Genomic DNA, 144,179 nt, shown 5'->3' with positions numbered 1-144,179 from the left:
ATCCCTTTAGCTCCTTGGGTACTTTCTCTAGCTTCTCCATTGGGAGCCCTGTGATACATCCAATAGCTGACTGTGAACATCCACTCCTGTGTTTGCTAGGCCCCGGCATCGTCTCACAAGAGACAGCTATATTTGGGTCCTTTCAGCAAAATCTTGCTAGTGTATGCAATGGTGTCAGTGTTTAGAAGCTGCTTATGGGATGGATCCCTGGATACGGCAGTCTCTAAATGGTCCATCCTTTCATCACAGCTACGAACTTTGTCTCTGTAACTCCTTCCCTGGGTGTTTTGTTCCCAATTCTAAGAAGGGGCACAGTGTCCACACTTTGGTCTTCATTCTTCTTGAGTTTCATGCGTTTAGCAAATTGTATCTTAAATCTTGGGTATCCTAAGTTTTGGGCTAATATCCACTTATCAGTGAATACATATTGTGTGAGTTCTTTTGTGATTGTGTTACTTCACTCAAGATGATGCCCTCCAGGTCCATCCATTTGGCTAGGAATTTCATAAATTCATTCTTTTTAATAGCTGAGTAGTACTCCATTGTGTAGATGTACCATAATTTCTGTATCCATTCCTCTGTTGAGGGACATCTGGGTTCTTTCCAGCTTCTGGCTATTATAAATAGGGCTGCTATGAACATAGTGGAGCATGTGTCCTTTTTATCGGTTGGGACATCTTCTGGATATATGCCCAGGAGAGGTATTGCTGGATCCTCCGGTAGTACTATGTCCAATTTTCTGAGGAACCGCCAAACTGATTTCCAGAGTAGTTGTACAAGCTTGCAATCCCACCAACAATGGAGGAGTGTTCCTCTTTCTCCACATCCTTGCCAGCATCTGCTGTCACCTGAATTTTTGATCTTAGCCATTCTGACTGGTGTGAGGTGGAATCTCAGGGTTGTTTTGATTTGCATTTCCCTGATGATTAAGGATGTTGAGCATTTTTTCAGGTGCTTCTCTGCCATTCGGTATTCCTCAGGTGAGAATTCTTTGTTCAGTTCTGAGCCCTATTTTTTAATGGGGTTATTTGACTTTCTGGAGTCCACCTTCTTGAGTTCTTTATATATATTGGATATTAGTCCCTTATCTGATTTAGGATAGGTGAAGATCCTTTCCCAATCTGTTGGTGGTTTTTTTGTCTTATTGATGGTATCTTTAGCCTTGCAGAAGCTTTGTAGTTTCATGAGGTCCCACTTGTCAATTCTCCATCTTACAGCACAAGCCATTACTGTTCTATTCAGGAATTTTTCCCCTGTGCCCATATCTTCAAGGCTTTTCCCCACTTTCTCCTCTATAAGTTTCAGTGTCTCTGGTTTTATGTGAAGTTCCTTGATCCACTTAGACTTGACCTTAGTACAAGGAGATAGGAATGGATCGATTCACATTCTTCTACATGTTAACAACCAGTTGTGCCAGCACCATTTGTTGAAAATGCTGTCTTTCTTCCACTGGATGTTTTTAGCTCCCTTGTCGAAGATCAAGTGACCGTAGGTGTGTGGGTTCATTTCTGGGTCTTCAATTCTATTCCATTGGTCTATTTGTCTGTCACTATACCAGTACCATGCAGTTTTTATCACAATTGCTCTGTAGTACAGCTTTAGGTCCGGCATGGTGATTCCACCAGAGGTTCTTTTATCCTTGAGAAGAGTTTTTGCTATCCTAGGTTTTTTGTTATTCCAGATGAATTTGCAGATTGCACTTTCTAATTCGTTGAAGAATTGAGTTGGAATTTTGATGGGGATTGCATTGAATCTGTAGATTGCTTTTGGCAAGATAGCCATTTTTACAATGTTGATCCTGCCAATCCATGAGCATGGGAGATCTTTCCATCTTCTGAGATCTTCTATAATTTCTTTCTTCAGAGACTTGAAGTTTTTATTATACAGATCTTTCACTTCCTTAGTTAGAGTCACGCCAAGATATTTTATATTATTTGTGACTATTGAGAAGGGTGTTGTTTCCCTAATTTCTTTCTCAGCCTGTTTATTCTTTGTGTAGAGAAAGGCCATTGATTTGTTTGAGTTAATTTTATATCCAGCTACTTCACCGAAGCTGTTTATCAGGCTTAGGAGTTCTCTGGTGGAAATTTTAGGGTCACTTATATATACTATCATATCATCTGCAAAGAGTGATATTTTGACTTCATCTTTTCCAATTTGTATCCCTTTGATCTCCTTTTGTTGTCGAATTGCTCTGGCTAGGACTTCTTATACATGCTGCCTTGATGCTTTTGAAAGATAGACAAGAAAGCGAAACTGAATACTTAGCAGGGCATGATAGTGCATGCATAATGCATATAATACCAGCATTCAGGAGGCTGAGGCAGTGGGTTGTTCCAAATTCTGGGCTATTCTGGACTACACAGGAAGCTCTGGGCCAGCCTGGACTAGAGAACGAGTCCTCATTTTAAAGTAAATATTACTGAATGTGTGCCTTGAGCACTGACACTGTGTAAAAATACCTTAGCACAAGGAGATGTAATTATTCAAATCCATTTTCCTTTTTGATCATATGACATTTTTAAACTTTAGCTTCTCATAGTCATTGTTCTGTAATATAGCAAGCAAAAAAAAAAAAAAAAGGATTGGCAATGCATTCCATTTTAACATGCACTAAAGTTCCCTGCTTGTGCTCACGGAGAACCAGAACTGTCAGTGGTGAGTCACATGGGATATCTGAGTCCTCTTTCACTGAAATAAAAAATCTGATTAAAATGACCTTCAAATCCCTCTCAGATCAAGGGAAACCAGAGCTTAAATGTCAGGGTTAGAGGTGGTAAAATAATGATTAAAATAAAATATATCATTACGAGATAGGGAAAAAAATCACAAAGGGCAGTAGTCAAGGATTTGTTTGCAAAGGATTATTGTGTGTTTCCTAACACTCAGCACAATGCCAGAGGATGGCGAGTCAATCATGAAATAGGGACTCTGCTGCTGTGTATTTCAAGACACTTGCAAAAGAGTCATGGCCATGCAAATCGCATACAGTAGAAACAAGTTTTAATTTAAGTACAGGGAGCTGAAGGGTCATGGAGGGCTTCATGGAGGTGACTGGAGCTGCTACAAGCTATCAGGACCCCACTTGGGTTTCCTAAGCAAAGAAAATTGAAGGTGATTTCCAGCAAGATCATAGAACCTTGTGCCTGAGTTCTGGGAAAGTTCCCGGACACTATTAAAAGGAAAATAGAATAGAATATATATATATATATATATATATATATATATATATATATATATATAACAATTTGACCTCTCTGATCAGCAAATCTTAAATGACGGAGCAAATGAAAAGTGATATTACTAAAATGGTACCTTCCTTAACTCTGTCAGTCCCTACCCCTGCCAGCTTCTATCCACTCCCACAGGCAACCTCAGGCTTGAGGATCTTTGGACACTGCTCTCTGAAGCTCAATGTAATAACTCAAAATAAATGTCAGGAAGGAGACATTCCACCTGGGACCGAGGCTGACCTTCAGGACTACAGTTGGGCTAGAAGTAAAGGGCTGCAAGGAAATGATCCAGGGCTTTTTTTTCCTGCTGCTTTATGAGCTCAGTATGGCAGAGCAGGACTCCAAACAACCCTACACATCTAGTCCTAAAACACATTTAACCTGGTACTGTCAGAAATGCACAAAAGCCAGTTCTTTCTATCACAATATGGCTTGCTGTGTTTCCTACTGAACTGCTGCCTTAAGATCATTATCTTGTTGTAACAAAATACCCAAGACTTGGTTCTTTATAAACATCAGACATTTGTGTTAGACTTCTACAGGGAAGGAAGAGGAAGATCAATGGACCAGTCGCTTTTGGTGTGCAAAGGTGTTTAAGAGGCATAGCTTAGGGAAAGTATTGGAAAAAGCAGAATTGTTAAGCAAGCAGGCTTTTTTTTTTTTTCTCAAGGGAAGAAAATGACTGACACCTGTTCACCAGGAAGGCTGTAATGGATGTTGTTCAACAACCTGGTGATCTTTTGATATTCTGTGGAGCCAACCTTCTCCTGAATCTCCCCAAATCCTGAACACAGTTTAGGTCTAATTCTGAGCTTTGTCTCTCACTGAATAAAACCCATTCTTATGCAAGAGATCCCATATACTTTGAACTATCAACTAATAGAAGCCATCTCTATGCTTATTACAAATGCTTCCTCCCCAGACCCAGATTCCTAAGCACTGCTTCTCAGTCAGTGGAACTCATTCTTATGGTGAAGATCACAGGCACTTTACTATAGAGATGTACTTTGCAAGTGAGTTTCCAATGTAGTCATCACTGAATCTTTGTTGTGGCAACTGCCACATGGGGACTTTTTCCAGTTTTACTGTGTTTAAATGTGTAAGAGAAATAAACCACTTGGCCAGACTCTAGAAGTTTTTGACCCAGTGCCTCCTAAAGTAGTGCCAACCTGAGTTTAATTCTTTACCTCATGTGAATTATTTCCCTGACAACCCTAATGCTTGCAGGGACTACAACATGGAGCGAAGCCCTAGTTGGCTTCCAAGCCACTTGTAGTCAAGTACCTTGAATTGTTGCTTTCTCCAGAAAGAAGAAACACTTATGACCCTGTTTGACACAAATAAAAGGGAAAAGGCCACTTCTAAAAACCCTTTTGTAAGCCCTCAAAAAAGGCCCAACCCTTGGATGAGTTTATAACTCAGTGAGTGGTATGGCACTTGCCCAGCACTGTAGGAAGTATCAGGTTCAATCTCCAGTACTTTGGGAAAACAAAAAAGAAAGAAGAAAACAGTTCAATTGAATCACAAAAGGCCCCACCTCTTAATACAATCACATTGTTCATCAAGTTTCAGCGTGTGAACTAGAGAAAGCATATTGAGACCACAGCACCCCTTCTTGTGGAAACTTGCCACTTCTTCCTCTGTTGCTGAAGGGCTCCATGGCTATCTCTACTTTTACTCTGCTCTTGACTATCACCCTTCATGAGTTCCTTATGCCCATCTCCTCCCAGCCAGGCTGCTTTCTTGAGAGGGACCCTCCTTGAATACCTAGTTGACTCACTGGAAATCATCTCTTTGAGAAACAAGACATTCAGCCTTTAAAATGCTTCTACGGCAACCTTCTCTGTCTTCCATGCCATTCTAGAAATTTCCAGCCATGCAAGTCAAAACATCACTGGGCAAAGTCAGAAGTCTCAGCACCCTCAGTTCTAAGGGTCCTGCACCCAGATTTCATGAACTTTCACTCCTAGCTCTCTTCTGTTCTTGGAGCTATGACTGCATAATGTGTTTCTGCCTTTTCACAAGCATCCAGGGATGACTGCATGGATGTACAGTGTGTTCCATTTAGTTTCTTTAATCTAGATCAGGCCCCCTCACACACCTTTGAGGGAAGGACAAGCTAAAGTCCCCTAAATAAACACAATTTTTTTCTATAATTTCAATGTTTTACGCACCCCTACCCATCACTTAATAAGGCTCATTGGTTCAAACCTTGGTCCTTACAGGGGTGTTTCTGGGCTGAGGTCAAACCTTTAGAAGTAAAGGGGAGGGTATAGGGGGCTTTGGGGATAGCATTTAAAATGTAAATGAAGAAAATATCTAATAAAAAAAGAAATCTGTACATGGGGAAGAAAAAGACAACTTATCACTAAGTAATGTGCCAATGTTTTTTCCTCTGTTTTGTATCAAACTGTAAAGATATATGACAATTCCATGTAAATAGGTGCATCTAAATGATTTTTGTTAGATAGTGAAAGGACTTGTTTGGTCAGGACAGAAACTGGCTTTCTATTGTACCACTGCACCGCTTCTCTGCCTTTTAGCTAAGATCAAGTGTATTGTACCACTGCATCATCTACATGTGATGAAATGGTTTTGCAAAGTACTTTTGACTAAATTCTTACAACCAAAAAAAAAAAAAAAAAAAGAAGAAACAAAAAGAAAAGAAAGAAGTAAAAGCCTTGGGGGTCACTGAGGCTGGGCCCTTGTACTCTCTCTTCCTTTCTCTTATTTGTTTGCTAGCTGTAAGGTATGCAGTTTTCTGATCTACTGTACATTCCTTGCCATGGCCATCCAGCATGCTCACCACAGGCTCACAGTTTGAATGCTTGTTCCCTAGCTGGTGACACTATTTGGGAAGCTATGGAATGTTCAGGAGTCAGAGCCCAGAAGAAGAAATTAAATTACTAGAGTCGGTACTTTGAAAAATTCTACCTTGTTCCTAGTTCCTGCTTTACTATACCTCTTGGTCAGCCATGATGTGAACAACCTCTACCACCCCTTCCTGCTGTCACAAATTGAATTGCCATACCTTCTCTACAACAATGGACTGAAAACATGAAATCTTCCCTTTAAAAACATGTATGTGACATGAAAGCAGAAGAGTAGCTTTCTTGTGGGGACAAATTGGACCAGCAGGAAGGAGGAGATCAGACAAACAGGGGAAGGGAATAAAGATAAGATCAAGAAAAAAAAAGTGCTTTAATACAATCTAATACTTTGTATCTTGTCTTAATCAGTATTCTAATGTTGTGAAGAGACACCATGAGCACAGCAACTGGTTTTTGTTCCTTTTTTTCATTTGTTTGTTTGTTTGTTTGTTTGTTTTCAAGACACAAGGCTTTTCTGTGTAATAGCTGTCCTAGAAATTGCTTTGCAGACCAGGCTGACCCTGAACTCACAGATATCCACCTGCCTTGGCCTCCCAAGGTTTGGAATTAAGGGCATGTGCTACCATGCCCACTGACCATATCAACTCTTGTAAAGGAAAGCATTTATTTGTGGCTTGCCAACAGTTTAAGTGGTCCACTGTCATCATGGCAGGAAGCATGGCAACATGCAGGAAGATGTGGTACTGGTGAAGTAGCCAGGAGTTCTACATCTGAATAATCAGACATCAGAAAGGGGGAGAGAGAGAGAGAGGGAGAGAGAGAGAGAGAGAGAGAGAGAGAGAGAGAGAGAGAGAGAGAGAGAGAGAGAGAGAGAGACTAGGCCTAGATTGGACTTTTGAAACTTCAAAGCCCATCCTCAGTGGCGTACTTCCTCCAACTAGGCCACACCTAGGCCAACAAGCCCACACCTCTTAATCCTTTCAAATAGAGTCACTGCTTTGGTGACCAAGTATTCAAATTATGGAAATCATTCTCAAACGATCACATGTGCTAATTTTTAAAAAGTAGTTAAAGTAGACAAGACAGGAAAAGAGAAAATTTTGATCAATATCAAAAGGAAAAATTAGAAAAAAAATGATTCTACAAATAACCAACTAAAGATACTCATATGTAATAAGAAAATATCAAAACAATTTGAGGCTTTCATGGTAACATTTTCATGGGCACCCATATCAAAACCAGTTGTTTTTTACTTCTATTGGGTATATCTGTTTTCAGGCACGCACGCTCCCTTTCCTTTATTTCTACCTTTCCTGGTGCTAGGCCATGATCCTGGAGATCAACACTCTGTTCATAGTATTTGTTCATATTTCCAATGATGTTCTCAGAACCAATCAAGTTGCATGTTTCTTGTATAAGTAACTAAGAAGTGGATGGATGGACACTAAGAAAAATCTTTTGCGAAAACTATGGCTATCTTGGTCAAATAAACTAAAAAATTTTGTCAACTCCTTAAAACAGAGAGTCACCATAAATTATATGAAAACCCTACAGTAAACTCCTAAGAATTTATGGTAAATGTTTGCTCAACTTAGTATTAATATAGATGCACTTCTCTTTCCACAGCATGGCTTATTTCTCCAGAGCTAATCCATTTGTATCTCCATAGAGGTCTGGCTTTAATAGCTACATTATAAATTCATGTATGAATGGCATTATCAATACTAGGCTATTGAAATTAAAGCAGCTGTACTCCAAGTATAGGACAAAACAGATAAGTAACAGGCCTTGCATATTTTGCTTCTATTGGGTATATCTGTTTTCAGGCACACTCCCTTTCCTTTATTTCTACCTTTCCTGGTGCTAGGCCATGATCCTGGAGATCATCATCATCCCACCATCTAAGGAGAGCCAAATTGTTATTAGAAGAAAAGATCATTTCTAAAAGCAAATAAAGGTTTACAATTGGCAGATTACTGATCTTTCTCCTCAAATAGTGGTTTTTGACCTAGTGATTAAAAAAAAAGAGTAGCAACTAAATTCTGTCCTACAACATGTACTAGAATATTTATTGACTTTCTGAAACTGCAGAAGTCAAGAAACACCAAAACTTTCTCCATTGAGCCATCCTTTGACCTTTGGGTGTGATATTAGAGGTGAAACAAAGACTCCTCATAGCTTCCTCATTTCTTCCATAGATGATAGATTAAATCCTCACCCTTCCTTTCACCCTGTCCAGCATTAACTCTGTCGAGAAATCCTTCCGGGATGCTGCTGTCTTATTGAGTCAATCTTCTCTGCTTTGGACATGCATGACTGCAACATCAAGAGCTCAGAGCCTAAAATAGAGACGAGGGTGTAAGTGAATAACTACTTTCATTTAAAACACTTTAATTAAGCAAATATTTGACAAGAGCCAGGTGTGAATGTAGGAATGCGATCACTGCTTGGTCCTGAGCATAATGGCCTTCCTTGGAACTCTTTGAAAGCAATGGAAGTCAGGCATGTCAGGCACGTCACCTCAGCTTCTCAGAGGCAGTGACAAGATGATAGTCCAAGAATAGCCTGGCCTGAATTCAAGGACAGTGGGGATGACTAAGGGAGACCTTAAAAAAAAAAAAAAAAATATATATATATATATATATATATATATAGAGAGAGAGAGAGAGAGAGAGAGAGAGAGAAGACTAGTAATATAGCTCAGTGGTACAGTATCTGAGTAGCATGTGTGAGACCTTGGATTCAAACCCTGGTACCACAAAAATATTTTTTTAAAAAGATAAGCTAAAGGAAATCCAGGTGCAATCCTAAGACTTAAAATACAACAATGAGCAATTCTAATTATTTCCTTAACCAATCAAAACTTTATACCTAGATTTCCTACAGTTTTCTTTATTGACTTTATGTAAAATACATTATACATATAATATATGTAACATATATGACACATGTATGACATATATGCAATATATCTATAGTTAGTGTGTAACAAACCACTTCAAAATGTAATGGCTTGAATCAGGAGCAATTTATTTTTTTCCCTTATGATTTTGTGAGTTGGCTCAGCTGGATGATTCTTCAGGTTCATTTAACCCTGTCTGCAGTCACCTACATAGCTGTGTTCAGTTAGATGAACACAAACATTTGAGAAAACTTCTTGGCTCTGGTGTCTAAGTACTTCACCATGTGGGTTTTCCACATGGATGGCTTGGGCTCTCTCCTAGCATGCTTGTCTCAACAGAATCATATTTTTTTTTTCCTGAAATAGAACCTGGCTACAAAAATCACCATTTTTTTCAAGCTACATAGAAATCTACATATAAGCAAATTAACTATTTATCATATCCCCCCAAAAATGACTTCTACAAATGGCAAAGGTATCCAATCAGATTGCATAGTGAGTCCATGTTATGTGACATTATATCTCACAAGTATATTTTCTTATAAGTCTTCAAGATTAAAATTAAATATGTCCTGAAATATTAATTTCTCACAAAGTAGCCTCTTTCACTAGAAAATATCTTGATGTTTCATTAGTTTTGTGAAGTGGGCACATGAGATATGCATTGAAATAGAAATTTTGTTCTCATGAGATCTGTATCATAATTCATAGGTCATGTTGGCCTCTGGTAAAGACTAGGGTCATTCATTCTAATAACCAATCCCATCAAGTCTTAAGAAAATTGAAACAGTGGTAAAAGTAGAAGGAATTAATCTAACTTTTACACTCAGGCTTAAAACTCCACAATCATGTCTTCAAACTTCTTTATGAACCTTAACCTTTTTTTCTGGCTTTCATTTCTCTGTATATGATTTGTTGCATGTACAACCATCTACTAAAAAGATTCTCCAGGCTTATGGTTTAACAATCTCTCTGGAATATTCACATTTCATCTTCATTTCTTATTATTCATCAGCACAAGCTACATTAAGCATTCTTTGGTAGGTTTTTTTTTGTTGTTTTTGTTTGTTTGTTTGTTTGTTTGTTTGTTTGCACATCTTTACACATCAGTGACATTGAATTCAATCCTGAAGCAATAGCTATGGTAATTCTTAACATGTTGATCCCAAACATCATTTCCAAGAGTTAACGTATTCAGCTCACAGTAGCAGAGGTTTTAGTCCATAGGTGACTGGTTCCTTTGCTTCTAGAACATTATGACAGAAAGTACAGTGGCCAAGCAGCATGGCTAAGGCAAATCTCTCCTCAGGTAGCAGATAAGAGAACATACTCATGCTCCAGAATTCCTAAATTCTATCCAGAGTCTAAGAGAGACAACACCAAAGGAGCCATTATTCACATTAATAACTAAACCTAGAATATGCAAAATGTATTTTCTGTCATGTACTGATTGATCACAGAAAGTTGTAAGGGACTGGGGAGGGAACAGTCTCCACCTATGGTGAGTAGAGCAGCATGCATAGAGATGCAAGAGAGGAACTGAAGACTGATCATTTTGGGATACTACCAATCCCGTTTCCTAACGTGAACTAAATTTCCATTTAGCTAAGGTGGTCAGATTATATTAGTACTAACAATTTAAATGCCATGGGACATGTTATATATCCAGTACATACAACTGTGTTGCTATGTGATGAATAAGGACTCATAAGGAACCACCTGTTTAAGGAGCTACTGAGAGTTGATAGCTCAAGGAAGAGGGAGGGAGTCATTTTTCTTCAGGAGTATGGCCTCTGATACATTGTTCATATCCCACTGACAGTTCTTGCACCCTTGTGAACACAGAAATCTTCATATAGTTTTAAAATCTTATAAAATTGGACTTATATAACTTAAATTTTTTCATAAAATCTTCTACTTCCACCCCACTGAATACACTTCTCAACATTATTCACTACTACTAATTCATAGGAATATTTTTATTGAATATTTTATTTATTTATATTTCAAATGTTATCCCCCTTTTCAGGATTCCCCTCTGGAAACCCCTATCACCTCCTTCCTCCACATGCTTCTATGAGGGTTCTTCCCCCACCTACTCATTCCAGCTTCCTGGCCCTGGAATTCCCCTATACTGGAGCATTGAGCCTTCCCAGGACCAAGGACCTGGTCCTCCCATTGATGTCCAACAAGGCCATCCTCTGCTACATTTGCAGTTGGAGTTATAGGTACCTCCCTTGTGTCCTTTTTTTTTGTTGGTGGTTTGGTGCCTGGGAGCCTTGAGAGGTCTGTTTGGTTGATATTGTTGTTCTTCTTATGGGTTGTAAACCCCTTCATCTCCTTCAGTCCTTTCTCTAAATCCTTCATTGGGGCATCCCGTGCTTACTCCAATGGTTGGCTGCAAGCATCCACCTCTGTATTTGTCAGGCTCTGGCAAAACCTCTCAGGAGACAGATTTATCAGGCTCCTGTCAGCAAGAGCTTCTTGGCATCATCAACAGTGTCTGGGTTTGATGTCTGTATATGGGATGGATCTCCAGGTGGGACAGTCTCTATATGGCCTTTCCTACAGTCTCTGTTGCACAATTTGTCTCTATATTTGCTCCTGTTAGTATTTTGTCTCCTCTTCGATGAAGGACTAAAGCATCCACACTTTGGTCTTCCTTCTTCTTAAGATTCATATGATCTGTGAATTATATGTTGGGTATTCGGAGGTTTTTGGCTAATATTCACTTATCAGTGAGTGCATACCATGTGTGTTCTTTTGTAATTGGGTTAATTCACCAAGAATGATATTTTCTAGTTCCATCAATTTTCCTAAGAATTTCATGAATTAATTGTTCTTAATAGCTGAGTAGTACTCCTTTGTGTAAATGTACCACATTTTCTGTATCCATTCCTCTGTTGAAGGACATCTGGATTCTTTCCAACTTTTGGCTATTGTAGATAAGACTGCTATGAACATAGTGGAGCATGTGAACTTGTAATGTGTTAAAGCATTTTTTTCAGTATATGCCCAGAAGTGGTAAAGATGGGTCCTCAGGTGATACTATGTCCAATTTTCTAAGGAACAGCCACACTGATTTCCAGAGGGATTGTACAAGCTAGCAGTCCCACCAGCAGTGGAGGAGTGTTCCTAGTTCTCCACATCCTCCCCAGCATCTGTTGTCACCTGAGGTTTTGATCTTAGCCATACTGAATGCTGTGAGGTAGAATCTCAGAGTTGTTTTGATTTCCATTTCCCTGATGACTAAGAAAGTCGAGCATTTCTTTAGGTGCTTCTCAGACTTTCAAGTTTCCTCAGTTGAGAATTCTTTGTTATTTCTGTATCCCACTTTTAATAGGGTTATTTGGATCTCTGGCGTCTCACTTCTTGAGTTCTTTCTATATATTAGGTATTAGCCCTCTATTGGATGTAAGGTTGGTAAAGATCTTTTCCCAATCTGTTGGTTGCCTTTTTGTCCTATTGACAGTGTCCTTTGCCTCACAGAAGCTTTGCAATTTTATGGGGTCACATTTATTGACTGATCATCTTAGAGAATAAGCCATTGGTGTTCTGTTCAGGAAAATTTCCCCTGGGCCCATGTGTTCAAGTCTGTTGCACACTTTTTATTAAATTAGTTCAGTGTATATGGTTTTACGTGGAGGTCCTTGATCCATTTAGATTTGAGCTTTGTACAAGGAGATAAGAATGGATCAATTTGCATTCTTCTACATATTGACTGCCAGTTGAACCAGCACCATTTGTTGAAAATGCTGCCTTTTTTCCACTGGATAGTTTTAGCTCCCTTGTCAAAGATCAAGTGACCATAGGTGTGTGGGTTCATTTCTGGGTCTTCAATTTTGTTCCATTGATCTACCTGCCTGTTTCTATACCAATATCATGCAGTTTTTATTGCTATTGCTCTGTAATAGAGCTTGAAGTCAGGGATGGTGATTCCTCCCCACAGAAGATCTTTTATTGTTGAGAATAGTTTTCACTATCCTGGGATTTTTGTTATTCGAAATAATTTTTTTCTAGCCTTTTACTCTGAGGTAGTATTTGTCTTTGTCAGTGAGGTACATTTCTTGTATGCATCAAAATTCTGGGTCCTGTTTATGTATATAGTCTGTTAGTCTATGTCTTTTTATTGGGGAATTGAATCCATTGACTTCAAATGATATTAAGGAAAAGTGATTGTTGCTTCCTGTTATTTTTGCTGTTAGAGATGAAATTATAGTTTTTGGCTATCTTCTTTTGGGTTTATTGAAAGAAGATTACTTTCTTGCTTTTTCTAGTGTGTAGTGTCCCTCCTTGTGTTAGAATTTTCCATCTATTATCCTTTGTAGGGCTGAATATGTGGAAAGATATTGTGTAGATTTGTTTTGTCATGGTATATTTTGCTTTCTCTATCTATGGTAATTGAGAATTTTGTTGGATATAGTAACCTGGGCTGACATTTTTGTTCCCTAAGGGTGTGTATAACATCTGCCCAGGATCATCTGGCTTTTAGACTCTCTGGTGAAAGTCTGATATAATTCTGATCGGTCTGCCTTTATATGTCACTTGACCTTTTTCCCTTACTGCTTTTAATATTCTTTCTTTGTTTTGTGCATTTGATGTTTTAATTATTATGTGACAGGAGGGATTTCTTTTCTGGTCCAGTCTATTTGGAGTTCTGTAGGCTTCTTGTATGTTTATGGGCATCTCTTTCTTTAGGTTAGGGAAGTTTTCTTCTATAATTTTGTAGAAGATATTTACTGGCCCTTAATTTGTGTATCTTCTCTGTCTTCTATACCTATTATCCTTAGGTTTGATGTTTTCATTGTATTCTGGATTTCCTGGATGTTTTGGGTTAGGAGCTTTTTGCATTTTGCATTTTCTTTCACTGCTATGTCAATGTCTCCTATGGTATCTTCAGCACCTGAGATTCTCTCTTTTATCTCTTGTATTCTGTAGGTGATGCTTGCATCTATGTCTCCCAATCTCTTTCTTAGGTTTTCTATCTCCATTGGTGTATCTCTTTGTGATTTTTTAATTGATTATCTTTCCATTTTTAGATCCTGGATGGTTTTGTTCAATTCCTTCACCTGTTTGGTTGTGTTTTCCTGTAATTCTTTAAGGGAATTTTTTGTTTCCTCTTTAAGGGCTTCTACCTGTTTACCTGTGTTCTCCTGTATTTCTTTAAGGGAGTTATTTATGTCCTTCTTAATGTCCTCTATCACCATCATGAGATGTGATTTTAAATCTGAATCTCTTCTTTTTCCAGTGTGTTGGGGTATCCAGGACTTGCTGTGGTGGGAGAACAGGGTTATGATGATGCCAAGTAGCCTTGGTTTCTGTTACTTAGGTTCTTTTGCTTGCCGCTCACCATCTGGTTACCTCTGGTGTTAGTTGCTCTTGCTGTCTCTAATCAGATTGTCACTCCAGTGGGCCTGTGAGCCTGTGATCTTAGGTGTGTTGGCACTCTTAGGGGTACCAGCTCTCTCCTGGGCAGGAGTTGGGTGCAGAGGGCTGTGGGACTGCCTTAGCTCCGGGAAGCAGATGAAGACAAGAAAGATCCTTTCCCTTGCTGCTTAGCTATTCCTGTGCCCTGTGCGTTCCTCCTGGGTCCCTCTTTGGACTGTTTTGGGAGCAAAAGTAATGATCTCATCTCTGGGCTTAGGAGTGAGAGCACTCCTGAGACACAAGTTCTTTCCTGGGCTGGAAGGGCTGTGGGACTCATAAGCATATTTTAAACATTTCTAAAGATATGATATTCCATAATTCTGCATGATAAACTTCCTCATTTATGGAATCATGAATAGTCTAGAAGTGTAGATGTTTTAGGCAGAATACTTGGGAGTGTATTTGCTTATCTGTTTTTTTTTAATTTTTAATATTTTTATTACATATTTTCCTCAATTACATTTCCAATGTTATCCCAAAAGTCCCCCATAGCGCCCCCCCACTTCCCTACCCACCCATTCCCATTCTTTTGGCCCTGGCATTCCCCTATATTGGGGCATATAAAGTTTGCAAGTCCAATGGGCCTCTCTTTCCATTGATGGCCGACTAGACCATCTTTCGATACATATGCAGCTAGAGACAAGAGCTCCGGGGTTCTGGTTAGTACATCATGTTGTTCCAACAATAGGGTTGCAGATCCCTTTAGCTCCTTGGGTACTTTCTCTAGCTTCTCCATTGGGAGCCCTGTGATACATCCAATAGCTGACTGTGAACATCCACTCCTGTGTTTGCTAGGCCCCGGCATCTTCTCACAAGAGACAGCTATATTTGGGTCCTTTCAGCAAAATCTTGCTAGTGTATGCAATGGTGTCAGCGTTTAGAAGCTGCTTATGGGATGGATCCCTGGATACGGCAGTCTCTAAATGGTCCATCCTTTCATCACAGCTACGAACTTTGTCTCTGTAACTCCTTCCCTGGGTGTTTTGTTCTCAATTCTAAGAAGGGGCACAGTGTCCACACTTTGGTCTTCATTCTTCTTGAGTTTCATGCGTTTAGCAAATTGTATCTCATATCTTGGGTATCCTAAGTTTTGGGCTAATATCCACTTATCAGTGAATACATATTGTGTGAGTTCTTTTGTGATTGTGTTACTTCACTCAAGATGATGCCCTCCAGGTCCATCCATTTGGCTAGGAATTTCATAAATTCATTCTTTTTAATAGCTGAGTAGTACTCCATTGTGTAAATGTACCATAATTTCTGTATCCATTCCTCTGTTGAGGGACATCTGGGTTCTTTCCAGCTTCTGGCTATTATAAATAGGGCTGCTATGAACATAGTGGAGCATGTGTCCTTTTTACCGGTTGGGACATCTTCTGGATATATGCCCAGGAGAGGTATTGCTGGATCCTCCGGTAGTACTATGTCCAATTTTCTGAGGAACCGCCAAACTGATTTCCAGAGTGGTTGTACAAGCTTGCAATCCCACCAACAATGCAGGAGTGTTCCTCTTTCTCCACATCCTTGCCAGCATCTGCTGTCACCTGAATTTTTGATCTTAGCCATTCTGACTGGTGTGAGGTGGAATCTCAGGGTTGTTTTGATTTGCATTTCCCTGATGATTAAGGATGTTGAACATTTTTTCAGGTGCTTCTCAGCCATTTGGTATTCCTCAGTTGAGAATTCTTTGTTTAGCTCTGAAACCCATTTTTAATGGGGTTATTTGAATTTCTGGAGTCCACCTTCTTGAGTTCTTTATATATATTGGATATTAGTCCCTTATCTGATTTAGGATAGGTGAAGATCCTTTCCCAATCTGTTGGTGGATTTTTTGTCTTATTGATGGTGTCTTTAGCCTTGCAGAAGCTTTGTAGTTTCATGAGGTCCCACTTGTCAATTCTCGATCTTACAGCACAAGCCATTACTGTTCTATTCAGGAATTTTTCCCCTGTGCCCATATCTTCAAGGCTTTTCCCCACTTTCTCCTCTATAAGTTTCAGTGTCTCTGGTTTTATGTGTAGTTCCTTGATCCACTTAGACTTGACCTTAGTACAAGGAGATAGGAATGGATCGATTCACATTCTTCTACATGTTAACAACCAGTTGTGCCAGCACCATTTGTTGAAAATGCTGTCTTTCTTCCACTGGATGTTTTTAGCTCCCTTGTCGAAGATCAAGTGACCATAGGTGTGTGGGTTCATTTCTGGGTCTTCAATTCTATTCCATTGGTCTACTTGTCTGTCACTATACCAGTACCATGCAGTTTTTATCACAATTGCTCTGTAGTACAGCTTTAGGTCCGGCATGGTGATTCCACCAGAGGTTCTTTTATCCTTGAGAAGAGTTTTTGCTATCCTAGGTTTTTTGTTATTCCAGATGAATTTGCAGATTGCACTTTCTAATTCGTTGAAGAATTGAGTTGGAATTTTGATGGGGATTGCATTGAATCTGTAGATTGCTTTTGGCAAGATAGCCATTTTTACAATGTTGATCCTGCCAATCCATGAACATGGGAGATCTTTCCATCTTCTGAGATCTTCTATAATTTCTTTCCTCAGAGACTTGAAGTTTTTATTATACAGATCTTTCACTTCCTTAGTTAGAGTCACGCCAAGATATTTTATATTATTTGTGACTATTGAGAAGGGTGTTGTTTCCCTAATTTCTTTCTCAGCCTGTTTATTCTTTGTGTAGAGAAAGGCCATTGATTTGTTTGAGTTAATTTTATATCCAGCTACTTCACCGAAGCTGTTTATCAGGCTTAGGAGTTCTCTGGTGGAATTTTTAGGGTCACTTATATATACTATCATATCATCCGCAAAATGTGATATTTTGACTTCATCTTTTCCAATTTGTATCCCTTTGATCTCCTTTTGTTGTCAAATTGCTCTGGCTAGGACTTCAAGTACAATGTTGAATAGGTATGGAGAAAGTGGACAGCCTTGTCTAGTCCCTGATTTTAGAGGGATTGCTTCAAGCTTCTCACCATTTACTTTGATGTTGGCTACTGGTTTGCTGTAGATTGCTTTTATCATGTTTAGGTATGGGCCTTGAATTCCTGATCTTTCCAAGACTTTTATCATGAATGGGTGTTGGATCTGGTCAAATGCTTTTTCCGCATCTAACCAGATGACCATGTGGTTTTTGTCTTTGAGTTTGTTTATATACTGGATTACGTTGATGGATTTCCGTATATTGAACCATCCCTGCATCTCTGGGATGAAACCTACTTGGTCAGGATGGATGATTGTTTTGATGTGTTCTTGGATTCGGTTAGCAAGAACTTTATTGAGGATTTTTGCATCAATATTCATAAGGGATATTGGTCTGAAGTTTTCTATCTTTGTTGGGTCTTTTTGTGGTTTAGGTATCAGAGTAATTGTGGCTTCATAGAATGAGTTGGGTAGAGTAACTTCTGTTTCTATTTTGTGGAATAGTTTGTGAAGAACTGGGATTAGATCTTCTTTGAAGGTCTGATAGAACTCTGCACTAAACCCATCTGGTCCTGGGCTTTTTTTAGGTGGGAGACTATTAATGACTGCTTCTATTTCTTTGGGGGATATAGGGCTGTTTAGATCATTAACCTGATCTTGATTCAACTTTGGTACCTGGTATCTGTCTAGGAACTTCTCCATTTCATCCAGGTTCTCCAGTTTTGTTGAGTATAGCCTTTGGTAGAAGGATCTGATGGTGTTTTGGATGTCTTCAGGATCTGTTGTTATGTCTCCTTTTTCATTTCTGATTTTGTTAATTAGGATGATTTCCCTGTGCCCTCTAGTGAGTCTGGCTAAGGGTTTATCTATCTTGTTGATTTTCTCAAAGAACCAGCTCTTGATTGGTTGATTCTTTGAATAGTTCTTCTTGTTTCCACTTGGTTGATTTCGCCCCTGAGTTTGATTATTTCCTGCCGTCTACTCCTCTTGGGTGAATTTGCTTCCTTTTGTTCTAGTGCTTTTAGGTATGTTGTCAAGCTGCTAATGTGTGCTCTCTCTAGTTTCCTTTTGGAGGCACTCAGAGCTATGAGTTTTCCTCTTAGAAATGCTTTCATTGCGTCCCATAAGTTTGGGTATGTTGTGGCTTCATTTTCATTGAACTCTAAAAAGTCCTTAATTTCTTTCTTTATTCCTTCCTTGACCAAGGTATCATTGAGAAGAGTGTTGTTCAGTTTCCACGTGAAGGTTGGCTTTCTATTATTTATTTTGTTATTGAAGATCAGCCTTAGTCCATGGTGATCTGATAGGATGCATGGGACAATTTCAATATTTTTGTATCTGTTGAGGCCTGTTTTGTGACCAATTATGTGGTCAATTTTGAAGAAAGTACCATGAGGTGCTGAGAAGAAGGTATATCCTTTTGTTTTAGGATAGAATGTTCTGTAGATATCTGCCAGATCCATTTGATTCATAACTTCTGTTAGTTTCACTGTGTCCCTGTTTAGTTTCTGTTTCCACAATCTGTCCATTGGTGAAAGTGGTGTGTTGAAGTCTCCCACTATTATTGTATGAGGTGCAATGTGTGCTTTGAGATTTACTAAAGTTTCTTTAATGAATGTGGCTACCTTTGTATTTGGAGCATAGATATTCAGGATTGATAGTTCCTCTTGGAGGATTTTACCTTTGTATAGTATGAAGTGTCCCTCCCTGTCTTTTTTAATGACTTTGGGTTGGAAGTCAATCTTATCAGATATTAGAATGGCTACTCCAGCTTGTTTCTTCATGCCATTTGCTTGGAAAATTGTTTTCCAGCCTTTCATTCTGAGGTAGTGTCTATCTTTTTCTCTGAGATGAGTTTCCTGTAAGCAGCAAAATGTTGGATCTTGTTTGTGTAGCCAGTTTGTTAGTCTATGTCTTTTTATCGGGGAGTTGAGTCCATTGATATTAAGAGATATTAAGGAAAAGAAATTGTTGTTTCCTGTTATTTTTGTTGTTAAAGTTGGCATTCTGTTCTTGTGGCTGTCTTCTTTTAGGTTTGTTGAGGGATTACCTTCTTGTAGTTTCTAGGGTGTGGTTCCTGTCCTTGTATTGGTTTTTTTCTGTTATTATCCTTTGAAGGGCTGGATTCGTGGAGAGATAATGTGTGAATTTGGTTTTGTCGTGGAATACTTTGGTTTCTCCATCTATGTTAATTGAGAGTTTGGCTGGGTATAGTAGCCTGGGCTGGAATTTGTGTTCTTTTAGTGTCTGTATAACATCCGTCCAGGATCTTCTGGCTTTTATAGTCTCTGGTGAAAAATCTGGTGTAATTCTGATAGGCTTGCCTTTATATGTTACTTGGCCTTTTTCTCTTACTGCTTTTAGTATTCTATCTTTATTTAGAGCATTTGTTGTTCTGATTATTATGTGTCGGGAGGTATTTCTTTTCTGGTCCAGTCTATTTGGAGTTCTGTAGGCTTCTTGTATGTTCATGGGCATCTCTTTCTTTAGATTTGGGAAGTTTTCTTCTATAATTTTGTTGAAGATGTTTGCTGGTCCTTTGAGTTGAAAATCTTCATTCTTATCCACTCCTATTATCCGTAGGTTTGGTCTTCTCATTGTGTCCTGTATTTCTTGGATGTTTTGAGTTAGGATCTTTTTGCATTTTACATTTTCCTTGATTGTTGTGCCGATGTTCTCTATGGAATCTTCTGCACCTGAGATTCTCTCTTCCATCTCTTGTATTCTGTTGCTGATGCTCGTATCTATGGTTCCAGATTTCTTTCCTAGGGTTTCTATCTCCAGTGTTGCCTCATTTTGGGTTTTCTTTATTGTGTCTACTTCCCTTTTTAGGTCTAGTATGGTTTTGTTCATTTCCCTCATCTGTTTGGATGTGTTTTCCTGTTTTTCATTAAGGACTTCTACCTGTTTGATTAGGTTATCCTGTTTTTCTTTAAGGATTTGTAACTCTTTAGCAGTGTTCTCCTGCAATTCTTTAAGGGATTTTTGTGCTTCCTCTTTAATGTCTTCTACCTGTTTAGCAGTGTTCTCCTGTATTTCTTTAAGTGTGTTATTAAAGTCCTTCTTGAAGTCCTCTACCATCATCAGGAGATATGCTTTTAGATCCGTGTCTAGCTTTTCCGGTGTGTTGGGGTGCCCTGGACTGGGCGAAGTGTGAGTGCTGGCTTCTGATGATGGTGAGTGGTCTTGGTTTCTGTTAGTAAGATTATTACGTTTACCTTTCGCCATCTGGTAATCTCTGGGGTTAGTTGTTGTCATTGTCACTGTTTAAAGATTGGAGCAGAAGCTGTGTTCCACTCACCAGCAGTATCAAAATCCTGTGGCGATGGTCGTGGGTAGCTGGCGGGTGTCAGCTGACTCTGCGCTCTAGCTACACCGGTGCTGTTCCAGCCGGATGAGGCCTGTGGCCCTACTCAGGCCGGTTTCTGCTTCCCTAACTAATGCAGTCTCAGGTCCCGCGCGCAATTGGATTGGAGCAGGAGCTGTGTTCCACTCACCAGAAGTCTTAAGATCCTGTGGCAGGTGTTGTGGGTAGCTGGCGAGTGTCAGCCGACCCTGTGCTCTAGCTACACTGGTGCTGTTCCGGCCGGATGAGGCCTGTGGCCCTACTCAGGTCAGTTTCTGCTTCCCTAACTAATGCAGTCTCAGGTCCCGCGCGCAATTGGATTGGAGCAGAAGCTGTGTTCCACTCACCAGAAGTCTTAAGATCCTGTGGCAGGTGTTGTGGGTAGCTGGTGAGTGTCAGCCGACCCTGCGCCCTAGCTACCCCGGTGCTTTTCTGACCGGAAGAGGCTTGTGGCCCTATGTAGGCCGGATTTCTGCCTCCCCAACCAGAGCAGTCTCAGGTCCCGCGTGACTGGACTGGAGCAGAAGCTGTGTTCCACTCACCAGCAGTCTCAAAATCCTGTGGCGGGGGTCGTGGGTAGCTGGCGGGTGTCAGCGGACCCTGCGCTCTAGCTACACTGGTGCTGTTCCGGCCGGATGAGGCCTGTGGCCCTACTCAGGCCGGTTTCTGCTTCCCTAACTAATGCAGTCTCAGGTCCTGCGCGCAATTGGATTGGAGCAGAAGCTGTGTTCCACTCACCAGAAGTCTTAAGATCCTGTGGTGGGTGTTGTGGGTAGCTGGCGAGTGTCAGCTGACCGCTTATCTGGTTTTTGCTTGTGTCTGAGTTAAAGGAGGATAATTAGAATCATTCTTTACCTCACTTATTATACCAGCACAGATGCTTAGAGATGGGATCTCCAAGTCTTCAATGTATTTGTAATTAGTTCATATAGAAGACTACATTTTTAGAAGGACATGGAAATAACATTATTCCACTTGAGATAAGGTTTGTTGCTGTAATAAAAGTCTCAAAGGCTTAAACATTAGTTTACTTCTTAGTTGCATGAAGTCTGATACAAGTTGGCCAGAGCTCATCTCCATCTGGTGATTTTGGAGATCCAAGTTTCTTCCATCTGGTGCTTCCATCTTGGGCACCTTCTCTGCCAGAGGAGAGGTGTCTTCCCCGCCAAGGAGGGCTCTGCCAGAGCACCTGAGGGAGCCATCTTGGGGCCCGGATCCCTCAGACACTAGTCTGTGGAGGTGAGAGTGCAGACTACAGAAGCTACAGAGCTTCTGGGACAGGCAGAAGCTACACAGCTTCTGGGACAGCTCCCCTCACAAGATGTAAATTCCCAGATTGTGATGGTTGGAAAAGAGAGGACTGGAAGAGACATACTAGCTCCTTACTTAGTTGGCCCATAAGTAATTCATGCCATTTTCATGCACAATTGATTTAACAGAATTTACTAGATAGCCTGTATGCCATTCTAAAAGCATCTGGGAAGTACAAGGAAGCACATTGTAAGTTTGATGAAAACAACCATATTTGCCTTATAAGGGAAATAAGATTACTTGCAGGAAGGTCTACAAACAATGCTTATATATGGTGTATGAATATAATAAGTCAGGAAGAGTATGTGCATAAATGAGTGATGAAAAATGTATAATATATCCCAACCTATTAGCATAGTGCTGCTCTGGAAAACTATTGACTAATAGAGATTATCAGGCACATAGGCTCACCAATGATATATCTACTTATCCAGCAATGAAATAATACCTAAATTTATATTTTAACATTATTGCAAATAGCTGCAAGATTCTTTTTGTTTTGTTTTGTTTTGTTTTTTGAGACCGGGTTTCTCTGTGTACCCCCGACTGTCCTGGAACTCACTCTGTAGACCAGGCTGGCCTCGAACTAAGAAATCCGCCTGCCTCTGCTTCCCAAGTGCTGGAATTAAAGGCACCCAGCAAGGTTCTTCTTTTAATCCAAAGTATAATTTAGACATGATACAGAAGGAAAAATAGTGATAAATTGTAAAATTGCTGAAACAAAGATTCCTGTGTTTCAAAATTTTGAGTTGCTATAGTAGTACCAAAGAGAGGAATGAAAACTTGGCCTTTTGTGCTTCCAGTAAGCATAGTAAAACATAAGCTTATATTACCATTTTAATCATTTATGTTCCTATTGAAAAAATAGTCATGGACGGACCACCTGGGGGAGCCATCTTGGGTCCCAGATCCCTCAGAGACTAGTCTGCCCAGGTGAGAGTGCACACTACAGAAGCTACACAGCTTCTGGGACAGGCTGAAGCGACACAAATTCTGGGGCAGACCCCGTTTCGGGCTCCAGACACCTGGGCACCTTCTCTGCCAGAGGAGAGGTGTCTTCCCCGCCAAGGAGGGCTCTGCCAGAGCACCTGAGGGAGCCATCTTGGGGCCCGGATCCCTCAGACACTAGTCTGTGGAGGTGAGAGTGCAGACTACAGAAGCTACAGAGCTTCTGGGACAGGCAGAAGCTACACAGCTTCTGGGACAGTCCCTGTTTTGGGCCTTCATCTTCAGCAAGGAGGCAGGTCCGAATGCCAGTTATCTGTGCACCTTCTCTGCAAGAGGAGAGTTTGCCTGGAGAGAGTACTCTGACCACTGAAACTCAAGAGAGAGCTACACCCCCAGGTCTGCTGACAGAGGCTAAAAGAATCACAGGAGGAACAAGCTCTAACCAGAGACAACTATGCCAACTAACTCCAGAGATTACCAGATGACGAAAGGGAAATGTAAGAATCTTACTAACAGAAACCAAGACCACTCACCATCATAAGAACCCAGCACTCCCACCTCAGCCAGTCCTGGATACCACAACACACCCAAAGAGCAAGACTCACATTTAAAATCATATCTCATGATGCTGGTAGAGGACATCAAGAAGGACTTTAATAACTCACATAAAGAAATATAGGAGAACACAGCAAAGAGGTAGAAGTCCTTAAAGAAAAACAGGAAAACACAACAAAACAGGTGATGGAATTGAACAAAACCATACAAGACCTAAAAAGGGAAGTAGAAACAATAAAGAAAACCCAAAGTGAGACAACCCTGGAGATAGAAACCCTAGAAAAGAAATCTGGAACCATAGATGCAAGCATCAGCAACAGAATACAAGAAATGGAAGAGAGAATCTCAGGTACAGAAGACTCCATAGAGAACATGGGCACAACAATCAAAGAAAATGCAAAATGCAAAAAGATCCCAACTCAAAACATCCAGGAAATCCAGGACACAATGAGATGACCAAACCTACGGATAATAGGAATGGATGAAAATGAAGATTTTCAACCTAAAGGGCCAGCAAATATCTTCAACAAAATTATAGAAGAAAACTTCCCAAATATAAAGAAATGCCCATGAACATATAAGAAGCCTACAGAACTCCAAATAGACTGGACCAGAAAAGAAACTCCTCCCAACACATAATAATCAGAATGACAAATGCACTAAATAAAGATAGAATATTAAAAGCAGTAAGGGAAAAGGGTGAAATAACATATAAAGACAGGCCTATTAGAGCTACACCAGACTTCTCACCAGAGAGTATGAAAGCCAGAAGATCCTGGACAGATGTTAAGAAGACCCTAAAAAGAACACAAATGCCAGCCCAGGCTACTATACCCAGCAAAATTCTCAATTACCATAGATGGAGAAACCAAAGTATTCCATGATAAAACCAAATTCACACAATATCTGTCCACGAATCCAGCCCTTCAAAGGATAATAAAGAGAAAATACCAACACAAGAACTGAAATGACACCCTAGAAAATGCAAGAAAGTAATCCTTCAGCAAACCTACAAGAAGACAGCCAAAAGAACAGAATCCCAATTTTAACAACAAAAATAAAAGGAAGCAACAATTACTTTTCTTTCATTTCTTTTAACATCAATGGACTCAATTCACCAATAAAAAGACAGACTAATAGACTGGCTACACAAACAGGACCCAACATTTTGTTCCTTACAGGAAACCCATCTCAGGGAAAAGGAAAGACACTACCTCAGAGTGAAAGGCTGGAAAACAATTTTCCAAGCAAGTGGTCCGAAGAAACAAGCTGGAGTAGCCATTCTAATATTAAATACAATTGGATTCCAACAGAAAGTTATGAAAAAAGACAAGGAGGGGCACTTCATACTCATCAAAGGTAAAATCCTTCAAGAGGAACTCTCAATTGTGAATATCTATGCTCCAAGTACAAGGGCAGCCACATTCATTAAAGAAACTTTAGTAAAGCTCAAAGCACACATTTCACCTCACACAATAATAGTGGGAGACTTCAACACACCACTCTCACAAATGAACAGATCCTGGAAACAGAAACTAAACAGAGACACATGGACACTAACAGAAGTTATGAAACAGATGGATTTAATTGATATCTTCAGAATATTTTATCCTAAAACAAAAGGATATGCCTTCTTCTCAGTGCCACATTCTACCTCCTCCAAAATTGACCATATAATTGGTCACAAAACAGGATTCAACAGATACTAAAATATTGAAATTGTCTCATGCATCCTATCTGATCACCACGGACTAAGGCTGATCTTCAATAACAACATAAATAATAGAAAGTCAACATTCACGTGGAAACTGAACAACACACTACTCAATGATTCCTTGGTCAAGGATGAAATAAAGAAAGAAATTAAAGACTTTTTAGAGTTTAATGAAAATGAAGCCACAACATACCCAAACTTATGGGATACAATGAAGGCAGTCCTAAAAGGAAAACTCATAGCCCTGAGTACCTCCAAAAAGAAACTAGAGAGAGCATATACTGGCAGACTGACAGAACACCTAGAAGCTCTAGAACTGAAGGAAGCAAATTCACCCAAGAGGCAGGAAATAATCAAACTCAGGGCTGAAATCAACCAAGTGGAAAGAAAAAGAAGTATTCAAAGAATTAACCACATGAGGAGCTGGTTCTTTGATAAAAGCAACAAGATAGATAAACCCTTAGCCAGACTAACTAGCGGGCACAGGGACAGTATCCTAATTAACAAAGTCAAAAATAAAAAAGGAGACATAACAACAGAAACTGAGGAAATCCAAAACATCATCAGATCCTACTACAAAAGGCTATACTCAACAAAACTAGAAAACGTGGACTACATGGACAAATTTCTAGACAGATTCCAGGTACCAAAGTTAAATCAGGATCACATTAACTATCTAAACAGTCCTATTTCCCCTAAAGAAATAGAAGCAGTCATCAATAGTCTCCCAACAAAAAAAAAAAGCCCAGGACCAGATGGGTTTAGTGCAGAGTTCTATCAAACCTTCAAAGAAGACCAAGTGCCAACTCTTCTCAAACTATTCCACTAAATAGAAACAGAAGGCACTCTACCCAACTCATTCTATGAAGCCACAATTACTCTCATACCTAAACCACAGAAAGATCCAACAAAGAAAGAGAACTTCAGACCAATTTCCGTCATCAATATCGATGGAAAAATAGTAAATAAAATCCTCACAATCTGAATCCAAGAAGATATCAAAATGATCATCCATCATGACCAAGTAGGCTTCCTCAGGGATAAGGGATGGTTTAATATATAAAAATCCATCCATGTAATCCCCTATATAAACAAACTCAAAGATAAAAACCATATGATCATCTCATTAGATGCCGAGAAAGCATTTGACAAAATCCAACAACCCTTCATGATAAAAGTCTTGGAAAGATCAAGAATTCAAGGCCCATACCTAAACATAATGAAAGCAATATACAGCAAACCAGTAGCCAACATCAAACTAAATGGAGAGAAACTCGAACCAATCCCACTAAAATCATGGACTACACAAGGCTATCCACTGTTTCCCTACCTATTCAATATAGTTCTTGAAGTTCTAGCCAGAGCAATTCGACAACAAATGGACATCAAGGGGATACAAATTGGAAAGTAAGAAATAAAAATATCACTACTTGCAGATGATATGATAGCATATATAAGTGACCACAAAAATTCCACCAGAGAACTCCTAAACCTGATAAACACCTTCAGTGCAGTAGTTGGATATAAAATTAACTAAAAGAAATCAATGGCCTTTCTCTACACAAAGGATAAATGGACTGAGAAAGAAATTAGGGAAACATCACCCTTAACAATAGTCACAAATAAAATAAAATATCTTGGTGTGACACTAACTAAGGAAGTGAAAGATCTGTATGATAAGAACTTCAAGTCTCTGAAGAGAGAAATTGAAGAAGATCTCAGAAGATGGAAAGATCTCCAATGCTCATGGATTGGCAGGATTAATATAGCAAAAATGGCAATCCGGCCAAAAGCAATTTACAGATTCAATTCAATCCCCATAAAAATTCCAACCCAATTCTTCACTGAGATAGAAAGAATTTGTAATTTGCAAATTCATCTGGAAAAATTAAAAACCTAGGATAGCAAAAACTATTCTCAACAATAAAAGAATCTCTTGTGGAATCACCATGCCTTACATTAAGCTGTACTACAGAGCAATTGTGATAAAAAAAAAAAACTGCATGGTACTGGTACAGTGACAGACAGGTAGATCAATGGAATAGAATTGAAGACCCAGAAATGAATCCACACACCTATGGTCACTTGATCTTTAACAAGGTAGCTAAAACCATCCAGTGGAAAAAAGACAGCATTTTCAACAAATGTTGCTGGCTCAACTGGTGGTTATCATGTAGAAGAATGTGAATATATCCATTCTTATCTCCTTGTAAAAAGCTCAAGTCTAATTGGATCAAAGACCTACACATAAAACCAGAGACACTGAAGTTAATAGACGAGAAAGCAGGGAAAAGCCTCGAAGATATGGGCACAGGGGAAAAATTCCTAAACAGAGCAGCAATGGCTTGTGCTGTAAAATCAGGAATTGACAAATGAGACCTCATAAAATTGTAAAGCATCTGTAAGGCAAAGGACACTGTCAATGAGACCAAAAGGCCACCAACAGATTGGGAAACGATTTTTACCAATCCTAAATCTGATAGGGGACTAATATCCAATATATACAAAGAGCTCAAGAAGGTGGACTCCAGAAAGTCAAATAACCCCATTAAAAATGGGTTTCAGAGCTAAACAAAGAATTCTCAACTGAGGAATACCAAATGGCTGAGAAGCACCTGAAAAAATGTTCAACATCCTTAATCATCAGGGAAATGCAAATCAAAACAACCCTGAGATTCCACCTCACACCAGTCAGAATGGCTAAGATCAAAAATTCAGGTGACAGCAGATGCTGGCGAGGATGTGGAGAAAGAGGAACACTCCTCCACTGCTGGTGGGATTGCAAGCTTGTACAACCACACTGGAAGTCAGTCTGGAGGTTCCTCAGAAAACTGGACATAATACTACCAGAAGATCCAGCAATACCTCTCCTGGGTGTATAACCAGAAGAAGTTCCAACTGATAATAAGAACACATGCTCCACTATGTTCATATCAGGCTTATTTATAATAGTCAGAAGCTGGAAAAAACCCAGATGTCACTCAATAGAAGAATGGATACAGAAAGTGTGGTACATTTACATAATAGAGTACTACTCAGCTATTAAAAACAATGGATTTATGAAATTCTTGGGCAAATGGATGTATCTGGAGGATATCATCCTTAGTGAGGTAACCCAATCACAAAAGAAGTCATTAGATATGCACTCACTGATAAGTGCATATTAGCCCAGAAACATAGAACACCCAAGATACAATTTGCAAAACACATGAAATCAAGAAGAGGGAAGACCAATGGGTAGATATTTCATTCCTCCTTAGAACTGGGAACAAAATACCCATGAAAGGATTTACAGAGACAAAGTTTGGAGCTAAGAAGAAAGGATGGAATATCAAAAGACTACCTCACCCAGGGATCCAGCCCACAATCAGCCACCAAACCCAAACACTATTGCCTATGCCAGCAAGATTTCCCTGAAGGGACCCTGTTATAGCTGTCTCATATGAGGCTATGCCAGTGCCTGGCAAATACAGAAGTGGATGCTCACAGTCAGCTATTAGATGGATCACAGGGCCCCCAATGGAGAAGCTAGAGAAAGTACCAAAGGAGCTAAAGGGATCTGCAACCCTATAGGTGGAACAGCAATATGAACTAACCAGTACCCCCAGAGCTCATATATTTAGCTGCATATGTAGCAGAAGATGGCCTAGTCGGACCATCACTGGGAAGAGAGGCCCCTTGGTATTGCAAACTTTATATGCCCCAGTACAGGGGAATGCCAGGGCTAGGAAGTGGGAGTGTGTAGGTAGGGGAGTAGGGATGAGGGAGGGTATAAGGAACTTTTGGGATAGCATTTGAAATGTATATAAAGAAAATATGTAATAAAAATAAATAAATAAAAGAGACTTGCAAACATCCCTTAATATATGGGATGAGTAATAAGTACATATTGGGAATCAGAAGTTACAGTTTTCATATAAATATACTGGATATATATCAAACACTACACCTTAGATAGAAAAAAATACCATCTTATGATAAGTGATTAACTACAGTTATATAGAACATGGGCAAATCTCCACAATGGAGGTCAATAAATCCAACAAAACTGATGCAAAAAAAAAATAGTCATGATGATGACTTTCTTACTTACTGTTCTATTGGTCTAAAGAGACACCATGACCAAGGCAACTCTTATAACAGAAGGAATTTAATTGAGGCTTACTTACAGTTTCAGAGGTTTAGTACATTATCATCATGACAGGGAGCATGGTAGTACATAGGCAGACATGGTGCTAGAGAAGTATCTGAGCGCTATAACCCGATCCACAGGCAGAGAGGGAGAACTGGGCCTGGCAAATCTCACCTCCAGTGAAATACTTCTTCCAACAAAGCCACACCCTATCTTTTTTCAAGTAGTGCTATTTCCTGATGACTAAGCATTCAAATATATAAGCCTATGTATTCCATTCTTACTCAAACTGCCACTATTACAGATATGCCTCCATTTTTCTATACCTCCATCTCAGTACAGCCATGCCAAGTTTGAACATTTGAAAGACAGAAAAAAATCTCACCAGTAGATGGTCAAAAAGAAAACTCAATGTGGTTAATATGTGAATAAAATTTGATGGTGTTATAGGAAAAAAAGGATTTAAACATGATATAGAAAATCTCTTCTTATAGTTAGATTTTTTTTATGTATATGAGTGCTTTGTCTGCATGTACATATGTGAACCACATGTAGATCTGTTACCTACAAAGACTAGAAGAGGATATCATATCTCCTGGAACTGGAGTTAGGGATGTTTGAAAGCATCATGTGGGTGCTGGGAGCGACTGAACATCTTCTCCATTCCCAACAAGCTATTTCTTAATAAATAAGATGATGGTGATTTACCTGAAGATTAGCAAGACATATATAATAAAAGCAAAACCTGTTGCTGTTTAACTGAGAGAGATAAGCATTGATTCTGGGAAATATGAGCAGCATGCTCATTCATATGAGATGAATACCATCAAATTGTATTATCTATTCAAAGTCATTATGAACTGGAGTAACCATTAGGATCATCTATCAGCTGCAATTCTAATTTTCTATCATCTAGCCTTCCCATTTCTAAGCCAACCTCCCATATAACTAAGATCAGGACAAGAGAAAGCTTTGGGGTGAGTGGCACAAAGTCAAAGCTTATAAATGTGTTCTATGTTATTTGGGGATACAATATAATGGGATGGTTGACTAACATTCTGATTTTTCAAATCATATAACTTAGAATTTATGTATTTTACTTGGATGACTTATGACAACTGTTTGTAGATCATAACTTTATATGACATCTTCTCATAAAATTCACTCCCAGTTTGTAAACATAAGGCCAATGATACATAAACCAGATGATTTGGAGACACATAAAATAGAATATTCTCAGAAATATCACCACTCAACTCAAAGTTAAGAATATTTCCTTACTCTTTTTCAAATTTCAGATTTCAAATTTATTCAAAGAAGCTTATTAACTTCTGTACTCTGTGCCCATTAACAGAAGACAATTAAAAGTTCATCTAGAGAATCTATGCATTTTTTGTTAAGGTTCTGTACAAGGTCCAAACCTCCAGGATAAGAAGCAGCCTGTGTAGGCTTATCTGGGCCTTCCCAGAAAATGGGTAGAAATTTCCTCTTCCTTTATCTTTCAGATTTTCTTATCCTCAGAATAGACTAGAAAAACAAAACAAGCTTTGATCCTTTCACAATGTGCTAGTGGGCTTATTAGAAAGTATGCATTGAGGTAGAATGTATCAGGTATATTGGAAAATAACAGGGGGGAAGGAGAGGGAGAAAGAAGAGAGAGAGATTGATTACCAAGACATATCAGAGCAAAGACTGACCTTAGAGCAGATCTGTATTGGACATAAATATCCAGGGCCTTTAATCATTCCTTGATCAGGAAACACCCTCAAAAGAGAATGACCTTAAATCAAAAGTTGAGATTATCAGGGACAAAGAGATGGCTCAGTGGTTATGATGAGCACTGACTGTTCACTGAGGATCCAGGTTCAATTTCTAATATCCATGTGACAGTTCACCACTGTAACTCCATTTCCTGGAGATCCAGCACTCTTCTTGCCTCCACAGGTACCAGTCACAAGTGTTTTGTACAGACATACATTTAGGCAAATACTTATTCAAATAAAAGTAATAATAAAATAAAACTTTTCGCACTTCCCATTGGGAGACACATGAAGAACTAATTCAGTTCTCAAGTGCACAACCCATAAATGTGAGCATGTCAACAAAAATAGGGACAGATTTGATGAATTGGGGACATAATCAGAAAAATTGATGCTTCCTCTTATTCTGTCTTCTGGAAAGAAAAAAACCTAGAAAACATATGTTATATAAGACTCTCTCAAAGGACGAAAGGATGGACCATCCAGAGACTGCCCCACCTGGGGATCTATCCCATAATCAGCCACCAAACGCAGACTATTGCATATGCCAGCAAGATTTTGCTGAAAGGACCCTGATATAGCTGTCTCTTGTGAAGTTATGCCAATGCCTGGCAAATACAGAAGTGGATGCTCACAGTCATCTATTGTATGGAACACAGGGCCCCCAAAGGAGGAGCTAGAAAAAGTACCCAAGGAGCTGAAGGGGTCTGCAACCCTATAGGTGGAACAACAATATGAACTAACCAATACCCCCAGAGCTCGTGTCTCTAGCTGCATATGTAGCAGAAGATGGCCTAGTTGGCCATCATTGGAAAGAGAGGTCCCTTGGTCTAGCAAACTTTATATGCCCCAGTACAGGGGAATGGCAGGTCCAAGAAGTGGGAGTGTGTGGGTAAGGGAGCAGGGCACGGAGGGTATAGGGGACTTTCAGGATAGCATTTGAAAAGTAAATGAAGAAAGTATCTAATAAAAAAAATCTCTTAGTTCTTTTCAAAGTGTTGCTCCAAATACACTATCCACAGATACACCTTTGACTCCATCTCTTGAATGGAAGAAACCTAACTCTATAACTGATAGTGCCATTGCAATTTTTAAATCCACGTCTTCCTGAAACAAACTTCCCAGGGTTACTATTTCCTTGAGATAATAATGTCATAAAATTTCTTTCTATCTTCTGTGTTATATGTGTTAAAGCTAGTTTCATTTGGATGTTTGAGATTTGAGATGAAAAAATAATTCATGGACCCAACCTCATTTTCTTCCATCTTCTCCTCACACTAACACCATCTTTCATATGTCTCTGTACCTTTATAGCCTGCCCCAGTAAGATGAAGTGACCTCACTCACTCCTCTTCATCTGTCTCCTTCCAAAGTATGAGGATGCCACATATCTCAACTTGGCAGTGTCTTTTTATCTAAAGGGTATCTCTTATAGGCAGCAATTTGAGTTTTCAGTCATTACACGAAGTTCAACTACATCCAAAATAAGAAGTTAATTCAGAGTTCTAGACCAATTTTTCTTGACCTGTATAATTCCTTACTACCAACTGAATCTTAAACTTATGTTCACAGACAAATGTAGCTACCACCCCTCATCAAAGAAGATGGAGACCATCACAAAAAGAAGAAGAAAAAGAAACACAGCAGGAATTAGTACAGAGATCAAGAGATTTTGAGGATCCCAGGCCCAATAGATATACCTACATCACAGCTCTTGCATCTTGGAGTCAAGGGACACTGAGAAAGAGAGAGATGAAGGATTGTAAGAACCAGAATACAAGAAGTCTCCTATGTAACAGTCTTTCCTAGATCAGAACAACAATATTATCTGTGGACATGTTAATGTTGAAGGGGGAAAATTTCACAGGGTCCCACCTTAGACAAAGAACTATAGTCAACTAATGACTGCTGAGAAAAGGAGATTAGCATCTCCCAGGATAAACCTCACTATTAGTTGCCCAGTGCAGAGTAGTCAGCCTGAATATAAACACAACAAGAATGATCTCAGCCATTTGTAAATATATATTTGTTCATACATATACATATATACATATGTATGTAATAAAAATAATCGAAGAAAAACAGGTTATTGTAGGTGGCATGTAGGGTAGCTAGAGGAAAGGCTCAAAGGAAAAGATTTATGGAAGAAGTGATGTAATTATATTTCGATTAAAAACATTTTTAAAGAAAGGTTTAGGGATAGGCCCAGATAGATGTTGGGAAGAGATAGTCCAAATCAAAAGCCTGGATACAGTTACTAAAAGCTTGTAAAACCAAGGCCAAAGCAGGATCTCATTGGTTGTCTGCGTGGGAGAGGCTCACTATTACTTTACCCAGAGTTTGTTGTCGCAGCCCACAAAAATATTTAGCAGCCAAATTACAAGGACCACTCTAAATGAAGAAGGACCCAGGAAGTGACTAAGTCTGCCCTACAGCCCTATAAGTTAACCTGCTAACTCCATCAATCTGGGCATTGGCACGAATCTAAGCCTCAGATGCAAGTATGCCATTCTAGCATGTCTAGCCCTGTCTTGAGCGTGGAGGTCTCCTTTGAAAAATTTCTCATCAGTGCCAATCAGATCCTAAAGGCTGTTGATGAAAAGGCTAAGAATGTGGCTTTGGAAATCTGAAAACAAAAACAACTTCTGTCTTCTTTCCAGACTTAGATCTCTCTCTTACTAGTTTAAGTTTACTACATTTCAATTAAAAACCATCTGTTTTGTGGTGGGTAAAGACTCCATTGCAGAGAAGGCAGGAAAGTTATTCAGTCCTAAGTTAGTACACAATTTAGTAATTCAAAGTAATGGCAGGGGATAAATATGAGCAAACTACACTGATGTACATGTGAAGACATCCAAATGAACAAACAATAAGGAAAACAATAAGAAGAATATCAAAGGACTTTGGAAAGATCCCCTTGGCTTTGCAATCATGCTCAAAAGAAGAGGGGACAAGAGCACACATTCCAAAACCTGCCTTGGAGCAGACAGGCAAGTTGGTATCTGAAGGAGTAAATAGATAAAATGGGGTCATCAAAATAAAACAGGGGGTGACATCTCATTTTCCAGGAGGTTTTTGATGGTATTTCTAAACCAGAAATGAGCACTTGCTGGCAGATAGGGGTTGCTACTGTGAGTTTTTTTGGAGTTTGACTAAGATGACATTTTGTCTTATCCAACATGTGTGGATTACAAACACCAGATGGCTGGCTTGTGCAGTACACAGTTCCTGACACTCAAAACTTCAAATGTTGGACTTCATCATACTGCTTCTAATATTTGTCTCTGGGGATTATATAGCAAAAGACAAAATAAACTCATTTTTCTCCATTGCCAAAATACATGTTTGCCCAAATGAAACTATATATCACCAAAATAAATAGAATCTGCTCTCTTAGAGAGTAGTTTTGCAGGATTATGTACTCTGGCAAGATGCTTGACAATGTACATGGAAGATAGGAATGAAACTTCGACAGACAATGAGCTAGAGCCTTCCTTTGACCCTGAGCTTTGAGGTATCTCTTTGGCCAATATACCCAACCTATATATTTGCAGAGAGATGGTGAGAAGTACATATTTCTGAGTATTGATGTATTTGTTTTAAAATATCATAGACAAGAGGTTGGAGATGTGGCTCAATGGCTAAGAAAATGCACTTTTCTTCCAGAGGACACAAGTTCAATTCCTAGCACCTACATCATGTGCTTGACAACTACCTGTAACTCCTGTTACTCTGGGTTCTGTGCACACACATTTCAAAATAATAAAATAAGTTTTAAAACTCTTAAGACAAAGTGATTTGGTATGGGGTGTCAGAAGGTTCTTACTGTTGTCATTATTGTGATTTGAAAAAGAAGCACATAGCCTGTCAAGTTGAGAAAAAGAACTATTAAAATACCTGTTATATGGTGTAGAGTCTGACAAACTATGGGATATAGGCAAAATACAACTCCAAGATTGAGTTTTTGTAACCCAAAGACACTGCTGCAACAGGCTAGCACTGTGTTCTAGAAGAAAAATCAGGCTATCACCTTCTATCCCTTTTTCTGCCTCTACTTCACAGACTGGTGGTGCTTGTCCAATGTATATATTAAGTCCATTGCTATTGATAACTTCTGGACACCAAGCAGTCTAGGATCCTTTTGGCTAGCTACGCAAGTCGAATGATAGTAGGTGTTAATAAGGAAGAGTAAAACTGACCTAGGTTAGGTCCCCCCTAACTCCACTCACCACTTGTCATTCCTTCTGGATCCAGTACCCAACCATATGAGCATATCTCTTTCTGAGGAAGTCTACATAAGTCTATATAAAGTGACAACCACTTTTATGATCAGCCATCCTAGGCAAATGAGACAAGGGACAGCAAGGCTTCTCCCCCTCAGTAAACCACACAATCTCCTCTATGTTGCGGTTGGGCAAGAAAAACCACAAATACTGTCTGTCGTTTTACATTAAATTTTGGGACTACACCAATATAAATGTCTACAATACACTATCTAAATAGATTAACCATTATGATTGGGGAACCCAGGGAAAGGGAAATGAGAGTTTGTGCCAAGAAATCAGAGGATGCTCTGATTTAATCTGCATTCAAAAGAGTGATACAAGTCTTAGATCTGTAGACCAGAACACATACACTTCTGAGACATTGTGTCATCTGCACATCAGGTTCAGTTATATGGGAAATGTGAATGCAATCTAACAGGCTCAGTTATATGGGGAATGTGAATGCCACCTACTGGGCACAAACAGCTTCAACACATTGAAAAACATCATTCAGACTCCAGAGCCTGGAAGTGGCAACTACCAGTCAGCAGGATTACTTGCAATTGGGTCACACTCTTGCCACAGCTGGCTGAAGGCCTTGAGGCTCAGTGACAGGCTTTCTTGAATGCAATCAAACTTCTCACTCAGAGCAGAACAGTTTTCCAATCTCTATACTATGTAGCTGTACTGGGCACCAAAGAATGTTTCTTGTATCTCTGCCCTCTTCTTGTACAGCAATTTGGGAACAACCTCTCAAAAGATCAGTTCAAGTCCCAAGCCCAAGGACCTATGAGTGTGAGCTTATTAGGAAACAGCATTTGTCAGCAGATGTAGTCAAACTAAGGATCTTGGAATGTGCTTATTCTGGACTGAATGAGGGTCTTAAGTTCAATGACAGGTGGCTTTCTACAAGAATCATGAATAAATTTGAGATCCAAGACAGAAGAAGGCATGAAAATTTAGAGTCAGGCTTTCACACACTACAGAAAAATACCAAAGATTTCCTACAGCTGCCAGAGTCTAAGAGAGGGCCACAGAAATGATTCGCCTTTGAATCTCTGTCAAATTCAGCAATATCAAGGGACCAATGCATCACACTAAGATGCCAATAGCATTCTTCTCCAGAGTGACAATCAAAACTGTCCCCAGGAATTTACAAGTGCCCCTTAAGAAGTAAGATGGTCCCAGTTTTTTTTAATGCTGTGTTGTCATTATGCCCTTTAACCTAAAAAGAAGGCACTTCTGATGTCTGTGAAAATTCTCCAGTCATCAGATCACCTAAGCAACAGAATAAGACTGCATACATGAAGGCAAATTCAAAGTAGAACTAAACTGGGGAAACTGGAACACAGAAAAAAAAAAAAACTACTGTCTTATTCATTGATGAGATCTTTCCTCTGAGCCACTCAATGTAAGCAAGAACTCCTTTTAATCCTTTTGGATCACTAAACATTAAAAAGGTTTGCTATCTTTGCCTCTTTACAAGGTGAAGGTAAATCTCAGGGTCCTGGAAAAAGAAAGTAACCTAGGACCATAAGAGAGAGGGGAAGATGCATACACACACACACACACACACACACACACACACACACACACACAAAGAGAGAGAGAGAGAAATACAGAACACAGAGGGACAGAGACAGACTTACAGAGACAGACAAACTTACAGAGACAGACAGACTTACATATAGAGAAGCAGACAGACTGACAAACAGACTTGCAAAGAGGCAGAGACAGACTTGCAGCCAGAGGGGCAGATAGTGACCAGCAGACAGACAGACTTACAGAGACAGACAAACTGCTGTAGGCAGACAGACAGTTATAGACAGACAGACTTACCAAGACAGACAGTCAAACAGTTACAGACTTACAGAGACAGACAGACAAGCAGACAGACAAACTTACAGAGACAGACAGACAAGCAGACAGACTTACAGAGACAGTCAGACTTACAGAGACAGTCAGACAAATAGACATACAGACATAGTTACAGAGTTACAGAGACAGTTACAGACTTATAGAGAGACAGTTACAGACAGACTTACAGAGACAGACAGCCTTACATGCAGAGAAGCAGACAGACCAACAGACTTGCAGAGAGGCAGAAACAAACAGACTTGCAGCCAGAGAGGCAGATAGTGACCAGCAGACAGAAAGACATATAAACAGTCAGACAGATGGACAGTTACAGACAGACTTACAGAGACAGACAGACAGAGAGTTACAGACAGACTTACAGAGACAGAAAGACAAACAGGCAAACAGCTACAGACTTACAGAGAGAGACAAACAGGGTTACAGACAGACAGACAGACCAACAAACAGACTTGCAAAGAGGCAGACAGAGACAGACAGACAGACAGACTTACAGAGATAGAAACAGTTACAGACTTACAGAAACAGACAGACTTACAGACAGACAGATAGTCATAGAAAGACAGACTTGCAGAAACATACAGTTACAGACAGACTTACAGAGACAGTTGCAGACAGACTTACAGAGACACAGACAGTTATAGACAGACAGACTTACAGAGGCAGACAGACAATTACAGACTTACATAGGCAGACAGACAAGCAAACAGACTTAGAGACAGACAGACAGTTATAGACAGACTCACAGAGACAGACAGACAGTCACAGACTTACAGAGACGTACAGACAAACAGACATAAAGACAGACATAGTTACAAACAGACTTACAGAGACAGACAGACAAACTTACAGAGACAGACAGGCTTACATGCAGAGAATCAGACAGAGACAAACAGACTTGCAGTCAGAATGGCAGATAGTGACCAGCAGACAGACAGACAGACAGACAGATGGACAATTACAGACAGACTTACAGAGACAGACAGACAGGGTTACAGACAGACTTACAGAGGCAGACAGACAAACTTACAGACAGACTTACCTGCAGAGAAGCAGACAAAGAGACCAACAGACTTGCAGAGAGGCAGACAGACAGACTTAGTGAGACAGAAACAGACAGTTACAGACTTACAGACATACACAGACAGACAGCTACAGACAGAATTACAGGGACATACAGACAGTTACAGACAGACCCACAGAGACAGACAGACAAACTTACAGAGAGACAGACTTACAGACAAAAAAGATAGATAAAAGACAACCTTACAAATACAGAGGCAAACAGAAATAGACAAACTGACTTGCAAACTGTCTGTAAGTCAGATATTGCAGATTTATAGACAGAGACAGACAGTTATAGACAGACTTACAGAGACAGACAAACTTACAGAGAAACAGAAAGACAGGCAGACAGAAGTAAAGACAGACAGGCAGGCAGACACACAGACTTACAGACAGAGGCAGACAGAAACAGACTTGCAGACAGAGAGACTTGCAGAGAGGCAGACAGACAGACTTAGTGAGACAGAAACAGACAGTTACAGACTTACAGACAGAGAGGCAGATAGAGAATGACAGGCTTATACAAAGACAGACAGAGATGGGTTTACAGACAGACAGACTTGCAAACAGAGAGACAGACAAACAGACTTACAGGCTGAGACAGACTTACAGACATAAAGGCAGACAACGACAGACATTCAAACATACAGACAGTGACAGAGACAGAGACAGACATACAGAAGCTTACAGAGAGACAGATAGACTTATAGACAGTCAGTCTTAGAGTCAGAGAGACAGACAGACAGACTTACTTGCAGACAGAGAGATAAACACAGACAAATATAAAGACAGACAGGCTTATAGAAAAACAGACTTACAGAGAGACAAAGACAGACATCCATAGACTAATAGAGAGACAGACAGACTTACAGACAGGCAGACAGAGACAGACAGACAGACAGACAGACAGACAGACAGACAGACAGAGGCTTACTGGCCAAGAGACAAAGATTTACAGACAGACAGACAGACTGAGTTGCAGAGAGGAAGACTGAGATAGACAGACATCCATACAAGCAGAGACAGAGACACAAAAATGGACAGTCTTACAGGCAGACAAACAGACATGCAGACACAGAAACAGGCAAACTTACAGAGAGACAGAGATTGCAGACAGACTTGTATACAGAGAGGCAGATAGAGCCAGACAGAGCCAAAGATTTAAGGTAGGCAACAGACAGACTTAGAGACAGCCACAGACAGACAGATTTACAGAGTTACAAACAAGACAGACAAGATAAAGACAGAGACAGTAAGACAGAAATGGAGAGACAGAGGTAGAGATATACATACTTAAAGATAGAGACAGACAGAGACAGTCAGGCAGACAGATTTACAGACAGAGATAGTCAAAAAGGTATAGACAAAGACAGACACACAGACAATGCCCCCCCCCATCAAAAGCTTGTGTCCAAGAGAAAATGCAATAGTTAACATAGGGGTTGATCTTGATTTTACTTCCTGATTCTTGGTGTCCTCCACTGCCAATTAAAGACAGATTCTAACTTTAACACTATTTCTGAGAATAAACTTGAGTTATTTTCAAAAAGACCATAGCAATGTCATCACTGGTTAGAAGTGTGGCTTGGGAATCATGTTTTCTGTTTTGTGCTTTCACAATAGAGCTCTGCCATGTGACCATCCATATAATCTCTCCAACTCTCAGACCCTTGTCTATAAGAAGTGGGAACTGTGGTGCACTCACCCCTGAATGAGGATCCTCATTAATTAACTTTAAAAGTGCTTGGTCTGGCATAGGAAAGTGCTCAAGAAATATTAGAGTGAAGCATTCATGAGTTAGATAATCAATTTGATGAGGATATGGATGTTACTGATGGTGTGAAGGCACTTACCAGAGGAAAAGACAATTTCTTAGTATTTCCGGTACTACAAAATAAATTGTGTCCAAAAAGAAAATTCTAAATCATCTGGATGAAAGATTAGCCACAAAAACAAGTGCAGGTGATCAAATGCAGCACTTAATCCTGAAATAACTGGACCACAATCAGCAGGTGCCATCAACAGCCAATTTCCCTCCAGCAATAGTGTACTATGCGTCTGGCTATGTGTGAGGTCAGAGTTTGCCCTAAGAAGCCACCAACTGATTAATGAGACCAAGTCTCAGAGAGCAGTCAACCCAGAAGTGACTTATACATAATCCACAAAGCTCATTCCTGAAACCAACTGAACAAAGACAGCTAAACATTGCAATTACACTGGATCCTCAAAAGGCAGTGCAAGAATACGTAATTTAAAACTACTGGACATGTATTTGTTCCATAATGTTGCTGTGACAAATTACTACAAGTCAAATAGCTTATAACAATACAAATTTACTTATTACCTTACAGTTTTAGATGCCAAACGTCATAATGGGCACAGTGGCATTCTACCAAACACAAAAATTCAAACAAAAGGTACATTTAATCTAAGATAGTCATAGTTATATTTCATAAAGGATTACTTCTACCAGTTATATAAGCATCAAAACTGTGATTTAACTATTGTGTATGAATACAGAGAACAATGTGTATGTAGAGGTCAGGATGAAACTGTAATTAGAGTCACAATGAAGGACTGCTAAGTGAGAAACATGAAAAGTCTTGATCAAGAGGTCAGAATAAAGGAGTCAACTCACCTCTGAAAAGGCCAGAATCCTGCCAGAGCAGAGACCCTCGGGGGCTAGATAATGAAAACACAAAGACAATTTGATTGTCTCCGCAGAATATGGAATTCTAGGCTTATGGTGCTATACTAAACAGTACCTGAAAAGAGCCAATAGGCTAATATGTGTTCTATACTTGTTTTTCTGGTTCTTCCATCTGCCCATAGCAGCAATGTTCTGGGTCTCACTCCACTTTGTAGGCTCTTTTACCCTCCCTGTCTTATTTCTCCCCTACTCTCTCATATTCTGGCATCACATTCCACATGAATAGCTTGCACTTGACTCTTTGTCTCAGGGTTTACTGCTGGGAAAGCCCAGATGGGGACATTTCCTTCTCTGTACTAGCCCCAGCCTCTGTCACAGGAGCATAAAGAAACTAAGACACTTCCTTGGTGCCTGTCATTAGGGAGTATAATACCTACTTGAAGATGAACAAGTGAAAACCTGTAAAAGAGATTAAGGAGACTGAAGACATGAAATTCTTTAGGATTCAAGACACAAAAATATATCCCCAAACAGGGCAGAAATAAAACTGTTCATATTTCCTCTTAACCTTAAGCTCCACCCAACCCTGGATATAAGCTACCACACTTTAACATCTGTTGTCTTAATTCCCTGAATCTTGATCTTGGTTCATAGCCACCAATGCTTTCTGGGTCACACAAATATATAATGCTCTGTTTCCAAGTTTTCAGCTGAGGCAAAGAGGAAAACCATACATACACTGACAGTGGTATGAATAAACATTCCAATGGGACAACCGCACCACCAACAAAGACAGAAAATCCTGATATAGTGTCTACCAATTTTTCTGGTGTAAATATTCCTGTTGTGGCTCATTGCAACCTAGAACTATGACATAATATGGGTCATAGAACTCTTGTATATTTAACTAGCACGTGTGAACTAGTACAGCTGGCTTCTTCACACCACTGTCCAGACTTATAAGACTTTGCTGCCGGCCGTGGTGGTGCACACCTTTAATCCCAGCACTCGGGAGGCAGAGGCAGGTGGATTTCTGAGTTCGAGGCCAGCCTGGTCTACAAAGTGAGTTCCAGGACAGCCAGGGCTATACAGTGAAACCTTGTCTCGAAAAAAACCAACAACAACAACAACAAAAAAAGACTTTGCTGCTCATTCTGGGTAGACAATTTGCTCTATTAAACTGACTCCCCAGGAAGAACTAATACAGTACCACAGATTTACATCTCAAAACTGAGCAGGCAAACTGACCGCTGGAACATCTTCTGCTTTAGAGGCCTAGGCTGACAGCAAATCTTCGGTCTTCAACACATAGCTTCCAAAGTCATCCTAGGTCATATTCATTCCTGACCAAGAGAGAAATACTGTAAAGGATTACAGCAGAGTTTGGGAGTTTTGGAACATTAATTTTTGTTCATATATCATTAGTTAAAACCAGCACATGTACATACCTGCCTGCAAAAAAAAGCTAGGATATGTAGGGAATCTATGAGCCTAGGAAGATAAGAACATGGATTCAGTATGTACTTTCGCTGCTGCAGTTACATTTGTATAGCATAGTATTCACTCTGTGTTCATCAGGTTTGTATAGATGGATGAATTGTACTATTTTATAGATTAGCAAACTACAGCTTACAGAAGCTATGTGATTTTTCTCAAGATTGCACATCTAGCAAATAGGAGAGTCTGGACTCAAAATCATCTGTCTTATGACGAAGTTAAAGTTCATCAATATTAGCAAATAGGAGAGTCTGGACTCAAAATCATCTGTCTTATGACGAAGTTAAAGTTCATCAATATTAGTTTTGTTTAGTGTGACCCTAAGTCACATCCTTGATAAAGTCATTCTTCATTGGAAAGACTAATTTTCAGACTTATCTCTTCATAACTTTAGTCTCAAGAGGGTCAGTGGGATGATTGGTTTTGTAAATGAGTCTGCTAAACCTAGTGGTCAGAAGTGATATGTTTTCGTGAATAGAAATTTGTTTAGCCTGTGGGCACATCCCTCAAAATACCATGAAAATCCAAGGCCGCTACAATATATTGGTTGGCACAAGCTGAAAAGAAATGACACCTTTTAGCTCAAGCAAAGGGGATGTGGAAGCATGATTTGAAATGAAGAAAGAGAAACAAGATTAAGCAACAGATCTTAGTGCTACTAGCCTTTAATTCTTTTTTCCTTTGATATTTTCTTTATTGATATTTCAAGTGTTGTCCCCTTTCCTAGTTTCCACTCTGAAACCCCCCTATACCCTCTCCCCTCCCCCTGCTCCCCAACCCACCCACTCCTGCTTCCTGGCCCTGGCATTCCCCTATACTGGGGCATAGAACCTTCACAGGACCAAGGGCCTCTCCTCCCATTGATGACCAACTAGGCCATCCTCTGCTACATATGCAGCTAGAGCCATGAGTCCCACCATGTGTTTTCTTTGGTTGGTGGTTTAGTCCCAGGGAGCTCTGGAGATACTGGTTAGTTCATAATGTTCTTCCTCCTATGGGGCTGCAAACCCCTTCAGCTCCTTGGGTACTTTCTCTAGCTCTTTCATTGGGGACCCTGTGCTCCATCTGATGGATGGCTGTGTGCATCCGTTTCTGTATTTGTCAGGCACTGTCGGAGCCTCTCAGGAGACAGCGATATCAAGTTCCTGTCTTATAAAATACTAGCACCTTGGATCTATCATGCCTTGAGGTTCTGATTGAGTCATTTTAGGTAAAGGGAGATAACTTGACCTCTTGTCCCAGGACAACTAAAGGAAATAGAAATAAGAAGTTTGGCATCTTAAAATTTAAGGTCTTAATGATGGACTCTTTCAAAAACAGGATGGGGCTACTAAGGGCATCACAGTGATTAAAAAGGCAATAGTAGACATGTGCTAAGGTAGCTGTTTATGAGTAACTATGAAGTCATCTCTTATGGACGCTTATACTAACATGAAATGTTTGAGTGGACATAAAGACTTTCTTTTTTATAAAATTTCTGTAAAGATGCCTATTATCCCAAGATCATTTACAACAGTTTGCTTTTAACTCCTTGTGTCTCTGAGAAAAGCCCTGGGAGGAGGGGAAGTCTCCCATCTCTATCCTCTGAGAGACCCAGCTGGGCCTAAGAATTAAAATGACACGGAATAAATTAACAGAAGAAAAACATATGAATTTATAAAATACAGGTTTATGAGGTATGATATAGTAATAAAGGAGTGAAGACTCAAAGAAACAGTGAAAGTCATTTTTTTCAAATTCAACAAGAATTATAAGCAGTGAAAAAGCTTTTAAATTATGTGAGAAGCTAAAGGAAATATTTTAATTATATATATATATATATATATATATATATATATATATATATCAGTTCCATCTCTTGCGGCCTACAATAAGAGTGTTATTCCTTTTCACATAAAAATGATACCTCACCAGATCTGGTAACACAGGCTTTAGTTCCAACTAATCAGAGCCCAAGACAGGAGGATCACAAGTTCAAGGCCTGCTGGAACTACAGAGTAACTTCAAAGCCAAGCTGAGAAACTTTTAAAAATGCCTTTTCAAATTAAAAACTACAAAATGTCTCGGGACACTGCTCAGGGCATGCTATTTGCCTGGCATGTGTAAGGCCCTCAGTTCTATTCTCAGTACTGAAAGGAAAAAAATAGGGCATCTTTTAAATCCTTTAACATCTTTTAAATATCTTTTAAATCTTTTAAAATATCACCTCTCACTTTTAAGAAATACAACAAGCTTCAGAGTGACTTTCTGAGGTCAATATCTCAGAGTATTTTAGAGTGGCAGTTACTTTTTTTTCAAACTAATATATTTTTTTTACATGCCAATGGCATCATCCCCTCTCTCTCCTCCCCCCAGTCCCTCCCTCGCACTTCCTCCCATCTTTCCATCCTTCTATTCTCAGAAAAGGAAAGGCCTTCCATGGAATCAACTAGCCTAGCCGTCATATCAAGTTGCAATAGGACTAGGTACATCTCCCTCCTATTGTGATTAGGCAAAGCAGCCCAGTTAGGGAAAGGGGATCCAAAGGCAGGCAACAGAGTCAGATAGATCCCCTGCTCTGACTGATAGAGGATTCCCACATGAAGGCTGAGCTTTTATAACTGTTACATATGTGCCAAGGACCTAGGTCTGTTTCTTGTCGTTTCCTAACCCCTTCAGAGTTACATCACATCCTGGCACTGAGTTATACATCTAGAGTCTACCTTTGAAACTTCTGCATTGATGACCTGAAGCCACCTTGGATGCTGTAGTTAAAAATAAAGTTTTGGGTATGACCTGGAGTCCCAGGTTGAGTGGGCCTCTTTGGGCTACAGAACAGCATGAGAGAAGGCATGGAATGACAGGAACAAGTACAGGCACTGGCTGATCTGAGCAGATCAAGTCTCTTGAGGCTTTGCTCCCGTGGTGATATGAAGATGGTTCACTACTTTTGACCCAGAAAACCTTACAAAATCATACAAATGAAGAGGTCCAAACCCCCATTTTACCTTTAAGAACACCTGTGAAATTGCCTAGGCCAAAAAGGGTATGTATATACAAAAAGTCACCAAGTATCTGAAAAATGTTCCTTTAAATGTGTGTGTGCTTTGGTGGTATGATGAGTGTCAGTAGGTACACTCAGGCCAAACAGTTCGGCTGGTCAAAGGGTAAGTGGTCTGAAACAAGAACTGAATTTTTGCTGAACATGATTAACAACGCAGATAGTAATGCTGAACTTAAGGGTTTAGATGTAGATTCTCCAGTCATTGTACCAAGCACTTAAGGTGCACCTAAGTATTTTCAGAGTTCATGGCCAGATTAATCTATACATGAGCTCTTCCTGCCACACTGAGATGATCCTCCCTGAAAAGGAACAGATTATTCCAAAGCCAGAAGAGGAGGCTGCACTGAAGTAAAAGAGTCTCCAGAAGAAACTAGAGAAATAAAAACTTAAGGCATGAGAATAAATTCAGCATAAGATAAATGCAGATAAAAGTAAAAAAAAAAATAATGTTTTGGATGACTTCTCAGAAGTTGATGATTGAGTCTTTGAAAGCACAACTATATTTTTTATCTTCTTCAGCCCTGGTTATTATATGTACTTTTGACTAGTTTTCTAGTGAAACAGAAGTAAATCTCTTACAGTTCTTATATAGACGGGGCATCTAGCAACCAAATCCAGAAATACTGAAATGTAATCTTGTTTCTATTCTCTCTTAACATTGAACAGCAAAAGAACTTTCTAGTGGGACTTTTTTTTATTGCCTTTGATGTGACATGTTCACTAAAGTCACTGGCATGGAGTTCCTGAATACTTAGTCTCTGTGGCATCTAGAGCCTGCCACAGTTCTTCTGCAGGTTGAATTTGATCAAACACATTGCAGGGCACACAGCGTCTTCAGGCTCCACTGACACAGTTATCCTTTGGTAAGTTCAGGATCTTAACTAAAAAAGTACTCTCAGGTCAGACAATACTAAGCCCATCTCATTTTCTTCTGGAATTTAGTGCTTATGTGATATTTTACACAAAGGCAGATGAAACTCTGGGGAAAGTGGTCCACGTCTCCAGAAACCTCTGCCAAGGTGAATCCCTGATTTACCACAAAAGGTCACAGCTAAAGAACAAGATTTCAACATTTTATCCATTCTTAAAACCAAGCACTGATAATCAGCCATATATAAAATGCTAAAACTGACACTGAAAGCTTAGTTCCTTGACCTTGAAAAAACTCTTCAATTTGATGAAGAAAGCTGATACCAGTTCTGCACCCTCAGAGCTCGCACATTAGGAATCAATATTCTGTATTAGCTCCAGGCTGAAGAAAGCAAATAGAAGTGCAAGTTGCCCCATCTGCTTTCAGGGACCGTGCTTTGGAACTTAAAATGAAGCTTCTATTTAAAGCAGGGTCTGCTCTTGTTAGTTCGTGGAGCCCAACAGGAATGTCAAAGTGCAGACTTGAAACCGTCAGGAGCTCACGTGGTCCTGCCCATTCTGGAAACAGCACGTGCTTTGCAGTTGCATTCTCTAGGTCTGGTAATTGCACAACTCAAACCCGAATCAGATGATGTGATTTTACCCAACAACAGCCCTTTTGCGGAGCCTGTAATCATTGTTTATACTTTCCCATGTCAGTCTGTGGGAGTCCCGCCTCTCTGCTTTTTTTCTCCCATTGGCAGCTGCTGCTGTGAACATTTGCTTGAAACAAACATTCTTCCCTCGGCACAGGCGGCTGTCCCCCACACTCTGGGCGACCAATGTACAGCCCTGCATTATGTATGTCCTTCCCAGTGGGGTTTTCATGAGCAGTGGCAATGCACTGGACCAGGAGGCTAGAGGAGTACTGAGGATGAGGGTGCATTCTTTCACCTCCATGTCATAACGAGGTACCCTGTCCCCCCATCCCCTCGATTAGTCCTAACTGCTTGTCTGGGCTCCCTCTCAGGGACAATTTGGAGCTCATATTTCAATATGACTTCTGGGGCCTTTGAAGTCCCAGCTGCAGGGGGAAAAGCACTGTAGTGATTAGGGGCCAGGCCTCTCTGAGAAGGGGATGGCTACACAATTGAATATGAAATGCAATTAAAAAGGAGCACCTGGGATCAAATTGAACAAAGAATGTGACTTTGGCTATAAATAGATGGGGGCTCATCTAATTACAGAGGAATGTTCATCTTTACAAAGTGGATGAGTCTACAAACCCCCAAACATTAAAATGCAAAAAGAAAATGAAACAAACATGCAACAACAAAACCTCCAACTTGAAATAGAGCAAGTGGATTCATGAATTCTTGCTGACACCTTCAGTGTGGCCCATGCAGGGCCCTGCAGACCCTCATTCTAGCACACAGGTGATGTCTGTTTCCTTTGTGTGTGTGTGTGTGTGTGTGTGTGTGTGTGTGTGTGTGTGTGCTGCTCTGGCTTATCCTACTCCAGACACTTCTGGACTCTTGCTTTCCACAAGCCTTCTCACAACTATGCTGCCCTTCTACACGCAGGGTTCATCTCCCAGGGGCAGGGCCTGCTTAAGCCAGGCAACTATAACTACACACACGTTTCTTCATGCGGATGCACTGCGCATGTTTGTTTGTTTTAGCCCCTTAACCCCAACAGAACTCAGTTATCCCCTTTCTCATTCCCTTAGACCAGTGCATGGCAAGCTATGGCATCCTTGGAACTAAAAGGCTTGGTAGTCAAAGCATAGCCCAGGCAATCTTCCTGCCTCATTCCCACACCCCACCCCAGAGTGCTGAAATTATGAGCCATCACAACTCATTTAAACCTCTATAAATATTAAATCAGGACTCATGTTTCACCAGGCATCATAGCACATACCTGTAATTCTAGCACTTGGAAAGCTGTGGAAGAACTACTAAGAGTTCAAGGCCAGCCTGGGCTACATAGTGAGACATAAGCTTGGGCTACAGAGTGAGACTTCTGTCTCAAAACAAAATAAAAGATGGATGTTTCTGGTACAAAATAAATTGCTGGAAAAAGAGAAGAGCAACATTTTAAGAAGTCTATCTTATTCCAACAGTATACATTGTCTCTCCTGGCATCTGTTTTTAAAGCATTTATTCATATTTTCCACCTAGAATGAGAAAGAGAAATTCTCTTTGGTGTCTATCTAATAGGTTTTTTTAACTCTAATTTATTCTAAGTCAGAGCCAGCAAACTTCTCCCACAAATTATCTGATAATAAACACTTTCGGCTCAAAGGCCAGTATTCTCTTGAAATTACTTTGTGGCACACAAACAGCCACAGACAAAACCACACAGACAAGCAGATGTGGACAATACATAAATTGATGGGCCTATCTGTGTACCAATAAGCTTTACATACCCAAACAGGAGCAGGCTGAATATGATCATGGGCTATAGTTTACCACCCACTCCTCTATGCTTCCAATAGAGACAGAAAATATTCAAAGTTAACTCAAGGAGTAGCTGAAATTCTTTCTAAGGAGCTACAAGAAAAGAGTGAAGTCTATCCATGCTTCTGAATGTGGTTACAATTACAGGTTGGAAAGGACTACGCAAGGAAGACAAAGTGGTCATATGGATTGGCAAAAGTGGTCACTCATCTCAAAATCACTGTTTGGTGGGAGATGGCTATAATTTCCAGGGTTTACTATAGGTCTTAGCAAGAAGTAACCCCAGCTCTGCCATACTGTCTCTGCTTCAAGGTGAAAGAACTCTTTTCTCCATAACCATGCAACTCACCAAGGTAGAGAGCAAATCTCCTTTGATTAAATCTAGAGATTTTCACCCAATCAAAGGAAAACTCACCAAAGTGGCATGAAAGAGGGGAACTTTCTCATGTTTTGTAAATCACAACACCTCCTTAGGTACCACTGGAGAGGGTAAGGGGGCTTAGAACCCCATCTCTCAGATTACTTAGTGATATCTAGAAATTTTCTTTTGGTCATAACTGGGGCAGGGTATGACTGGTACCTGGTGGACAGAGGTTTCTATCTCCCAATCCAAAGGTTGAGATTTCCAGAGAAAGAATCTGTTAATGGAACAGGAGGAGGGAAAGTCTTACCAGATGTGTGTTCATCTGCAAATAAGTAGCTAGGTATGTGGCAAAACAGAAAATATGAGACTTTGGAGACCTTTTTATTTGTAGTTCAATTGTATAGTTCTCAAACATGAGCTGTGCAGATGACAAAAGTCACTTGATGGATGCTGAGAAAGAGGACTTTGAGCTCTCCTGCCAAGCTTCATTCCATCTTCTTTCTTGGTCTAGCCTTCTTCCATGGTTTGGTCGTTGTGCCTATCACTTCTTTCTTGGGGAGAAAATCTTGGGGAATGTCTATCTCAGAGCTGAAAATAAAATCTCATCTGGATATCCTTTCAAATTTTATTCCCCACACAAATCAGCTGAGTAGATAAGCTGAATATTCAGCACTGCCTCACATGTTCTCTGGTTCTATAGGCCTAATAGGGGCATCATTCAAACTGTTGGCAGAATGTAAGGAATGGTCTTTACTATATAAACAGTGCAATTAAAGTCTGTTCAAGTGAACTCACTTCTCTCAGGGCATGAAGATAGAAATTCTAAAAATGAATCTAAAAAAAAAAAAAAGACTTCCTGGGCTTCCACGTTCCAACTACCGATTAGTGAACAATAGAATCCATTTGTTATCTGGCATATCAAATCATCCCACAGAACCATGTTTATCCTACAGGAGCTGTGAGCAACTCATCTGCACCTCACGCAGCCTTGCTCTTTGCCCTACCCCTTTAATAACCTGTGAAAATGTTTGTGCTGGGCAACAAGTAGGCTTGGCAACTTTCTGGAGAAAGTTCCTTGTTGATCCTGTAAACCACCCAGCAGCCATTCAAAAAAAAAAATCTTTCTGGGAACAGGATGAAGTTTGAGAAATGGCAGGAAAGGAAACCTGTTCCTCAAAAGGGAGTGGGCTTCCATTTGCACACACATTTGCATTGGCTAGAAACAGGTGGAAGTCCTGAGAATGTGAGCTTTTTAAATGAACCCTGCAGAAGGAAGGAATGGTCTATCAGCAATCATCCTCTGGACCCAACCCATCAGGCAGCCTGTGTGCTGAGAATTTATGGATATGTTTTCAATTTCTCAGACAGAATCTGTTTGGATTGAGGACGGCTGTTTAATCTTTGAAATAATGTGTTCCATAACAAATGCTGGAGTCACATATAAGTTGCTCCCTTCATTCTGTGAGCCAAACCCTGACTGAAAGGGTTTGGAAATCCCCACAAGGTGCTTTTTGCTTATTGCTCATTCAGAAAGAAAAAAAAAAAACATTTCTTTAATGAAATGTAATGTTGAGGAATTGCCAAAAATAGAAGCTCCCTATCTGCCTTCACATAGCTTCTTTGTAGCCAATTAACTACCAATGAACTGAGAAGAGCCACAGGCATAGGCATAGGCATGCCAGCACTCTGCACATGGCCCCAGGCAGGGATGAAGTTTCTGGTCCTGACTCAACCTACAAAAATCCAGGAAGCCCAGGCATGACCCAGACTTTTATTTGTGAGGCCACTCTGGCTGAGTTCCCAGAAGTAATACTAAGAGGTTGTCACCTTTGGGACAAATCCTGTTTGTTCATTATCACTCTTTAGTTTTTAACTACATAGTGCTAAAGGGAAATACCTAAAGCCTTCATGGACTGCTCTTTCATAAATTCTACTAAAAGATTGATTTCTACATTAACACTCTGCTGGAGAATTTCTTCTTTGTCTAGTGAGTGTTAGGTTTTTACATTCACTGAAAATAAGCAACATATACACATTCTTGGGTATCATGAGATCTTGTTCCAAATTTCAAATGAGTCAGTGTATGATCCCTTCATACTCAGGATTTTTCTCACAAAACCAATATAAAGCTACAGAATAGTGAAATATTCTTTTAAGTGTTTTCTTTTCTATCACTTCACTCCCATGAACTTGGAATAGACAAATTTTGAAAACTCTCAAGAGGTCTGAATTTTGGTCTTTTGTGGGGAGGTGAAAATTTTGTTTTTGCTTTGTTGCACTACTAATAACAGGAGCTAAAAATAGAAATATTATTATCAAAATGATGTGTATGTGTCCTTTGCAAACAGTAAATGAATTTTCAAATGAAGATTATTAGAAAGCTTCATTATAGAAGAAAATAGCTACATTTGCATATTTATGTTAGAGACCAAGATTTTACAGTAGTTCTTATATTTAATTCTTACAAGCATGGTAATGGATGAAGGGTAGTATCTCAGTTTAAAGAGATGGGGAAAACCAGCCTTCCTAATACTGTGACCCTTTAATACATTTCTTCATATTAAGTGGTAAGTCCCAACAATAAAACTATTTTCATTCCTTCATAACATTTTGCTAGTGTTTGTAACTTTGCTAATGTTGTGAATTATAATGTAAATATCTGATATGTAGGATATCTGATATGCTACTCCTGTGAAAGTGACCTTTGACCCCAAAAGGGGTCATGACCCACAGGTTGAGAACCACCACTCTAATACATTTGATAAGTTTGAAAATACCATTTAGCCACGTCTGATTGGAGCTGGGATTCAAATGTAGTCCTGTGAGCATTCCAGATTTGCATAACTCCATGAACTCCTAATACTGAAGTGCTGTTAGGATGTAACTAGACTTAAGATGTTCCCAGGCATGGCTTTAAGTGTCACTGATACACTAATGGTCTGATTTCTATCTTTAACCCTAAGGATTCCTGTGAACTCTGTACTTGAAAGCATATATATGGTTCTTCATTAACATTTCCATATGGAGGTTCCAGGATTCTGCCTAGACTAGTCTGCTCAGGGGAGAGTGTGCACTGCAGAGGCTAACAGCTTCTGGGACAGGCAGAAGCCACAGAGCTTCTGGGGCAGACCGTGTTTTGGGCTCCAGACAACCGGGCACCTTCCCTGCCAGAGAAGAGGTATCTGCCCCGCCCGAGAGGGCTTCACCACAGCATCTAGGGGAGACATCTTGGTTCCTGGATCCCACTGAGACTACTCGGCTCAGGTGAGAGTGTGGATTACAGAAGCTACACAGATTTCGGGACAAGCCCTGTTTGGGGCCTTCATCTTCTGCTAGGGGGCAGGTCCGAACGCCAGATATCTGTCCACCTTCCCTGCAAGAGGAGAGCTTGCCTGCAGAAAGTGCTCTAACCACTGAAACTCAGGTTAGAGCTAGTCTTCCAGGTCTGCTGATAGAGGCTAACAGAATCACGAGAGGAACAACCTCTAACCAGAGACAACTATAACAACTAACTCCAGAGATTACCAGATGGCAAAAGGCAAACGTAAGAATCTTACTAACAGAAACCAAGAAAGACCACTCACCATCATCAGAGCCCAGCACTCCACCTCAGCCAGATCTGGATACCCCAACACACCCGAAAAGCTAGACCCTGATTTAAAAGCATATCTTATGATGATGGTAGAGGACATCAAGAAGGACTTTAATAACTCACTTAAATAAATACAGGACAGCACTGCTAAAGAGTTACAAGTCCTTAAAGAAAAACAGGAAAACACATCCAAACAGGTGATGGAAATGAACAAAACCATACTAGACCTAAAAAGGGAAGTAGACACAATAAAGGAAACCCAAAGTGAGGCAACGCTGGAGATAGAAACCCTAGGAAAGAAATCTGGAACCACAGATTCGAGCATCAGCAACAGAATACAAGAGATAGAAGAGAGAATCTCAGGTGCAGAAGATTCCATAGAGAACATCGGTACAACAATCAAAGAAAATGCAAAAAGATCCTAACTCAAAACATCCAGGAAATCCAGGACACAATGAGAAGACCGAAGCTACAGATGATAGGAGTAGATGAGAATGAAGATTTTCAACTTAAAGGGCCAGCAAATATCTTCAACAAAATTATACAAGAAAATTTCCCAAACCTAAAGAAAGAGATGCCCATGAACATACAAGAAGCCTACAGAACTCCAAATAGACTGGACCAGAAACGAAATTCCTCCCGACACATAATAATCGGAACAACAAATGCACTAAATAAAAATAGAATATTAAGAGCAGTAAGGGAAAATAGTCAAGTAACATATAAAGGCAGGCATATCAGAATTACACCAGACTTTTCACCAGAGACTATGAAATCCAGAAGAGCCTGGACAGATGTGTTATACAGACACTAAGAGAACACAAATGCCAGCCCAGGATACTATACGCAGCCAAATTTTCAATTACCATAGATGGAGAAACCAAAGTATTTCAGGACAAAACCAAATTCACGCATTATCTTTCCACGAATCTAGCCCTTCAAAGGATAATAACAGAAAAAAAAAACAATAAAAGGACAGAAACCACGTCCTAGAAAAAGCAAGAAAGTAATCCTTCAACAAACCTAAAAGAAGACAGCCACAAGAACAGAATGCCAACTCTAAAAACAAAAATAATAGGAAGTAACAATTACTTTTCCTTAATATCTCTTAATATCAATTGACTCAATTCACCAATAAAAAGACATAGACTAACAGACTGGCTACACAAACAGGATCCAATATTTTGTGGCTTACAGGAAACCCATCTCATGGAAAAAGACAGATAATACCTCAGAGTGAAAGTCTGGAAAACAATTTTCCAAGCAAATGGACTGAAGAAGCAAGCTGGAGTAGCCATTCTGATATCGAATAAAACCGACTTCCAACCCAAAGTTATCAAAAAAGACAAGGAGGGGCACTTCATACTCATCAAAGGTAAAATCTACCAAGAGGAACTCTCAATTCTGAAAATCTATGCTCCAAATGCAAGGGCAGCCACATTCATTAAAGAGACTTTAGTAAAGCTCAAAGCACACATTGCACCTCACACAATAATACTGGGAGACTTCAACACACCACTTTCATCAATGGACAGATCCTGGAAACAGAAACTAAACAGGGACACAGTGAAGCTAACAGAAGTTATGAAACAAATGGACTTAAAAGATATCTACAGAACATTTTATCCTAAAACAAAAGGATATACCTTCTTCTCAGCACCTCATGGTACCTTCTCCAAAATTGACCATATAATTGGTCACAAAACAGGCCTCAACAGATACAAAAATATTGAAATTCTCCCATGTATCTTATCAGATCACCATGGACTAATGCTGATCTTCAATAACAACATAAATAATAGCAAGCCAACATTCATGTGGAAACTGAACAACACTCTTCTCAATGATACCTTGGTCAAGGAAGGAATAAAGAAAGAAATTAAAGACTTTTTAGAGTTTAATGAAAATGAAGACACGACATACAAAAATTTATGGGACACAATGAAAGCATTTCTAAGAGGAAAACTCATAGCTCTGAGTGCCTCTAAAAAGAAACTAGAGAGAGCACACATTAGCAGCTTGACTACACACTTAAAAGTTGTAGAACAAAAGGAAGCAAATTCACCCAAGATGAGTAGAGGGCAGGAAATAATCAAATTCAGGGGCGAAATCAACCAAGTGGAAACAAGAACTATTCAAAGGATCAACCAATCTAGGAGCTGGTTCTTTGAGAAAATCAACAAGATAGATAAACCCTTAGCCAGACTCACTAGAGGGCATAGGGACAGCATCCTAATTAACAAAATCAGGAATGAAAAGGGAGACATAACAACAGATTTTTGAAGAAATTCAAAACACCATCAGATCCTTCTACAAAAGGCTATACTCAACAAAACTGGAAAACCTGGATGAAATGGACAAATTTCTAGACAGATACCACTTACCAAAGTTAAATCAGGATCAGGTTAATGGTCTAAACAGTCCTATATCCCCTAAAGAAATAGAAGCAGTCATTAATAATCTCCCAACCAAAAAGAGCCCAGGACCAGATGGGTTTAGTGTAGAGTTCTACCAGACCTTCAAAGATCTAATTCCAGTTCTTCACAAACTATTGCACAAAATAGAAGCAGAAGGTACCCTACCCAATTCATTCTATGAAGCCACAATTACTCTGATACCTAAACCACAGAAAGACCCAACAAAGATAGAGAACTTCAGACCAATTTCCCTTATGAATATCAATGCAAAAATCGTCAATAAAATTCTCACTAGGCTAATCCAAGAACACATCAAAACAATCATCCATCCTGACCAAGTAGGTTTAATTCCAGGGATGCAGGAATGGTTTAATATATGGAAATCCATCAACGTAATTTATTATATAAACAAACTCAAACACAAAAACCACATGATCATCTCCTAAGATGCAGAGAAAGCATTTGACAAAATCCAACACTCATTCATGATAAAAGTCTTGGAAAGATCAGGAATTCAAGGCCCATACCTAAACATGATAAAAGCAATCTACAGCAAACCAGTAGCCAACATCAAAGTAAATGGTGAGAAGCTGGAAGCATCCCACTAAAATCAGGGACTAGACAAGGCTGTCCACTTTCTCCCTACCTCTTCAACATTGTACTTGAAGTCCTAGCCAGAGCAATTAGACAACAAAAGGAGATCAAGGGGATACAAATTGGAAAAGATGAAGTCAAAATATCACTTTTTGCAGATGATATGATAGTATATATAAATGACCCTAAAAATTCTACAATAGAGCTCCTAAACCTGATAAACAGCTTCAGTGAAGTAGTTGGGTATGAAATTAACTCAAACAAGTCAATGGCCTTTCTCTACACAAAGGATAAACAGGCTGAGAGAGAAATTACGGAAACAACACCCTTCTCAATAATCACAAATAATATAAAATACCTTGGTGTGACTCTAACTAAGGAAGTGAAAGATCTGTATGATAAAAACTTCAAGTCTCTGAAGAAAGAAATTAAAGAAGATCTCAGAAGATGGAAAGATCTCCCATGCTCATGGAGTGGCAGGATCACTATAGTAAAAATGGCTATCTTGCCCCAAAAGCAATCTACAGATTCAATGCAACCCCCATCAAAATTCCAACACAATTCTTCAACGAATTAGAAAGGGCAATATGCAATTTCATCTGGAATAACAAAAAGCCTAGGATATCAAAAATTCTCCTCAAGGATAAATGCACCTCTGGTGGGATCACCATGCCTGACCTAAAGCTGCACTACAGAGCAATTGTGATAAAAATGCATGGTACTGGTATAGCGACAGACAAGTAGACCAATGGAATAGAATTGAAGACCCAGAAATGAACCCACACACCCATGGTCACTTGATATTTGACAAGGGAGCTAAAACCATCCAGTGGAAAAAAGACAGCATTTTCAACAAATGGTGCTGGCACAACTGGCGGTTATCATGTAGAAGTATGTGAATTGATCCATCCCTATCTCCTTTTACTAAGGTAAAATCTAGGTGGATCAAGGAACTCTACGTAAAACCAGAGACAGTGAAACTTATAGAGGAGAAAGTGGGGGAAAGCTTCGAAAATATGTGCACAGGGGGAAAATTCCTGAATAGAACAGCAATAGCTTGTGCTGTAAGATCGAGAATAGACATATGGGACCTCATAAAATTGCAAAGCTTCAGTAAGGCAGAAGATACCACCAATAAGACAAAAAGGCCACCAACAGATTGAGAAAAGGATCTTTACCTATCCTAAATCAGATAGGGGACTAATATCCAATATATATAAAGAACTCAAGAAGTTCGACTCCAGAAAATCAAATAACCCCATTAAAAAATGGGGCTCAGAGCTAAACAAAGAATTCTCACCTGAGGAATACCAAATGCCTGAGAAGCACCTGAAAAAATGTTCAGCATCCTTAATCATCAGGGAAATGCAAATCTAAACAACCCTGAGATTCCACCTCACACCAGCCAGAGTGGTTAATATCAAAAATTTATGTGACAGCAGATGCTGGCGAGGATGTGGAGAAAGAGGAACACTCCTCCATTGTTGGTAGAATTACAAGCTTGTACAACCACTCTGGAAATCAGTCTGGCAGTTCTACAGAAAATTGAACATAGTACTACCGGAGGATCCCGCAATACCTCTCCTGAGCATATATCCAGAAGATGTCCCAACCGGTAAGAAGGACACATGCTCCACTATGTTCATACCAGCCTTATTTGTAATAGCCAGAAGCTGGAAAGAACCCAGATGCCCCTCAACAGAGGAATGGATACAGAAAATGTGGTACATTTACACAATGGAGTACTACTCAGCTCTTTAAAATAATGAATTTATGAAATTTCTAGGCAAATGGATGGACCTGGAGGGCATCATCCTGAGTGAGGTAACCCAATCACAAAGGAACTCACACAATATGTACTCACTGATAAGTGGATATTAGCCCAGAAACTTAGGAAGGAGTTACAGAGACAAAGTTTGGAGCTGAGACAAAAGGATGGACTATCTAGAGGCTGCCATACTGGGGGATCCATCCCATAACCAGCCTCCAAACACTGACACCCTTGCAGACCCCAGCAAAATTTTGCTGAAAGGACCCTGATATAGCTGTCTCTTGCGAGGCTATGCCAGGGCCTAGCAAACACATAAGTGGATGCTCACAGTCAGCTATTGGATGGATCACAGGGCCCCCAATGGAGGAGCTAGAGAAAGTACCCAAGGAGCTAAAGGGATCTGCAATCCTATAGGTGGAACAACAATATGAACTAACCAGTACCCCCTGGAGCTAGTGTCTCTAGCTGCATATGAATCAGAAGATGGCCTAGTCGGCCATCAGTGGAAAGAGAGGCCCATTGGTCGTACAAACTTTATCTACCTCAGTACAGGGGAATGCCAGGGCCAAGAAGTGGGAGTGGGGGGGGGGGGCGTTGGGGGACTTATGGGGTAGCATTGGAAACGTAAATGAAGAAAATACCTAATTAATTAAAAAACATTTGCATATGGAACTCCTTGTCTTATCTAGTCTATCTCAGTCAATATAGCCAGTCTACCAGGAGGCGTCTCTCCTTGGCTCTTCCATAGCAATCAATTCTTTACTCATGAACTTGATTGGAGCAAGCTTACTGTCATCTTTGTTCATCCAGGCAGATTCCTGACATCCACGTCCAACAGCCAGAATGGTTTGTGAACAGTCCAAGTCAAATTATGTCATTCCTTTAAACCCTATACCTAGTTCTTTAAGACCCTGAGCTATCTGCTAACGTGTGCATTTTCTCTCCAAAAAGAAACAGTCTTCAAACATTTCTATTGCTATCCCAGGTCCTACTATATCTGTAGCTATTTTCCCTGTGTGGGACCAAGCAGGGTAGGCCCCTTCCATCTTAGGACATGTGCAATTGATGTCTTTTCTCGGTTGAGGATGTCCTTCCCCAAACTGTTTTCCTCCCTAGACAGAGGATAGTCTTCTCTTTGAAGATTTAATTAGCACCCCTTATGGATTTTCCTTGCCCCTTCCTTCTCTGTCTCAAATGTCTTTCAAGCTTTAAAAAAAACAAAAAACTGGTAGGGAGGAACATAGTACAAATCCTTCCCGATTTCCACTTGCATTAAAACCACAAGGCAAGCTGTACTCCTTAGCCTCCAACACAGAGCAGACACAGAGATGGCCTGGGGGAAAGTGATCCTTCCCTGTCCTTGGAAATTTAGAGGCCACTCCGCCAATAACAAGGAATTTTAAATCCAACCACACTGACATCACACTCTGCACAACAGTCTTACAAAGCAGGTCTTTCCTGTGACTGGGTGTGTCAGCAACCATCACAAGGAGGTTTCAAGAGTACCTATTCAGAATAAATGTGCAGTGAAATCACCTCTCTTCAACTTGCAACATGCTTGTTAAAAACTGTGCTTGTTGTCTTTTTAAAACTAAAGTTCAAACATTTCATTTTTAATAAGGTACCAATGCTTATGCAATGTTACAATTTAAAAAAACCCAACACATTACTATGTTCTTGTGGCAAAATCAAATGTGAATGTATTTATATATTTATATATATTACCCCCACAAAAATCACACATGGGCTCATTATTTCCAGCACACCTAGTATGGCAAATACATGGTTATTACCATGCTGGCAAATGGAGATCTGAGTAATGTTTCAGATGTCAGATACACTGGCGCTGTACTCATGTAAATCATTTCAAAGTTTACAAATTGAGTCCCATAAAGCACTGCCCAAGTCTAAAAGGTGGAATATTGCAATTATGTAGGGATTCTGTTCTCTGTTGTGAGTCTCTCATTCTCCAGCACAGCATCTGATAATGTATACTGAGCAGAACACGCACATGCTGATAACATGAGGTAAGCCATTCTCACCTAAATGTAACAAATCATTCTCAAATTTCCAGTTTCTGGGACTTACTAAGTTCAAATGTTATCTGTTTACATATTCTCCTTGATAAGGCCTTTGGGAAGTGCTGAGTAGAGAACTGTTCCTGGGAACAGTGAGGACTGGAGTTGATTTCCTTATGGCTCATTTGCCTGTCCCAAAAAGCCACAGATACATCTGCATTCCCAGGAGACCCAACTAAACAATCCTGAGAACCAATCCACATGTCTTTCAGAAGGGTGTAGCCATTTTTTGATGCTCTAAAATCTATTTTCTTAACAACAAAGATGAAATGCAAGAACTAGGTGGTGTGCCTCAGTAGAAAACACCTCTATTGCCCATTTCTATTATGTTGGTTTTAGTATTAAGAATGGATTCAGAAAGTTTTACAGATGCCTGAAGATTTGGGTCCTGGAAAGAGGGAGGAACATTACTGGGTAAAGACGTTTATTTCACCCTCACCTCCCAGTTCTTATCAGACCACCAAGTGAGTGGGAGCGCTATATCGGGATACAGAGAATTCCCTCAGAGTTCAAAAGTAGGGGCTTTCATAAAAGTGTCAAAGAGCGCTGAGCAGTGAGTTCCCCTTGGGAGCTTATTCAATGGCAAATGAGTCCTTGAGAGATGAGCTCCCTGGGAAAAAGGCAGTCTCCACAGCACACTCCCCATTCTTGCTCTTAACCTGCCAGTCTAACCACAGCTTTGATCCTCAACCCCACATTAGAGGATCATCTTGCAAATGAAAAGAAGCCTGACTCATTTCAGTCCAGTCACACTTTGAATAATTTCATTGAGTTCTGAGCATCTCCAAGGTAAGCAGTAGGAGAAAGACACAATGCTTTCACTTCCCCTTGGTAACTTTGGCCCAGAGTAAACTTATCCCCTTGTCTTCCTCCATGGACTCTGCTAGATTAAAAGGGAAGTATGTGGTTTTGCTGTCCTTTGGCTATGCTTCTCCTGCCATGCATTGTTTTTTAAGCTATTTCTCTCTCTCTCTCTCTCTCTCTCTCTCTCTCTCTCACACACACACACACACACACACACACACACACACACATGGGATTTGAGGTCTTGTGGATTATAGAAGGCCAGGCTGTGACTAATACTCTCCTTCCATTACAGAGCAACTCTGAGGGGAGCCACCTGGACCAAAGAAGGGGACCACATGAAGTAATCTTTCACACTTAGAATTTACAGTCCAGGAGAACCCAGTTTCATTTACAAATGTTCCATCCAAAACCTACTAACAACCCTAAAATTAGGATCTACTACTTAATAGTTCCATGCTGCGAATGAGACAATAACTTCATTCTTGAACCAAGGCTTAAAATCTCCTCTATTACCTGGATATTTTCACACTGATGTGTCTATTTAGTGCTATTTCAGAGGGAGTAAATTAGTTACAGAAACAAATACTTGAAACTATAATTTTCCACAGTTGTCAGCATGGTCTGACTTAAAATGTTTGCTTTCCAGAATATATAATTCTTGTAACAATGAGAAGATTCACAGACACCATCTTGTAGTTAGGATTGTATTTAAAATTAAGATTCTTATTAGGCATGAGAAGTGGACTCAGCTTATGAATGAGTTTTCTCTCAAATATGACAGGATGGATAAGACACAAAGCAGTTCTAAGAATGCTTGGAGGGATGTTTGGAAGGGTTATCAAGCATGAGAGAGTAAAAAAGACACCAAAGACAATGGTAGGGACATGATGTTGGAATTTAATGTGACAGACAGATACCAATCCCACTTCCCTATTAACAGAATCGAAATTCCATCCAGAAAGTAATGTGTTTAGCTAAAACAATTTTCCTTCCTGTATTTACAGACATCTAGGAGAATGGGGTATATAACAGATTTCCAGCCAATGGCTGTATGCTGAGCATCTCTGGGAAAGGTATACACATTTGATCTTCTTACTTGCCTCTTCCTCCTCCTTCCCACACAGAAAGTAGACATCACATCTGGCATCTGGGCAACAATTTGATAACTATGAGGCAGTAAGCCAGAGGACAGAGAATAAGAAAAGGGAAAATGAAATACCAGAAGATTTTGGAACCCTGGCAATAGTGTAGAGACAGACCTCGAGTGGCCATGTCCCAGGTTTCTTAGGTGCACTGTCAGTGTCTATTACATACAATCAAGTGCACATGTACGTGACTCAACAATACCCAATGACAATAAGATTGAAAAGAAGGATGATGACTCAGTGAAAATTGAGGGGCAAACATGAAGTGAAATGGCAAGTGACACAAATATTACACGGATCATGCAATGGCCCTGAAACACTAATTCCTTCCTGAAGAAAAGACAGATGTGCAGAATTTAAAGAATAAAATTGCCATTAGGTTCAAACACAAAGAGACCCAGTGCTTCAATTGGCTGTATAAAATGTAACTCTGTCCCATGCTGTGATTGCTAGTTTGAAAGTACATGCTTAGGCATTAAAACTGGACATTTTATATCCTACAGGGAAGAGAATAGAACAGATTTAGAATCAATTTACTATTTCTCTTGTAATCCATTTGGAGGAGTTCCCACTGAGAACTCATATGCCTCACTCTCATCATGGCTCTATCTGGAAGACCTGAGAAGAAAGTTAAGTAGAAACACTGGATAGCTGGTCTTGAGTATTGCACATGCTACTTAGAAACAAAACCACACTACAGCAATCTAGGAGCACACGGGCAATAATCCATGGGAAGTGCTGGACTAATCAATACGTCAAATGCACAAGTAACCATATAAATAAGTGAAGTTGATGCTTTGGGCTTGCAAATCAGTGATGAGGCAGGTATCCCCTCAAAGTAAAAATGTGTCCCCTTTTATAAGAGAAATGTCCACATAGAACTACATGGTTCATAGTCCAAACATTTAGTCCAGTCTTGAAGTCTTCTGTAGAGAAGTCTTTCACTTCATGCTCATTATGGTGGGCACTACTGAATCTGGTTCAGACTGATAAAGAAACATAACAACAGGCTTGAGAACAAAGGCAAGAAATGAGATGGTCATGAGTAGACCACCCATTAGGGCCTGCTTGTAGCTTTCACTGCATCCAACTTTAATTTTCTTTTCTCTGAATGCAATATCTTCAATATGATTCCATAACATCATAGCAAAATTTTAGGAACCAATATCTAACAGTAGCATGCGAATACCCCTTTGTCTTTTGGACTCAAAGCTTCATATGTACTCCAAAATTACGAATATCAACCTTGAGTAAATGTGCCAATGTTTCTTGTGTTCCATGTCTTTGTATAATTCATGTCATTTACACCCTCCCACATGCCCCAAAAGCAGTTAATAAATTTATTAAGAAACACAGCTTTGAACTCATAAGAGGTTAAAGCTATAAAATGACTACTAGTTTATGGTTTTGCCTTTTAAAAAAGTTTCATCCTTTTCCCCCTCATTTCAGATTCAAATAAGGCTTTCTTTTTTTTTTTCTTTTTCTTTTCTTTTTTTTTTCTTTTTTTTTCTGCCTTCAGTGCAAGTTGTTCTCATTAGGATCATAATGTATCATTTGGTTATTTCTTTAAAAATGATATAATTATTGGTCTTCTCAAAATAATGCCCATCTTATTGCTAATTAAACATGATGGATTCAGGGTCCTGGTTTGCCATCTGGGCCATGTGCCTCAGAACATCCTTTTTTGTGATGATCCCAAGAAGTCTCCTGGAGTAAAAACAAAACAGAAAAAAGAAGTTAGCCTAACAGAAGGTACAGGCAATGTTTCCTAGCTTCCTGAATAGTTAAACAATATAGAGTAAGCTCCAGCCAACTGCCCATGTAATAGGTAGCTCTCTCAGGTCTTCTGTCCAATTCTCCTCTGTTCCCCTCTCTTCACCTGGTATATTGAGATGGGAGAACCAGGGAAGGTCTTTGATGTACAGAAGACTGATTTATATCCCACTAGATTCAAAGACATAGGTAAATCAATGACTGGTGAAGAGCCTGTACATACATAAGATCTCTCTCTCTCTCTCTCTCTCTCTCTCTCTCTCTCTCTCTCTCTCTCTCTCTCTCTCTCTCTCTCTCTCTCCTTGCTTGTATGTTTTGAGACAGAGTTTCCCTATACAGCCTATATTTAGAACTTGTAGTTCAGGTTAGACTCAAACTTTTGGTCTTCCTGCCTCAATATCCCAAGTGCTAGGAATATGTGTGTGTGTGTGTGTGTGTGTGTGTGTGTGTGTGTATCATTATTCCCTAGCATCAAAAAGGTTTCATTGCATTAGGCCACTGAGATTGCAAGCTTGTTTGTTACATAGGCGATCTATGAAATTACAATGACTGATACAATGGTTTCAATTTTAAGATTGTAATCAATTTATAAAGGGTGGTTAAAGCTACTGTCACAACTTGACCACACTGTAGAAAGTCCAAATATAAGGTATTTTCTTAGTATAAGAAATGAAGTCAGACATTGTAGTATATTCCCATTAATACTAGCACAAAGTAAGCAAATGCAAGAGGAGCATCATATGTTTGGGTTAGCCTGGCATACATAAGGAGCACCAGGCAAGTCTGAGATACAAAGTAAGACTGTATCAACAAACCAAAAATACTCTATTCTTAATTTTATGTTACTGGATATGTAAAATAAAACACAAACTTCTGACCAAATATACATACCATCCCCTCTTCCAAATTTCTATCATTTTCAACTTATACAGAGTGTCAGAGAGTCAGTTTCTTAGGGTCTGTGTCTGTATGTCCTCTGATTCTCTCTCTCTCTCTCTCTCTCTCTCTCTCTCTCTCTCTCTCTCTCTCTCTCTCTCTCTCTCTGTGTGTGTGTGTGTGTGTGTGTGTGTGTGTGTGTGTGTAAATGTATATGTGTGGTATATGTACTTGTTTGTGCACTTATAAATCAAGGTCAGAGGTCAACTTATGAGTCTGTGTGCATTGTTAACTACCTTTTTTATTTTCACACATCCTTTCATTGAGCCTAGAACTCATTGTTTCAGCTAGACTGGACTAGAGCCAGTGAGCTTCAAGCAACCCTCTTATTTTCTGATCCATGTACCTCCTAGTGCTGGTGTTGCAGATATGCAGTACCACACACAGCTTTTATGACAGTGTTAGAGATACCACCTCACAATTGCACAGCAAGCACTTTACCTACTGCTTCAGGGACACAGTTCCCAGAGTTGTTCTTATAGGGTTATCTGAACTGTACAAACCAAGGGAGCATTGTTTACAGAGACTAGGATGTAAATAGGGCTCCTTTGATGATACTGTACCCCTATGAACATTCACACCAACTTAACCTTTCATTCTTTTATTAGACATTTAATAACAGTCTAGCAAAGTGAATTTTTCTACAGACAGGATGTGAAATTTTCTTTGAAAAAAAATCCATCACCAAGTAAGCAGAAAAATAATTGTTCACTCCATCTCCATCACACTGAAAAAGGGGGCAGGAGAGAGTGCTCGGGAAGTAAGCCACAGCAGCCTCTCCTCAGAATTATGGAGCAATAAAAATGACAGGCCTCCACTCATGGGCCTGTGTAAAGTGACGATGTACAAAATGTAAGAAAGCATGTTGCCATTTAACTGAAGCATAATGAAGTCAATTCATGCTGTACTAAACAGTAGTTAATATGAAGAAAGCTGCATGTGTTCAAGGGTAGCCATGTTGGTTACAGATAGTGAACAAATTAGGCTATTTCTGACCACACTGGGCTTTAAGCAGTCTAGGAAATATGGTAACTTTCTGGAGTTAGTTTCCTCATCTGTCACATTAAGAGGATGAGTAAATATTGTTCCCTCCCCTTTGTGTCACAGGAACATCTTCAAGAGGGAGGAAAGCAGACAGAATGCCCTATGAAAGCACGTTAGATAACAACTGGAGAGTGGATGCTTGAATATGGATAAAGCCAGGAACTGTGACTATAACTCAAGCTGCTTGGGGCTCCTTGATTTTGGCTGTGTGTGTGTGTGTGTGTGTGTGTGTGTATGTGTGTATGTGTGTGTGTGTGTGTGTGTGTGTGTGTGTGTGTGTGTGTGTGTGCACTCGAGCAATCCTCCTGTCTCAGGTTCCTGTGGGTTGGGATTACCAAGCATATACCACCACACTTAGCAAAATCTATGTTTACAATGACTTACAATTCATTAAAATTGAACTGAAGCTGTTTCATGGAACAAAAATGGTGCTCTACCCAATCTGCCAAGCTGAGTTTCTGTCTTGGCATCAATCAGCCTGTACTGCTATAACAAAATGCCACAGATGTGGTGGTTGAATTAAAGTGTAAGATCAAGGAATCAGCAAGGCAAGTTTCCCTAAGGCTTATCTCCTAGGATGAAAGACAGATGGGCACTACTATGATCCTGCTGTGTCTTTATATGGTCTCCTCTCTGCATAGATACTTTTTGGATTCTTCCACATTTTTAAAGGACATTAGTCCTGCTGAGATAAGGATCTACCCAAATAACCCCATTTAACTTTATGGCTCATGCCATAAAGGTGCATGCCCTACCTTCAACAGTCATAACTTTAGGGTTGGGGCTTCACCATAGGAATTTAATGGGAACCAATTCAGTCTTTACCAGGATTCCAACTGTCTGTGTTGGGCAGCAATGATAAAGCAATTTTTTCTGAATGCTTCACTTTCCACATCACGTGAAATTCTAAAGCTTGTACAATGTGTAGACCTGAATTAAGTGAACTTAGTGTTTTCCCCATATATTGGTCCAATATTCAAACAACCTGAAGGAAACAAATATTTTCACTGTTCTTGAAATGAAATGCTAGCTTCTTTCAGGAACCCATCCGAAAGTGTGACCACCGACAAGGGAAGTGATACACTCTAGGCTTCTTACATAGGAATGGGCCTGGTTTCAACTAGTAACTCCTGAAAATCCTCTTTTCCAATTGGATTTGTCTTCGCTGCTTGGGGATCAACTGCCACAATAAGGGCCCCTGTGTTCATCCAATGATTTTCTGTAATCTCAGCATCTCTACAGCAAGATGAAAGAAAGGGAGAAGGATCACCTGGATGCTTATAAAGAAGGTAGTCTGAAGTACACAGTAAGAAAAAAACAGGAGAGACTGCCTCAAACAAGATGGAAGAAGAGAAACAACTCTCAAAAGTTGTCCTCCGGCCTCCACACATGAGGTATGGCACATGTGCCCATACTCACATGCTCTCACAGACACATCATATGCACATCCACACACAATAGTAATAATAATCACATACAATGATGATGATGATAACAGCTATAAAAGGAAAAAGAATCCAATAAAATACAGGGCCATATGGACTTAAACAACGCCATCTTGACATTCAGATGCTAAAATGTGGTGATGGAAAGAAAAGACAGGTGAAAGAATTCTAGTGTTAGGGACCAGTAGATGGAAGTGAAAAAGTAAGGGTTAAGAATTGGCAGTTCTTTCAAAATTAAAAAAAAAGTTACAAAATTCATAGAATCTAATTATAATATGCCACCAAATAAACTGTGATCAAGAACTAAATGGTGAGAAGCTTGAAGCAATCCCTCTAAAATCAGAGACTAGACAAGGCTGTCCACTTTCTCCATACCTATTCAATATTGTACTTGAAGTCCTAGCCAGAGCAATTCGACAACAAAAGGAGATCATGGGGATACAAATTGGAAAAGATGAAGTCAAAATATCACTTTTTGCAGATGATATGATAGTATATATAAGTGACCCTAAAAATTCCACCAGAGAACTCCTAAACCTGATAAACAGCTTCAGTGAAGTAGCTGGATATAAAATTAACTCAAACAAGTCAATGGCCTTTCTCTACATAAAGAATAAACAGGCTGAGAGAGAAATTAGGGAAACAACACCCTTCTCAATAGTCACAAATAATATAAAATACCTTGGCGTGAATCTAACTAAGGAAGTGAAAGATCTGTATGATAAAAACTTCAAGTCTCTGAAGAAAGAAATTAAAGAAGATCTCAGAAGATGGAAAGATCTCCCATGCTCATGGATTGGCAGGATCAACTTTGTAAAGATGGCTATCTTGCCAAAAGCAATCTACAGATTCAATGCAATCCCCATCAAAATTTCAACTCAATTCTTCAACGAATTTGAAAGTGCAATCTGCAAATAAATCTGGAATACCAAAAAACCTAGGATAGCAAAAACTCTTCTCAAGGATAAAAGAACCTCTGGTGGAATCACCATGCCTGACCTAAAGCTGTACTACAGAGCAATTGTGATAAAAACTGCATGGTACTGGTATAGTGACAGACAAATAGACCAATGGAATAGAATTGAAGACCCAGAAATGAACCCACACACCTATGGTCACTGGATCTTCGACAAGGGAGCTAAAACCATCCAGTGGAAGAAAGACAGCATTTTCAACAAAGGGTGCTGGCACAACTGGTTGTTATCATGTAGAAGAATGCGAATCGATCCATTCCTATCTCCTTGTACTAAGGTCAAATCTAAGTGGATCAAGGAACTTCACATAAAACCAGAGACACTGAAACTTATAGAGGAGAAAGTGGGGAAAAGCCTTGAAGATATGGGCACAGGGGAAAAATTCCTGAACAGAACAGCAATGGCTTGCACGGTAAGATCAAGAATTGACAAATGGAGAACATTCTATCCTAAAACAAAAGGATATACCTTCTTCTCAGCACCTCATGGTACCTTCTCCAAAATTGACCACATAATTGGTCACAAAGCAGGCCTCAACAGATACAAAAATATTGAAATTGTCCCATGCATCCTATCAGATCACCATGGACTAAGGCTGATCTTCAATAACAAAATAAATAATAGAAAGCCAACCTTCACGTGGAAACTGAACAACACTCTTCTCAATGATACCTTGGTCAAGGAAGGAATAAAGAAAGAAATTAAGGACTTTTTAGAGTTCAATGAAAATGAAGCCACAACATACCCAAACTTATGGGACACAATGAAAGCATTTCTAAGAGGAAAACTCATAGCTCTGAGTGACTCCAAATGGAAACTAGAGAGAGCACACATTAGCAGCTTGACAACACACCTAAAAGCACTAGAACAAAAGGAAGCAAATTCACCCAAGAGGAGTAGACGGCAGGAAATAATCAAACTCAGGGGTGAAATCAACCAAGTGGAAACAAGAAAAACTATTCAAAGAATCAACCAATCAAGGAGCTGGTTCTTTGAGAAAATCAACAAGATAGATAAACCCTTAGCCAGACTCACTAGAGGGCACAGGGAAAGCATCCTAATTAACAAAATCAGAAATGAAAAAGGAGACATAACAACAGACCCTGAAGACATCCAAAACACCATCAGATCCTTCTACCAAAGGCTATACTCAACAAAACTGGAGAACCTGGATGAAATGGAGAAGTTCCTAGACAGATACCAGGTACCAAAGTTGAATCAAGATCAGGTTAATGATCTAAACAGCCCTATATCCCCCAAAGAAATAGAAGCAGTCATTAATAGTCTCCCAACTACAAAAAGCCCAGGACCAGATGGGTTTACTGCAGAGTTCTATCAGACCTTCAAAGAAGATCTAATCCCATTTCTTCACAAACTATTCCACAAAATAGAAACAGAAGGTACTCTACCCAACTCATTCTATGAAGCCACAATTACTCTGATACCTAAACCACAAAAAGACCCAACAAAGATAGAAAACTTCAGACCAATATCCCTTATGAATATTGATGCAAAAATCCTCAATAAAGTTCTTGCTAACCGAATCCAAGAACACATCAAAACAATCATCCATCCTGACCAAGTAGGTTTCATCCCAGGGATGCAGGGATGGTTCAATATACGGAAATCCATCAACGTAATCCAGTATATAAACAAACTCAAAGACAAAAACTACATGGTCATCTCATTAGATGCGGAAAAAGCATTTGACAAGATCCAACACCCATTCCTGATAAAAGTCTTGGAAAGATCAGGAATTCAAGGCCCATACCTAAACATGATAAAAGCAATCTACAGCAAACCAGTAGCCAACATCAAAGTAAATGGTGAGAAGCTTGAAGCAATCCCTCTAAAATCAGGGACTAGACAAGGCTGTCAACTTTCTCCATACCTATTCAACATTGTACTTGAAGTCCTAGCCAGAGCAATTCGACAACAAAAGGAGATCAAAGGGATACAAATTGGAAAAGATGAAGTCAAAATATCACTTTTTGCGGATGATATGATGGTATATATAAGTGACCCTAAAAATTCCACCAGAGAACTCCTAAGCCTGATAAACAGCTTCGGTGAAGTAGCTGGATATAAAATTAACTCAAACAAATCAATGGCCTTTCTCTACACAAAGAATAAACAGGCTGAGAAAGAAATTAGGGAAACAACACCCTTCTCAATAGTCACAAATAATATAAAATATTTTGGCGTGACTCTAACTAAGGAAGTGAAAGATCTGTATAATAAAAACTTCAAGTCTCTGAAGAAAGAAATTATAGAAGATCTCAGAAGATGGAAAGATCTCCCATGCTCATGGATTGGCAGGATCAACATTGTAAAAATGGCTATCTTTCCAAAAGCAATCTACAGATTCAATGCAATCCCCATCAAAATTCCAACTCAATTCTTCAACGAATTAGAAAGTGCAATCTGCAAATTCATCTGGAATAACAAAAAACCTAGGATAGCAAAAACTCTTCTCAAGGATAAAAGAACCTCTGGTGGAATCACCATGCCGGACCTAAAGCTCTACTACAGAGCAATTGTGATAAAAACTGCATGGTACTGGTATAGTGACAGACAAATAGACCAATGGAATAGAATTGAAGACCCAGAAATGAACCCACACACCTATGGTCACTTGATCTTCGACAAGGGAGCTAAAAACATCCAGTGGAAGAAAGACAGCATTTTCAACAAATGGTGCTGGCACAACTGGTTGTTAACATGTAGAAGAATGCGAATCGATCCATTCCTATCTCCTTGTACTAAGGTCAAGTCTAAGTGGATCAAGGAACTTCACATAAAACCAGAGACACTGAAACTTATAGAGGAGAAAGTGGGGAAAAGCCTTGAAGATATGGGCACAGGGGAAAAATTCCTGAATAGAACAGTAATGGCTTGTGCTGTAAGATCGAGAATTGACAAGTGGGAGCTCATGAAACTACAAAGCTTCTGCAAGGCTAAAGACACCATCAATAAGACAAAAAAAACCACCAACAGATTGGGAAAGGATCTTCACCTATCCTAAATCAGATAAGGAACTAATATCCAATATATATAAAGAAATCAAGAAGGTGGACTCCAGAAAGTCAAATAACCCCATTAAAAAATGGGGCTCAGAACTGAACAAAGAATTCTCAACTGAGGAATACCGAATGGCAGAGAAACACCTGAAAAAATGTTCAACATCCTTAATCATCAGGGAAATGCAAATCAAAACAACCCTGAGATTCCACCTCACACCAGTCAGAATGGCTAAGATCAAAAATTCAGGTGACAGCAGATGCTGGCGAGGATGTGGAGAAAGAGGAACACTCCTCCATTGTTGGTGGGATTGCAAGCTTGTACAACCACTCTGGAAATCAGTCTGGCGGTTCCTCAGAAAATTGGACATAGTACTACCGGAGGATCCAGCAATACCTCTCCTGGGCATATATCCAGAAGATGTCCCAACCGGTAAAAAGGACACATGCTCCACTATGTTCATAGCAGCCCTATTTATAATAGCCAGAAGCTGGAAAGAACCCAGATGTCCCTCAACAGAGGAATGGATACAGAAATTATGGTACATTTACACAATGGAGTACTACTCAGCTATTAAAAAGAATGAATTTATGAAATTCCTAGGCAAATGGATGGACCTGGAGGGCATCATCTTGAGTGAAGTAACACAATCACAAAAGAACTCACACAATATGTATTCATTGATAAGTGGATATTAGCCCAAAACTTAGGATACCCAAGATATAAGATACAATTTGATAAACACATGAAACTCAAGAAGAATGAAGAGCAAAGTGTGGACACTGTGCACCTTCTTAGAATTGGGAACAAAACACCCAGGGAAGGAGTTACAGAGACAAAGTTCGTAGCTGTGATGAAAGGATGGACCATTTAGAGACTGCCGTATCCAGGGATCCATCCCATAATCAGCTTCTAAACGCTGACACCATTGCATACACTAGCAAGATTTTGCTGAAAGGACCCAAAGATAGCTGTCTCTTGTGAGACGATGCCGGGGCCTAGCAAACACAGGAGTGGATGTTCACAGTCAGCTATTGGATGTATCACAGGGCTCCCAATGGAGAAGCTAGAGAAAGTACCCAAGGAGCTAAAGGGATCTGCAACCCTATTGTTGGAACAACATGATGTACTAACCAGAACCCCGGAGCTCTTGTCTCTAGCTGCATATGTATCGAAAGATGGCCTAGTCGGCCATCAATGGAAAGAGAGGCCCATTGGACTTGCAAACTTTATATGCCCCAATATAGGGGAATGCCAGGGCCAAAAGAATGGGAATGGGTGGGTAGGGAAGTGGGGGGCGCTATGGGGGACTTTTGGGATAGCATTGGAAATGTAATTGAGGAAAATATGTAATAAAAATATTAAAAATCAAAAAAAAAAAAGAACCACAGATCTAGAACCTCGAGATTCTATCTTCAAATGCCATTGAATAAGGTACCACTGATAACAAATCACTCCAATTAATAGCCTGAAATCAAAAGTATTTACAATCTGTTCATAGTTATGGGTGTCACAAAATTATCACTGCTTATATTGGATATTCTTCTTGTTGCTGTGTCAAAACACCTCACACAAGCAACTTAAGGTAAAGAAGAAATTGTGTTGGCTCACATTTCAATAGTTTCAGTCCACAGTTCTTTCCTCCATTCATTGTGAACTTGAGGTAACAGAAGAGTCCAGACAAGGAAGAGAGTGGGGATAAAGGCTGTTTAATCTACATGCAGAATGAATAGAAACTGAGTAAGTCACAAGAGACAGACACAACTTTCAAAGGTTCATGGTTGGTGGCTACTTCTTCCAATAACGGCCCACCTCCCAATACATGGCCAACAGCAAGAGATTAAGCATTTTAGCATATAAGCCTCAAAATACAGGCTTATAATTCCACTTTTGTGTTTAATATCTATAATTAAATATAAATAAACATTTCAAATTTAACAGTGAAAAAAATTCTCTATGTAAAGGAAAAATATGTCTACTAGTATATTTGCTCTTCTTTTGTCTTTTGCTTGGATCATGAATGTGAGAAATTTATTCTTCAACATAAAAGCTGGTACTTTGGAAGTTCTGTGATTTGGTAATGCACACACTGTTTTCTGCTCATTGTGTAATGAAAAAAAATTGTTATTTAAATGTCGACCTCTAAAATACTTTGTATTAAAATGCTTAATCATAAAAAAAAAAAAAAAAAAAAAGAATTGACAAATGGGACCGCATGAAACTGCAAAGCTTCTGCAAGGCAAAAGACACCATCAATAAGACAAAAAGACCACCAACAGATTGGGAAAGGATCTTTACCTATCCTAAATCAGATAGGGGACTAATATCCAATATATATAAAGAACTCAAGAAGGTGGACTCCAGAAAATCAAATAATCCCATTAAAAAATGGGGCTCAGAACTGAACAAAGATTTCTCACCTGAGGAATACCGAATGGCTGAGAAGCACCTGAAAAAATGTTCAACATCCTTAATCATTAGGGAAATGCAAATCAAAACAACCCTGAGATTCCACCTAACACCAGTAATGGCTAAGATCAAAAATTCAGGTGACAGCAGATGCTGGCGAAGATGTGGAGAAAGAGGAACACTCCTCCATTGTTGGTGGGATTGCAAGCTTGTACAACCAATCTGGAAATCAGTCTGGCGGTTCCTTAGAAAATTGGACATAGAACTACCGGAGGATCCAGCAATACCTCTCCTGGGCATATATCCAGAAGATGTCCCAACCGGTAAGAAGGACACATGCTCCACTGTGTTCATAGCAGCCTTATTTATAATAGCCAGAAGCTGGAAAGAACCCAGATGCCCCTCAACATAGGAATGGATACAGAAATTATGGTACATTTACACAATGGAGTACTACTCAGCTATTAAAAAGAATGAATTTATGAAATTCCTAGGCAAATGGATGGACCTGGAGGGCATCATCTTGAGTGAAGTAACACAATCACAAAAGAACTCACACAATATGTATTCATTGATAAGTGGATATTAGCCCAAAACTTAGGATACCCAAGATATAAGATACAATTTGATAAACGCATGAAACTCAAGAAGAATGAAGAGCAAAGTGTGGACACTGTGCACCTTCTTAGAATTGGGAACAAAACACCCAGGGAAGGAGTTACAGAGACAAAGTTCGTAGCTGTGATGAAAGGATGGACCATTTAGAGACTGCCGTATCCAGGGATCCATCCCATAATCAGCTTCTAAACGCTGACACCATTGCATACACTAGCAAGATTTTGCTGAAAGGACCCAAAGATAGCTGTCTCTTGTGAGACGATGCCGGGGCCTAGCAAACACAGGAGTGGATGTTCACAGTCAGCTATTGGATGTATCACAGGGCTCCCAATGGAGAAGCTAGAGAAAGTACCCAAGGAGCTAAAGGGATCTGCAACCCTATTGTTGGAACAACATGATGTACTAACCAGAACCCCGGAGCTCTTGTCTCTAGCTGCATATGTATCGAAAGATGGCCTAGTCGGCCATCAATGGAAAGAGAGGCCCATTGGACTTGCAAACTTTATATGCCCCAATATAGGGGAATGCCAGGGCCAAAAGAATGGGAATGGGTGGGTAGGGAAGTGGGGGGCGCTATGGGGGACTTTTGGGATAGCATTGGAAATGTAATTGAGGAAAATATGTAATAAAAATATTAAAAATCAAAAAAAAAAGAACCACAGATCTAGAACCTCGAGATTCTATCTTCAAATGCCATTGAATAAGGTACCACTGATAACAAATCACTCCAATTAATAGCCTGAAATCAAAAGTATTTACAATCTGTTCATAGTTATGGGTGTCACAAAATTATCACTGCTTATATTGGATATTCTTCTTGTTGCTGTGTCAAAACACCTCACACAAGCAACTTAAGGTAAAGAAGAAATTGTGTTGGCTCACATTTCAATAGTTTCAGTCCACAGTTCTTTCCTCCATTCATTGTGAACTTGAGGTAACAGAAGAGTCCAGACAAGGAAGAGAGTGGGGATAAAGGCTGTTTAATCTACATGCAGAATGAATAGAAACTGAGTAAGTCACAAGAGACAGACACAACTTTCAAAGGTTCATGGTTGGTGGCTACTTCTTCCAATAACGGCCCACCTCCCAATACATGGCCAACAGCAAGAGATTAAGCATTTTAGCATATAAGCCTCAAAATACAGGCTTATAATTCCACTTTTGTGTTTAATATCTATAATTAAATATAAATAAACATTTCAAATTTAACAGTGAAAAAAAATTCTCTATGTAAAGGAAAAATATGTCTACTAGTATATTTGCTCTTCTTTTGTCTTTTGCTTGGATCATGAATGTGAGAAATTTATTCTTCAACATAAAAGCTGGTACTTTGGAAGTTCTGTGATTTGGTAATGCACACACTGTTTTCTGCTCATTGTGTAATGAAAAAAAATTGTTATTTAAATGTCGACCTCTAAAATACTTTGTATTAAAATGCTTAATCATAAAAAAAAAAAAAAAAAAAAGAATTGACAAATGGGACCGCATGAAACTGCAAAGCTTCTGCAAGGCAAAAGACACCATCAATAAGACAAAAAGACCACCAACAGATTGGGAAAGGATCTTTACCTATCCTAAATCAGATAGGGGACTAATATCCAATATATATAAAGAACTCAAGAAGGTGGACTCCAGAAAATCAAATAATCCCATTAAAAAATGGGGCTCAGAACTGAACAAAGATTTCTCACCTGAGGAATACCGAATGGCTGAGAAGCACCTGAAAAAATGTTCAACATCCTTAATCATTAGGGAAATGCAAATCAAAACAACCCTGAGATTCCACCTAACACCAGTAATGGCTAAGATCAAAAATTCAGGTGACAGCAGATGCTGGCGAAGATGTGGAGAAAGAGGAACACTCCTCCATTGTTGGTGGGATTGCAAGCTTGTACAACCAATCTGGAAATCAGTCTGGCGGTTCCTTAGAAAATTGGACATAGAACTACCGGAGGATCCAGCAATACCTCTCCTGGGCATATATCCAGAAGATGTCCCAACCGGTAAGAAGGACACATGCTCCACTGTGTTCATAGCAGCCTTATTTATAATAGCCAGAAGCTGGAAAGAACCCAGATGCCCCTCAACATAGGAATGGATACAGAAATTATGGTACATTTACACAATGGAGTACTACTCAGCTATTAAAAAGAATGAATTTATGAAATTCCTAGGCAAATGGATGGACCTGGAGGGCATCATCTTGAGTGAAGTAACACAATCACAAAAGAACTCACACAATATGTATTCATTGATAAGTGGATATTAGCCCAAAACTTAGGATACCCAAGATATAAGATACAATTTGATAAACGCATGAAACTCAAGAAGAATGAAGAGCAAAGTGTGGACACTGTGCACCTTCTTAGAATTGGGAACAAAACACCCAGGGAAGGAGTTACAGAGACAAAGTTCGTAGCTGTGATGAAAGGATGGACCATTTAGAGACTGCCGTATCCAGGGATCCATCCCATAATCAGCTTCTAAACGCTGACACCATTGCATACACTAGCAAGATTTTGCTGAAAGGACCCAAAGATAGCTGTCTCTTGTGAGACGATGCCGGGGCCTAGCAAACACAGGAGTGGATGTTCACAGTCAGCTATTGGATGTATCACAGGGCTCCCAATGGAGAAGCTAGAGAAAGTACCCAAGGAGCTAAAGGGATCTGCAACCCTATTGTTGGAACAACATGATGTACTAACCAGAACCCCGGAGCTCTTGTCTCTAGCTGCATATGTATCGAAAGATGGCCTAGTCGGCCATCAATGGAAAGAGAGGCCCATTGGACTTGCAAACTTTATATGCCCCAATACAGGGGAATGCCAGGGCCAAAAGAATGGGAATGGGTGGGTAGGGAAGTGGGGGGCGCTATGGGGGACTTTTGGGATAGCATTGGAAATGTAATTGAGGAAAATATGTAATAAAAATATTAAAAATCAAAAAAAAAAAAGAACCACAGATCTAGAACCTCGAGATTCTATCTTCAAATGCCATTGAATAAGGTACCACTGATAACAAATCACTCCAATTAATAGCCTGAAATCAAAAGTATTTACAATCTGTTCATAGTTATGGGTGTCACAAAATTATCACTGCTTATATTGGATATTCTTCTTGTTGCTGTGTCAAAACACCTCACACAAGCAACTTAAGGTAAAGAAGAAATTGTGTTGGCTCACATTTCAATAGTTTCAGTCCACAGTTCTTTCCTCCATTCATTGTGAACTTGAGGTAACAGAAGAGTCCAGACAAGGAAGAGAGTGGGGATAAAGGCTGTTTAATCTACATGCAGAATGAATAGAAACTGAGTAAGTCACAAGAGACAGACACAACTTTCAAAGGTTCATGGTTGGTGGCTACTTCTTCCAATAACGGCCCACCTCCCAATACATGGCCAACAGCAAGAGATTAAGCATTTTAGCATATAAGCCTCAAAATACAGGCTTATAATTCCACTTTTGTGTTTAATATCTATAATTAAATATAAATAAACATTTCAAATTTAACAGTGAAAAAAAATTCTCTATGTAAAGGAAAAATATGTCTACTAGTATATTTGCTCTTCTTTTGTCTTTTGCTTGGATCATGAATGTGAGAAATTTATTCTTCAACATAAAAGCTGGTACTTTGGAAGTTCTGTGATTTGGTAATGCACACACTGTTTTCTGCTCATTGTGTAATGAAAAAAAATTGTTATTTAAATGTCGACCTCTAAAATACTTTGTATTAAAATGCTTAATCATAAAAAAAAAAAAAAAAAAAGAATTGACAAATGGGACCGCATGAAACTGCAAAGCTTCTGCAAGGCAAAAGACACCATCAATAAGACAAAAAGACCACCAACAGATTGGGAAAGGATCTTTACCTATCCTAAATCAGATAGGGGACTAATATCCAATATATATAAAGAACTCAAGAAGGTGGACTCCAGAAAATCAAATAATCCCATTAAAAAATGGGGCTCAGAACTGAACAAAGATTTCTCACCTGAGGAATACCGAATGGCTGAGAAGCACCTGAAAAAATGTTCAACATCCTTAATCATTAGGGAAATGCAAATCAAAACAACCCTGAGATTCCACCTAACACCAGTAATGGCTAAGATCAAAAATTCAGGTGACAGCAGATGCTGGCGAAGATGTGGAGAAAGAGGAACACTCCTCCATTGTTGGTGGGATTGCAAGCTTGTACAACCAATCTGGAAATCAGTCTGGCGGTTCCTTAGAAAATTGGACATAGAACTACCGGAGGATCCAGCAATACCTCTCCTGGGCATATATCCAGAAGATGTCCCAACCGGTAAGAAGGACACATGCTCCACTGTGTTCATAGCAGCCTTATTTATAATAGCCAGAAGCTGGAAAGAACCCAGATGCCCCTCAACATAGGAATGGATACAGAAATTATGGTACATTTACACAATGGAGTACTACTCAGCTATTAAAAAGAATGAATTTATGAAATTCCTAGGCAAATGGATGGACCTGGAGGGCATCATCCTGAATGAGGTAACACAATCACAAAGGAACTCACACAATATGTACTCACTAATAAGTGGATATTAGCCCAAAACTTAGGATACCCAAGATATAAGATACAATTTGCTAAACGCATGAAACTCAAGAAGAATGAAGACCAAAGTGGGGACACTGTACCCCTTCTTAGAATTGGGAACAAATTACCCATGGAAGGAATTATAGAGACAAAGATTGGAGCTGTGATGAAAGGATGGACCATCTAGAGACTGCCATACCCAGGGATCCATCCCATAATCAGCTTCCAAACGCTGACACCATTGCATACACTAGCAAGATTTTGCTGAAAGGACCCAGATATAGCTGTCCCTTGTGAGACTATGCCGGGGCCTAGCAAACACAGAAGTGGATGCTCACAGTCAGCTATTGGATGGATCACAGGGCTCCCAATGGAGGAGCTAGAGAAAGTACCCAAGGAGCTAAAGGGACCTGCAACCCTATAGGTGGAACAACATTATGAACTAACCAGTACCCCGGAGCTCTTGACTCTAGCTGCATATGTATCAAAAGGTGGCCTAGTCGGCCATCACTGGAAAGAGAAGCCCATTGGATAGACAAACTTTATATGCCCCAGTACAGGGGAACGCCAGGGCCAAAAAAAAAAAAACAAAACAAAAAACAAACAAACAAACAAAAAAAATGGGAATGGGTGGGTACGGAAATGGGGGAGAGGGGGGAGGGTATGGGGGACTTTTGGGATAGCATTGGAAATATAATTGAGGAAAATACGTAATAAAATATATTAAAAAAAAAGAACTAAATCTAAGCAGATCAGTTCACAGGAACAGAGGATCCATAGGTGTTCTCGATGGTGCCAAGTGCCCCACAACTGACCATTCTCAATATGTAAACAGTGCTTCAACTTAACCAGATCACTCATCTTCTATAATGTATTTTTTACTTGAAAACACAGATCATGATGACTGCATCTGGATCCCCTGCCTTGGGTGATGCCACTTAAATTAGATTCTATCCATATTCCTGTGTATGGTGGTTAAGACTATATGCCTCACACATGCAAGGTAAGTACTCTACCAGAGTCATGTCCCCAACCCTCTAATGCTTATTCTTTTTTCTTTTGTGATAGGGTCTCACTAAGTTAACCATGCTAATCTTGAACTCACTCTGCAGATGAGGCAGCCTTAACCTTGCCATTGCCCTGCTTAAGCCTCGTGAGTACATGGGATTTCAGGCTGGAGCCACGTGGCCCAGCAGGCTTTTATTTTTAACACTTTATATTTTTGGTGTTAGTGTTAGGCATGGAATCCAGAGCCTCGAGCACATAATAAGTGATGTACCACAGGCTTCTATTTGAAAACCTTTTTTGAGTCTTCTCCAGTTCTCAACCAAAATACATACTCAGTAAGAACACTGACTCTTCCAGTATCTCCTTGCAAAATAATAAGGTCACTGTAATTTGCAAAGTGATGGAAGTACACACACACACACACACACACACACACACACACACAGCTCTTTCAAGTATCTATACATAGTCTGGGACATGTTTTATTATCTTTAACCTAGAGATAGAGTCTAATATACTCATGATTGGTAACACAGGCTATAGTCTAAGTTCATGGGAGGCTGGGACATTTGGATCACTTCAGCCCAGAAACTCAGGGCAAGCCTGAGCAGTTTAGTGAGACCAGTCCATTTACCATCATCATCAACAACAACTGCAAAAACAACTCAAGTAAAGTATTTATAGTTCTGAAAACCTCTTCATAAAGTTCTGTAACTATAAAGTCTGCATGTTAGATTGCTTCCAGCAGCACTGAGGAAATGTAAGTTCTAGATCTGCCTTGAGTTTGAGCATAAATCATTCCCTGATCTACAACAACAAAACATCAACCCAGAAGGAGGCAAAACAAAACCCAGCAGGCTTCATTAGTGGCAGTAAATGTCCTATTTGATTTAAATGGAGTGTTTGAACTCCCAGCATCTTTGGGTAGCACTCCATGAAAATCCGGTGAATTACAAATGGCCAGATGTAAGACAAAGGACCTAAAATGTAGACGAAAGCAGCTGGGGTCTTCTGAAACAGCTATGCTGCTCAGACTCCTATGGAGCACCTAGCGAGGATAAGGGAATCTGATATAATCACCTATATTTGTTTTCCCTTTCTAGAATGTCTGGTGGAAAATTTATCCAAATTTGATATTAGTACTTGAAGGCTTCTTAGATTCCAGGTACAAAGCATCTCTGGTTCCTACTTTTTTTTTTATGAATACTCTGGGCCCCATACCTAGAGATAGCCAGCAGACCATCAGGTCAATGGACAGGCTCAGACTCTCATCCACTAGAGCAGGGAAGGCACATGGCAGTGGAATGCACCAAAACCATGAGCTGACTTGAGCCAGGCCTGCCCTGGCTGAAAGCCCAAGGAGAAGATGAAAGGCCCCACAAACAAGAATCCCTTGCCAGCACTAACGTATCAGCATCTGTATTTGTTTAAAACATGTAGAGCCAGAGAACGAGGGAGAGTTGTTTTCTCTTAGAACATTCGGAGCCAATTTCAGCACCCAGATCTTCACAGGAAAACCTCATGGGGCTCCATGAGGTGTAAGTGGGCATTGGGGGCAGAATTTCCTGACTGAACTGGAAATTCCAATGATAACTGACATCAGACTATTTTAGAGGAAAGGAGAAACTGCAATACACTTGAGATGGCCTGGGCAATCATTGTGGTATTTATTCCATGCTGAAAACCCAAGTGCAGATATTCATTTCAGTGGTTCTCAGAGTGCGATCCCCAGGAGCTTGTTAAAAACTCACTTTCTCAGAACTTACCCAAGACCTCAGAGCCCAGTCTGGAGTGGAAAACAGAAAATGGGTTTCCCCTGGGGGTTTATCCTCACGTGAGGGCATCTAATGTATTTTCAAGTGTGAGAAAGTAGAGACTACCTCTAACTTTCATGGGCAGTTGTGATCTATAGCCTCAGTTAGAATGAAGGAGAAACCTGTCCCACCAATTAGGAGTTGTGCAGCTCAATGTGTACACTGAAAGCTTATAGAATCTGTAGTCCTATGAAGCCAAATGAGTAAGATTCCTCACTTAGAAACTATAGTCAACCCAGGATCCTTCTACTATGACACTAGTGTGATACTTTTAAGCCAAATTTGTGGGTTTGTTGCAGGAAACCTGTTGTACAGTGTAGGACTTTTAGCAACACTTTCATTCCCTATCTACTATGCAACTATACTGCCACTTCCTTGGGTTGTGGCATCTAAAACTGTCCCCAGATCCAACAGAATAAAAACACCCTTGTTGATGACTAATAGATACTGTAGTGTGTTGATTCTAGAATAGCAGATGCTGTTAAGACAGTTCAGCCTGAATTCTACAGAGGCCTGAACTGTGTTGGATATCAACATCGCTTATCTCCAGCCTCTGACATAGGGAGTACAGTGGATAGATGTCTATGGCTTCTAGCACCTTTCTCTATCCAATGTTTTGAGGATACGGAACTTGGGCCATCTCCTTGAACCTGAAGAATGGCCAGCAACCCAGGCATTATCATAGCAATTTGATATTCCTGTTTTTGATTTCCTGGCCTGTGACAACACAAAACAAAAGTTTCAGAGATAATGCCGTTAGACTATCAAATTCCTCAGTATACTCTTTGTGTACAAAGGTGTTATTTAAAAAAAAATACACTGTTGTATGAGGCAACTATCTGAGAATAACAGAGATGTGGCATTTACTTTTGGGTAATAATATCCATGATAAAGTAGGTGAGCAAAGAAAAGTTGTTCTCAGCTAAACTCAACACACACACACACACACACACACACACACACACACACACACACACACTGGTCATCCACCAACATGCTGTCCTCATGTAAGAGTTAGGAGCCACACTCATCCAGCTTGCTGTGATGAATTCCCATTTTCTCCCTTTACTCCTTTACAGTAACTTTAGAGCAACAGCTCTTCAGAGGTTCACCTTACAGCCAATGTGAGTTTTTCTGAGGGAAAATAAACTATTTATTGCCATATCTGGATATTTCTCAAAGATTCAGCCAGTGTAAAATATACACACTTTTGTGTGTTTTAGGTTCCCATCCTTTAAAAATGGTGTGTCATCGATGAAGGTTTTGAGTATTGTACACCCAAGTCTATTTTCCCCATAACTTCCTTTAGCTGCTCCTTTTGGCATACTACTATGATTTTGAGTGACATTTATGTCATGGAATAGCAGAACTAACTGCACCTTCTCCCTAAGCCAAGTGTCACATGGCAGAAGAAAGAAGTTGTCCTTTAACTACTCCCTTTGACTTAACCTTCAGACTGAACCCAGGCTATAGTTTAGTCTAGAAGTTTCTCCCTCTTCCCAGGCTACTGGTCCCTACCTCTGCTCAAAGTTCTCAAGCTTCTTGTACAGTTCTTTCTCAATACATCCAACTGAGTTTAGTGGTAGCATCTGTCCAGGACTAGTCCAACCAATGGGCCATGACTTCCTTAAGGGCAGACACATTAAAGCTGGCCACACTATGTACTCTCTCTTCCCTTGTCTGGATACTCACCCACTTCGTGTCACCAGGCATTGTCGGAGCCCCAGTTTCCGGAAAATGTCCACGACTGTCTCCATGGGGGTATGATCTGTGACCGTGAAGGGGCTCAGGTTCAGAATGCGCCTCAGCTTCAGTGGATGTGGACTGTTGGCAGGCAGCTCAGGAGGCTCCTCTGTGAAGTACATGATGGAATTGCTCACAATGCCCTCTTGCCTCTGCCTGGCATTTTCTAGAAGAGTGAGAAAAAATGATAAAGCCACATACAAAAACTTTGTATTTCACTACCCTTACTTGCCCACATACAGCATCTCAAAATCTCAAAAAAAGGAGTTTGGAGGGCAAAAGGCACAGTCATAACAAGTACTTTAGCCAAACATCTGTGGATCTGGCATCCCTCTCACATGCTGTGAGAGGCCCTGCTGTGACCAGAAAGTTCACTGCCAACATCTTACAAGATGGGCCCTCACCAACATGACCCTATATAGATGTCCCCTGTTTTCCTCTAGACTCCAAAGCACCCCAAATGATCAAAGGTCCTCCATCCTCACTTTTATTCCATCTCACCATGAGCTGAACTTTGTGTGAACAAGAAACCTCATTTCACTGCCCAGTAACCTTAGCACAATGGTTTTTTTTTACAAACAAGCTTACAAATGGCCTAAATGGTATTATGAACCCTAAAAGAATGAGAAACCAATAAGACTTGCCTAGGCTCATAGCCCAGAAATGCCGCTCAATCCCAAATATGACCCTCGGGACCAAAGAAACAACCCTAGAAAAGCTGCATCCCTTCACCTCTTGATTCTCCTCTCTTTAAAATGTGCCATTTCATAGATTTCACAAAGAAAGATAGTAAAACTGTTATGGTAGCAATTACTTCATTTCTGTCTGTAGGCAACGCCATACGATGCTGAAGAAAAGTAGGGTAACCGGAATTCATTAGAGTTACAGCTTAATGTAGTGCTAGAAACCCAAGCTATTTTAAGTCACACATGAAATAAATCCATCGGTCTCAAGATATTTCTCCAAGGCTATTTTCCTGCTGTTGGAATTTTAATCTTTCTTTTAGTTCATGGGAAAAGGTTAGGGAAAATGTATATCAGGGCCTGCCTTAAAAATGAATGCCAGTTCCTATAGTACAGTTCTTAACCTTCTCAAAGACGACTACTATTCACCTATATTGTTCCTTCAAAAATAAAATTCTTACTGCTTCCTCTAAGACCATTTAGTGCAATAGAGTACTCTAATGGAATACTGGCATCATCTGGGTCAGGCTGAGTCTGAAAGCGGGTCTCTGTTGTAAAGAGGAAAGGCAGGCCTGCTGGGCAAGTGCCTGCACATTATGCAGGTCAAGATGAATCTAGCTACATCAAATGGGATGTTATTCAGCTACAAATACTCAATAACACTGACGTACAGCATGTTTTCAAGTGCAGATCCTATACGATCCACACTACAGGCTACACACTGTGCTCTTGTCTCCTAATCCAAAAGGTTTCTGTCTTAAAGCTCTCAGGCACAGAGGCCATATTCAGTACATACTTATTTGCTCATTCCCACAAGCCAAATTAGTCTCTTAACATCCCATATAACGTGATTTCCATTCACTTCAATAATCAGATTGAACATCAGGATTGGATCAAACCACAACCATTAATCGAGAACTGATCACATGGGTTTGTCAAGCCTCTCATAAAACCATCCAGCCCAGTTGATGAAATAAACAAGAATAAGCATGTTTCCTCATAATCTCCTGATACTGTTTGAAACGCTGATAAAAACAACTAGGAACTCAATGACGTCTTGCTTACCAGTGTATCTCCTGTGCCAAAACCATGTCTAAGAATGCCATAGACACAAAACATTTTGTTAAAGATTTGTTTTCATTTGGATTGTGTGTTTATGTGTACCTGTGTGTGTCTGTGTGTGCACTTAGGAAGGCCAGAAGGAGCATTGGCTATCCCAGAACCGAAGCTACAGGATGCTGAGAGCCATCTGACCTGGGTGATGGGAAGGGAACTTGGATCCTCTGGAAGAGCAGCAAATACTCTTAGTTGCTAAGCCATTTCTTCAGCCTCAACACAAAGCATTGTTGTCATATGCATGTGTGTATGCATTAGTGGATAAGATCTAGCTAATGTCAGTGTATCTAGCTGTTTGTCATGTAGAATAGAGCCTATTTCATGGAAGGTGCATTATAAAAGATTGCCCAAGATTGCTATTTGCCACCAGGCAAGGATTGTAAAAAGTAGCTGGGATCAGATGTGAATCTGAGTTCTATTTCTTGCTATTCTGGATGACAGTGGCTAATCCTTTCAGAATGGTTCTCCTAGGTTACTTTGAAACTAAATTATAAAGATTTATATTAAGGTTTGAAACTCTGGAAAAGGAGGTGCTATACCTATGCTTCTGAGCAATATCTTGAACCCCCAAACATCTAGTCTTAAGACATAAAAGATAGGAAGAAAATTCACTGAATATTAACTATGGTGGCCTTTGTTTAACAGTGAGGGTATCTTTTAATTTTTTCCAATTTTTTTCAATAACTTAGGAGCATTATTACTTTTACTTTTAAAAGTAATAAAAATAACTTCATTTTTAAATGTTTGAAAGGCCAAGCACTTAAATGTATCTTTCAATGTTTGTAGAAGGTTTCGTCATAATATTGTACTAGAACTAGTCTTAGTAGACACAGCTCCTTTGAAAATGATGTATATTTTATGAGCACCTGCTAAGGCTGTTCAACCTCATATTCCACTTTCTTGTAGTAATAATGTCAGAGGCAAAGAGGGTAATTAATATGGTGTTGGTGACATGCATTTCACATATGTGATAGATGAAGAAAAAAATTCTTAAGTTAGAAGTAATCAAACATCTAATATGCCTGTGAGTGGCTTCAGAACAATGATTCTTAACTGGGAACAGTTTAGGTCCCATTCTCAGGGGAATTTAGTCACAAAATAGAAAAGCAGAGTGCCACTAGATTCTAGTGGAGAGAGAATAAGGATGCTACCAGATCCAAATGTCAGTGGTATTAAGGTTACTAGCCTTTACTTTAGAGTAATTGTTTCCAGGGAAGCTATGCTCTATTACCCAGTTGGTTAAGAATGCTTCCATTTAAAAAAAGCACAATTAACAAGAAAGGTTAAAATGGAAAATTGGAAGCAACCACTCTCATGCTAAGTAGCAATATGACATGACTTAAACGCTACGTAGAAGGAAAAGATTATTTTATAAGATACTACCTCCCAAAGCATGGAGAAATCTCTCACACACACATCATATATTTTAACACTTAGCAGAAAGTAATTAACAGCACTATTCCACATGACCCACTCCAATAATTAAGAGTGCTTCCAGACAGAAACCTCTACACTTACAGAGTCTGTCTGGCAGATCTGATACCTATCTTCTCATTCTGTCCTGAACGTGGATCTCTTTATGCAAACAAGCATCTTCCATATGCTGGAGAATCATTATTAAGTCATCCACTAGATGAAAAAAACAACAACAATGAGAGTTCCCTTAACTCTTCTCCATAAATCTTTAACTTTCCATTCCTTTAATCATCTCTGTGGCTTCCCACTGAGTCCTCTTGGAACCTGTACTTGCTTAATTGCAGAAGCCAGGACTTGAAGAGCCTGAGCCCTGCTGAGTACAGAAAAATCTTCATATTTACAAAGAGTAATGAGAAGGAAAATTCCCCTTGCTAGGAATGTGAACAAGGGTCGCACACAGAGTCCCAATGACAAATAGCTCTGATTCCCGCACGGTGGCGCTAGCCATCACCCTCTAATATGTTCTCTGGTCTTCCAGAAATGGAATAGAAATGACACAACATGCCTAATTCATTCATTAACACACATGCGTAAAAACACTATTATGAAATCCATTACTTTGCTAACTTAACAAAGTTATTTTTAAGTTTTAAAAGAAAAGAACAAAACGTAAAATGTAAGCAAATCCTTTTTCTCATTTCTTATTCTTTCTTCATGACAACTTTCTTGAATGTTCCTTGCAGTAGCCCTTAAAAGTGAACTTGGCATGAAAGAGTTTTAGCACACCGTTTAGTGCCCTATCTCAATATTCATGCAAAAGCATACAATTCCTCAAATATAGGTCTTAAATCTCACTACCAGAAACTGGTGACCCTGTCATTTCCATAGCTTAGGAAAACAGCTTGTCTGATTCCTTGGAGCAAACCCCCCCTTGCCTTTTCTGTAAGTCACATAAATATCAGCTTCTGCACAGAAATATTATTTACACTGCATGGTGCCTCTTCAGATATTCCAAACATAGCTTCTGAGAGGGTGCACACTTGCAGAGCTTCAATTTCTTCTCCAATGAGTTGATGCCAATTACCACTTCCCACTTGATTACAGTAATAGATTTAAGGAAAATTAGTAAGCTGTCTCTTAGCAGGTGTGCCTGGAGCAGCACAATAGGTAATGGATTCTGTGACATTTATTACTTCAATTTCTAAACTAAGCCTTTGCGTAAAAGATTTTAGGAGACTGAATGCATTTTAAAGGCTGCTGATTCCATTATTATAAAACAAACCCAACCCTACTTAAACAACTTTTTAATGATCTCATTATTTGTAAGGCAATATTTACCCCTCAAGGCACCTCCCTATTCCAAGATAGGACCTATAGAAAGAGAAACATCTCTGAGTGCTCACAAAAGAATTTGCCATGGTACCTAAAATGTAAGCTGAAACTTTGTTTTCAGTGTGAGCTAACCATTAAAGTTAGAAAGCAGTGCTTATCTACACTAACATTTGGACAGCTTTAGAGGAAGATATCTTAAATATATTTTAAGATATTTAATATGGTAAAGGAGTTTTAAAAATAGAAAAGGAAGTTCCTGGGAAATAAGAACAAAGGGCCAGAGGATAAACAGCAGCCTGGTGAAGGTGTGTTAGCAGTGAGGTAACCAGCAGTCATGCAAGAGGAAGAAGGTCTCATTGTTGCATGCAGGAACATTCTAGAAGATGGGGTGGAACATAACACTGTCCTATGGGTATAAAAGTTGTGCCAGAAGCTTGTCTCCCATATGATGTAGGAGTATTTCACAGATCATGGAGCAGGACTGATGATTGCCAGGCCTGATGTTTGCCATGCATGGGAAGATGGGCTACAGTGGCACTTGTACCTACTACATCCCAAGGTCCATAGGACTTGGTCCTCTGAAATACATTATTTCTCCTTGCCTGGAGCTCTCTCTACAACTTTTACCCAGGTCTACCTCTTGCTTCCCTTCCACTGCTGTTATCCCTGGCAAAATGGATCCATAGACTGGCTTCCTTGGACAGCCTTTCATTGGAACACCCCACCTATACATTATTTCCTTCTCTGCTATCCAAAGAAAATAGTGTGACAGCAGCAGCAACATTAGCATATATCCTGGCAGGAATGGAGTCCCAGTGGATGCCTGTACACAGCATCAAATTTCTAACGAGAACTATCTAATCTACCTCAGGGTAACTATTGAGTTGAAATCTTAACTCTTTGCAATGTGAGTTGTGATCAGAAACATGGTATGACTGGGAAGCTCAGAAAGAATATAGAGTCTCAAAACCCAGTGAGCCAGTTAAATCAGAATTTGTATCTTAACCTGATCCTAGATGACAAATACACTGAAATCAATGCTTGGAAACTTCTGGTTTTTAATTTTTTGTCATAAATTTTGTTTTTGAGAATTTAATATATGAGTACAGTTATTTATAGCATTTCCACACCTCCTTCTCCCATTCCAACTTTTCCTATGTTACCTCTCATATCACCTAAATTTCATATTCTCTTCTATAGTTATTATACATATGCATATACATACTAAGCTCTCTTCTATAGTTATTATAAATATGCATATACATACTAAGCACATACAACCTACTGAATCCATTTTGTTGCCTATATGTACACAGGTTGAGGACTGACCACTTAGACTTGACATGTTGGGGGCCTATCAAGGAAGTCCTCAACTCAAGGAACTCCCTGGAACTCATGTGTTGATTCTAGGGGAAACAAAAAACAAAAAACAAAACAAAACTACCATTTGTCTCTGAGGAAAATGTGAAAGCCTCCTTGTTCTTACTCACTTATAGCCAAGATTAGCTCCCGCCTCTGGGCAAAGCCGATGAGACGCTCCGAGTCTCTGGAGACAACCACAGGAAAGCCGTTGTAGTCTGTCTCCTTAATGAGAGTTTCCACGTCCTCCACAGTCATGCTGTCCTGGGTTAGTACTGATAATGGTGGTTCTCCCCTCCGGGGCCGCATCACATCAGTGGCCAGCGTACGGTGGGTGAACTCATCCTTCACATCAAGAAATGGGTATCCATTCAGATGGATGTGGGCTTCATAAATCCCTTCTTTCCCAAAGGCATCAGCCACCCACTTGCTGGTGACAGCAGCTGCCATCAGGGGTACAATATACTCCAGACCTCCAGTCAGTTCAAACATAATGACCACTAGAGACACTGTCATCCTAGTCACTCCACCTATAACAGAAAAGGACAATGAGATTTAAAAGCCCAGCCCTAGTCCCCATGAATGTGTGATCTGTGGAAACAAACAAACAGATCATAATTTCATCCCCAGCAGGCTCTCTAATGAGAACTTTCAGTACTTCTCATACTTGTTCCAAAGAGGCAGTCCCATATAATGAATGGGCTCAGACTGTTAAATCCAGCTTTGCATCAGGGACTTGTACATTGCCTAACGGAGTTCTACTCCAATGAGGAACATGGGTTATATATTCACCCAGATCCTGCGCCTGGCTTTTTGATGAGTGAATTCTACCAGACTATCCAGACTTCTGACAGTACAAGCAGCTCAGAAGCCAAAGAGTTGTAGAAATTTTAAAGAATGTCAGATTGGACAAGGATCCAACTTTCCCTAGGCATTCTAAGGCAATTCCAACAAAAGGATACTCTAATAAATAAGGATTTCTTAACCTTAATACTTAAGATATAAGGTATCTATTATCAAGAAAGTCCTATGCTCATAAGCTAAGGAGCCTCTGTGCCCTCTACCCACTATACACAAGTGGCACTTGTATTTATGATAAGGGAAAGTATCTCCAATATCACTTGTTACAAAGCCATAGTCTAGATCAGTGGTTCTAGAATTTCCTAATGCTGTGACCCTTTAATGCAGTTCCTTGTGTTCTGGTGATCCCCAACCAGAAAATTATTTTATTGCTACTTCATAACTGTAATTTTGACACTGTCATAAATTGTGATGTAAATATCTGTGTGTTCCCCTGGTCTAAGGCAACCATTGTGGTTGTGATCCTCAGTTTGAAAAACAGTGTTCTAGATGGTACATCTGTAAGATCAGCCTGGGCTTTTGAATGGCTGGACAGAGGAGAGCCTTCTAAAACATGTGAAAGTGTGTGTGTGTGTGTGTGTGTGCATGTGTGTGTGTTGAACAAGGCATGGACTACCAAGATGTAGGGATTTACTTATTACCAGAGTATAGCCTAGCCTTATCCCAAGCAAAGCCAATGCCCAAACTCCTCTCTTTCTTCTTGTCTGACCTCTAAGGTAGATCAGCACCCTGCCCTCCTCCTTCCCCACCTATGGCTGTACCTAGACAGGCTGCAGCTCCCACCATCGCATAAAGCCCTGGTGTGACACAGTCCGCTCCAGGCCTGCACCAGTTCCTGAAGATGATCCAGTCATGGTGATGGTAGGCCAGCTGCTCCACACCGATTCCCACCATCCGGCCTGCCATGGCTCCTACAGCCATACTGGGGATGAAGAGACCTGAGGGAATCTCGAAGGAGCACACAGAAAAAGGGCAGCCTGAGAAAAGGAGGCCCAGATCACCCAGTCCAAGGAAGAGTGAGAGTCTCCCACCCCCACAACATTTGCATTTATTTGCCTTAGGTCCTCACAGGAGACACAGCTCTTCAAAACAAGGAAGCTGAGGAAAGGTGAGACAAATGATTTGACCCACACAGTCGCTTAGGTAGTGGAGTTCACTGCAACTCATAAAGAACACAGTTTGACACTTTCATTTCCTCTCCTTCAAAGGCCAGCCCCTTTGCCTGCTGTGCATTAAAGAATAAACTTCACTGCAGATAACATTCCAAGCCAGCATCTGCCACCTGAGCCTCTCAGCACTTTCTCACTCCCCTAGCTGTGTCATTCACACTGGCTTTGAAAATTAAATGTCAAAGCCACAGCATGAGAACAGATGAGGGGGGCCTTCATTTGCTCCCAGGTAAAATAAACTGAGTGTACTGCATGTCAGGATAGCTGTCCTGGATCCTCCAAAAGCTTTTCAAAGACTTACTGCTCTCTCCAAAGGGTGATGGCTGGACACACCTATCAGGGGGAGAGGAGAAAAATATCCCCTTCCTGACTCAACTCGTTTTCCAAGAAGCTATCAGAATATTTTCCAGCGATCTCAAGGGCAGCAAGAAAGCAGACTGTGTGGCCTAATAGGTGTTGGTAGTGGTGAGTTTTCTACATTTATGAATGAAACATGTTTTGGGTTAGCTGGTGATCATATGTAAGCTTCAGAACTCCTTGACTCCCGAGTTCAAGGAGAGTCCACAAGCTTGTCGATCTCCCAGCAGCTGCTCTTCCCACCACCCCAGTAGCCATCAATGTGAGGATGAAAGCAGATCTTTAACCTCACTGAAGTGAAGGAGGCAGCCTCTTGTGCAATTCCTAGAGTTCAGGATGATCTTTGAGAAACTATCTCTTTCTGAATTCCCTTTACTCCACAGTTATTGAGTCCCCCTTAACTTGAAAATAAGCCTTTCTTAGTAAACACTAAAGGGTACCCGTAGCATCTTCCTGGAACACAAAGACAAACTCCTTTGATGGGAACGGAAGGATAAGGTCTGCTTAATGAGTTCTACCCATCTTGTGCTTTACAAATTCGCCATTTCTGAGAGTCTGTAAAAAGAAGATTTTGAATGTGCATGTTTTAGGAAAATTCATTAAGCTGTGGTCCACTCCGTACAAATAGTATTCTGATAAGTTTTTAAATAGAAAAAAATGGTACTATTCACAACAATTAAGAGGCAAAACCAGTCCAGCTGTCCATTGAAAGTTGAATGGATAAAGAAAATGTGGAATATACATAGAACAAAATACTATTTAGCCAATAAAAGGAACGACATATTGGAACATGGTACAGCATGGATGAACCTTGAAACCATGATGCTGAGTAAAAAATGCTAGACACAAAAGGGCACATATCCCATTCTCTTTATATGAAATTTCCAAAATAGTAAAGCCACAGTATCAGAGAACACATGAATGGCTGCAAAGGCTAGAGGAGAGGAGGGTAAAGAGTAACTATTAATATAGTGTCTTTGGGGGAATGAAAATATTCTGAATCTAAATAAGCAATTGCTATCCTACATTCGTGGATATACATAAAGACAATGAATTCTATACTTTACAATGATAAACGTGGCTAGGTATGACACTAACATGTATTATCCCAGCATTTGAGAGGAAGAGGCTAGTGGATAACAAGTTCAGAGACAGCCTGATCTAAACAATGAGACACCATCTCAAGGAGAAAAAGAAAGCAATAATAATGTCTCCATAACATGGGAGGTATGTATACCTGAGTTGGGTTAAAACAGTACTTCAAACCGGAATGAAATAACTTGTCTTCTCTCCAAAAATGGAAGCATGCACTATTATCCACAACTCTCAAAAACATCAAAAACATGTATGCAAACAGCCCATGGCATGAAGCTACTTAAAGTCAGACAGGGGAGCAATTACTCTGTGTCCTTCTGATGCTGATGCACTATTCATGTTGCCTGGTACAGATCCTTTGAATGCTGGAGGCTTTGCCTGTGTCTTTCCAGAGCCATGCACCCTTCAAGAACAGCATTTTGCATTGGTCTCTATATCCCAAAGGCCTGGTATCCTTGCTCAGGATACAGATAATTCTCAAGGGCTCTCTAACTGCCATTACTCACTTAGCAGCTAAACCTATATTTGTCTAAGACAATGGAATGACTTGATGTCCAACCCTGTACCTCATAAATATCCCACAAATTGGCTTGGGCCGTCATCTACAGCTTCTTTAACTAGAATGTGGAAAATAGCCAGGTGTGATACCATGCGCCCTTAACTGCAGTTCTTGGGATGCATGAGATCTCTATGAATTCAAGGCTACTCTGGTCTATATAAAGCAACTTCTGGGCCAGAGTTACACTGTGAGTCCCAGTATTTAAAAACACACACACACACACACACACACACCAATATAAAAAGAAAATGAAAATAAAATGTCTACTTCATATGCTTGCTGTCCAGAGAACTGTTTCTATTCAATAAAAAGAAAATGAAACTCACGAGAACATTCAAGAAAAACGTTTCTCTTCTTCAAATCATAATTTTATTGGGAGAATAATTAATTAGCTGTCCCCCACTCCCCCAAAACAGTCATGCTCTCTTCCCCTTCTTTCTGCTTTACTTACCTTCATGCCAAAGGTAAATATAGTAATGACTATTTTGAAGATCAGTGCCAAGGCCAGCTGCCACATGGCTGTGTAAACTCCAACCCCAGCTGGCCGGTCCGGAATGTCATCCACAGGCCGAGTCATATTGGGGTCATTGATGTAGTCACAGAGCTGAGAAGACTCAAGAGCCCCACAATCATTGAATAGCTCAGATATGAGCTCACTGGTGCTCTGGCGAGTGTAGGGATTGGGATAGGCAATGATGGCGGTGATGGCTGTCACCACAATAACCTCCAACACTGGATACTTCCCCAGCCTGGTGGTTTTACGCCTCCTGCACCAAGCAATGTTGCAGCGTGTGAAGAGGGTTCCCCATAAACCCCCAAAGACTCCAAGAAGGATGAAAGGGAAGAGTTCAGCCATGTACCAGGGTGTATGATACTCCACATAAAAGAGAACCAGGCGGCTATTTCCAAAGGGGTTGATGGAGCGCAGTGTGAAGGCAGCCACCAGGGCTGCAAAAAATGACCTCCACAAGGTTTTCAAGGGAAAGTAGTAGCTGACCTGGGACAAATAGATAGAAAATCACAGAATGAACAGAGAAAAGACTGCTTAGAGCTTTTCCCTTGGCTTAGCAGCTACCTGCTGGCACTTGAAATAAAAAACACATTCTATGACCAAAAGTATATTCCACTCGTGTTATCAGTTTAGGTTTAATTGTAACCAAAAAGTCACTCAAGGAAACTCATGTCTAAATATAAACTTGTAAACTGAGAGTACAACTTGGTGGTACAGTGTTTATCTAATAGTCATAAGATCCTGGGTTCACACCCTAGCACTAAAAGACTTAGTATAACAAAAGTTGGACAGCTTTAACCAAAATAGGCTGTGCTATGTTTTGAAGAGAAATGAAAGGCTTGGATATAGCTCAGAGGTATAGCAAATGTTTAGTATGGTCCAGGACCTGAGCATAAATGAAAAAATTAGTATATGTACTCATAATACTGTCCATGTCACAGAAGTCTTCCCAAACTCAATAATTCTTTTTTTTTATTTTTAATATTTTTATTACATATTTTCCTCAATTACATTTCCAATGCTATCCCAAAAGTCCCCCATAGCGCCCCCCCACTTCCCTACCCACCCATTCCCATTCTTTTGGCCCTGGCATTCCCCTATATTGGGGCATATAAAGTTTGCAAGTCCAATGGGCCTCTCTTTCCAATGATGGCCGACTAGGCCATCTTTCGATACATATGCAGCTAGAGACAAGAGCTCCGGGGTTCTGGTTAGTACATCATGTTGTTCCAACAATAGGGTTGCAGATCCCTTTAGCTCCTTGGGTACTTTCTCTAGCTTCTCCATTGGGAGCCCTGTGATACATCCAATAGCTGACTGTGAACATCCACTCCTGTGTTTGCTAGGCCCCGGCATCGTCTCACAAGAGACAGCTATATTTGGGTCCTTTCAGCAAAATCTTGCTAGTGTATGCAATGGTGTCAGCGTTTAGAAGCTGATTATGGGACGGATCCCTGGATACAGCAGTCTCTAAATGGTCCATCCTTTCATCACAGCTACGAACTTTGTCTCTGTAACTCCTTCCCTGGGTGTTTTGTTCCCAATTCTATGAAGGTGCACAGTGTCCACACTTTGGTCTTCATTCTTCTTGAGTTTCATGCGTTTATCAAATTGTATCTTATATCTTGGGTATCCTAAGTTTTGGGCTAATATCCACTTATCAATGAATACATATTGTATGAGTTCTTTTGTGATTGTGTAATAATTCTTATTGTATGAACAACAGAATAGACTGAGGGCTAGAGAATTCTAGCTTACAAGTCAAGTCTGACCCTGAAAATATATTTGTATGGCAGCAGAGTTTTTATGTTTATGAATGGTTAGACTAATAAATTTAACTACTTATAACCTGAAATATTCATTCAAAAAGTAGCATTTTTGTGACACGTAAGAACTAAATAAAGGTGAAATTTCAAAGCCCATAAAGAAAGTTTTCAGCCATGTAGCCATGTCTACGCATGGATATTGCTGCAAGTCTAGTCAAAAGGCTCTGGCAAAATGTATGGCTAATGAAACCTACATAGGTATCTATCCTGATCTTTTCAGAAAAAAAAATGCCTAACCCCTGAAATGATCCCTTAATTTTCAAAACTAAGTTGGAAGCTAAATTGTTTGTGTTCCCACACTAGAAAGATCTCAAAAAACTTTATATTGGCAATTTCAAAAATAGTACATGAGAGCACATTTAACAGCAGAAACCCTTTTCCTTAATTGACTCCAAGAAGCTTATTCAATACTTCTATGCTGTCAGCCACCCACATATTTCTCGCTACTCAAAACCATGAAAGCCCATTCTGGCCCCTCTCACCTCCTCTAGACTGAAGAGCACACCTCCTATAGGAGCACCAAAGGCCACAGAGACACCAGCAGCAGCTGCAGCTGAAAGCACCTGAAAATTGAGACATTAAAAGTGAGATAAGTGGATATTAGCCCAGAAACTTAGAATACCCAAGATACAAGATACAATCTGCAAAACACATGAAACTCAAGAAAAATGAAGACCAAAATGTGGACACTTTGCCCCTTCTTAGAATTGGGAACAAAACACCCATGGAAGGAGTTACAGAGACAAAGTTTGGAGCTGAGACGAAAGGATGGACCATCTAGAGACTGCCATACCCAGGGATCCATCCCATAATCAGCTGACACCATTGCATACACTAGCAAGATTTTGCAGAAAGGACCCAGATATAGCTGTCTCTTTTGAGGCTATGCAGGAGCCTAGCAAACACAGAAGTGGATGCTCACAGTCAGCTATTGGATGGATCACAGGGCCCCCAATGGAGGAGCTAGAGAAAGCACCCAAGGAGCTAAAGGGGTCTGCAACCCTATAGGTTGAACAACAATATGAACTAACCAGTACCCCCCAGAGCTCGTGTCTCTAGCTGCATATGTATCAGAAGATGGCCTAGCCAGCCATCAATGGAAAGAGAGGCCCATTGGTCTTGCTAACTTTATATGCCTCAGTACAGGGGGACGCCAGGGCCAAGAAGTGGGAGTGGGTAGGGAGGGGAGTTGGGGGGAGGGTATGGGTGACTTTTGGGATAGCATTGGAAATGTAAATGAAGAAAATACCTAATTAAAAAAAATAGTGAGCTCTATGGACTTTATTGTGGATGGGATGAGGTATAGACTCCAAGAAGTTATGTCCCCTGTCAGTGGAGGTGATAGGGAACTGGCTCACCTCACGCCTCTTGCCTTCATTCTTGCTATATTTGGAGAAAAGGCTGCTGAAGAAGTTGCCACAGCAACATGCCACATGCACCAGTGGCCCCTCTTTCCCAAGGCTCAGGCCAGAGGATACAACCAGCACGAGGGTGACAGTCTTGATTAGAAGAGTCCATTTCCCCAAGTAGCCCCTGATGATAAAGCCACTCAAAATAGTCTTTATCTGCAACGGAAGAGGGAGAGTGAAGAGGGATGTAGATGGAGAGTGAAGAGGAATGGTCCAGGGTTGGAAAAGAAACTGCAATGGCTATGAACAAGACTCCCTAAGTCACGGGGATAGAAGGCTATTTCACTTCCTGATTCGACTAGAATTTTGTACCAGCAGAAGTTTGTATCTTATTGCAGTAGCCTTCTTATCTATCCCTGAAGACACAGACCTCCAGTGGACACGTGAAACCCAGAATATGTCAACCTATATATACATTAAATTAAAGTTTAATTCATAAATTAAACCCAGTAAGAGATTAATGCCAGTAATTAACAAAATAAAACAATTATAACAACTAAGATATTTTCTGCTTGTTTTCTTGTCCACCTAACATTAATCCCTTTTTTCATTTTAATTAGACACATAATTTTTTTGCAATTTGGGGTGTACATTGGAATTATCACAAATTGTTTTTGGTTTTGGTTTTTTTTTTAAGATAGTGGTCTCATCCTTACTGGCCTAGAACTCAGACCAGGCTAGCCTTGAACTTACAGAAGATGTGCACTACCATACCCAGACACAGAATGACTTTAAAAAAAAAATTAACATACAAGATAATAGATTTCACTATGATGTTTCCTTATCATCCTACCATCTCATATTGGAAAGGGCTTTGAGTACAGAGAGAACCACTAGCTTACTCCTTTGCAGACTTGCTTCATTTTGTCAATGCCAAACATTGTTTTATTCCTACAAGACCATTTAAGCCTTAGCCCAGAATTCAACTGGATGCCAGTATCTATGATGGGATTTGCATACTGAAGTCCACTTTCCCAAGTAGTTCAATATTTTTCTACCTCTAACCTCTGCCACACTGGGCTAAGAAGAGTGAATGTTTACCATTGAACTAGCAACTTTCAAGCCCCTGATTAGATTGATGAGATACTAGGTCAGTTAATCAAATTCCTACCCAGTTTTCCCAATTGTATGCTATGTTATGGGATAATGTTTTCCCTTGTCAGTGTCATTTACATAGCATAAAAATGTCTTCTTGTGGACTCTGCCAAGTAAAACAACTTCTCAAACAGCAAACAGAATGTTCAACATCATCAGAATCATTTGGTGAACTAGAAGATATCAAGTAGTAGTTCTCTCTGTAGAGGTTTAATCAAGAATTCCTTTTCCCAACAGAGATGTAGCCAAGGCAAAGGGAATTTTATAGCAAGATGATTCTAAAATGCTCTGCTCCTGAAAAGGGTGACAAAAACCGCTAATTTCTCAAACTTTAAGTGTCATGTTTTTTCAGTGCCTGCTTGTACTGTTTATCATGTCAGTATTATTGATTTTGGGAGACTATGAATGGGCTAATCCTCAAATTTTAATGGGCAATGTACAGAACTTTTTTTCATCTCAGGATGGTGATAGAGATCTCTTGTCTTTTAGTGAGATAGGGTTAAGGCAGGGTCTCATTATTTAGGCCAAGCTGACCAGATTCTCCTGCCTCCACCTCATAAATGCTGAGGAGATTACAGGTGGGCACCAGAGTCACTTAGATAATAGCCTCTCATTTCTTAATTTGATTGGGGGAGGAAAAAGATGAGAACAGAAAGGGAGAAGGAATTGGGTGGAGGAGGGAAGGAGATACACACATGCACGCACACATACAGAGAGAGAGACAGACAGAGACAGAGACAGAGAGAGACAGTGAGAGACAGAGAGACAGAGAGACAGAGACAAAGTCAGAGCAGAGACAGGAAGAGACAGATCCCAAAAATCTTGTGAGTTCCTTCTCACAGAACATATGAGTGGACTCTTAGCTGTTGTCAAATAGTACTTCTTGCACTAGTATTTAGTGTGTGGTGGTTAAACTAGTATTTAGTGGTAGTTGCCCAGAGCCTGTGCTCTGGGACTCTCAGACCTCTGTATTGAAGGGATGTCTGATTAGGCCTGCCACAATCTAGCCCTTTTGTGTTGCCTCAAATAAAAATATCTATAATTTTTGTCGGTTAGTTAATATGGATTTGTACCCCAGGGTACATTATAAAAGCATAATACCACTTAGAAGATCACAAGCTCTAAATTACCCGTGCCTTTGCCAGCAATGACATGTGGAGAAGTGAACAATGTAATGGGTATTTTGTAATTCTCTAAAATGATTTTATAAAATTGTCATGATCAAATTAGGAACTAAAGAAGGCAGATTCATTCCCAGGAGATGCTCAAATCTAATTACTTCAATTGGAATTGATAGAGACTCAAGCAAGCAGGACTTCAGTGAGATGTATTGCAGAAACTCTTAGTAGGTGGTGCTACCCTTAAGAACAAAGCTCTTTCTGATCAATAAACGTTTGTATGAATGCTCATATTTTGTAAAGAACAGAAATCAGTGAAGAACAAGTTTTGAGAGGATGCAATTTTTTGTCCAGTTAATAGTGAACACTTGTGGCTTTTGGAATTGAGAATTCCTAGAGGAAATTTTGGTCTCTCCAAATTCTGACAGCCAAGAAAGTATGAATGTTCACTTTTATGTTATTTGTGTGTATAAGTGGTATATGGGTGCATTTATGCAGGTGAATGCATCCATGTATGCACATACAAAAACTGTCCTCTCTATCATTCTCTACTTAGTCCCTTGAGACAGGGTCTCTCACTAAACATGAAGCTTACTGTTTCAGGTAGGCTGGCTGGTCAGTGAGTTCCTAGGATCTGCCCATCTCTGTTCCATAATGCTGGTGCTATAGGAACCTGCAACCAAGCTTAACTTTTTTTATTGGATATATTCTATATTTATATTTCAAATGTTTTCCCTTTTCCAGGTCTCCCTTTTGGAAAGCCCCTATCCCATCCCCTCGCCCCCTGCCTCTATGAAGGTGCTCCCCCACCCACCTACATAATTCCATCTTCCTGCCTTGGCATTTCCCTACACTGGGGCATCGAACACCCTCAGGCCCAAGGGCCTCTCCTCCCACTGATGCCAACAAGGCCACCCTCTGCTACATATGTGGCCAGAGCCTTGGATCCCTCCATATGTACTCTTTGGTTGGTGGTTTAGTCCCTGGGAGCTCTGGGAGCACTGGTTAGTTCATATTGTTGTTCCTCCTATGGGGCTGCAAACCCCTTCAGCTCCTTGGATCCTACCTCTATCTCCTCCATTGGGGACCCGTGTTCAGTCCAATGGTTGGCAGCAAGCATCCGCCTCTGTATTCGTCAGGCACTGGCAGAGCCTTTCAGGGGGCAGTCATATCAGGCCCCTGTCAGCAAGCACTTTTGGCATCCAAAATAGTGTCTGGGTTTGGTGAGTGTATGGGATGGATCCCAGGTGGGGCAGTCTCTGGATGATCAAGCTTAACTTTTACTTGAAAGCTGAATATTCAAATTCAAGTCTTCATGCTTGCACAGTAAGTACTCTTACCAACTGAGACATTTCCTTTGCTGAAGTGTTCATTTTCAAATGTGCTCTACAGAACTTACATGGTGTACTTATTACACAGAAAACACAACTCTCCTAATTAATATTTTAAAATTTTTATAGTGGCTATGGTGATGCACATCTGTGATCTCAGGCAGGGCTCAGGAGGCACAGATAAAATTACTGATAATGTTCAAGGTCAGTCTGGGATGGACTGTAATTCCACACAGAGCAATATAGTGAGAACCTGCCTTAAAAACATTTCAAAAGTGAATTTTACCTTAAATAATCAGAATGTTATGGAAGAAAATTCTTAAGACAGATGAGCAATCTTGAAAACCTGTTTGGATCTAGTTTGTAGCTCAACAGCAAAGCACATATTCACATTGTTTTATGATGCTGCGGATGAGGCTGGCAAGTGCTCTGCTGTTCAGCTACAAACATACAACATACTCTACTAGATCACATGACTCCAGTAAGACATAGTAGCTTTTCTAAGCAGCTCAGCCCATACCTTTGCTAACGTGAAGTAGCATGGCTCCAACTTCTACTTTAAGTCAGTCTTCACTGTAGTCTGGCTTTTGACAGAGACATCCAGGCCGAGATCCAGGGCTTTGAGTTGGCCCACCCTAACATATACCCCATCTATAAACTACTGGAACACATGTATGGGCAAGTCCTGTAGATTCAAAGTTCCAGCATCTCCATGACATAGGGCAACAAGAGAATATCCTACAGGAGTTCCAGTGAGGATCCAGTATTGATAGTGTAGCGCCTGATGCCTTAAACCAGAGCAATGACTTATTGCGGTGAACATTTGCAAGTAAAAATATTTAGACCAAGGGTATACTATGGAACACACTGACACACTACAACTTACACAGCATGGTATTTTTTATTTTGTTTTGTTTTGTTTTGGGGGAGCAGGAGGTTTCGAGGGCAGAGATCAAATATGGAGGGATGGGCAGGTGAGTGGGATTGGGGTGTATGATATAAAATTCCCAAAGAATCAATGAAAGGTTTTCTAATTAATTGTATGTAGTTTAAAAAGTGTTAATAGGGCAAGCACCTACATATCTTCTACCCAGTAGATAGCTTCGAAAGCTGTTTGCTTCCTCAGAAGAACCTTCCTTCTCCCTCCACTTCCAATAATTCAATTTCAGTTAGCACATAGATTGTTTCACTTTAGCTACCTGAGGCTGTCATATAAATAGCACCATACTTCAGGTCTACTTTTTATGTTCCACACTTGACATCACTGTTCATCTTTGTCACATGCCATTCTGTCACATAAGAAACTTGAATGTGCAACTGCCACCAATAAAGATGTCCACGTTAGAGTCAGTAACATCCATCTCTCAGCAAGTAAAAGCACTTGTGACTCAAGCCTAATGACCTTAATTCAATCCCCAGCACCCACAGGAAGGTGGAAGGAGATAACTGAGTTCACATACTTGTCCCCTGTCCTTCATGCATGCACAGTGGCCCCCACCCCTATGTACATAACATGCACATACACAAAATAATAAATAAAACTACTTTTAAAAGATATTCCCATTGGAGGAGAAACAAAGGTTACATCTTTCTACACTACAAGATCACCAGCAGAATCATTCGTCTCTGGTTCTTGGAAAAGGGACAAGGATTGATCCAGTGTGCAATTATTTGATGTTTTAATATCAATAATGCCCATCTTCCCGTTTGGGGAAAAGCTTGAGTAAAAACATGCTTACTAGGAGGGCAGTAGGATCATAAACTGGGGCAGTAAGAATTATCTATCCTTTGGTTTTCAGGGTCCTTTAGACTTTGACTATCATATAAAACAGCCAGATCTTCGATAACACTTGCTTTGAAGACACAAATTTGCCACACATGCTATTCATTCATCAGAGAAGAATTTAAGCATAATGCAAACTTTGTAACTGCTTATGAATAATTTCCCCCAGGAGAAATACAAGGTGAATTCAGAAAAGTGCCTCTAGTTGGACTGAGTTATTCAGGAAAACACAAAAATGTACATTCTAATATGTCTCTAATGCCTACCATCTCACACTTCTGCTAGTGTGCCATGGCTCCTATACCTGCTGTGACCACTTTCTATTGATTTGGGATCATACCCCTAGATCCAATTCCTTTAAGACTCAACTTTACACAAGCAAACACCAAGGTTTTTCAACAAGTGAAATATTATTTATTGTAGCATTTACATAGGTGGAGGACATTTAAGATGTGTGACACTGTGATGCTTTTCTTAGCAAGTTTCTCTCTTCTTCTTTGTCAGGTTTTGAGTGTTATGGTCTCTCTGACCTATTTTTCTCATAAGCCTATGGTTTGTCGTGTGCCATTTTGCATAATACCATATGCTTTCAAAGTGTAAACAGTTCACTGGAGTAGAATTGGTTATACAGAGGAAATAGGGTGGCGTGGTGGTTTGATAAAGAATGCTGCTCTCAAAAAAAAAAAAAAGAATGCTGCTCTCTATAGGCTCATAAGTTTGAATGCTTAGTCATCAGAAAGTGGCACTTTTTGGAAAGGATTAGGAGACATGGCCTTGTTGGAGGAGGTATATCACTAGGGATGGACTTTGAAGTTTTCAGAAGCCCAAGCCAGGTCTAGTGGCTCTCTTTCTCTCTCTCTCTCTCTCTCTCTCTCTCTCTCTCTCTCTCTCTCTCTCTCTCTCTCTCTCTCTCTCTCTCTCTCTCTCTCTTTCTCTCTCTCTCTCTCCTGGATGCAGAACTCTCAGCTACTTCTATAACATTATGTCTACCTGCACACCACCATGCTTCCTGTCATGATGATAATGGACTAAACCACTGAAAATGTAAACAAGCCTCCGATTATGTAGCATGTCAAAATAAACTGCAAAAAATTCAATAGGAGATAACAATATACATCTTTACTCAGTTTCCTGAAACAAGCCTATATTTAACTTTTCAGTACATCTTCCTTACAATCTTCTATCCCTTTGTGTGAACCGTTTAGACCAGCATCAGTGTCAGATGGCACAGCACAGGGGAAACTGGACTGGGGATGCAGTTAATTCAGTAGAGTATTCCCCTAGCGTACACAAAGCTCTGGGTCCAATCCCCAGCAACACATAAACCTAGGCCTGGTAGTGCACACTTGCAATCCTAGCACCTGAGAAACTGAAACAGGAGGAAAAGTAATTCAGTGCCATCCTTGGCTACACAGTAAGTTTAAGATCACCTGGGATACATGAAACACTGCGTCAAGGAACACTGTATCCAAAAATAAATGAATACAATTTTAAAAAGCAAGAGGCAAGACAGGGAGCCAGTGCCACCATCAGCACACAACCCTACTTTCAAACTTCCTCTTTCCATTTCCACTCAAGGGACAATGCAAATGCACTGACTAGAGTGAGCATGCCAGGCATTTTATGATTTCCTGATTACCATTTTACCTGAGTTTTGTTTTTTTTTTTACTATTTTGGAAAGGGATTTAATAACTTTTAATTGTTACATACATATTTACTTATTGTTAGTACATGTTTTGGTGGATCTTAAGTAAAATATATTACTAATACAATTTACCTGAATTTTTGAGGACTCAGCTCTATTACCATCATTCTACCCAGCAGACTCTCCCAGGCTTTAAGGTTGGTTTAAGTGAATGATGGAGCCATTTTCTTGATACATTGGTTACATGAAATTGCTTCTGAATGCCAATGAGCTTTCCCAGTGATGCTCCTCCACTACTGTCTGCTTTCTCACATGACATCATAGACTTACAACAGGAGCACATTGATGTGGATGCTTCATGAACTCAGTTTCTTCGGGCTTTAAGAGTTTATTTTGGCTAACAAGGAAGAGGTCTAATCATTTGAGAAGCAACAGATCAAATCTGCTGAATACAGTACTCATTGTGAAGCCACACTGCTAGATTCAACTCACAGCTTGCCAACTTCGAGTCCTTAGTGAAGTAACTTAACTTGTTTATATTCTAGTTTCCTTAACGACTAAAGTGAACCTACAGGGTTTGTCTACTAGGCTTAATGTGGGGATAAGAGTAGGTACACAGTACTTCACCCACAGCTTACCTCGGGTATGCCAGAGCCACAAGCATATGGTGCAAACACACGTACCAGGGAGACAGCCAGAAATGCAAACAGCAATGCCCATAGAATGTACATTAAGTAATTCAGAATGTAAGCACTGGCACCCTAGAGATCAGACACAAAACAAGGAAGAAGTGATGAGCCATAGCAAACTTGAACAGTGTACTCAGCCCCACCATCTCCATCAGAGAAAGCGAAGCTGTGATAGGTTCATCCCAGGCCTGCAAAAACAAAAGAATCAGTTGTTGCTATTGCTACATCCACTACACTACACAAAACAGCATCAGATATTTTTCCAGAAGCTATTTCCACAAACCTTACAGGGGATGAAATCTCAGCAGTAATGGAAAGCAAGGATGAGGCTGGATTGTAATCACCACTTGCTCGGTAGTTAATAAAAGGTGTGGTGCAGAAAACTCTGCCTGTGAGACGCTGGATGGTTTGTTTTATCTTGTCTGTGGTGGGATGGCCTCCCTTAGCTTTCATTACAGCCACACCCAGACCACAGTGAATAAGTGTCAGTACTGTGTTTAAGAAGGCTGCTTCTCTAAGTGTGGTCCATGGACCAAAAACATCAGCATCACCTGGGAGCTTGGCAGAAACATAACCTGTGGGCCCTACCCTAGAGCTGCCAAATCAGATACTTCACACAGGCACACAGCCCAGTGCATTTTAACAAGCCTCTTGAAGATATCCAGCAAGTGCTAACACTTGACAGGCACTCTCATAGAAGAGAGCTGTTCATGCATCCTTTACAGAAGAATGTATTGGACTATTTGCTCCAAAGTAGCTGGTGGGAGGATGTTTTCCTTTCTGATACAAACATGCTCTGGGCCCTTTTTCCTTTCTCAAGGTTTCAGCTTCTTTTCACCATCTGTATTATTCAAGAAAGAGCAAAGGAAATAGAGATCACCTACCTGTCAGGCCATGACCATGGCCATATGTGTGCCTATTAAATGTAAGGACACGTTTCTGGAGACTGCAATGCAAGCACATATTTCACACACTATGTGGTGAGAAATCAGCCCAAGGAATATCTTTCATCCACTTAAATAAGTACTTTTTGAAGGCTAAAAATAACTTCTTCCTCTTCTAAAGAGTAACTCTTTGAAACAAAGAATAAATCTTACAACCAGTTGAAAAGATAGGCACCTCTATTTCCCCTCGAACACAGACTGCAAATAGAAGAAAAGATGGCAGCCAGCCAGTTCCATCTGCCAACACCCATCTAGCCAAGTAGAGAATTTCTTTTTGGACATAATGGAGAGCATTGAGAATGTGTGAGATTTCAAGATCTCTCTCTATTTCTGAGATGTGAAAGAAGGGGTTTTAGTAAAATGGCAAAGTGTGTTCCAAATGTCTTCCATTTCAGCTGTGAAAGTCAGTCAAAAGAAACAAGGAATGAAGGAGAAGTTCATATAAATTTCAAATATCCTCCCAGAATAATCTAGCTGTAACTGTCTTCCCATTCATTACCCCTAATGTGACGCTTGATACCTAGCTCCCCTCAGCTCTCTTTCTGATCCATCAATGACCCTCCTCCTCCCGATTTTGAGTTAGTCCCTCACTGTGTAGACTAGGATGGCCTTAAACTCATAGAGATCCACCTGCTTCTGCCTCTCTACCTCTCCCTCTTCATCTGCCTCCTGAGTGCTGGGATTTAAAGGGATGTACCACCACACCTGGCTCATTGTGGTGACTTGTGAATTCACTTAAATGGTAAACTTATCCTGAGCTATGATATTGAAGGTAAGCACTATATCTGTGGCTCATTCATATATCCTTGTGCCCGAGACATGCTTTTCATAGAAGCATCCTCTGATTGGATCAGAAAAATAATTAATGGAATATTGTCATGGAAACTACTACAAGAAGCCTCACTTCACACTCACTAGGCTAGTTATGATAAAAACAGATGCTAGCACGTGCTGGAAAGGAAGTAGGCAAATCAGGATCCTCATAGACTGCTCATGAGAATGCACAACAGAGCATCCAAACATCCTACCAGATCTTTAATGGTTAAATTTAGAGGTTACTTCTCACCCAGAGGTTGTGTCTATACCCAAGAGAAATGAAATATATGTCCTCACCTTATATATCTTAGATGTTCATGGTAACATTTTTCAGGCTAGCCAAAAAGAAGCAACAATGTTCATCAAATACTATCTAGCCTATCCATCTAAGAGAGTATCATACAGCAATAAAAAGAAATGCTTGTTTATGATACAATATGAAGGAACTTAGAAAATAATATGCTAAGTGATAAAAAAAAATCCACATGGTGCATGGGTTCATTTAACTAAACTATCTAGAAGGGAAATCTATGGAGACAGAAAGGATATTAGCAGTTGCTTGTAGCTAGTAATCAATGACTCCTGGATCAGTTCAGACATGATGTTTGTTTGTTTGTTTGTTTGTTTGTTTGTTTTGCTTGTTCTTGCTATTGTTGTTTTTGGTGGAGGAAGGTTATGAATAAAAATATGATAAAATCATGTGATCATTACACAGTTCTGTGACTGTGACAAAGGCCACTGAACTGTATTTTCAGTGGGAGAAGCTGATGAACTATAAATTGCTTCCCTGAAAGTGTTACTTCACAACAGATAATATCTTTTCTTCTACCTTAAAATATAAAAACCAACTCCATTTCTTCAGCACAAAGAAGAAACCATATTAGATAAGAAAAAGGCAAGTGGCAAATGTACCAACTGTGATGGCTCCAGGCCTAAAATCTCAGAACTTGGGAAGCTAAAGCAGAATTACTGTAAGTTTCAGGCCAGGGTGGGCTATAGGGTGAGGCTATGTCTGAGAAAATTAGAAAAGAGAGAGTGGAAGAGGAAAAGGGAGAAAAGTCAGATAGAGTGAGGGAGACAGGGCAGAAGAGAGGAAATGAGCTTCACAGAATATACATATAACATCCACGAAAGTGAGCATAAGTTTTCCAAATGAATTCTGAACAGTGGCAGAGCTCAATGAAAGCAAGCAGCAGCTCTAGTAAGTGAGAGATTATTATCTGAAGGTGAAATTGTGAGTGTTCAGAAACTGGGGATTAGGATGGTCCTCAAGGAGGATCCTGCACAGATAACGACATACCTCTGACTGGCTCAGAAGAAGCTCTGACCACTTCTGCCACAGGGGACACTTGTCCCTGTCCTCAAAAGTGGTCTCATTGGAAGTCCAACAGCATTGTTCATGGCTGTACCAGAATGCAGACAGACAGACCCCCTCCTTGAGGTCCGTCATCCAATCAACAGCGAGATCAATGACTCCAGCCAAGGTACCTAAGAAACGAATGAATTTACAGAGAATTGTCACAGGGAGAGAAGACAGGGTCTTCTCAAAACTGAGGACACACCCATGACATGACATTGCCACTGAATCTGACAGCTGCTTTCACTTACCTGGAGGTCACCTAAGCACTTGGTAGAAGCCTGGCAGTAGGCAGCCCAAAGACCCACAAAGGCCTTAAAGGGGCTCATATCAAATAGGAAAGCTATGTGAGGGCAGACAGACGTTCAGAATTTACTCGTCTCTTTCCAAGCTTTTTAAGTTGCTGATATACATCTTGAACAGCAATTGGACTGCTTTCTATGCAAGCACGAGGGACTGAGTTCAAGTCCCAGCACCTACATAAAACCTGTGTATGGCCATGCATGCCTAAACCTCCAATGTTGCGGGAGAGAAACAACTAGAAGACACTGGAAGCACATGAGACAGCCAGCCTAGCCAAAACCAGAAATCAATCAAATAAACAAACAAAAACAACCTTCAGGTGCTGTGAGAGACCTTGTCTGGAGGAAATATGGTGGAAATAAACAGAGGAAGAGATCCTTGTCTGACCTCCAAATATGCATGTACAGGTTAATGTACACATAAACACAACATACACACAATACACATCACATGCATTAAATACACAAGCAAATAACAACTCTTTCCTCTTCTCATCAAGGTTTAAGTCACACCTAGTCCACAGTCTGCTTCAGACACGGTCATGTAGCTCCCTTTTTCTCCTCTTCTCCTCAGTCCAGTCCATTCTTTCCTTCCACTAGGAATGCAATTGCCTATACCAAGTCCTCATTTTCCAGAACAGGTCATGCAACATACAACCCAAGAGGGTGAATGTAGCCCAATATTTTTGTGCTTTATCTCATCATACCCACACTTTCACTGTATGCTGACTGTGGCTGTTCTTCCTGCTACAGTAGCACAGTTGAGTTGCAAAGACAGAAACTGCACATCTCACAAAGCTGAAAATCCTAGACTTACGTTTCTTGATAGCACTTGAAACTGCTGAGCACTCCATTCTTCCAGAAACTTGTCCTCTCATGGCTTCTACGATATTTAATCTCTCCTGGTTTCCTCCTCACTATCAGATTTTTCTGTGTCTCCTGATCTTTCCTAATCCTCCATCCAGCTTTATAAGGGGGATATATTTTCAAAGCTTGTCCCTAAATCCTTTTCTTCTTTCATACTGTGTTTTCTTTCCTGAATGTCTTATTTGTATCCCTCTTGCTACTGAGCTCTAAAGGTACACTCAGACACACAGAATCCTGTCCTCAATAACAGATTGTGTGTGTGTGTGTGTCTGCATGTGTGTGTGTGTGTGTGTGTAGCAGGGGGAAAAAGGCTTTGCCATCTAGTTTTTGTACCACAAGTAGTGTCAGGCCAGGCATCTGGACCCGAGTCCACTTCAAAACACATACATAATGCACAACTTCATTTATATGGGAAGTTCAAAACAGACGACAGTGAAAGGAAGTAGACTGGCAATGGTTTAGGTTCTTCTGTAGCTAAACGTACAGATAATATTAAGGTGAGAATGATAGAATTATTCTAATATTGGCCATGATGATAATTGCACAACTCTGTAAACCTGCTAAAACCCACTTAGTTATACACTTTAAATGGGTTAATCACTTAATATGTGTAATATAATTCAGCAAAGCTGTTTTATACACACACACACACACACACACACACACATGCTCACAGAACTGGTTGAGGAAGAGGTTCAAGGAGAGGAAGATGTATTTTTTACAGAAGTGATCAAACAAATTTCAACTGAAAAGTGACATTTAAACAAGATCTGATGATCACCCCCCAAAAGCCATCATTTTTCAAGTGTTCAGTCACATTAGTCTTCGTCCAATCAATCTCCTTTGCCTACACCCTTTGTTTTGTGAGCCATCTCTGCTTTGGTCTGTGGTGCAACAGTGCGCCCTTGTGGTAATCTCTGGTAAATTAGTTATTCAGAGGACATGTGTGATTACTCTATGAGAGGAACCCAAATAAAACCAAGGGAGCACCCATCCAGGCAGTTGGGTATCTGTGTCCTTCCCACTTTTGGAGCCATGAGAAAATCGTACTACTTTCTAGGTCTCCCCACAATAATCATCCAAATCCAAACAGCACTGGAGGCGCCTATCTCCAAAACCTCCTTATTCTGTATTTTCCTACACTTCTACTGTGTCCATATAACCAGCTTTCTAAGTGCTTGTTGCCTCCAGTTGCACATTGGAATTACGAAGGGAAAAGAGAAGGTATTTACTCAGCATCCCAGTGGTTTTTTTTTACCAGAAAGTCTGTTTAACAGAAATCTTCATAACCTCCTAGAAAGAAATTAAGTTCAGCAAACCTCTGCCATGAAGAGCCAAGTATCTATAGTCCAGAAAATGGCACTGACACAAAAAAGGCTCTAAGAGTCAGTGCAGTGTGTAGTCTAGATGTAATTATCCTGGATTCACCTTGTATCCTATGGGTAAATAACATTACTTTGAAAGTCTTAGCAATCATGCATTTCAAGGCTTTGTAGTAATAGAAAACGCCCATTACACGTAGTGCTTGATGCTTGCAGATTATAATGCTTCAACATTTTGTAACCACACATACAACTGGATATAACAGAATATAAAATGTATGCTTTCTGTAAAATCTCAGGGTGATCATAAACCTATTCAACATGTGAACAGAATCAAGCAGCACTGTTAATTACTTTTCAGAAGCCCACACTTGTTTTGTGAGCCATCGTTGCTTTGGTCTGTGGTGCCACCGTTAAAATCAGGCAGCCTGGTCTAGAGTGAATTCCAGGACAGCCAGGGCTACACAGAGAAACCCTGTCTCGAAAAAAAAATTCTTAAAAAAATATTTCAGGCTCTTGCTTTAGTCTCAGTGGTTCAAGCATTAAAATGGAAGATGACTATTCCACAGCTTCGTTGTTTCTCAAGTGTATGGAGTTTGGGGGTGCTAGGAACACTACACACATACCTGCAAGCAGCCCAATGAGTAGCATCACCACCCATCCCGACCATGCATCCAGCAGGCTCTTGATGAACTCCCAAATAGACTCCTTACTTTTGCTGGTTATCTGACAATGAAGGACATACAGCAATTGATCAGAACGCATTCTCCAGTTCACGCTTCTTTCTCTGAAATAGATTCCTCAGGAAACAAAGAGACTGAGGAGATGAATATAATGAAGCCACCAAATTCCCAGTCACATTTTTCATGCAGCAATGCAGCACAGTGATCAAATGGGCTTTCTAGTTCATAGGGTTATAAGTATGCAACACACGATCAGTGTTTCCCTTCACAGTGAATTTTAGATCATCAAAGAGCAAGTCAGGTTCAGCACAGATTTTCATTTAAGGGGCTAAACTCTTAGAGACCATTATTGTATCTTTATATCATGCCTATTTCCTTTCCCATTCTGGGGGAGCCCTACATTCCTCTGGTATCATCATCCCCACCCTTTTGTGGTTCCCTATTTCATCTCTTCTGGCTCTGACTCCCACCTTCCTCCCTCTGTGTCATGACTTTTCCAGGGCCCTGCTTCCATTACTACTCTCTCTTTAAGTGCCCAGGCCACCTTGTTAGTGTCTCAAGCTTCAGCAGACATTTGCATGCTAGGGGTCCCTCACTCTCCAAGGGAGCCCTACCTGCATGCTGAGCTGCACAGCTTACTGTATCCTACCACCTGCTGCAAGACAGTCCCCACTCCCCTACCTGTACTCATTAGCAAAAGCATCGCATTGTCTGTCAAGAACCTGCTGTTATATGACTCTATTTCATGCTATTCTCTCCTGTAAAGCTGCCCATTGCTTGACCCTGATCCTATCTCCATCTTTTTTTACAGCCTTCAGTAAGAACTCTTTCCTTCTCTTGACCATGCTTCCAAGGTTTTCTAGTTTTCACCCTGCAACATATTCTACAGTCCTCTGTAGCCATCATCAATTCCTTCCCAAGGCCCACTTAATCATTCCCAGCACATTTCCATAGCCCATTCTTCTAGGATTATCTTCATTCATCTTCTCGAGAGAATCCTTCAACAAACCCAGCACTCTCCAGGATTATTTCATGCTTCTACGACTTTACAAAAGCTCACTCCTGATATTTAGGAACCTATTCCCCTCTGACTCCCAAACCCTTGGTCACACCCTTTCTGAAAAAGCATTCTTTATTCCTTTTAAATGGGCCCACAGCCTTTACTATATAACTGCATTTTGTACCATTCCAATATACTGAATGCCAACTAGATGCATGACAACATAGTGAGTCTCTCCCCAACCCCAATCTTCAATGTAATCACCTCTATCCTCAAGGATAAGAAAATGAGGCCCCAAAAAAATGACAGCTTCAAACTCAAGTCCCATCAAAGTGTCTGGGTCAAGATGTAGTCTAAATGTTTTTTGTTTGGTCCCCTTGTTGCTTGTACTGGTCATATTTCTACCCAAGGTATCTGCTATTGTAACTCTTAGTCTTTTTCTCTGCTTTCTTACTAGTTCTTTCTCTCTGTAGAACTAATATGCAATGCATAGCCTCAGGCTCACATCCTAACCTAAAGATGGAAGCTTTGTGGAACTATTTATTGGTAAGGACCTCTTAAGCATAGTATCACCTACCTTTCTATGTCTGTCAGTATCCCGGGACTTTTCCCTCAGCCAGTCTATGGTGTGGAAGTCTTCATAGGTCCCCACATCAGGGAAGGGCTCATCAAGGAAGTCCATCAGGTTCCCAGAGGCACTCATGGCTCCTGCACTGACCATGCTAGTTACTCCTGGAAGAGAAGTCCACCTGTTAAAAATGCAAACAGGGCTCGTGTGTAGCTCAGGACAGAGTGTCTGCATAGCATGCATAAAGACTTGGGTTCAATCCCCAGCTCCACAAAGAAACAAAGCAGGACCACAACATAGATATGGCAGCATAATTCAGGAACTCTCTACTTTATATCTCCCTCCCTCCTCCTCTTTCTCTCTCCCCACCTCTCCCTCCCACTGTGTGTGTGTGTGTGTGTGTGTGTGTGTGTGTGTGTGTGTGTGTGTGTGTTGGTGAGGCAAGTGCTCTACCACTAATTCCTTCCCTGTGTTTGTTTGTTTTGAGAGTCTTGTGTAGCCCAAACTGTCCTTGAACCCATTATGTCATAATGAATGACTGGAACGCCTGATCCTCTTATTTCTGCCTCTTAGGCACTAGGATAAGCACATGCCATCATTCCCTGCTTCTATTTTTTTTTTTACATAGCCCAGAACATTATTTCCATACCAGTATCTTGGTTGTAACATAGTATGTACTCAATTCATCCTTATTTTCTCCAGTTATGTGTTGCAAAGTCATCTTGAACACTGAATGAAGAAATTCCAAACAACTGCCCATAAAGGAATCCTGAAAGTCTTTTCTCACAAATTCTTTTCCAACTTATCAACATAGCATCTTTAAAACGTCATCTTATTTGATATACACTACTCATTCTGTACACTTGAACACAGCCAGATGCAACACTGCTAAGGCATGATCAAAATTTCTCTATCAGACATACTGTCTCCACAAAACACATCACAAACAGTGCTCTAACACATGGAAACATGTCTAGCACTACGTTGCAGTATTTCAAGGATACCTTAAACAACAAAATGACCAACAAAAGCATCATGGGTTTGGAGGTTTGTTTTGAATGCAGAATGTAATAAAACAGAAAAAGGCCACTTGTTCTCAATATGACTGTGGAAACACGAAAAGTAGGTTATTGTCTCTGACCACAGCTGGCAGGTGTGCTTCTGGTGACTTGAACTTTTCACCATTCTCTACAATTGCCAAGACAGTTTTATGCACCAAGACCTTTTAATGCACCACTACTGACTTGGTGCTTGTACTGGCTAATTTTGTGTCAACTTGACACAGCTGGAGTTATCACAGACAAAGGAGCTTCAGTTGAGGAAACGCCTCCCTCCATGAGATACAACTGTAAGGCATTTTCTCAATTAGTGATCAAGGGGGAAAGGCCCCTTGTGGGTGGTGCCATCTCTGGGCTTGTAGTCTTGGTTTTATAAGAGAGCAGGCTGAGCAAGCCAAGGGAAGCAAGCCAGTAAGTAACATCCCTCCATGGCCTCTGCATCAGCTCCTGCTCCCTGCCCTACTTGAGTTCCAGTCCTGACTTCCTTTTGTGATGAACAGCAATGTGGAAGTGTAAGCTGAATAAACCCTTTTCTCCCCAACTTGCTTCTTGGTCATGATGTTTGTGCAGGAATAGAAACCCTGACTAAGACAGTGCTATAGTTTGTTTCTTAAATGTCCTTTAAAAGTTCTTGTATTCTATACTTTATCCTCAAGGTGGCACTATTGGAAGGTATTGAAATCTTGAAGCAGGGGAACTGAGAGTCCTTAGATGGGGGGAGTGGGGTCCTTAGGTGATAAGGTGTGTGCCCCCAAAGAGGAGTTTGAGGACCCCAGCTCCTTCCCCTCACTCCCCTCTTGTGTACTGGCCATGAAGAGTCTATTCCACCACAAAATTGTGCCAGGACATATACTGTCAGCAGAATCCCAAAGCAAGGTGGCTAATTGATCACAGATTCACAATCTTGAAAAACAGCAACTCAATGAGTCTTTCTTTTTAGGTTGACTACATCAGATATTTTGTTAATGTGTGCTAAACTGAAGTGGACACATGATGGCAAATTTCAGTGACTAGGCAAATTTGCAAATATAGTTCACAAATAAGTATGTAAGTTTCTTTCCATATTCTACAAAAGGACAGAGTCAGACTGGCAAATAATTGTAACCAAAATCATCATTTCTCCCCATAGACAAAAGAAAGAATCCGCCTCTGTGATTGTCATCAAAGGCAAACAAATGTATAACAAAGCAGACTTTGATTCACTTCACACAGGACAAGGCAATCAATAGGTGGCAGCAGCTCTCTTCAACAGGAGGGCCACCCTGGATATCAACAATGCTGTTGGACAGACCACTATCAGCCAAGAAGTCCCCTGGGCAAGGAGCTCTGGGACCAGATTCCCATTTTAAGTCTTTCTTAAAACACAGTCAAAACAGGTACTGCTGCCAGGAGAGTAGAAGACTTGAACGTCTTAGATAACAATTCCATTCCAACTGTTCAGGCTCTTCTGGCCTGGAATCCAGTCAATCATAAACCTCCCATGTTCTGCCACCCTCGGAGCCTCATTGGCAGATCACATAGGAACCACCTTGAGGCACAGAAAATTTTTGTAGCAGAACTTGTAGAAAGATAAGAGCCTGGAATATGCACCAAATAAAAATTACTTTGGCAATAAGTATGGAAATTCGAATTATAGGATGAAGACCATAAAGTCTTGCAATCAACAGTTAAAATATTGAAGATAGTTATAAAAATATTTGGTGCAGTCTTCTCTCATTGCTTTATATATTAACATATTAGAGGACTCCACCATGTCCTGATCAAACTGCACTTTAATCAACTACAAAAGTCACTATGAACAAAATGGGGGAATCACCTTACAAGCAATAAAATGGTCACAGTGAATGATTTATTGACCATCTGTGCAACTCAGCTGCTTTAAAGCTTTCTCAAAGTTTGAGTTCTGAGCTGTGCCAAGTTGAAAACTACACCCACTAATGAGTACCCAGGGAAGAATCATATTGCATAAGTAAGTAGCAACCAATAACATAACCAGTAATATAAAGGAAGAAATCAAATTAGAAAGCAAGGTGTAGCATTCTAATTTTTACAAAAACAAGATGGCCATAATATTTTATTACATCTGTGATGAAGAAAACTAAGATGATGGCCTGTAAACACACAATATAGATGTCTCATCAGAAAACAAAAAACAAAACAAACAAAGACCTCAGCTGGTGAAAGAATTGCAGAGATTTGACCTGCTATGAAAGAAGTCAGTGCTAGACAGAGTGGATAGTGCGTATAATCCCAGTATTTGAAACATGAGGCAGAAAGGATGCCCTGAGTGCAAGATCAGACTGAGTTACAGACTGAGACATAACTCAGTGTGGGGGTGACCCTCTGAAATTTAACCAAGTATTTACTGCAGCAGCTACTCCAGGTTACAGTGCTTGAATGAATAATAATAATAATAATAATAATAAAAACACTCCAAAAAATAAATCCCTCAGCAATTTCTCATTTGGAGGAGAGGTGGGGATGTGTGTGTGGGTGTGGGTGTGTGCAGGCACAAGTCAGGGTTGTTTTTTCTTTGCCTTCTACCTTGTTTGAGACAGTATCCACTATTTACCACTTTGTATACCAGATTAGCTGACCCACCAGCTTCAAAGTATTCTCCTGTCTCAGTCTTATCTCATCTTAGGATTTCTGGAATTGTACATAAATGTGTTACCACAGACAGTTTTACATGGGTTCTGAGGATCTGAATTCAAGTCAAATGATCACATGGCAAGAACTTTACCCACTGAGCCATCTCCACAATCCCATCCACCTGTAGACATTACTGCAGATTTTCAGGTATGACCACTAGACCCAGAATTAGTAGAGGAAAGTAAACAAGATCTAATCAACTGAGTTTGGATTGCATCCCAGGGACTCCTAAAAGAGTAGCTGGTGTCTCTCCTGAGATTGTAGCTAAAAAGACATGGGTGAGAAAAATGAAAGGAACTCTATTTGTGATCCAGTGGGACAGCACAAATGGAGGAGTAACTTGAGTCCAGACAGATAGGGGAGCAGCAAGAAGGAAGTATGTGGTTTGGATCAACCTGAGAAATGAACTGATCACCTTTGTCAGCTCAGTATGGCAAATGTTGAAGTAACCCTGAACACATGGCCATTTGTACCTCAGAAGGGCTCATTGTGTCTTTTATTTATTTGTATCCATTCTCCCCAACAGGTACATTTTTGCTCACAGATTATAGCTCTGCTTATGACCTTGAAGACATTGTTTCAAAGCCTCCTACAGTCTGAATCCAAGATTCCTTGCTGACCTGAATTACATAGATCAAGTCTCTGCAAACTGCACCTTACAGAAAAATTCAGGCCATCTAGTTTGGTAAATAAACCTTTATCAGTATAGAGTCATGCCCAGAAAAAAAAAAAAAGCCTCCTGATTTTCATGGAGTCTGGAAAATGAAGACTAGTGAAGTTAGCTCTGCTGATAGCAAAAGCAATTCCAGTGGTGAAGGGGATTGAAGAAGCAATGGATGACAACGCCCATCAGAGATAGGATGGAATAGAATTTTTCCTAACTCATCCTGGTTGTATTCTGCCTGAGAAGATAGCATCTCTCCAATACTACCATAATTTACCTACAAAGGGGCTTTGGAAAACATGCAAGACACCTCGGTCTTTTATCTAATCCTTACAGCAAGAAAATATCTGTAAGACAGTCACAGCGTGAAGCTCCCAAGAGGCCAGGATCAAAGTCTTCAACAGCAGCCGATAACAGACCCCTTCCCGTAAATGCAATTCATCAGAGCCCAACAAAGACAAGCATATGTTAGCAGTGATAGCATCAATGATACCATTTAGGACTTTGATGTTGAAAGCTACTCTCAATGGGCCGGCTCACCCTTAGAACAGGGATCTGTATCATTTAAAAGAAACCTAGACAGAGCATCGTTGGGTGTTGGTAAAGATGTAATGGATGAAAGAAAGCAGGAAATCACTTGGATAAAGATCAACAAGGGTAATCAAGGCCCCTACTAAGTATAAAATAACATACCACCCTGAACTAAAGGGTAGCTCTCAGCATACCTACCCCCAAATGCCATCTCTTTACATATGCTGCTCCTCCCCTTTGAATAGCTTACCCTCAGCCTGGAAAGTTCTGGTTTAGGCTGTAGAGAGGTTTTTTTTCCCCCTGCATTTTCTCATCTATAGAGATTGCATTAGTTTCCCCCCCCCCGGGGGGGGAGAGAGAAAGAGAGAGAGAGAGAGAGAGAGAGAGAGAGAGAGAGAGCGAGCTGGAGCACCCTGCTTAGCCATTTCAAAGACCTCCTTATCAGAACTCCTAAGAATACCAAAGCAATCACTAACTTCGCATTTTACTGTGATCTTCTGTAGTTTGAAAGACCTACTCATTTTCACCTCTCTGTGGCTGGGCCTAGAGTGCAGTCAGTGTTCAATAACCTTCCCTGAATTAATTCAACCACTGGGGCAACAAAATCCATTGGACTTTTTGCAACCACCTTAACTAGCAAAGAAGTCTTAATGTTATCCTAAATGAAAATGAGAGAGAAAGAGAGAGTGGAGAGGAGAAAAAGAAGTGTGAATGGATGGTACATAGACAAAGGATGCTCAAGCAAATGAGCAAATTTGTCCTCAGTTACTGTGTGGTCCAGTGCCATCTAGACCAATATTCTTAGGGGCATGCTCAATATGATTTTCATATCAAAATGTCAGAAGCCACCAATATTACTCCAAAGAAATCTTTGACTGTGCCTTCTGCCAACACGAGCAGTCCCAGTTATACAATATATAGACAAAAATTAACCTCCAAAACTCAAGTCCAGCCCTCATTTGACTTAAAAGAGCAGAATCTGCATGGGAAACAAAGTTCCTCGGGCGTTTTCAGTTGAGCACTCTCCTTTTGGCTGACTGACTCACTGTTCCTGGAAAAACTAAATTTGGAGGCAGGAGAACTGAAGTTTGACCTCCAGGATGTGTTCTCCTATAAGGTTCTGCCCAGGCTTTCAGCTCTGTGCCAGTTTCTGTCACAACCATTAGGTAGAGAAACAAGACTTCCTCTTATGTACATATGAGAATAAAGTAAGGCGTGGTGATACTACATTTTTTAAACTCTAAAGCCCTGTACGATGTACTTCTTTTGGAAGTACTTGTGGGAGATGAAATAGGCCACTGAGCTCTTCACTCTGAAGGATAGAGTGTGGAAAGACACAAGCAATGTACCAAGTCTTCAAGTCCCTGTTTGATTTTGCTTCCACCCTGCTGTGCGATTATGGGGGGAAAAAAGGCCTCCTGGTTTCCATAGACATTAGATTTCTCATCCATTAAAAATATGTGGTGTGAGATTCTTTACAAATCTGGAATTCAGTGACTCTGTGGTTTTAAAACTGTGCTCAGTGGTTTGAACACATGTTATTGGTCAGAAGGGGCTTAAAAGTCATTCTTTGAGTACTGCATCAGTCTTTAGGACACTCTAGTCTATATTCATTTTTTTCCAGGAGAAAGCAGAATTTGTCTGAACTTAAAGGTCCAGACTTCCCAGGGTTCACCACTGGAAACATCACATAAGCTCTAAATCAAGGAAGTGGTGATGCTAGAAGTGGTAATAGTGCCAGACAGGTAAGCAGCTCCATTGGTTTTGCACAATTCTTTTGAACACATTCATTTCCAGAAGCCAGAAAGTGAAGATTGGACAGGACTCAATAAATCGGACCCCTAATGTTTCTGGGCCTGTCTATGATCTTGAGGATCTGAGGCCACCAGAAGACCACTGTGAACAAGAAACCATGGCACTAACTTGCTCAGAGAATGCAAGGAAACTAGGGGTAGTAACTTGGACCATTGTATGGTCTAACATGAATGACAGGGAGGTGGGTATGAGGGAACGGAGGCTGGGAGCAGCTAGACCCCAACTGGATTGGGTGAGGGAGGTAAAGGGACCCTTTAACCTCTGACTAGGAGCCCAGGAAAGTAGCTCAAGGAGCACAGCATGTTCTTTAGCCCTAAACAGCTAGGTTTAATATAATACCGTCTCTGTCCTTTTTCCTTCTGATACTACTAGAAGGGACTAGGAAGAAAGGTCAGTAAAGTGACTGCCATGCAAGCATGAGTACTTGAGTTAAGTCCTCAGAACCCATGAAAAAAAAAAACAAAACAAAATGGATAACACACCTGTGATCTCAGTGCTGGGGAGGCAGGAACTAGTTGTGTTACTGTTACCATAACCAAAAAGGTAATATGAGCTCTGTAAGTTACCCACAGTTCATTTCAAAACATGATGACTTACATAGAAACAAGTACTTCATTTTATCACTGTTAGCACTGGGATTTGACTAAACATAAACAGTTCTCACTAGAGACTGCTCAGGAGGCTATAGTCAGCAGGGCCTGGAGTCATTGGAAGGCTTGCTCACTCCCATCTCTGCCTGGCTTGTAAGTCTTCAATAAATTAAGATGAGAATTATTAAAGTTCCACATGATACCACTATGTGGCCTCTCAAGGTGACTGTGTCCTGAGAGAGACCAGGCAGAGGCTGTGTCATTTCATTTCATCTAGCCCCAGACGTTGGTCAGTGGCCTTCTTGTCACATACTGTGGCTGTTGAAAAAGCACCCCAAGATCAAATGGAAAGAAAAGAGATTACAGTCTTTCTGGGGGCGGGGGATAGATGTTGGGTCTCTAGCAATCATCTAGAATCTGGAAACAGTGTTGTAGCCATTGTTTTGTTTTAAAAAAAATAATGGAATTGATCATTCAAGTTACAAAAAGTCTTCACAAATGCAGAAAGCTAATCTAGGAGAAAATAAGGATTATTTGTGATCATCTTAGGTTGTAAATCACTATTATCTGTTGCTATATTTTCATAAGTATATTTTTAAATGCATGGATGGCTGGACTACAGTTCAGTGGTAGAGCCCTTGCTAACATGATTGGGGTCTTAAGTTCAAACTTCAAAGTACTACTTCGTTCTTGAGACAGGATCTCATATAGCCCAAGCTAGCCTCCAACTTAAATAGCTGAAGATGCCATTGGACATTTGATGCCCCCGCCTCCACCTCCTCAGCCCTGGGATGGCATGTGTACAATACTACTACCAGTTTACATGGTACTAGGAATAGAACTCAGGATTTGATTCACCCTAAGCAAGCTTTCTACCAACTGAGATCCTATCCCTAGCCCAAGCTAAGTTTTTAATACACGCTTCCCTCTGTACTTCAAGACTTCTTCCAGAAAGGTAGCACTATTAGGACCCTAGAACGGTGCTGCCTGAGTTCCAACTCAACTGGGATACTTCCCAGTGGTGATTATAGGCAAGTTGCTGAGCCATACCTGGCCTCAGTCTCCCCATTTATGAAATGGAGATTCATAAACTTGCCTCAAGGTACTGTTATGACTGCATGAAGTCTGTGGCTGACAGATAACACACTGAATCCCAGATTTCATTTCAGATTGAGAGAACTAGGGTGTTTAGATGGTGCTTTTCAAGAGGCTTCCTATGGTTGCCTTTACCAGGGATCAGTGAGGTAACTAAATTAGGAATCTATGCCAGACATTTCAAATCTCTTTTTTCTAAAAATACCATTAAAGTATTTGCATTTATTAGAAACTGGTTTCCCTCCAATCTGAATTTTCTCCATTCAAAGTGGACAAACCACTGAGAGATTTACGAGAATTCCCGAGCTAGCTATGTGACCTCCAGTGACCTGCCCAAACATATGACGCAGAGATTGAAAGTTAATACCTACTCCTTTCACCCTCTCATGGACAAGCAAACATTTATTCATTAATCAGAACAATTTGTCTGTGCCACAGCTAATGTTTAGGGCTTTGGGACTTTCCAGAAATTTCAGAGCTATCTTCACTGCCATTTGGATTTAGTTAATAGTACAGAGAAGAAAATCCTAAAATACATATTCTTTGATGGCAGCAAAAATCAAATGGAGATAATCTGTGTGATTGTCTCAAATCCTCAAAAGCAACCATCATTGTTTTTACCACCTAGAAGTGAGGACTGAGCAGTATAACACAAAAGAGACTGATAAGCATCTATAAAAAGAAATACCTACAATGAGCGGTGGTGATGCATGCCTTTAATCCCAGCACTTAGGAGGCAGAGGCACATAGATGGATCTCAGAGTTCAAGGCCAGCCTGGTCCACAGAGGGAATTCCAAGCACAGGCAGAAACACATAGAGAAACCCTGTCTCAAAAAGTCAAAAGCAAACAAACAAAAAGATACCTACAATTGGGTATAACAGCATATGTCTGTAATTTTAGCATTGAGAGGCTAAGGCAGACTGCTGCAAGTTAAAGGCCATCCTGGTCTACATAGCAAGTTCCAGACAAACTACCACTATTTAAAGCAAGACTGTTTCAAAAGAGAAGAGAGGGAGGAAAAGAGGAAGGGTAAGAGGAGAAAAGAAAGGAAATTAAAAGAAAAGAAAGAGAATATATACAGGTAAGTAACGGGGCCTTGCAGCAACCTGCAAGAAGCTAACAGTCCTTGCCCACAAACGACAACGCAGCGCAGTAGCTAATTGTAAGAGTCTCAATGCTTTCCCATCAGACTAAAGAAAACCAGAGGTCAATGAACTGGGAACCAGTCACAGGAAAAGTTCAAGGAAGCTAGTTATTTTGCTAAGACATTTTAATTTGCCTTGTTCTTCTGAGAACTAGAATTTGAGGTCCCTTTTAACTAAATTCTAAAAGCTGCTTTGCACTACTCTATCAGTCTGGACCCAAGGGATGAATCTAGATAAACTGGTGAAAGAGCCAGTCCCTTCAGCTATCTGTGTTGATGAAGTAGGTGGCTGTCACTTTAAGACTTCTGTACTCTGACCTATATAAACTCACAAGGGGCTATGGAACAGGAATCTCTTTTAAGCATAGTTTATACATAATTGGAATTCTATAAAGTTCAAATTTATACTTGAGTACATTCCCAGACTTGTACAATCACCATCACTATCCAATCCCCTCAAAACGTAACCTCACAGCTATTCACAGTCATTTCTCTCTTTAGTCCCCTATTTTCCGGCTCTGAATCTGCATAGTCTACAACATTTCACCTAAATGGAATCATCTGATATGTGGCACAACATCTTCAAGATCCCGCTACAGAAGATCATGCACTAGCATTTAATTCCTTTTTATTTCTAAATGATACTCCACTGTGGCACAGTATCACATTTGCTTTCTCTATATCTCCTGACAAAAGATTTGGATGGGTTCTACTTTGGGAGCGTTATGGATAATGCTATTATAAACGTGGCATAAAGTCTTTGTGCGAATGTTTTCTTTTTTCTTAAATATTTTATTATTTAAATACATTTTATATATCAAACATTAATAATATTGAGTATTTTGAGAATCAAATAATACATAAAAATTTTGTTCAACTTTTATATTCATATCCTTTCATACCCTAAAAATACCATTAATGAACATTTAATACTATCCATAACTGACAATCCTTTATCTAATGTTGAATATTAAATTGTTTCCAAACATACAAAACTTTCTTTGGGAATTAAGCATAGTAAAAGATGTCTCTTGCATATATGCTCAAGAGTGAAGTTGCTAGGACAGAAGGGAACTTTATATTTAACATTCTGAGGAGTTGCCATACTGACGTCTCTCTCTCTCCCCCACTCCCTCCACCTTTGTTTTTCTTTTTCTTTTCTTTCCAGTGCTAGTACATTGATCTGGGGTCTCATGCATACTAAGTATGGGCTCTGCCACTAAACTACATCCCAAGCCTTGAAATCACTTCCTGTTGAAGTAAATATCTATTTACAAAAATAGAAAAATCAGGGTTGTGAAGATGGCTTAATCAGGAAAGCACTTTCTGTGCACAACGAACCTGAATGTAATCCCCAGCACCCACCCGAAGAAAGGAAAAAGCAGAACTAGCAATATACTTGTAACCCCAGCAAGGGGCAGGCAGACAAGGCAGGATCTCTGAGGCTCACTGTCTAGACTTTCTAGCTGAATTTGTGAGAAACCCTGTCTCAGTGAGAAACCCTGTCTCAAAAACCAATGTGGCTAGCAGCTGAGGAAGATATCCAACAACAATCTCTGGTAGCCACATGTGTAAACACAAATAAATATATAAAATACAAAATGACAAGAGTACAACTTAAAAAGCAGCTCACCTGCCCTCGCACAAAGTTAACCAGTACTGAAGATAAGAAACAGCATGTGCCTAGCCCCTAGAAGCCTCTCACTATACCCTAGTCCTGAACTCCTGCTCAAGTTAAGCCTATATATACCATAGGCTACTGCTGTTTATCTCTGAGCTTTTTACTAATTTCCAATTTCTTGTATTCTAAATTGTGCTATAATGTCTATCTACATTGTTGAATATAATTACTATGTGTTCAACCTCTCTGCCATATAACCAGGAGGACCAATGTTTTTGGTCCAGGGCCAGAGGGTAAATCTTTGAAACTTTGTGAGCCAAGTGGTTGATGTTAGGTTTATTTGACTCTTGTTATCATTCAAAAGTAGGGAAAGACCAGACACATGTTCACAGCTACAGCTCTGGTTCAATAAAGCCATATTTATGGTCACTAAAATTCAAATGGCATATAATCTTCATGTGTTACAAAATATTTAGGGGGCTCAACAATATAAAAGTGTAAAAATCATTTGAGTTCAGAAATAGTAAAATACAGAAGCCACATAAAAGCAGGTGGCACGCCCATCTTACCATGGGCAGGTATTTATTGTGATCCACTAGGACTAATTCAAATTTAAGCAGCCTCAGTGATGCCTCATAGGGTCATTTAAAGGAATGAGGTCTCAGCAATACCAATAAAGGGCATCACTAACATTTCAACCTTGGCACTTTGAGATGATAAAAGGCAGTTCTTAATGAATGCTCTCTCTCTCTCTCTTGCTCTCTCTCTTGCTCTCTCTCTCTCCCCTCTCTCTCTCTCTCTCTCTCTCTCTCTCTCTCTCTCTCTCTCTCTCTCTCTCTCTCTCTCTCATTCTCTCTCGTTTCTATGAGATTCTCCAACCAGAAGGATTTTCTCCAACTAATTAATTCTTCCAGTTTCCAGTTGCCCTGCCTCATGAATAAAATATCATGGCTGTACTTCTCTAATAAAATATTCAAGGTCAGAGTTAAAGGTGAACATCATAGGACTTAATATGAATTCTAGATGTATACAGCTGGAAGAGGGGAACTGAGAATATTATGCTCAGAGACAGGCCTAGGTCAGGTGACATCTTAAAATAAGCATCCCTCCTCCACAGGGGGAAAAAATCTTTTGTTTCTTACAGATGTTCTAGCCAATCTCAATGACTAATCCACAAGCAGCCTTTTTAAATGTCTTGTAACCTACATGGGTTACATAAGGTGCTCAACTCAGGAACTGGTACAGCCTCTGGGCTCACACATGGTGTCATCACATATGGCCACCAGAGGGAGCCTCTGCGGGTTTGCTGATTCAGCACCTACTTGTCTGGCAACTAAAGCTCCTTTGTGGAAAAGGTTTCCTTCTTTAACTTACAACTCAACCCAGCCTCATTGCAGCTTCTCTGCTGAGCTAGTAGGTCACCAGAAGTCCCAAATTGAAGAACCCATGATACAAACTGAGACTTAAGGAACAGACAGCAGTGTAACTGCCTCTCCAACTCATGGCAGTTTCTCTGTCCCCTTCTGTAGCTTCTCTTTGAATCTGTTCTGACTCAAGCACAACCCTAAACATGCTTGCAATAGATGACTGCAGAATGCAGAACGGTGAGCCAAACAATCCAGACACATCAGAATACACATGATGTGACTCTATTTACGGAATTCAGAAACAGGCAAAAATAGGCTATCATTCTTCAGAACAAACAATTTACTAGTAATTCTACAGAGAAAAGCAAAGACACAACAAAATAAGTCACTAGAATGTTTTAGGAGATGATGGTCAATACTTAGTCATGATAGTCAATATGTTGTGTCCGGATCAGGGTGACTGGGCAGGCAGATGTGGGAGTATCACCAGCCCACTACATTTTAAACAGGCAGGCCAATTTCATTCTCCACTTTGTTGTTTTGTAAAAGGAGTATTGGGAGCTCAGTGAATGAAAGCGGCCTAGACTGCCTTTACTCAAAGCTGGAGCACACTCATAACCAAAAGCTTAAATACTACCAAGCACTACAAAGTACGTTCTAGCTTCACATCACCCAACAGAGCATTGTACTTCTTGTTTGTTTCTTTGTTTGGTTGCTTTCTTTTCTGTTATTCCATACCTCAGACTGCCTAAAACCCACAGCAATCCTATTGCTCCAGCCTCTTGAGTGCAGATAGTACAGACATGCACCACCATTAAAGACTTAATGTTCCTAACCTGCTTGAGTGAGTGGAGGCAATATTTAATTTTCCACAGATGTTTTTAGGGCAGTAGCTGATATTGCTCTAGCTTTCTGCCCACAATGCTCAGATATTAAAGATTAAAAATGGAAGCTTAAAAACATTGAAGGGGCCAGGTTGTGGGTAGCTGACTCCCAGCACTTGGGGGACAGAGGCAGATGGATCTCTATGCAGCCATTTTGGTCTCAGAGCAAGTGGCTACACAGAGAAACCTTGCCTTGATATATATATATATATATATATATATATATATATATATATATATATATACACACACACACACACACACACACACATTGAAGGGCCACTTATGGTGGTACAAATATATCATCTTAGAAGTCTGTGATACTAGGTTGGGGGGGATGATCATTTGCTTTCTTGTGCTGATATAAAAACATCATGAAAAAAGCAAATTATTTCACTTTACATTTTACATCAGCAAGGAAAGCCAAGGCAGAAAGCCAAATAGGACAAAAACCTGGAGGCAGGATCTGAAGCAGAAGCCATGGAGGAACACTGCTTACCAGTTTCCTTTCCATGGCTTGCTCAGCCTGCTTTCTTATAATACCTGGAACAAGTGGCTCAAACATGGCACTGCCTAATGTAGGCTGTGCCCTCCCACATCAATCACCAGTCAAGAAAATGCCCCCATAGATTTACCTCCAGCCCTATCCATTGGAGGCAATTCCTCAATTGAAATTTCCTCTTCCCATATGACTCTGGCTTGTGTCAAGTTGACAAAGAAACTAACCAGAACTGAGAGACAGAGTAAAGTCAAGATTTCAAGGTTATCCTCCACTCTAACCAGGTTTTAGCTTAGTCTAGGATATATGAGACTCAGTCTCAGAAAAAAAAATGTAAAAGAAAAGAGAAAAAGAGAAACATAACAAAGGGACCAGGATTTTATTTTCTGCCCACACTGTGTTCTGTCGTTCTGTCTCTCTGTTTCTCTCTGTCTCTATCTCTCTGTATCTTTCTCTCTGTATATCTTTCTGTGTATCTTCTTCCCTCCCTCTCTCCCTATCCCTCCCTCCATCCCTCTCCCTCTTTCCCCACCTCTGGATGTTTGTGTCTTTTTCTGTCTTTTTGTCTCTAACACACACACGCACAGAGCAGACACAGAGCTAGGTACATGAAGCACTACTCCATTCCTCCACCCTCAACCTTTACCAGGCATTCCTGCAACATTCCAAAGAAAGCATAAACAAGTCTGCACCTTGACCTACTTTGCCAGTGATTGTAATGGTTGTAATACTGCTATGTGACCACATGCATGTGAACATGTGGCTTTGTTGTCCATCTGATGTGCCCCACTCATACCACTCAAAACCTTGTCCTAGCTCCAGCTGATTTCGAGTAGCATCTCTATATCTGACATTACTGTTGTGGGTGCCAGATATGGTGGTTCTGTCAATGTGACATGCTTGAAATGCATGGTTGGGAGCCAGTGTGAACAATAACTCTCAGAACTGGTATAGAACTACCTCTACTCCCTTGCTCGCCACCCCCTGCAAATAATTGAAATAGCAACCACAATCTGGCAACTCCTTAAATCAATCATGAGGCAAACACCTGAAGTTCTCATGCAAATGGTGGAGGAATGTGAGAATTCAACAGGGAATCTGGTTTTAAAATTTAGTCAAGGGGCTAGAGGGTAGATAACATGTTTGGGACCCTAGGTTCTACCCACTGCACTGTGCAATTATTGTATACAGTATCTCAGGAAGTTTATCTGAAGTACATTTTGATACACTAACTAGAGCATTCATTATCCGAAATCTTGTTCTGAATGAAACAAGAAGCTCAACTAATCTCAAAAAAAAAAAAAAAAAAAGAACAACCCAGGTTTGTTATAAACCCAGGTTTGTTGTCAACACTAGTGAAAATCAGAGTATTTATCTATTTTTTACTTAATTACTTTTATTTTTTGTGTATGGGTGTCCAGTCTGAAAGTATGGCTATTTACCACATGTGTGAATGCTGGTGGAGACCAGAAGCTGTCAGAATTTTGAGACTGGAGTTACAGGCAATTGTGGGTTGTCGAGTGAGTGCTGGAAATTTAACCCAGGTCCATCAGGAAGAGCAGTCAGTACTCCTAACCACCAAGCCGTCTCTCCAGCCCTAAACCAGGGTCTCTTAAGATCAATTAGGGAGGAAAAAAATTACACAGACAATAAACAGTCCTGAGGGAAGCTAAGTGAGTACATAAAGTCTTTATAGTTAAGCAACAGAGGGATCTCTATCTCAGGCAGGTGGGAAGATCTATCTTAGAAGGTGGCTTCTACAGTAATGGAAGATTCTCTCCTCACTTTGCTGCCTTGTGTGAACATCCCGTCATTTCAAATTCATTTGAGCTAATGCCATCTTACCTTTAAAAATTACTGTTGGGCTAGTGAGATGGATCAATGGATAAAACACTTACCACCAAACCTGACAATTTGATTTTGATCCCCTGGAGCCACATGGTAGAAGGGAAGAACCAACTCTCAACCAAATGTCCTCTTATAACTTATGCCATACATGCATATGCATACACACACATACACACACACACACAAACATGAACATGGAAATAAATAAATAAATAAATATTTAGAGTTGCTGACAGGGCCTGGGGGTGTAGCTAACTTCAGAGAGTATTTGCCTAGTGTGCAGGAGGTCCAGGGTTTGATCCCCCCAGGTCCATGCCTTTCATGCCACCATGGGGAAGGTAGAGGCAGGAAGATCAGAAGTTCAAGGTCATCCTCAGCAAAGTGAGTTTGACACGAGTCTGACATACATGAGACCCTATCTAAAAATTAATAAATTAGTAAATTAATTAAAATATTTTTAATATTAGGTTTTAAAAAGTTAATGTCAAATGTACACTATGAACAAAATTGCATCACTTAATGGTTGATTTGACATCTCTTAGAACTAGAGACAAGGTTATTAAAGTTGTGGAAGTCCCTGGAGATTGAGAGGAGGAAAATAGCTGTTTCTTTAGTTGTGCTGTTGACTTAATAGTCTAAAATAAACAATGACTGGCCTGGCATGGTGGTGCATGCCTTTAATCCCAGCACTCGGGAGGCAGAGGCAGGCAGATTTCTGAGTTCAAGGCCAGCCTGGTCTACAGAGTTCCAGGACAGCCAGGGCTATACAGAGAGACCCTGTCTCGAAAAACCAAAACCAAACAAACAAGAAAAAATGACTAATAATTCTTGAGAACACTATACCCAGTTATTGGCTGGGCTTCATTTGAGACCAGGGCTTTCCTCAGAGAAAGGTCAGGGTAACATGACTTGAAAGCTACAGAAGGACGGATTGGGGTCAAGGATCAGACACCAAGTGAGACCCCTGTGGAGTAGGCACTGCCCTCCTAGGGTTGATCTGGGGTTTGGCTGACATGACAAGGTCACAGCCTAGCCAAATCCAGCCTTTGGCTAGGAAGCCTGCACACATATCTCAGGGTTGCCACTGAGACCTGTACTTACGCTGACCAAGATGTTCTCCCAGGACTCTATGGTCTGGTTGTGTTTACTTACTTCTCAGGTCTTTGTTCCTGCTCTGGGTTGATTTGGTTAAATGTTTTGTTTTGTTTTTTTGGTTTTTCGAGACAGGGTTTCTCTGTGTAGCCCTGGCTGTCCTGGAACTCACTCTGTAGACCAGGCTGGCCTCAAACTCAGAAACCCACTTGCCTCTGCCTCCCGAGTGCTGGGATTAAAGGCGTGCGCCACCATGCCCGGCTTGATTTGGTTAAATGTGAGATTTACTATTCCTCCTACAGAGGAAGCCTGGGAGGTACTTGTCAGCCTAAAGAGACTTTGTGGTCAGAATATAGGAGAGCCCACCACAGTGAGCTATTTTTCCTCATAGCTTAGTCATACATTTTACTAACCCTGCATCCCCCAAAACATGCAGAAGGACTGAAACTTCAGCCATCTCAGCCACATCAGCCTTGCTCTCTTTGCTGTGGCCAATCTGAGGCCAAAGCTGTGTTTGATGCTTCCCTGCATGTAACCTTGACAAAGTCACTAGTCACCGGTGTCTAACTTTTATTAGTCTATGAGTGAGAGTATCACAGGGAGGCAGAAAACAGATTGTTGAGGAAAACTTTCCAGAAAAAAGAAAAAGGGTCAACAGAAGGCCAATGTGTGGAATGCCAGGACAGGGAGGCACAAGACTTCCAGGACACAAGGTGCAACTTCCCTGCAACACTGTTTGGCACTGTTATGGTTGAATTGTATCCACCTCCAAATTCCTGCGTCAACAACCCAGCCATCAGTAGTTTGGAGTGTGACCATTATAAAGACAAGGTCTTTATAAAAGTAATTAAGTTGAAATAAGGTCGTGAGGATGGACCCCTAATCACTTATGATCAGTGTCCATAGAAACACACACAGCATGAGAGGACAAGCCATGGAGAGACCTATAAGAGACTATTTCCTCACAGCCCTCAGAAGGATCCAATCTCATCCACAACTTGATCTCAGACTATGAGGAAAGTAGCTGTTATCTGAATAGTATATAAGCCTACATTACAGCAGCCCAAGCAATGAATACAGTACAGCCAGGTTTTGTGTGGATGTATCTGCCTTTGCCCACTTGCAAGATGAGAGGATAATCTGAGTGTCTATGGTAAACTGCTTCCACACTGGTTAGGAGAAACATGGCTCCCAGTGCCCACTCAATATAACCAGCAAGCATCCAAGTCCTAAAATGATCATGGCCTGTTGTGAATGGCAAAAGACCTTAGAGCCTGGGCTCTATGCAACCCACTTCTTGTGGTATATGACAGCTATGTTCTCCTCTGCCTCAGTTAATTTATCTGAGCAAAGGCTTAGGGTAACAGCTCTTGACTCCCACGAGTTATATGTGTATGAAGTGGTTAACTCATCATTATTGTTGTTATTATTTTGAGCCCCTTCTTTTTGCTGTTGTTGGAAGGTGTCTGTGGGGAAAATTTAAAATCCTGACTCTTGGCAACAGCAACACAGAAACCTCACAGCCCCATCTCCCTCTTGGGTGAGAGTGGAGAACACTGAGTTGATTGTGTCACCAGAGGCCATATGAGGTTGGCCTGGTCTCTTTTCCAACACACAGGCTAGGTTTCAAAATGGGACAAAGAGCTGCGTGGGCCTGGGGCTGTAGGAAGCCTGCCATGCCACACACCAGCCTGCTCAGTCCTGGGTAAGGCAGACAAGGGGTACCAGGGAACAGAGAGTACTGGTGGGTGGGGAAGAAGGGCAAGGAGGTAACAGGAAGTGATCATCCCAGACCTTTGTGTATTACAGGTTTGCAATGTACTAACATTTTGAAACAGTCCCAGTTTAATTCTCCAATACATGTATATACTCCTTTGTTCTCAGCCTCCGTTTGAAACTGTCTTCTCTTTGATCCTGTGGCTCTCAGACCCTCACTAAGTGGCTAATGTGAAGTTCTTGTCACTATCTCTAGCCTGTTTTTTGGAGTGCTACCTGCAGAGGTGACTGCAGCTCAGCCCCCCTCACCATCCTAAAGTTGTTTATAATTTTGCCACCCAGTGGACACCTGGTAATGACTGGAAACATTTTTGAATATCATATCAATAGTGGTTGCTATGTAAATACTGACTAGGGGAAATGTTAAACATCCTATACTACCCCCACCCGGAAGAAGTTTGCAGCCCCAACAGGGTGTGATGGTGCATGACTATAATAGCAGTTATTTGGAGGATTAAGGCAGGAACACCGTAAATTTGAGACCAGTCTGAGTTATGGGTCTGAGATCCTGTCTCTAAAACAACAAAATAAAACAACCAGAGTCTAGAATCAACACATCAACATAGAATCAAGTTGAGAAACTCTGGCCTAGACACACAGATGAGATGCAAGGAATAGTTTCTGGATTAAAATGTAATTAAAGAAGTTGGAGGGATGGCTTGGTGAGTAAAAGCACTTGCTGTGTAAATGTGAGAAGCAGGGTTGGAGCTGTCAAAAACACATAAAAGCAGCATGAACATCTGCAATGCAAAGATCTATAATCTCAGCACTCCTATAAGATTCAAGATGGAGACAAAAGGATCCACAGAAGCTTGAGGAGTGTGCCTGGTGTGTGCAGTAGAAAAACAACACAGATCCTGTCTCAAACAGGATGGAAGGTGAGGCTACACCAAAAGTTGTTGTCTGATCTTTATACATATACTCACATCCACACTCTAATACACTCTTGTGTATGCATGCCAGACACACACACACACACACACGCACACACACATAAAAATAAAAATAAACTGTAATGTTGCTAAGGTTTTGAGTAGAGGAGTAAATGAATATTGAGTTTCATGTCTCAGGGAATGCTTTTCCAGTACTCATACTGATGGCCTTTTCTTAGGACCTTAATGCATTTAGGTTTCTTAATGATTTATTTTATTTTTAAAAAACAGTATGTGTCCATGTGAGGTTATCTGCACATGAGTACAGGTGCTCAGAGGCCAGTCTGGGGCATTGGATCTCTTAGAGAGGGCATAACAGGGAGTTGTGAGCTGCCTAATGTGGGTGGGGGAGCTGAACTTGGGTCCTCTGGAAGCGCATTACTCATTCTTAATTGTTAAACCATCTCTACAGCTTAAGTGCACAGCTTTGTTGTTGTTTTGAGGCAATGTCCAACTACATAGCTTAAGCTGGCCTGGAACTCATTATATAGCTCAAGCTAGCCTCAAACTGTCAATCTTCCTGCCACAGCCTTCAAATTACACCACTACACCCAGCATATAACTTGGGTGAGCATCTTCAAGCTCACAGAATACTAGGAAGCAAACCCAGGTCCTCTGCAAGAGCAACAAATACTTTTAAGACAGGGGAAAAAAGGAGCAGATGATAGCATATTATTTAGATGGTTGTGTCTTCGCAGGCAATTTTTTGAAATGGTGCATAACCAGATTATCTATGGATATTTGCATTGAAAGGAAGAGGGGCAAGAATGTAAGGGAACTAAATGGTTTTGGGTAACACTGAAATTGTCACCATGTCCATAAATTACTATTTCAACAAAAATAGGTATTATTTTTAATTAATATGTAATTAATGTCATGATCTATAAATGATGCACACTCCCACAAATGAGAAAGAAAATGTCTGTTGGGCTGCTCATGGAAAAATAGTTAAGAAAAAGACTGATATTGAGACTTTCTGATGTGCAACACATCCACTGGCTGAGCAGAGAGGGGCAGTACTACAAGATGTTGAAAGCAATGCAGTTAGGACAATAATTCTTCTGTCTTCTACCTCAACACATATTAAAGAGATCTCAAAAAAGCACTAAAAATAAAAAAGAGATTAAATTGTTTTTAACATGGCATTCTACCTCTAGGTACTTTACCAATATATTAATATTTTGGAGACACTTGCCAAGTTTATTTATATATATTAATAAACATATGTATGGGCTATCTGCTGCTGTATAACAAATGACCCAAAACATAGCAGCAGGAAATAAACTTGGCTTATCTCACTGCATGTCCTAGTTCTTGACTCATTGATACAATACCTTAACAAAAGCAACTTTAAGGGAGAAGGGGATTATCTGGCTTACAAGTCATTACTATCATTGCAAAGAAGTCAAAGAAGCAGGAACCTCAAGTAGCTAGTTATCCACAGAAAATATATGCCTGAATCTTTATTGCTCAGCTCATTCTTTCTATGTTTATACAATTCAGAAAACAACCCCTGAGAATGGTGTTGCCCACAGTGGGTAAGTTTTCCCACAACAACTCAAGAAAATCTCCTCACATGCCTACTGATCAGCCCAATCTGACAATTCTTCACTGAGACTCTCTTTCCAGGTGATACTGGTTGTGTCACATTAAAAATGTAAAACTATCACAGTATTTGGCACACGAATCCGAGTGTACCTGAGCCAAGTGCCTAGGCCCCAGGTCTCTCTCTCAGAAGACTGCCACCATCTCAAGACTCAGCTGGTGCTGAGATTTGCTGTCAAGCACAGCTATTCCACAACTGGTTCTGGTTCCCAACATAAGGCATGACTGACTGTTCACGACACAGCATCTTCCTCTTGTGTTGGAATGACTCAAGAGAAAGAACACATATCCAAGACAAAAGCCCCAGTTCTTTATATTCTAATTTCAGAAGTGCCATGTCATTGCCCCAGCCAAATGAGTCACAGGGTGTGGCCCAACTGCCCAGGGAGGGGATTATGCAAGATTGTGCCCAGTAGAAGCAGAAGTCTCAGATTCATTTTACCAAATGACCATCTGATAGCTATGCACGTAACTCTTCAAGTGTTCCCCAGATGTCTACTGCTTGTTTGTTCAGACTGGAATCCAATGAAGGGCCACAAATTTTATTAGGCTCTTCAGTCTCTTAGGTATCATTTGATAAAGAACACCCTCATGCACTCATTCTAATTTATTTTTATGGTTCTGAATTATGAAAGAGCAAGACCAGATAGCTCAGGATGAGGAGTAAGCCTTCCAAGGCAACAAGAGTTGAGACAGCCTACTCTGGATGCAAGAGGAGCTACCTGGACTTGGAGGAAAGATACCTGAGCAGAAAGTGGCCTGGGGAATAGATATGGCCAGCTGCTGTCATCCCAGACTTCAGCAGCTGGCCATATCTATCTGGCCTGTTTCACTAAAGGATAACTATTTTTTGAGGATAAGATCAGGAGAGGAGGGACAGACAGACACAAGCTGATGACAAAAGATCGGGAGAAGGTTCATCCCAAAAAGCTCAGGGGACAAAGAAATATTTTCAGGTTCTTCTAACCCTCAGTAAAAATGTCTCCCACCTTGCAACAGCACTGGAACCCACAGTTTCATGTCTCTTGAAATGTTCCTATTTTACATTTCTTCTTCCATTAAGCTGGCCCTTTTTGAACATGAGGAAGTAGGATCACCAAGTAGTAGATGGCCACATCATACATATGTTGCATCTACTCTGAGATAAAGTGTTGTGGCCAATTGTCCACCTTCATAAGTGTCAAAGCCAGACCTTCAAGACACATAGTCTTATCTTAAAGCTTAAAGCCTGCATACATGGCTGCCTTGAAATACCTGCCAGCTCGATGGTTCCAGGGGCAGTTATGTTGGCCTCCTCGTAGCTGTGGGGACACCACTTCTATCCTTACTTCACCATATCTGGCCTCAGAACAAAGCATCTCACTCTATCCTTCAGATACCTTCAATATAACCTGTCATTCTCATCCTTGCAGAAGAGAAGGATGGTGTTTTCACTAGATACTTTGCCCCAGGTTGAAATGAACTATGTACACAGGTTTGGTAGGCAGATGTGTCTCAACCAATTTAAGTCCATGATTGGCTAATGCTTGTTTCTTTGTCTCCAACACTCACTTTGTGTCAGCCCAGCCCTATACTACAAACACGATGCAAGCTTCCCTCTCATCTTCCCCTAGAAACCATGAATTGTAACCTTCACTGTAAGAAGGCTTTCACATTGTAATTCATATATACTCAACATGATGATTTCAGAACAAGGGCTCCAAGTTAAATAAATCATAAGAAAACAAATTCTGGGATATTAGAGCTGGAATATCATTTAAAGAACATCTATGGGCTGAGACAGGGACTCAGTGGTAAAGTGCTTATCTCACATACAATACATATTCCTGGATTCCAACCCCAGTACCAGGGCTGGGAAAAAAGAATAAAGCTATCATCTACATCAGTAACTCCTAACCAGGGTCAATGGAATCCTTAAGCAGGTAGCGATGTACCTGGTACATTTTCAGTGTCACAGCTAGAAGGAAAACCTTCATACTGGCATCTGCAGGTGGAGGCCACATACTAGGCTAAACATCCTACAATGCATCAGAAGCCCTTCATGGTCATCCTAAAGTTAAGAAACTCTAAACTAATTGCCTTTGTCACATTGAGAATGAGAAAGCAAAGGTATGAAAAGATAATAGTGACTATTTCAGGGTTATGTAGCTGCAAAGCAAGAACTATATCCAAGTATTTACTCCATATGCCTCCATCACCTGATTTGCTCTGTCAAGAGTTGTGGAAAAGAAAATGTGAAGACCTGAGACACTTTGTTTTTGCTGTTAGGGATGGAATTCAAGGTCTTTTAAATATGAAGCACATGACCGACCCAACACTGAGCAACAATACTGCTAAATACTAATTTAATGCATGTAGCTAACCTAAAACAAAGGAAGAAAATCACAATAAACAAGTCACTGAATGAAGGACACAGCAACCTATCAGTTTATCCCAAAGTGTAAACAAAAACATCATCTTCAATTATCAGTTTGAATAGCACTGTTTCACCAAAGTTGCTGGGAGATGGAAGTCTTCAGAGAATAAGTTCCAGGGTTAATGCCTCAGCTCCTAGAGATATCAGGTTTTCAGTAGAGAAAGCTACATTCTCCTCTCTAGGATACCCACACAAGCACTGGTCACAGACAAGAAGAAAGGAATATAAACAAGGTTGGTGGGAAAGAGGGCATTAGCCCCCCCACCCCACCCCCCCACACACATGCATACACTGGCTGTCATGCTGGGACTGAAGTCACCTGACCACTCCATCTGCCGCTGAGTCATCAAGCCCCTTCCTTCAGTGAGCTAATTATGCAGCGAAGCAATTAAGAGGAATGCTGGAAATTCTAAAGGTCTGGGTTATCTCCAACACCCAGCTCTCATTAAGGACCATTTTGTTCTTAGAGATATAGCCACGTTTTACAGTGGTCCACTATCTTTGAAAACTAAATTTTATTTTATTGAATGCTGTTATGTTTAAATCTATTTTAAAACACATTTGCGGGGGGGGGGGCATTTAAGTGCTGGACCCTTGCATAATAATGCAAAACCGATTTAGATTGCAGCTAAGAAGTTGCCATTCTCCAGCAAGTTTTTGGTTTGCATGAAATTAGGTTCACTGCTGAGAAGCAACCTCTGTGAGAAGAATTAATAAAGATGCCTTTATTCAGCCAGCACAATGGCAGAAGCAAAATGGTTTATGGTTATCTTTTCAAAGCAGCTCCTTCTCTTGGTCTCTGGCTTTAGAATATATGTGCTGTAGTCAGAACAAAATTTTCTCCCCCTCCTAGCAAGAGGCTAATATTTCTCTGTCTGGCCCTTGCCCACCTTCTGCAGGTGAGCACGCCGAGACCCAACTCACTAAGGGACCTGCACCAGGCCACTCCCCGTCTGATGCTTGCAACAGCAAAAACAGCAGGAGGAAGCAGCTATGGGCAGTAGGCACTGCAGCAGCCAAAGGCCCCACTATCGGTTTTAGGGGATGCTGCCAGGACAGCAGACCACCGACCCGGACTCCACCTGCAGCATCTGTACTGCTGGGAGCTCCAGGAAGAGCATCCGGCCACCGCACACCCCTTACCTGCAGTGCCGCATCTTGCAGCGTGGCCGTCCACCTGGACAGCATCCTAGATCATCCTTTCTTCAGCGCGTCTGCTGCAAGTTGTGTGACGTCATCAAGAGGCGGGTTCCACGTTGCCACGTGATGTCTTTGGAGTTCTGCGGCTGGCAGCAAGACCAGAGGTCTGAGGGTGGGGTGGGAAGACCATAGATTAACATCTGAAGCGGCAGGTAACAGTTACTCTGACCTCCTTTCAGGGCATTTGTCTTGATGCATGCATATTGCTTTGCCTAATGGGAAAGTTATGGGAAACAGCACGCAGGAGCAATCAACATTATTACAGGCTCCAAGCTTGTAATAGGATTTCACGAAAGGTAGCAATAAGGAGATTATTGTAGGAAGAAACACAACCTGGTGTTCTACTTTATCAGATGCAATAGAGAATTATAGTTTATGAAAATCAAAATGACACCCGAAACAGACCATGCATGCACTGGACACTGCACTAGTTCCAAATTATATACCAAATATTACACTCGAGCAGTTCTTGATGGAATGTTCTAGTAATCGCACCGATGACTACTTTAAATTACTCTCAGTAAGTGCATTACATTGGTTTTATTTGCTAAGAAACAAACCAGTGGCACCACACATTAATACTATTTACTGTAATATCTGGTTCGTGAAAATAAAGCACTGTTGACAGAGCATACCTGTATGTGTCTGTGTTTATTTTTCTTAACTCCTCGGGGTAAGACATTTCATCTCTCAGGCACGAGTTTGTTGAAAACAACTCATTATTTCAGGTTGTCTAATTTTTCTGACGTTCTGAAGAAGTGAGTCACTTTACTATTATAATGTACATATCATAATGTACATTGTCAACATTTTACATTCACTGTAAAACAGTCTTTTCTTTAAAGCTTTTCAAAATTCTGCAGAGTTCATAAATGAGAACTAGCACATTTGGAATTAAATCAGTTTGTGTATAAAATGTTTGTTGAAGCACATAAATGTTGTGGGGATGGTAAGGGGATAGAAGCTCTTTTCCTTTGTATCCCAATTGTGTTAACTTTAAATTACAATTATAACATTCCTTTTGATCACTACCCTGAAAGGCACGTTAAATAGATTACTTTACACACAGGCATGGGTTAAATTGGCCAGCCACTTATTCCAACAGCTTTTATTTCCTTCTATATTTAACCCTGTCCCCTTTACCACCATTGCCTCCGGATTAACCACATTTCTGCTCAAAGGTCAAACTCTAATTTAGATTAAGTACAGCCCTCGCCTTTCTCAGCAATCTATTATTTTCAAGATCATATTTTTTTAAACTGACAGTGCTGGTGTGGATTTCTAGGTCACTCCTCTCAGGTTTGTTTCTCAGAGTGACAAATAACTTACCTTTATAGTTCTGAGATTCGAAGAAAGGCAAATTACTACTGCAATTCCTGGCTCCTTTGGGTCGAGGGTCTGAAGCACACCGAAACTGACAAGTTCATTTTCCTGCCAGAGGCAAATGCCGATTCCAGCCTAGGGCACACAGAGGGCCCAGGAGGCAGTCTGGCAGTATCACGTGTTCAGCTCAGCCACTCAACCCAGCCCTGCCCTACCGGTCCGGTCCGTTCTTGGCTCTGGAAGATAGCCTTTGCAATATGGTTGGCTTTCTACAGCACCCCCCTCCCCAGATGGAAAGGTGTCTAGAGAACCTTATTTTTGCAATACAGGACACCCCACCTCCAGCGGCTAGTCATGGTTTCCCGCGGGGGAGGGTGGGGTGGGGGTGGAGGACATAACTCACCCTGCTGCCAGCAGCATGTAACTGACCCTGCTGCCCACAGTCCTCCTCTGTGTTCAGCTTGGCTGAAATGACTTAAATGCCTTCCTCATCCGGGGACAGTTTTGTTGTTGTTGTTGTTTTGGTTTTGTGGGTTATTTTTTTAAGGTTAGTTTCACCTTCTCTTTTTCCAGGTGATTGCTCAATTGAAAGCACACAGACACACACACCAGGAATGGTGGCGCACAGCGTTAATCCCAGCTCTCCAGCACACAGAAGGCAGAGAGGCAGCATGTGGGCCTCTGTGATTTCAAGGACAGAGTGAGTTCTAGGACAGAGAGGGCAACACAGAGAAACCCTGTCTTGAAAAACAGACAAACTAACGAACAAACAGAAGGAAGTAAAGCACACACGTACTGTTTGTCTGTCTTTTACACACACACACACACACACACACACACACACACTACAATAGATCTAAAATTGCTCAATTGAAAGCACACATCATAAGAGACCTCAAATGGAGCCATGGACTTTTTGACACAATGAAATAACTCTTATAATATCCTCACCTTCAAATACCAAAAAAGACTAAAAATTATTATGATGGTAGATACTTAGAGAGAAAAACGCATTCATAGTAGATTAAATGGAACACAATCTGTCTCCAAAACATATACCAAGTGATTTATCTGTTGTATATGTGTGTAAGATAATTGTGTTTAGCTACACAAACCTTTATAAATGAACATCAACTATAACTAAAAATCAAATTCATCAAATCATCAAATGTAGCAACTAACTGGTGAATAGGATTAGGGGTATTTAAATCTTCTTCTTCTTCTTCTTCTTCTTCTTCTTCTTCTTCTTCTTCTTCTTCTTCTTCTTCTTCTTCTTCTTCTTCTTCTTCTTCTTCTCCTTCTTCTCCTTCTCCTCCTCCTCCTCCTCCTCTTCCCCCTCCTCCTCCTCCTCATGCTATGCAGTAACTTCTCCACAGTGACACAGTTTTATGACAAGAGAAATATGTAGAATACATACTTGTAGCTAGTTTTGATGCACAGTTCTTATTTGAAGAGTCTCCAGTCCTAAGTACAAAGCTTGAAGGAAACAATCACAACCCTCCTCTGGAGTCCTACCTGTAAGACACTGGAATTGAGGGCCAATCATGTCATTTTCTCTTTCTGGTAACCCTGCTTCATTAGATGTGGAAGCACCATTAAACTCTAATTTCTAGATCCCAATTCCTTTTGTTTTCGTCACATATTTTTGTAATTTCATAACATGGAGCTTCTTCATTATCTGCATTTTTTCCAGAAACACACACACACACAAGACTCACAACACTATGGGATTGTTGTTCAGTTGGAGGTGTTTTGTTTTGTTTTGTCTTGTCTTGTTTTGATGCACAATCTCACTCTGTAGCTCAGGTTGCCTCTTGAGTGTTGTGAGCCACTTTGCACAACTAAAACACTGGTTCTTAATGGGGTTCTTAATGATGTTGTTCCTTTTCCCCTGGGGACATTTTCACCTGCCCCACCCAGGCACTATAGGGACAAGCAGTATATTCCTGGTATCTGGTGCTTGGAGCCCTGAGACACTGGAGAACAGGCTACAGTGTGAAGAAATGCTTCTCATGACAGTGAATGATATCGCCTCAAATGTCAATAATGCTGAAGCAGTGGGCCTCTGGCTTAGAATGACTTATAAAGTATGATTTGATGTCCCAACCATTCTGAATCATTCCACCACCACCCCTTGAAAATGTGCTAGAGTTTATGCTATATAATGAAGCACCTCACTTGGGCATAAGGAAAGAATAACTACTACCTATTGGCACATACATCATCTCTGAAAGAACCCCAAGAAATTGGTGGTTATATCTCTAGGGAGTAGAACCCAATGCCTGGCCTAGAGAGGCTGGTGGAAAGTTAAGAGTTTTGGAATTCATTAAATGTGATTTAAACAATCATGTCTTAAACACTCTCACGTTCATGTGTCAAATATTCAATGTACTGAGCACATTCATCTCCAGGGTGTCCTTTGATGCTTGTACCTAAATATTACCAGCAATAGCATTGGGGAAAATGCCATGTCTTTATCTTGCAGGATAGACAGGAGACAGCCTTAACATTGCTTCTTGCTCTCCAACCTGGAGCACTGTGTGGTCAGACATGGACTCATGGTCCCTTCTCCTCTAGCTGAAATCCCTGACCATCTCTTCATTTCCTCATTAAACCCACAACTCCCAAGACCCTGGCACAGCAATAGAGAAAATTAATGCAAGGGTCTGGAGAGTGGCTCAGCAGCAGTTAAGAGTATTGACTGCTCCTCCAAAGGTCTTGGGTTTGAGTCCTAGCACTCACATGGCCAGTTCACAGCAATCTGTAAGTCCAGTTCTAGGGGATCCAACACTGTCTCTTGGTCTATGTAGGCACTAGGCATGCAAGTCATGCTCAAACACACATGCAAGCACAATGCCCATACCCTTAAAATAAATAAAAATTAATACTGAAGTTTCCAGTTCAGAAAACATCAAATTTTAAAATGTGCTGTGTGAGACTAGAAAGGTGGCTCTATATTTAAGTACACTTGTTCTCACAGAGTAGCTGGGTTTGATTCCCAGGACCCACATTGAACTTTTAAAATACCTTTTGTGGTGCTCTTAAACCTTGTACCCAAGGCAATTGGCTTACTTGCCTCCAAATTTCGACCCTGAGTATTTAGTCACTTATTCAAAGAATGGTGAGTCTTGCAAAAGCCTATTCCACTTGGCCTTGCATCCTGAGTATTTTACACTTGGGTCCATTGTCAAGAATGAATGAATGAATGAATGAACTTTTCCCACCTAGTTTCTCACTATGCATGTGATCAGCATCTTAAAAGATTTAGGAGAATAAGATAATGGTGTGATATGTAAAACTATGCAATCCAGTCTTTTTCAAGCATTCTGAGCTGTGTTCATAGATCACATCAGACATCTGAAAACTGCGTACTTGGACCATATCTAGGCAGTGGGAATGCCTTTATAGATGTGATAAACTACAGCCTTAAACACACTGTTCTGCAACGGAATTACTGTCAAGGTCATTGTCCATTCTAGGCTGCTTGAGGCAATAGCCTGCATAAATTGTGAGAGTGAGAGAACTGTTGTTCTGCCCCACCACCACACCCCTGAAATTCTACATTTAGAACTCTGAGGATGATAGATAGTATCTCCTTTGGCTATTCAGCTGCCAGGAAACTCAGATTGTGCTAAGGCAACTCACTAGTCTGCCTGCTCTCCCCCTCTCTTCTGCTTCCCTCCCTCCCCCCTCAGGTGGAACCTGGAGATATATGCACATGACAGACCAACATTTTAACACTGAGTTACAACTTGAGCCCTCTTCTTGATGTTTTGCTTTGAAACAATCTTATTTAATTACCCAGGTTAGCTTTGAACTCACTGTGTAACCCAAGCTTGCCTTAAACTCTTAATACACTTGTCTCAGTCAGGATGTTAGGCATGTATCACCAAGCCTGGATCAAAAGGCTGTTTTCTCTAATTGGTATATGTATCATGGTGTGTCTGACAGTGACAAACAGCCCAGCTCAAAATGATCAAAAATGGATTTTTGACCCAGTTAGTTTAACCAGGGCAATCTGTGTGACCACTGGATTGAGACTACCCATTGGAAACCAGTCAGCCCATGGCGAACTTCAAATTACTGACGAATTCGAAATTGATATAATGACCATTGTTACACACCATCCCCATTGCGTAGGGGTCATAGAAGTAATTGGGTTTTTATTTATTTCTTTATACTTTTCTTTAGTTTTTAATATTATCCATAAGAAGTATTTCAGCAGTGAGGGGCAGGCCCTCTGAGCACTTCCTCCCTCGATGCCTGACTGTTGATGTAACCATTTGTGTGCAGACCAGGACAGGACTCCATAGTTGTTGAATGTTCATGCTTAGAATAACCGTGTATTCCACCAGAAGGTTGCATTTTACAGCCCTTCTATCTTCAGACTTTTACCTGTATTCCACTAACCTTTCCCACAGTGTTCCCTGAGTTTGGAAGAAATGTTAGAAATGTCTTCTTTAGGGCTGAGTCCCCCACTGTCATTTAATGCCCTGTGCAACCATATGTCACTCCATCAAGCAAAATTCACGAGAAAAAGAAGCTTCTCTGAGAGTAAGGAGATATATATATATATATATATATATATATATATATATAGTGCTTCAACACGACGTCAATTTAGCTAAATGACAGAATTAAGGTTTTATTTTCCCTAAGTAAGGAGTATCTCTTTTACCTTGGACCTAGCCTTTGAGAACAATGTTCCTTGACACATTATTGTAAAGCAGAAATAGGATTTTTTTCTGAATTATACTGGCCAAGGATGTTGGCCACCACACACAATGGCTACAAAAAGAATGAGCTTGAAGTTTAAGGTAAAATTCAGTCCCTTATTCATAGTAGCTACGGGTTAAGTAATTAAGGGTCACATGTGATCCAATAACTGTGACATTGTAGTAGGAATCCAGAACAATTGCATCATCCCAGATAATTATATTCAAGCCATCAAGTATTTCTAGTAAATGAATTCCCCTGAAGGAAAACAATTTGTGTTTATTACCCTTGGCATGCTGCCTGTAATTTCAGGACAGGAAAAGCAATGAAGCCAGAATGTCTGTTGGTGGGAATGATAGACAGGTGCTGATTCAAGAGAGCTGTGTTTCTCTAGGCAGAGAACTCAGGCATGGTGCTTCCAAATGCCACAAATAAGGCAGTTTATACCTTTGGGGCCTCCAGACTACACTTCAAGAAGACATAACAATACCTGATAATTGGTTCCAAAGCAAAGGTACTGATGTCTGCAAGTGGACTTCCACATAAGAACTCAGAAACACACCCTTTAAACGGGTTGCTTTTGCATTATATTGGACAAGGCCCGACCCCAGGTGTTCACTTCTGTGTCTGTAGGGCCTCTGTTGATGCTGGCTTACACAGGAAAGGATGTATACAGATGTGAATAAGTTAGGGTTTTTGGAGCTATGGAGAGTTTGCCATGTGTCTCAGTTAGGTTTCTGCTGCTGTGAAAAACATCATAACTGAAAATAACTTATGGAGAAAGGGTTTACTTGGCTAACACTTCCATATCATATATAATCTATCATCAAAGGAAATCATACCAGGAACTCAAAGTAGAAACCTTAGGCAGCAAATAAAGCAGAGTCCATGGGGGAATGTTGCTTACTGACCTGCTTGCTCCCTATGGCTTGCTCTTCCTGCTTTCTTCTTCTTTTTTTTTTTTGAATTAATTTTTTTATTAGGTATTTTCCTCATTTACATTTCCAATGCTATCCAAAAAGTCCCCAATACACTCCACCCCCACTCCCCTACCCACCCACTCGCACATTTTGGCCCTGGCATTCCCCTGTACTGGGGCATATAAAGTTTGCAAGTCCAATGGGCCTCTCTTTCCAGTGATGGCCGACTAGGCCATCGTTTGATACATATGCAGCAAGAGTCAAGAGCTCCGGGGTACTGGTTAGTTCATAATGTTGTTCCACCTATAGG

The 144,179-nt window shown here is 40.4% G+C and overlaps 1 protein-coding gene across 3 annotated transcripts; it reads right to left on the bottom strand.

The window, feature by feature from the left end:
* Positions 1 to 61,297: 61,297 nt before the first annotated feature.
* Positions 61,298 to 138,706, bottom strand: Clcn4 (Cl-/H+ antiporter 4). Of its 3 annotated transcripts, none has more exons than XM_085837894.1 (13): positions 138,637 to 138,706; positions 136,854 to 137,016; positions 112,129 to 112,300; positions 110,495 to 110,594; positions 107,321 to 107,508; positions 104,210 to 104,332; positions 96,548 to 96,754; positions 95,672 to 95,752; positions 93,304 to 93,849; positions 90,434 to 90,620; positions 88,943 to 89,341; positions 82,855 to 83,071; positions 61,298 to 63,270 (listed from the first exon to the last, which is right to left on the bottom strand). In XM_085837894.1, the coding sequence occupies exons 2-13, from the start codon at positions 136,865 to 136,867 to the stop codon at positions 63,180 to 63,182; spliced, it is 2,325 nt and encodes a 774-aa protein (XP_085694020.1). In that variant the 5' UTR covers positions 136,868 to 137,016; positions 138,637 to 138,706; the 3' UTR covers positions 61,298 to 63,179. The 3 variants fall into 3 exon arrangements, with proteins under 3 accessions (XP_085694020.1, XP_085694019.1, XP_085694021.1); XM_085837893.1 differs by lacking the exon at positions 138,637 to 138,706 and adding an exon at positions 138,240 to 138,498; XM_085837895.1 differs by lacking the exon at positions 138,637 to 138,706 and adding an exon at positions 138,240 to 138,495 and having other exon boundaries at positions 112,129 to 112,283.
* Positions 138,707 to 144,179: the final 5,473 nt, after the last annotated feature.

This window comes from Mus caroli, unplaced genomic scaffold (assembly GCF_978045245.1).
Source record: "Mus caroli unplaced genomic scaffold, Mus_caroli_1 scaffold_5, whole genome shotgun sequence".
Classification (NCBI taxonomy): Eukaryota; Metazoa; Chordata; class Mammalia; order Rodentia; family Muridae; genus Mus; species Mus caroli.
The sequence above is the reverse complement of the archived record's forward strand: the minus strand, read 5'-3'. Positions and strand labels throughout refer to the sequence as shown.

What these genes read in the sequence shown, in the direction of transcription:
- Clcn4 (XM_085837894.1), bottom strand. An exon ending in GGGAGCTGCAGCCTGTCTAG is followed by an intron (nt 89,342 to 90,433) that starts GTACAGCCATAG and finishes TTTCTGTTATAG; the next exon opens with GTGGAGTGACTAGGATGACA. An exon ending in TGCCTGGTGACACGAAGTGG is followed by an intron (nt 63,271 to 82,854) that starts GTGAGTATCCAG and finishes TTTTTACTCCAG; the next exon opens with GAGACTTCTTGGGATCATCA.